General features: G+C 39.0%; 1 protein-coding gene and 1 pseudogene across 2 annotated transcripts; both read left to right on the top strand.

Moving 5' to 3' along the window:
* Window positions 1-33,665: 33,665 nt before the first annotated feature.
* On the top strand, window positions 33,666-33,951 carry LOC143381063 (heat shock factor-binding protein 1 pseudogene; annotated as a pseudogene).
* A 9,690-nt stretch (window positions 33,952-43,641) lies between these two features.
* On the top strand, window positions 43,642-122,241 carry Slc16a12 (solute carrier family 16 member 12). 2 transcript variants are annotated; one of them, XM_076834601.1, is made up of 7 exons: window positions 43,642-43,844; window positions 105,380-105,627; window positions 109,950-110,053; window positions 113,199-113,342; window positions 114,934-115,513; window positions 117,514-117,773; window positions 121,564-122,241. In XM_076834601.1, exons 2-7 carry the CDS (start codon window positions 105,518-105,520, stop codon window positions 121,824-121,826), a joined length of 1,461 nt encoding a protein of 486 aa, XP_076690716.1. In that variant the 5' UTR covers window positions 43,642-43,844; window positions 105,380-105,517; the 3' UTR covers window positions 121,827-122,241. The 2 variants fall into 2 exon arrangements, with proteins under 2 accessions (XP_076690716.1, XP_076690717.1); XM_076834602.1 differs by lacking the exon at window positions 43,642-43,844 and adding an exon at window positions 58,359-58,404.
* Window positions 122,242-141,983: the final 19,742 nt, after the last annotated feature.

The raw sequence follows: 141,983 nt of genomic DNA, 5'->3' as shown, positions 1-141,983 counted from the left end.
ACTGGGTGCTGACCCCAGGAACACATTACCACTGAGCTACGTCTCTAGTCCTTCTTATTTTTTTATTTTGAGGCAGGGTCTCACTAAGTTGTTGAGGAGTTTGATAAGATGTGAGGCTGGTGTCCAACTTAGAATCCTCCTGCCTCAGCGGGGAATACAGGCGTGGATCATCATGCCCAACTGACTATATGTACTTTTGATTATTTAAAATCATTTGATCTCTCATTACAAACATTTAAAACATGGTTTATCTGAGGAAATACATTATTTCATTATATAAATATCAGTTGGCTACAAGTAGCCAGCCTATTTCACTTGAATTACAGAAATTTTCTTAGAGTCAGCACCACAGAGAAATTTGGCAAAACTCAGAGTTTTCATCTTGTGCTGTGTGAAATCAGGTGGATTTATTGTGAGACAGCTATCATACAATATTGTTTGGATGTGGCTTGGCCAGTTACTAGCTGTGTAGGCAAGTTGCTAAACCTCCCTAGTTTCCTCACCTGTAAAAATAGGACAAGTAATTGTTTTACAACCACATTGAAGGAGGACAAAGGTTAACACACAATAAATGCTTTTCCATGTTAGCAGTAATAAAAATATGTAGATGTTTTACATTAATGCATTAAATCAGTGATTTCTCACCTTCTGGGATGAGGAAGTTGATGCTAATTTGAGCGTGGAGCTATTTTACAGATCTCCACATACCAGTACATATCCTCAATGCTCATTCACAATTCCAAAATCCCAAACTTAAAGAAATTTACCTTGATAGCTAACTTGGTAGCAAAAACTGATTTGAGCATTATTTATCCCAAATAATGGGACTTTTCACATGTTTTGTTGCTGAGCATTAATGTATTTGATTATAGGGTACTTACCCTACATTTTTGGGGTATTAAGTAATAAATGATTCTGACTTTTTAAAAAACTTCTTTTAGTTGTAGATGGACATAATACCTTTATTTAATTTTTTTATGTGGTGCTGGGGATCCGACCCAGTGCCTCACACATGCTAGGCAAGCGCTCTACCACTGAGCCACAACTCCAGCCCCCGATTCTGACTTTTGAAAACATATCTGAACCTAAGAATTTCAGATAAAGAGATGTAGCTTCTGCAGTACACATAGATTCAGAGTTCCCTGGTCGGGAATTATTCTTTTATTATTATTATTAATATACAAGGAGTATAGAAGTTACTCTGTACCAGGAAGGAGCTGAAGACCAAGAGCATTAGAGATTACATACAGAGATTATAACATCTGCTGTCCAGGAGAGAAGGACAGCAGTCTTAAGCCAAAGCATATAATAATGAGCCACAAGTGGCATTCATTTATTCATTCATTCACAAATATTTATGGCAGTAAACAAAATGAAGACCCACAATCACAGAACTTATATTACTCAATATATAATATAATGTTAGGTCAGTACTATAAAAAAAAAAGAGGGTAAACTAGGATACAGAGATAGGGAGGGGATAACTACTGAGGAAAATGAGAAAGGGAGAAATTCCTTTGGTTCATGTGGTTAAACATAACCTCTCAGAGGAGGTGACCTTTGATCAGAGTTGAATCAAGTTGGGAACACACTGTAAATACCTGGGAAATGTTTTGTTTTGTTTTGTTTTTCACTCACAGAAAATGGGAATGGGAGTTTGGAGAATCTGCAAGGAGGCAAGTGTGTAGGGTAAAAAATGGGGGGAGTGGTGGGAAATGGAGTTTTAGGAGTAGCCATGGGCCAAGTCCTATAGGAAGTCTGTGAGGTAGAGAGTGGCACTGGAAGGAGGGCATGGTCCAAGGATTTCTCCTTGTGAAGGGTGCTAGAAAAGACTTCATAGTCTTATCCAATGAATAGGGGCTATCAGGTGGGACAGGAGGGAAGGGCTTCCCAAGCAGAGGATGCCGGGTAAGCAAAGCTCTGAAGGAAGAAACAGCCTGGCTTCTTCAAGAAACTGGGACTGGTACGTTTTGGCTGGAGCCTTGTTCATGAGGGAGAAAGCACATTATGGGAGAGAGGAAACCAGACCAACTGCTGAAGGACTCGTATTCCATGCTAAAGATATTAAACTTTTCTGTGGTCAGTTTGGAACCATCAAAGGGTTTCAAGTAAAGTGAAAATGGAAATACTCTGACTTCAAAATGATAGAACAAATTATCCTCTTGAGGCAACTGAGTAAACTAAGCATTGTGATTTTGAACTCAACGCTATTTGGTTATCAGGTTTATTTCCCCTATTGAGCTGTACCTCATGCAGTAGCTGCACTGGACCATGTTTTCTTTGTAACTGAGGTTATGTGAGAATTTCCCAGAGGATGAAGACTGCTCATAGCTACAACTTCAGCATGAGCATAGTCAGTGAACAGGAAAGTTTCAACACCAGGGACAACCATAAATTCTTATCATTTGCAAGAATTGTTGAAGTGAAGATAATTATCCTCTCAGTGATCAGAAGATGACTCCAAATTTGTGAAGAATATTTAATTATGGCACATTGTTTAATGGTTCTATTAAGTGCTCATTCATTTTCTTTTTTTTTCGATATTTACTGAATGTCTATGACATGGAAGCATTGAGTAGCATTCAGGCAGCATTTGGTTGTAAAGAAGACAACTTACTAGGTTCCTATTTTCATTGGGCTTATGTTCTGGTGACAGAGAGAGACTTTAAACATATAAACAACAACAACAAAAAAGAAAAAAACAAACAAAAATACACCAGGAAGCCATTAGTGCTACAAAGAAAAGAAACAGGTTGTATTAGTCAGGTTTTCCATCATTGTGACCAAAATGCTTGATAAGAACAATTTAGAGGAAGAAAAGTTTATTTTGGCTCACATTTCCAGAGGTTCAGTTTGTGGTTAGTTAGCTGACTCTATTGCTCTGGGCCCAAGGTGAGGCAGAACACCCTCGGGGAAAACCTGGTGGAGAAAATTTGCTTAGTTCATGACAGCAGGATACAGAAAGAGAGAAAATGAGAGAGAGGAAAGGGCCACAGGAAAGATGAACCCTTCCATGGCATGTTCCCAGGGACCCACTTCCTCCAGTCATGCCCACTTGCCTATAGTAACCACTTGGTTAGTCCATTCAAAGTAGGATGGACTGGTTAGGTGTAACCTAATCAGCTCACCTCAGGATATTCCTGCATTAACACAGGAGCTCTTGGAGAACACCTCATATCAAAATCATAACACAGGTGAAATGATAGAAGAGGAGGGACTTCCCTGGGCAGACAGTTGCTGGATGCAGATATGATTAAGTCATGGTCTCAGTTTTTGAGGAATGACAGGTTCACCTTGCTTTCATTCTTGCCACCTCCCCAGTGAAAAGGAAAGGTGTTTTTAGGAAGCAGTTTGATAGATAATTCATTTTCTTTTTATTTTAGTTAGAATATTTGTTCACATACACACTTATAATCAAGTAGGATATAAATTTCATAATACATCTATTTTTGGTACTCATTTCATGAAATAATTATTTTAATTGTTTACTTAAATCTTCATTGTTGGATGCCAGAGTCACTCAAGAGCACAATTTAAGCACTTTTTTGAATCTATGCATGTCAGTCTTTCCCCCCACCCCCAGCAAAGCCACAGCATTTCTTCTCATAATGAGCTCACTTATTCCATTTTCAAAAAGGTGTCTACTGGTGATACAGTATAACATTTATGTAGAGCCCTTTAAAATCAACTTTAAAATGCTAGTTTACAAGCATTCATCACTTGCAATACAAAAATAAAAATAATTTGCATTAAATATTTGTTTCTTTTTTATTCACTCTTAACAGTTACCCACATATTCTAAACTAGAATCAATTAAGAAGACTTAGTTAATCTTTTAAACAAGTAGCTCTCAACCAATCCACAAAGAAAGGTCATTTTCTTTTTAGATTTAAAATTTTTAAGCTTTTTTTTTTAAAAATTATGTTTATATTGTGATCAGATTCAATCCAGGGCCTCCTACATACTAGGCAAGCACTCTACCACTAAGCTATATCCCCACCCCCAAATTTTCATTATCATAGCATGAGACTATGAACAATAGGAGTAGCCAAGTTTTCTTTTTTCTTGTTCCATTTCATTTTGAGCATAATGTCTTCCCAGAAAAAGGGTAAAATGATGGAGGAAAAATGTGTTGAAGACCTGCATGCCAAAAATGTCTAAAAACATTTTTGTTATACCTTCATACCCAATGGACAGTTTGGCAGGTATAGAATTTACAATATTTATTTTGCCTTGTGATTCTGAAAACATGAACTTATTATTACCAAGCTTCCAGTATTGTTGTAAGAAAGTCCAATGTCATTCTGGTTCCTAATCTTTTTATGTAACTATTTTTCTTCTTTCCTTTGGAAGTTTTTAGAAACTTTTCAACTTCCCATTTCGGTTTCAACAGGTAAAAATGTTGAAATTCATCAATGCATCACTCCCATTTTTACAATAAGAAAGAAGCTGGCCAAACTGAAAATCAATGACTTTTCTTGAACTCTTCAGAGAACTGAGGTGGCATGGAAATCTACCACCCAGAAATTTGAAGAGATAAAGCAATACCAAAAAAAAAGTAAAAAAAATCACAGCTGAGACCAGTTTACCTACCAAAACTGATAGGACATTTATTTTATTTTTTGGTGTTTTACATACTGATTTTTTTAATATTTATTTTTAGTTGTAGTTGAACACAGTATCTTTATTCTACTTATTTATTTATATGTGGTGCTGAGGATGGAACCCAGGCTCTTGCATGTACTAGGAAAGTGCTCTACCGCTGAGCCACAACCCCAGCCCCCATACTGATTTATTTTTTAAAGCATAATATATGATCACAAAGTATTTGGTTAAAAAGTTTGAAATACAATTTTTAAGCTCTAAAAAAGTCTCTAGTTAGAATAAATATATGCATTATTAGACATACAAGTACAGTTTTTAAATTTTTTTTTAGTTGTGGATGGACCTTTATTTTATTCATTTATTTATATGTGATGCTGAGACTACAACCCAGTGCCTCACCCATATGAGGCAAGTGCTCTACCACTGAGCCACAACCCCAGCCCAAAAGTATAGTTTTAAAGGCAGTTTTCTCTCTCTTTTTTTCTTTTTTCTTTTTTAGCTATAAGTAGACACAATGTCTTTATTTTACATGGTGCTGAGGATCGAACCCAGTGCCTCACGCATGCTAGGTGAGTGCTCCACCTCTGAGCAACATCTTCAACCCAAAGGCAGGTTTTTTAAGCTACACGGTGGCTAATACTTAAGGACTTCAAACTACAAATTAGGTAACTCAATATTCTAATTTAAGGAAATTCATTAAAATATTTGGTAAATATAAACATCTTGGGTAGAGCATTTACACCCTACTTGTGATGAATTGGTAGAGACTAAGTGAGAAACTCATGAAGGCTGTTGTCTTAGGAGACGGTCTCCCAAACTTTCGTGGGATATGCTTCCAGGAACCCCATAGGTTCTTATGGTAAAGAGTCAAGAAAAAGTCCTTCAAGTCCCTAGAAGGAAGGAAAAAAAAAAAAAAAAAAGTTTCCTTTTGAAATGTGTCTGAGTGTTGTCCTAGAAAAAGGTTTCTTCTGGGGGTGGGGGTGGGGGAAGACTTATCAGAAACATCTCCCCTTGTGGGAGGGGCAATTACCCAACTTGAGTGCTCTTTATCCTCTCTGACTCATCTAAGGGGGTAGAAGAAATTCTAAGAATCATTGTGAAGATTGCCTCCCAGGCATTTGCTGGTAAATGCAGGGAACTGGAGTACTCTTGCTAAGTAAAACAAGCCAGGTTCAGAAAGTCAAAGGTCAAATGTTCTCATGTGTGGGAAAAGAAAAGGAGAGAATCTCATGAAATTAGAAATCAGTAGAGGAAGGGATTGAGGGGGAAGGAAGAGGAATGGGAAAAGTGGAATGAATCTAACCAAACTTTCCTATGTACATGTACGAAATTCACCACATTGAATTTCACTTTTATGTATATCCAGAATGTACTAGTTAAGAAGAAAAAAAACTATAAGTAAATAGAAGAACGATCTGTAAAGAAAAGGGAACAGAGAGGGAGGGAGAGAGAAAGGGAAAGAGCCAATACTGTGGACTGAGTCGGAGTAAATTATGTTCCATTCTAGTATAATTATGTCAAAATGAACCCCAATATTATATATAATGAACTAATTTTTTTAAAAAAGATTGCAACCCGGGGACACAGGCCCACAATAAGACTGAGATTTAATCATAACAGTATTGAATTTTTCCCTCTCTGCATATTACCACCGTATCAACAAGGCTACAGTAAAATAAAAGTGGAATGCAACTGAAGGAACTGCAAGGTGAAGACTATTTAAAAGAAGTTATTTGGGTTCTCCAAGGGAATAGAGTGAAAAACACTTGAAGAATTTGTCACCTCTGGCATTTACAGCTATAGCAACATTAAACACAGCCCAACTCCTAGCCGCCAGGTTACCTTAACTCACACTGAAGTCTTTTTACTTCTGTTCTTATTAGTACATCACATCTAAGTTTTTTCTTTTTCTTTTTCTTTATATGGGGATTGAATTTAGGAGCACTTAACTACTGAGCCACATCCCCAGCTCTTTTTATGTTTTATTTTGAGACAGGGTCTTGCTAAATTGCTTAGGGCCTCACTAAATTGCTGAAACTAGCTTTGAACTCAGGGCCTCCTGCCTCAGCCTCCTGCGCCACTGGGATTACAGGCATGCACCATAGTGCCTGGCAGGTCTAGTTTTTAACAAAAGATTACAAGACTTGCTAAAAGACAAGAAAAAAAAATAGCTTAAAGAGATAATGTAATCACCAGAACCAGATTGAATAACACAGATTTTAAAATTACCAACTGCTGAATTTAAAATAAGTATGATCACCTGGGTGCAGTGGCACACATCTGTAATCTCAATTATTTAGAAGCCTGAGGCAGGAGGATCACAAGTTTCAGTTCAGCTTGGTCAGCTTAGTGAGACCCTGCTTCAAATAAAAATAAATAGGGTTGGGGATATAATTCAGTGGTAGAGTGACCCTGGGTTCAATCCCCAGCACCATAAAATAAATAAGAAAGAAAAAAAATAAAGTGATTATGATTTACATATTAAGAGTGTTGATGGGAAAAGTAGACAACATGTAGAAAAACAGCTGGATAAAGTAAGTAGAGAGATGGAAACTCTAATAAGGAATCAAAGGGAAATGTTAAATATAAAACGACTGCAACAATATGAAGAGTGCTTTTGATGGGCCCACTGGTTTGTGGATGTTGGATTTCCCATATTGCTCCTCTGGTTTTTGTATCCTTTTTCTTCTCTTTTTGCACCCTCAGTCTTTTTTGCTTCATTCAACCAGTTTAGCATCATATCAATAAAGACAAAAGCCACATGACCCTATCAAAAGATGCAGAAAAGGCATTTGCAAAGATTCACCAAACTTTCATGGTTTAAAGAAACAACCACACTCATCAAACTGAGAATAGAAGGAAACATCTCCACCTGATAAAAGGCATGTATGAAAAAAATTCACATCTTCTTCAGTGATGAAAGACTGAATGCTCTCCTGCAAAGATCAGGACTAGGACAAACATATCCATTCTTGTCCCTCTAGTCAGTGTTATGCTGGAGGTTCTAGCTGGGATATTAGGCAAGAAAGTGAAATAAATTCATCCAGATTGAAAAGGAAGTAAGGCTATTTCTCTTTTCAAATGGCATGATCTTGCATATAGAAAATTCTAGGGAGTCCACTAAAAAAGAAAAGAAAAACCGACTAGAATTTTAAAAAACAAAGTTGCAGTTTTACAAGAATAAACTGTATTTCCATAAACTAGCAAATATAAACTATTTGAAAAAATTATAATTGCATTTATAATAGCAACAAAAAGAATAAACTACTTAGGAATTAAAGAAATGCAAACTATTTATTTATTTATTTATTTATTTATTTATTTATTTATTTATACTGAAGATTGAACCCAGAGGTGGTATTTTACCACTAAACTACATCCCCAGCCCTTTTTATTTTTTTGAGACAGGATCTCACCAAGTTGCTGAGGTTGGTCTCAAACTTGAGATCCTCCTGCCTCAGTTTCCCCAGTCATTGGGATTACAGGAGTACACCAACCACACCTGGTCAAAGTTATATTCTTAAAAACTACAAAGCATGATTGTTCAAAGAAATTCAAGACTTAAATAAATGGAAAGATACCCCATGATCAGAGATCGAAAGACTTAATAGAATATAAAAATAGCAGTACTTCTCCCAAATGATCTACAGATTCATTGCAAGTCTCATCAAAATTCCAGATGCTTTTTTGTTGTTGTTGTTATTTTTATTGCAGAAATTAAGAAGAGGATTCTTATAGAAACTCAAGAGACCAGAATAACAAAACAAACAACATAAACGAAAAAAAAAACACTCTTGAAAAAGTACAAAGTTGGAGGACTCATACATCCTTCCTGATTTAAAAATATATTACAAAGCTACACTCATCAAGACAGTGGAACGCTGACAAGGATAGACACATGAAGTCCAATGGAATAGAATCAAGAGCCCTAAAATAAATGTTTATTCTTATAGCAATTGATTTTTCCCACAAGCCAACCAAGACAGTTTGATAGAGAGAACACAGTTTGGGGAACAAATGAGGTTGGCACAACTGTAAAAGAATAAAGTTGGACTCCTTGCTTACACCTAACGCACGCAAATGTTAAACATGTATCATAGATATAAGTGTAAGAATAAAAACTGTAAAACTGTTAGAAGAAGACAGGTAAATCTTCATGACTAGGGTGCAGGCAGTCTTCTTAGTTGTGACACCAAGAATAAAAATGACAAAAGAAGGAAAAAGATCAAATGGGCTTCATCAAAATTAAAAACTCATGCTTCTGGCCAGCACGGTGGCGCACACCTATAATCCCAGCAATTTGGGAGGCTGAGACAGAAAGACTGTGAGTTCAAAACTAGCCTCAGCAACAGTAAGACACTAAGCAACTCAGTGAGACCCTGTCTCCAAATAAAATACAAAATAGGGCTGGGGATGTGGCTCAGTGGTTGAGTGCTTCTGAGTTTAATCCCCAGTACCCGCCACATGCCCTCCCCGACACACCCCGCCCCGTACACCCCCCCTACACACACACACACACACACACACACACACACACACACACACCGCCACATACCCACACACACACACACCCACCCCGCTCCGCCCCGCCAAATCCCTCATTCTTCTAAGCAAACCATTGAGAAAACGAAAAGACTAACTTCAGAAGGGGAGAAAATATTTGCACATCATGTGTTTGATCTGTATCTGGAATCTACAAACAACTCAATAATAAAAAGACAAATATGATTTTAAAATGGGCAAAGGGCCAGGCACGTGGCACATGCCTGTAACCCCAGCTACTCTGGAGACTGACAAAGGAGAATTGAAAATTTGAGGCCAATCTTGGCAACTTAGTGAGATTCTATCTCAAAATAAAAAAATAAAAATAAAAAATGCTGGGAATGTAGTTCAGTGGTAAAGTGAACAGACATTTCTCCAAAGAAAGTTTACAAAGGAGAACTATATGAAAAGATACCTAAGGAGTTGGTGAATGAAATATGGAGGATGTATTTTTCAAAGGATACAAGGTTTTGGTTATGCAGGATGAATAAATTCTGGAGATCTGATGACCACTCTGGTCTACAGTTAATGATACTGCATTGTATACTTGGAATTTGCTACAAGAGATCTTACATGTTGTCATCACACACACACACACACACACACACACACACACGCACACACACACACAACTAGGAAGTGACAGGTTAATTAGCTTTATTGTAATAATCATTCATAATGTATACATATAACAAGCATTCCATAGTACATTGTGAATTTACACTTTTGTCAATTATACCTTAGTAACACTGGGGTTAGGGGTTGGAAAAAACGCTTGACATCTTGGTTATTAGGGAAATGCAAGTCAAAAATCACAATGACATATCACTTTGTACCCATTAACATGGGTATGATAAAAAATAGATAATAAGTATTAACAAAGGAGGGGAGAAATTGGAGCCTTCGTGTCTTGCTGATGGGATTTTAAAAGGGTATAATTGCTTTGGAAAACACTTTGGCACTTCTTCAAAAGGTTTACTATAGAGTTACCACATGATCCAGCAATTCCTCTCAGGTATCCATTTAAGGCAAATGGAAACACATCCACACACAACTTATTTGTAAATATTTTTGAAAAAAATGATTCATGATAACTAGAAAACAAATTAATGTCCATTAACTGATGAATATACAAATGAAATGTGCATTCTCATACAATGTAAAATTTTATTGCCATAAAAAGGAATAAAGTATAAGACACATGAAACTTTTTTGAAAATTTTTAATTTTTTCCCACATTTTAGTGGTGCATTACAGTTGTTCATAATAGTGTGATTTGTTGCAACATATAAGACACACGAAACTTGAAAGCACGTGCTAAGGGAAAAGCTAGTCGCAAAGACCACATGCTGCATGATCCCATTTATATGTCCTATGCAGAACAGGCAAGCCTGTAGGGACAGAAAGATTAGTGGTTTCCTAGGGATAGGAGTTTCCTAGAAAGGAAGAGTAGCTGCTAATGGGGATAAGGTTTCTTTTTGTGGTGATGAAAATGTTCTAAAATTGATTGTGGTGATGTTTATATATCTCAATTTAAAGCCATCAAGTTGTACACTTGAAATGGATTAATTGAATATCAGGCAATTACATTTCAATAAAGTTTTTAAAAGGCAACCTAAATTAAAAGACTGTAAAAGTCTTTTGAATATAGCACAAAAGTGAAATTACATATGTTAATTTTGTTTTTCAATCTTACTGGTATCATTTTCAATTTGTAAAATATTCTACTTGTTGCTTTTGCTCTTCCACCTGTTTCCCCCTGACGTTCCTTGAATTATCACAACATGTTCAGTCACTAAGTGCATTTTATTAAACTTGTGTGGCCAAAATTTGGTGAGGTTGACAGGACAATGTGATATAAATTCAAATAACCTCAGCCCTAGTTGTATAGTTTCTTTCTCTCTCTGTCTCTCTCTCTCTCTCTCTCTCTCTCTCTCTCTCTCTCTCTCTCTCTTTACTGGGGATTGATACCAGGGGTACTTTATCACTGAGCTACATCCTCAGCCCTTTTTCTTTTTCATTTTGAGACAGGGTCTTACTAAGTTTCTTAGTAATTTCTTAGCAATTTTTAAATTGTCCAGGTTGGCCTCAGAACTTGCCATCCTCCTGTCTCATCCTTCAAAGTCACTGGGATTACAGGCAGGCACCTTTGAGCCTGGCAAGGTTCTTTGTGTTTTTTTGTTTTTATTTATTTATTTTTGTTGTTGTTGTTGTTGTTTGTTTGCTTTTTTGCTTTAAATATTTATTTTTTAGTTGTAGTTGGACACAATACCTCTATTTCACTTACTTATTTTTTATGTGGTGCTGAGGATCGAACCAGGGCCTCACACATGGTAGGTGAGCACTCTACCATTGAGTCACAAACCCAGCCCTCTTTGTGTGTATGTGTATGTGTGTGTGTGTGTGTTTAAACAAAAGGATTTCCTTTTTTAATTTTTGCAGTCATAGCTTAAGAAGAGTTTTAAATTTTCTCTTAGGTTGTAAAGTAACTAAAATAATTGTTTTGTTTTGTTTTTTATTAACTTTTCTCTCTTCTCCCACTCACTTGGTTACAAGACGTTTTGTTGCTACATTAACCAAGTTTGGCTGCTAGAGAATTTATGCAATCTGACTGCCATGATATGCCTATGAATTATGTGAGGCAGATCATCTATGTATTCTCGTGTTTTAAAGAGAATTTAAGTTTGACAATAATTATTTCGAACTACTCAAGTTTGTTTACCCTGATATATTTCTAGCATTTATGATGTGTGTGTTTTTGGGTACATGTGTTTGTGGTATATCCCCTATAGACCCCAAATTAATCCTACAAGTAAGGGATATAGAGTTTATATTAAACTAATTCAGGCAGATCATATTTTTAAATTTAATATTTGAATAGTTTGTCAAATGTCACATTATTTTAAATGTATTCCAAGAGTATTTTTATATTAAATTCCTTAAGTGTGTGGGTTAAAATTAGGTAAGTTAAATGCTACTGTGAATTTTAAATAGGAACATTTTTAGGCCTTCTCCTTTGGGGTTTGATTACTATTTATGTTGGATTTATAAATTTTAAAATAAGCAGTCACTTTTTTGACTGGCAGTTCATGTGCCAACATCAATATTGAATTTATCTAGTAGCTATTTATGCAATGTTTAGACAGGCAAAATGAAATAGAAAAGTGAGGTAATTATCTGTAGATCCTACCCACACAACTTCCAGCAACTGCAGAGAAAATGATTTGGTTGTCCAGAACAATTCAGTTGTGTTGACTGTGCCCTGAACATTGAGTTAATTGCACAATTCTTGATGTCCTTTAGCCTGTGTTTCTGCAGTTCACCTCTAACCTCAGCTGTTCACGGCAGTCTCCCGTGGTTGTTAATTAAACATGAGGATTGTTTCCGTGAAATCAAACTGGGGATCTTTGTCCATTGTAAAGCTTGTTCTCAGACAATTTTAAGGATGATTTCATCAGTGGCATAATCTCTTTTAATGGTCATAGGGAGAGAGATTACCAAGATATAGCCTCACTTGGATATAAGAAATTCACCCTTTAAAAAAGGTAGATGGCATTAAGATTTGAATTTTCTCTATTTTTTTTAAACCCATATGGTGCATAGTTTTTGGATACCAAATTCTAAACACACACCTATGCAAACTTGAAGACAAAGAGATTTAGTAATTCATGGGTAGGGTTAATTATTGAGTAATTGCTATTCAAATTAATTAGTTTTTACTCATTGATTCAATCCTGCAAAAGAGACTTTGGAAGCAATGACTGAGTCTTACGTTTCAACTCAGGAGAAGTTAATTTTGATCACTGAGGCGTAAATTGCAAAACTCTGCTAAAGGTCTCTCCCAAAGCTACTAAGTATGAGAAAGGGAAACGCTGTGTTTGGCTATTGTCCTGACTTTTACATTCCCTAAATAAATGCCATTTAGAGGGTGTCAGTAAAGAAGGTGCCTGTGTTGAATTCTCACAGGTTCTGACCTGCCACTGGATGGAGAGGGAGGGCATGGACTAGAGATGACCTTTAATGTCCTTCCCAACCTTGAGCTTCTGTGCCTCCAAGAAGTGGGCATTGGGCTGGGGATGTGGCTCAAGCAGTAGTGCGCTCGCCTGGCATGCGTGCAGCCCGGGTTCAATCCTCAGCACCACATACAAAGATGTTGTGTCCGCCGAAAACTAAAAAATAAATATTAAAAAAAGAATGCTTTTTTTAAAAAAAAAAAAAAAGAAGAAGAAGTGGGCATTGAGCCTATCCTTTACAAAGTTTCCATATGGAAATAAAAGATGTTCACTCCAAAAAGAGTTCACATTAATGACAGCTTTGATGGGTTAAGCCTTTTCTACGCTTGGATCCATGTATATAACCTCCTTTAATTCACCCAGATAATGAATGAAGTAGAAATTCTTATGCCAATGCCCTGCCTCTCTCCCACGCTGGAGATCAAACCCAGTGCCTCAGGCAAGCTAAGCAGGTGCTCTACCTTGAGTTACACCCCAACCCCTCATCTTCATTTTACAAGAGAAAAGATCAAAAGTTAGAGAGGTAAAAGGACATGTCATGATCAGAAGCCAATAAGCAGGAATCCCAAAATAGCTTTCTGGGAAAAGTTAGAGCTTCTATCATCACTGCAGAAGGATCCAAGGAAATCCCTTCCAAGAGAATAGGATCGAAACAAGGCCTAGGTGTGTTCTTGACTTTCACCACTGAGAAGAATTCCAGGATATTGCCAAAGAAAGGCACAAACCCAGATTTACTTAAGGATCCCAAAGATGTACGCACTCAAAGGCAGGATGCAGGTGCCCCTCACCCCTCAGAGAAGAGAAGACAAGTGATATACTCAGGGATGACCCTCTGACTATGATATTCGTGGGAAGAAAAGTGCAGGTCCTCAGACAAACTTTTTTGAAAATCAAGTCCCATGACAATCATTCTATACTGGGGTTCTGAATGTTTCTTTTTGGTTAAGCAATCTCATGCTAAGTCTTTGTGGGCACATTGTGTAAATCTTTAAACCTGATGGTGTTTAAGTTAATTATGTTTTTTGTTCTAGTTGATCTGTTGCAAGCGTACGGTGGAGGTTTTGGTTGTCTAACTAAAGTAATAGACATGACAGGTTGTGCTTGTAAATCCAGGTCTCTGCCTAACTCACCTTTTTTTTTTTTTTTTCCTTTTCATTAAACTTTGTTTTAATGGGTCTCAAAATTCTTCAACAGATTTTTTTGGTCAAGTTCTTTTCCATTAAAAAGTATGGATTTTAGGGGCCAGAGTTGTAGTTCAGTGGTAGAGCATTTAGCCTGGTATAAAAGGCCTTGGATTCAATCCTTAACATTGCAAAAAATAAAACTACTGTTTTTTAAAACTAATCACTTAAAAATGCCCCCCACCCTGATGATCCACAAAACATTCACCTTTCCTTCTGAAGGTTTTGTGATATGTTGTTATCATTAACTAGTCTTTTACTATGGAACTTAAATGGCCAATTGAGGCAAGCAGTCCTGAGGCAATTCTTCCACCACTGAGTAAGACTTGGGTGGCAGATGTTAGGACTGATATTCACATAGCCTTCTGAGCTGTCTTGGCAGACTTGGTGGCCTTACCAGCTTCAGCAGTCTTTTTGTCCACTGTTTTGATGACATCCATAGGAACTGTGTGTCTCATATCACAAACAGCAAGACAACCTAGAGAAGAATAGTGAGGGACGCTCTCCCCACAAGTGGGCTTGTCTGAAGCCATATCAATGATGGCAGCATCACCAGATTTCAAGAATTTAGGGCCATCTTCCAGTTTCTTATCAGAATGGCAATGAATCTTTTCTTTCAACTCAATTAACTTGCAACCAATGTATATTGTGTAACAATCTAGTAGGGGGCATAGCCAGCATGAATTTATTTAGCTTGGATGGTTCAGGATAATCACCTGAGCACTGAAGCCAGCTGTTCCATTGGTGGGTTATTTTTTCGGTCACCCTTCCAACCAGAAATCAGCACAAATGCTACTGTGTCAGGGTTGTGGCCAATTTGGTTAATGTGGGTTCTGGTTTCCTTAATGACTTCTTTGTTTCTCTTTTGGCTGTTGGGTGGCTCAGTGGAATACATTTTCTTAATGCCAATGATTAATTGGTTGTCAGTGTGTAAGCCAGGGCATGCTCCTGGGTCTGCCCATTCTTGAAGGTGGCAACTTCAAATTCTCCAATACAAAGAGCAATAATTAGGAGAGCCCAGTCAGCCTGAGAGTTGTCTCTCCTCATGTTTTTGATAGCCTCCTAGTCCTAGGGCATCAATGATAGTCACATAGTACTTCATGGTCTCAGATATGACAGGGAGATCTCAATAGTGATGCTAAGTTCAAGCTCAGTTTTCAGTTTATAAGATCCAGGCAAAATGACTTCATGACTTGTGCCAACAAATGGATGGATCTGGAGACCATCATCCTAAGTGAAATAAGCCAATCCCCCCAAATCAAAGCCTGAATGTTCTCTCTGATATGGGGATACCAGCACAAAACAAGGGGTGGGGGAGAATAGAAGTTCTTAGACAAAGGGGAATGAAGGGAAGGTGGGGGGATGGGTATAGGATAGACTGTAGAATGGATCTGACCTAGCTTTCCTGTGTTCATATATGAATACATGACCAGTGAAACTCCACATCGTGTACAACCACAAGAATGGGACCGGAACTAGACTAAGTTATATTCCGTGTATGTCTATCAAAATACACTATACTGTCATGTATATCTAAAAAAGATCCAGGCACACTTGAAGGAGTGCCTTCCCATCTTAGCAGCCTTTTCACAATTTTCAGTTATTTTGTCCTCCCCCCACATTTGTAGATGAGATGGCAGTGGTAGACTTTTCCAAATCTATGTGTCCAAAGATGATGATGTGAATATGAGCCTTTTCCTTTCCCATTTTAGCTTTGATTTAGTGGTGATTTTCATGATACTTTTGTTCTAAAGACAAAACTATTATGGAAAAATCAGCATATTAAGATATTAAGGCTTCTTTGTAACCAAATGATCCAGAGATTTGTCTCCATTCTCCCATAGGGATTACATATAGAACCATTAATGTGAATCTATAACAATCACTTCTAGCATTCTTTGAAATTTATGCATGCCCACGCTCAAAATGTCATATTGGCTGGTCTGAGGTCTTAGCTCAAGTGCCTTCCTCTATTGTTATTCAGTTAATGTTAATATTTCTCCACTTGGCTATCTTTCTTTTTCTCCCTTGTCATATTCCCACCACAGTCTACATAAACATTAATGATAGGCTTGTGCACACCAGAGTATTTATAAAATAAACAAAAGATCAATTTACTGACTAAACTTCTGTATGGCTAAAATTATATACATTCTGTTTCATCCCACAAGAAATACTTGCATCGATTATGAAAACCCATGCCGAAATTATTTTGAAAAATAGAATAATTGTTGATTGCAAAATCAATTTTCTCAATTATTATTTGAAATATGTATTTCCCATTTCATTCAGTAACTTGTCCTGCTTATAATTTGTATTATGACACGCTTGTCTAAATCAATCCTTCCAGATGGTTTAAAAAAGAGTTATTTTTATTCCTGTTAATTTTTTTTTTGTACCTAGAGATAATGTAGGTCAAAGATAGTTTTCATTTTTAAATAGAGTTTTCTCATTGCTTAAGTAAACTCAACATCTCCAATGTCAATGGCTTTTTATCTCAGGAGATATTGGTATTACTGAGTATCTTAAAGTGTGTTTCAGGCTAACATTCCTTTGAATAATCTGGAGAATTTGTATAAAATGCCTGTTTGGGAGCCTTTTTCCAGACCTATTGAATCTGAATCTCAGGAGTGGGGCCCCAGAAAGCTTTCTGTAAAACTCCCCAGACAATACTTAAATATTCAAAATATGACAATCACTGTCTTAAAAGGTCATGTTACTATCAGTATTTAAAAGTGTATCCAGGGACTGTGGGTGTAATTCGGTGGTAGAGTCTAGCATGCAAAAGTCTCTGGGTTCCATCCAGCACCAAAAATAAATAAATAAATAAATAAAATAAATGCATATCCACACTTAAAACTTCCTGGGTCTCTGGCAGGTCATACCCAGTTGTAGGAAAATAGGTCTATGTGATACTCCACTAATGAATAACCCAACCCAATTGCTAACTCTGTGTTCAAAATGATTGCACCACATATGTGTCAATCAACCATATCTGCGGCAGGCATGATGACTATTCCCCCTTAAAACAATAGAGACAAATGTGTCCCCTACTTTGTGTTGAAACTGATTTGGCAAACACAGTTTTGTAATCCAATTTTAGTTTCCAATTCTCCTCCTACATTTTCTAATATCTCCTTTGGCATGAGGAGGCAATTCTGAATTTAGTTTGCAGGGCAGAAGGAATGTCTTGGTGGGACAGTTACTCTGCTTGACATGCTGACACTCAGGTGATTCATTTTCCTCCCTTCAAACATGAAGTAACAAAGACAGATTTGCCAGGTCAACCTGACCTTACTGTTGCTGTCAACTCTGATTGATCAAAAACCAAACAAACAAACAAAAAACACACAAACAAAAAACAAACACTGCATTTTTTTAAGTGCCCTATAACCAATCTAGACACTTTAAGTACAATTGGAAAAGAAATATAAACATTCTCTTTCTTCCAACATATCATTATACTGAATGGCAACTATACAATTATTCGGAGGTATAGGAAAATAGTAACTGTCTTGCTATCATGCAGTTCTTCTTTATCTAGGGAACTCGAAATTTTCCTAACAACAAGAGAAACAAAATTCTGTGATAAAAAATCTCAGCTATCTAAGTCATGTTTATAAAGGTCTTTACGACCAAAGTGTAGCTGCACCCCATTGTTTGCTAATATCCATCATGAAAAGCCTACTAAATTCAACCAGTATTCATAATTAATAACCTCTTATGATCCAACCTCTGTTTTTAGTCCTAAATTTTGCCAACCTAGAATCCAGGGCCCATTGATTATCTTAAGAAAGATTTTTACATTTTCCCCAAATTGTAACATAAAGGTAATACCAAAGCATTGCTTTTTTTTTTTTTTTTTTTTTTTTTAAGTTGTGCTCTCCATGAGCTGTGTAGAGAGAGCATGCTTTAAGTTCTTCAGGGTCTGGAATGTCAAAATTCCCAGATGACTGAAAATCACTTACTCATCTAGATATTTAGGCAATCTTTACAAAGTTTATTAGCATATAATACCTATATCTTGAGACCATATTACTTCGAAAGACCTGTACATATTGAATATTAGAAAATGAGCATATTGCTCTCAACTTTTACTATGTAACTGTTGGTTTTCCTCCCTTTGGTGATTTTATTTATCCAGAACTACAGACACATTTTCCCCCACTTAATGAGATGAAACTGAAGTTATAAAATGTCAGAGCACTGTATTTGGTTTTGGTCTGTATAGATTATATTATTCTGAAAGTATAATAAATTTGAAGGCTTAAACTATGTGAAGTGTTTCATTATAAAGCTATATATATATAACTTTTTGTATATAGTTGTTTCATGGACTTAGTTGCAACATGTGTTCATAAATTGCTATTTAAATCTTATCTTTAATAACCATAAACATTTTATTTAAAATAAGATTTTATTAATTGTAATATTTCATGCAATTTTTTATGACTCTTATTGCTTCTTTGTTGCACTTAAACAAAGACTCCACAGGAGGTATACAAAATCCCCCAAGGATTTTGTCATTTGAATTAATTACATCACTTGGATCAAGACTCCTTATTATTGAAAGTCACAGCTGGCTGTTCTAAGGGCTGGCCACCCACAAGACTCACTGAGCAGAGGTGTTAAGAAATTTGGGGGTATATTTTCTGCTTTCAGAGAATCAATATCATATGGTGATTATAATTATTTTGGGGTTCTTTTTTCCCCTCATTATTATTTTCAACAAGTGTCGCTTTCCTGAGGGTTCTGATGGAAGTCAGAGACCATTCTTTCAAAAGTTAAAGTTGTAATGGCACACGCTTGTAATCCTAGCAACTTAGGAGGCTGAGGCAGGAAGATTGCAAGTTCAAGGCCAGCCTCAGCAACTTAGCAAGGCTCTAACCAACTTAGAGACAGGGTCTCAAACTAAAAAATAAAAAAGGAATAGCATCCCTGGGTTCAATTCCTGGTACCCCTCCTCCCCGAAAAAAGTTAAAGTTGGTATTTTAATCAACACAAGGCTGAGGCTGCAAAGAACATTCTGATCATATGACCACACCACATGTTTGATTTTTAAATCAAGTCAGGGTTGTGGAGGTGATTAATAACACACATCGACTTGAAAGTCAATTGGCATAATTATAAAGGGAAAACTTTTCTGGCTTTGGTGAGGAAACATAATTGATCTTTACATTCCGTTCTACTTTAAAAAAGGCTTTCTAGCCTTTTAAAAAATCTTCACACTTGGGTTACATATTAAGCTTGGAATTATATGTTTTACATATAATTAACACACTTTCATCTTGGCATAAATATTCTCCAAATATTTATTTTAAAACATGCAACAGTTATGGCAGTCATAATTTAACACAGATGGTAGGACTACACCAACACCATGTATTAATAGCAGAAGTAGTCTATTTGAATTTTCCTAAAATTTTGCTGCTGGGAAATTTGAAGGGACCTAAATCTAATTTATTTCGACTCTGTGCTTTGTGGAATACACAGAAGGTTTGGAATGCTTCCTCAGAAGTAAGGACTCCAGAGACGTGCACAGCTGTCTAGGACAGTGGGAGTGAACTGCCAAATGTCCACGAGGGCTGGAGGGCAGATTCGAGAATTCACGCCTCCATCCTCTTCTGGCTCACTGATCTGTCCTCTCATTCGGATGCTTACTTCATTTTCTGGCTCTTTGGAGACTTAGCATTGGCACATATTCCCACACCAAGACTATTCATTTTCCTCATTAGGAAAGATTAGGGGAAAAAAGAGAAAAAGGCAGGAGGGCAAAATGCATGTTGCCCATACACCCCTCCCCCACCTTCAGCTGTGAAAGACCAAAGAGTCTATTTCTATTTATTTATTTTAATTAGGTATATATGACAGCAGAATACATTTGATTTATTGTACACAATTGCAGCCCAATTTTTCATTTCTCTGTTTGTACATGATGTAGCATCACACCATATGTGCAGTTATACATGTACCTAGGGTAACGATGTCCATCTCATTCCACCATCTTTCCTGCTCCAATGTCCCCTTCCCTCCCCTTCTTCCCCTTTGCCCAAAGTTCCTCCATTTTTCCCATGCTTCTCCCTCCCCCGCCCCATTATGGATCAGCATCCACTTCTCAGAGAGAACACTTGGCCTTTGGGTTTTGGGGATTGGCTTACTTCGCTTAGCATGGTATTCTCCAACTCCATCCATTTACCTGCAAATGCCATAATTTCTCTATTTCTTACTGGAAAATTAGTGACTCTAGGATGTAGCTCAGGGCCTGGTGCACAGTAGGTACTCAGTCTTGAACAAAAGCATGTTTCCTCTAGTCATACTTTGCTTACTTTGTAGGGACTCACTAATGATGTTTTTATTTGTTCTTTTACTTATTGACCCATCCACACAATACATACCAATTAAGGACCCACTGAGGACCCACTACAATACCAAGGACCCAACAAATATTTCACCTAGACACTTCATTGTATTGTAAAAATAGACATCATTTAATTTTTCAAGCACTGTGTTTCTATTTGGCATTCAGTAGTTTCCCCACTGCACAGGAAACTTATGTCATCCATGTCTTGTCCACCTGATGTCTTCCATCAAGTGACAATCGAGTCTGCCTAAACTTTTGGCCCAGGAGGTGAGCATAGGAAACAGGTGCAGGGCCTGTAAGATGCAGATTTCTTGTTCCTGTCTGCAAGAGATGCCAATTAATTTGCAGGGTGAGAGGCCAGGTTTTCAATATTTTAAAAAATCTCCCCAAGCGATTATAATGTGTGGTCAATGATAAGATCCACCAGATTAATGGGCAGGGTTGCTTTACCATTGAGCTGCATTCCCAGCTTTTCTTTAATTTTCTAAATTTTGAGACAGGGCTTCACTAATATGCACTGGCTGGCTTCAAATTTGTGATTCTCCTGCTTTAGCCTCCGGAGTTGGTGGATTTATAGGCTTGCGCCACTGTACCTGTAATACATTTTACACTGTACCTTGTAATACATTTTAAAATATGTTCTTATAGAACAGTTTTAAATTCAGAGAAAAATGTGAACAGACTAGAGTTCCTATCTATATACTGTGCTAGTGTTCCCTATCATTAACATCATTAGCACGGTACATTTGCTACAATCAATGGACCAGCATTAGTACATTACAATTAATTGAAGTCCATATTTTATTTAGATTTCCATAATTTTTACCTAGTAACCTTTTTCTGCTCCAGGATTCCACCTAGGATATCATATTGTTTAGTCATTGTGTCTCCTTAGATGACTTTTGGTTGTGACAGCTTCACACACTCTCCTTGTTTTTTGATGACCTTGGCAGTTTTGAGAAGTACTGGACAAGCAGTTTGTACAATGTCTCTCAACTGGGATTTGTCTGATGTTTTCTCATGATTAAATTGAGGTTATGGATTTGGGGAGAAAGGTCACAGAGGGAAAGTGCCATTCTTTTTTTGTTTCCTCACTTTGATATTGGAGATTGAGCCCAGGGGGCAATTAACCACTGGGGCCACATACCTAGCCTTTAAAAAATTTTTTTTATTTTGATACAGGGTTTCACCAAGTTTCTTGACACCTTGCTAAGTTGCTGAAGATGTCCTCAAACTTGTGATCCTCCTGTCTCAAGTCTCCCAAGCAGCAGGGATCACAGGCATTCAACACTACGCCAATCTGAAGTGCCATTTTAATCATATTATGTCAAGGGCACAGACTATCACAACTGGGAAGATGTTAATCTTGATCACTTGGCTTAAGTAGTGTTGTCAGGTTTCTCCTCTGTAGATTTTCCCTTTTTAATGCCTTTTTGATACTATACTCTTTGGAAACCTCTATGTGTGGTCCACACTAAAGGAGTGAAGAGTTATGCTCTACCTTACATGATTTATTTTGAATTCTTGTGTATGGGGAAGGACTCCACAGATGGCCCCTAGATCTCAGTCAAAGCAGCATGATGGGAATTCACTTCTAGATGTTTGCCAGGAGCCCCTAGGGCTCTTGAATATTGATGCCCAGATTTCCCTGCTGACGCAAGCAACAAATTGCATACCATTGTGCTGGAGGGGCTTTTAAATTTAGGCCAAGGTTCTGTACCCAATGTGTTGGTTCTCATCAAGTTCCAGATCAGAAACCACATTATTTACACTCTTCCTGCAAGATCACCCTGGCTGGGCCCCTACTGAGAAGTTTCGTATCCCTGGTCTCCTGTGTGCCTTTAGCACGTTCTAACTTCTAGTATTTTTATTTAATGTATGAAGCTTCATTATTAAACTCTAAATTCTAAGGAAACTGGCTTTCACATCTTCATCTTTTTGTAGCACCTAGGGCATTCCCTCAGTGGACAAATGATAGGACAAATATTTTCTATTGTATGTTTTGTGTAAATGTAGATATTACCAATTAATATGCTCTACACATTTACTGCATTTAAAACTAACACTTTAGTAGTAGCATTTAGTATATTTACAACTTTCACAGTATCTAGAACATTTGGAACATCTAATTCCAAAACATTTTTATTACTCAGAGGAAACCTTGCACCCAATAGCATCAACTCCCCCAGGCCTGGGCAAGCATCAATGTGTTGTCTCTATGGATTTACCTATTCTGAATATTTCATGTAAATGGAATCATACAATATGTAAATTTTTGCATCTTTCTTCTTTCACTTAAACCACAATGCTTTCAAGGTTCACCTGTATTTGTAGCATATGTCAGTAATTCATTTATTTTCATGGTTGAATAATGAAGCATTTTGCCTTCTACTGAAGATACATAGCCTCTGCCCTGATCTTACCACTAGATGGCATCACTTTCCTGGAAATTTCCTGGTTGTTGCCTATGCTGCTTAGTGAAACTAACCAAACTAAAGTGAAATTTTATCAATTCAAGGACCGCTTTCATTGCAAAGCCGACTCATACCTAAAAAACTAGCCACTGTGGCTTCTTTCATGCTCCATCATACACTATGCCATGGTTCTAGTTATTATATGTGAGTTTTAGGCAACTGTGGTCTCTAGAAAGTAATGTTTTTCAGATGTGTTTAAAAATATTTATTTAATATTGAAAGAATTATTATACCATAAATCTTTTATTAAGCCATCAGAGAATAGTACTCCTGTCAAGGTTTGAATAAAAGAATATTATAAGGGATTTTGTTTTGTCCTTGTGAAATCTATATGACTTGATTTAGAAAACCTGGGTCTATTCATTAACTAAAGGATCCTAGGCAACTTACTCAACCTTCTTGGGTTTACTTAATCCTCTACAAAGGGATAAAAATAAGTAACATCTTTCTTTCTGAGTCTGATGGGTTTCAAATGAAATAATGTCTATGGAAATGCCCTATAATCTGAGAAACATTATGTTAACTTTGAGTATTTAAAAATTCACACTCATATTGGTATTTATGTATTAAACTATTAAGGTAGTCAAAACAATCAAGCCCAGGGCTTATCAAGGATTTGAACAATCTAAAAGGCAATTCCATTTTGAGGATCTCTCTGGGACTACTATCATAGAGGGTGCTTTGAAAAGATTCTGTGCAGAAATTCTAGCAATATTACTTGACTTAGCCAAAATACATTTTGGTATGAGGAACATTTATCCTGCCTGGTGATAATAGTTCACAGCCTCTTTGTACCTTTAGTGCCCAATATGGATTTTGACATGTTATAAGCCTTAAAGAAGTATATGATGTTCTGGGTGTGGTGGTACACATCTGTAATCCCAGTGGCTTGGGAGGCTGAGGCAGGAGAATTGCAAATTCAATGCTGGCCTCAGCAATTTAGCAAGGCTCTAAGCAACTCAGTGAGATCCTGTCTCTCATTAAAATATTAATAAGGACTGGGGATGTAGCTCAGTGGTTGAGTATTCCTGGGTTCAATCCATGGTTCCAAAAAAAATTATATAATGTGAAACAATAAGCAAATTTCATTTCCTGTATTTCTCCCTCGGTTGACCAGGTTTTGCTTTAGGGTAACAACAGTTTCCTTGTTTATTAAATTCTTCTTACCAGGCCCTCAAAAAAAATACAGCAAGTGAATTCTTAAATCCACCAAATTCTTAAACAGACAAAAATATTACTACTAAAATGAGTTTAAGATAGTTTAAGTTTTGATATTTTACCAGCCTGTTACAAAGTTATACATTCTCTGTTAGTTGACACAGCTGCTTAATTAAAGTTGCCCAAGAGGTAATCATTTTTTAAAAAATATTTTTTAGTTGTTGATGGACCTTTATTTTATTTATTTGTATATGGTGCTGAGAATTGAACCCAGAGCCTCACAATGCTAGGCAAGCGCGTTACCATTGAACCACAGCCCCAGTCCAGAGGTAATCATCTTTTGACAGGTGTTGTTCATAGCTACGTTTACAAATAATTCAAGTAACCTGAATTTTCCAAAATATAAGCAATACAGAGCTCTTTGCATGTGTAGGAAGTAGCGGGATCTTGAAAACAGGATAGGCAAAATTACATGAGATGATCCACACAAAGACTTCAGCTGGCAACTTTGGGATAACAAGGTAAAGACCTCTGGGCAGATGAGGCCCTGCTACATTGCACATGTGCATAATTTGCTGAGTCTTATTCCTCAGTGCCTTTCCTTTCTCTCTTTCTCCCTCCCCCATCCTCTTGCTCAACTCTACTGATCTCCCATCAATAATTATATATATATATATAAAAAACTGGGGTTCGTTGTGGTATAATCCTACATGGACATAGGGTATTTATTAATTCATGGTGCTGGGGATTGACCACAGGCTTTCAGGCAGGCTAGGTCAATGCTTTACTTCTGAGCTACAGCCCCAGTCCCTGATTCCTAGTCTTTTGGGGGAATCTCATACTGCTTTTCAAAGTGGTTGTACCAATTTGCAGTCCCACTAACAATGCATAAGTGTACCTTGTCCCCACCTCCTCACCAGCAATTATTATTTGTATCCTTGATGCCTGCCATTCTAACTGGGGTGAGATGAAATCTTGGTATAGTTTTGATTTGCATTTCCCTGATTGCTAAGGATATTGACACTTTATTATATATTCGTTGTTTATTTGTATTTTTTCTTTTGAGAAATAGCTGTTTAGTTCATTTCTCCACTTTTGATGGGGTTGTTTGTTCTTTTGGTGTTAAGTTTTTTGAGTTCTTTATATATTCTGGATATTAATCTGTTGGATGAGGAGCTGGCAAAGATTTTCTCCCATTTTGTAGACTCTTTTTCATGTTCTTATTTCCTTTTCTGTGTGAGTCTTTTACTTTTATGCTATCCCATCTACTGATTTCCAGTTTTCTTGAGCTTGAGGTGTCTTATTAAGGCAATCAGTGACTGTGCCGGTATGGAGTGTTGGCTCTGTTTTATTCTAGCAGTTGCAGTGTTTCTGATTTAACTCCTAGGTCTTTGATCTACTTTGAATTGATTTTTGTTCAGGGCGAGAGACAGGGATCTAACTTCATTCTTCTATTTATGGATATCCTGTTTTCCTAGCACTATTTATTTAAAAGACTATTTTTCTCCAATGTGTTTTTGACATCTTTGTCAAGGATCAAGATGACTGTATCTGTGAATTTGAAGAAGATAATAATATTCACCTTATTAGGTGAATATTAAGCAGACCAAATGAGTGGGTACTAGCAAAATGCAGAAAGGTGTTTTGCAAATGTATATATTCCAGAAAATGCAAACTATTATTATCAATATTTTCCAGATAGACTAGTTCTAAAATGATAGACAAGGCAAAATTGCATACACCAATCCTTTGACGGTCTTGTGGAATGGGATTCAGGGTATTGAGGGTTTTTTAAATTAATTAATTAATTTTAATTAGGTATATATGACAGCAGAATGCATTTTGATTCATTGTATACAATTGCAGCACAACTTTTCATTTCTCTGATTGTACATGATGTAGTGTCTCACCATATGTGCAGTCATACATGTACCTAGGGTAATAATGTCCATCTCAATCCACCATCTTTCCTGCCCCCATACCCCTTCTCCTCCTCTTTGCCTAATCAAAGGTCCTCCATTTTTCCCTAGCTCCCACACCTCCATTATGGATCAACAACCACCTATCAGACAGACCATTCGGCCTTTGTTTTTTTTTTTTTTGGATTGGCTTACTTTGCTTAGCATGATATTCTCCTACCACATCCATTTACCTGCAAGTAAATTATGCAAGTGCCATAATTTTATCCTCTTTTAATGCTGAGTAATATTCCATTATGTATATATACCACAGTTTTTTTAATCCATTCATCTATTGAAGGGCATTTAGGTTGCTTTCACAGTTTATTTCTTGTGAATTGGGTTGCTATAAACATTGATGTGGCTGCATTAATATAGTATGCTGATTTTAAGTTCTTTAGGTATAGGGTGAGGAGTGGGATACCTGGGTCAAATGGTGGTTCCAATCCAAGTTTTCTAAGGAATCTCTACACTGCTTTCCAGATTGTTTGCACCAATTTTCAGTGCCACCAACAACGTATGAGTGTGCCTTTTCCCCCACATCCTCTTCAACACTTATTGTTGTCTGTATTCTTGATAACTGCCATTCTTACCGGCGTGAGATGAAATCTTAGAGTAGTTTTGATTTTTATTTCTCTAATTACTAGAGATGTTGAACATTTTTTCATATATTTGTTCATTGATTATATATCTTTGTCTGAGAAGTGTCTGCTTAGCTCCATAGTCCATTTATTGATTGGGTTGTTTTTTTTCTGGTGTTAAGTTTTTTGATTAGTGCTTTATCTGATGTGTGTGTGACAAAAATTTGCTCCCAAAATGTTGGCTCTCTCTTCACCCCATTGATTGTTTCTTTTGCTGAGAAGAAGCTTTTAAGTTTGAATTCATACCATTTATTAATTCTTGATTTTATTTCTTGTGCTTTAGGAGTCTTGTTAAGGAAGTTGGGGCCTAAGGGTGTTGAGGTTTTGAAAAAAAGATTGTTCTCTGCGCAGAGCTCTGATAAGAACACCATGGCCACACGATCTTGCAGAGAATTATAAGTACTTAAACCCTATTGGAAACATCCAAAGTAAGAGGAGCATGAAATTCTTCCTTATAACTCCATAATATTATTTACTACTTCAGTTCCAGTGCCTTTCATCTGGGTGTTCAGCAAATATCTGTTTGGTGGGCTTATGCAACCATGGGAAATTTCTACTGTTCATCCAGACAGCTTATTTGTTAGGATTGCTAGTTTGTTCTGAAGTCTGAAGTCAGATGAGACAGTTTTCTCAATCTCTTCTCCAGAAATAATTACTTATTGATACCTTTTCAAATAGGACAGCCTCCTAAAGCATGCTTTTCTTTATCACTTGGATTTTCTGTCACCTGCCTTTTATTATTACAAATATTCCTGTTCCTGGGATGACAAGGAATATGAACAAGCACAAGAAGATTGCATTCTGCTGGAATTTGAATACCAGACTTTCTCGACAGACTTCATTTTTAAGGATATTTTAGGTTCACAGCAAAATTAACTAGGAAGTACAGACAGTCCCATATGCTCTCCCCTCCAACATCCTCTCCCACAATCAACATCCTGCACTAGAGAGGCACATTTGTTACAGTTAAACCAAAATCAGCATGTCCTTATCACCCAAAGTCTGAAGTTGGTATTAGGGTTCATGCTCTGTGGTGTACATTCTGTGGGTTGAAATAAATAAAAAATATCATGTGTCCACCATTACAGTATCATACATAACAGTTTTTTTTTTTTCCTAAAATTGCCCTATGTTGCACCTATTCATCTCTCCCCACTGCCCACACCTGCCTGAAGCCCTGGTAATCACTGATCTGATAATTTACAATCTCCACAGCTTTGCTGTTTCCAGAACACCAACACAGTTGGATTTAAACAGTAGGTGGCCCTTTATCATTGACTAGTTTTGCTTAGTAAAGTGCATATAAGGCTGCTCACCCTAGCACCCTGTTTTTTATAAAAAGTAAGTGACGATATAGTGGTGTACACCTGTAATCTCAGTGGCTAGGGAAGGTTGAGGCAGGAGATCGCAAGTTCAAAGCCAGCCTCAGCAACTTAGCAAGGCTGCAAGCAACTTAGTGAGATGGTGTCTCTAAATAAAATATTAAAAAAGGGCTGGGGATGTGCGTCAGTGGTTAAGTGCCCCCTGGATTCAATGCCAGTACTGCTAGAGAAAAGAAAAAAAGCATTTAAGTTTCTTGGGTGTCCTTTCATGGCTTGATAGCTAATTTTATTGTATTTTATTTTTCATGTTTTGACAGTACTGGGGTTTGAACCTAGGGCCTTGCATATGCTAAGTAAATGCTCTACCACTGAGTCACATGCCCAGCCCTTTTATTATTATTATTATTATTGGTTCTTTTTAGTTATACATGACAATAGAATTCATTTTGATATCATTATAAAAGCATAGAATATAATTTGTTCTAATTCAGTCCCCAGTACTTTTCCCCCTTCCCTTCCTCCCACCCCATTTCCTTCCCTCTACTCTACTGATCTTTCTGCTATTTATTTATAATTTTGTTTAAATTATTGTCTTGTGACTGCACATGATGGTGAGATTCACTGTGGTATATTTATATATATATATACACATAGGAACCTTGGGTCAGATTTATTTCACAGTTTCTCTATGGACATGACAGGACCCCTGTGCGTTCTGCTGTGTTGCATCAAACCTAGTGCCCCAAGCAGTTAGTTAGTTATTGACTGGTCACAGGCCATCAGCAGATAAAGGTGTCGGAAGTTCCAGTGGTGAACACAAGAGGATGCTGTTGTCTCATCTTTCCGACCCTGGCTCCCTTTAAAATCTTGGATATCCGTTAAATGCGTTTTAAAACCTAGCGTTAAAGAAGCAAGTTCTTTATTCTATTGGGTTCGGTCAAAATATTTAAGACAAAACAATTTAAACTGACTCTCCCTCTCTATTGGGTAACATAAAGCATAACGATATTATAATTAAGGGAAAGGTCTGTGCCCTCTTAAATACTAATTTGCTTTATTAATCACTGTGGACCCCTTTCAGAGATAATTGCTAGCCCCGAACATTTCATTCCACATTTACTGACTGCCTTATAGGTGCTGGGAAATTTTCTGGGATCTAAGTGGGGATCCGGGTATTTAGCCTGGTGGATCTTCCACCAGGAGAAGGTTGGGGGCAGAATATACTGCTGACATAGGTTTGACAGTCTTGAAACTTGATCTTGGGAATTATCTTGGAAATAGATTTACGAAGGTGAAAGGGGATTTGGAAATACCTAGTGGAAACTCAGATGCCTAGAGGGGCCAGATGAGGACTGCCATTAGGTGAAGAACAGGTGTTCTCTCAGTCAGCTTAGTCTACAATAGACTACAATTTTCTTTCTTTCTTTCTTTCTTTCTTTCTTTCTTTCTTTCTTTCTTTCTCTCTCTCTCTCTCTCTCCCCCTTCCCTCTCTCTCTTTCTTTCTTTCTTTAACAACTAAAAGCAACTCCTCCTTTCACTACAACACACACACACACACACACACACACACACACACACACACCCCTTATCCTGGAGTCACCAAAGAAGAAGTATCGCTCTGGAAATGTAAATTTAAAAAAAAAAAAAAACAAGAGGAATGAGATGACCAGGCAAACCACTTTGTTGTCTTCCCACCCCCCCAACCAACTATTTCTAAAAAACAAATCTCAATGAATAGTCACCTTAAACTCTAATATTGAACAATGGAAGACCACAGCATGAGTGGTAAGCAAAGGTAGGGTACAAGTGGGGTCTCTTGTTTTCCTGTTTCCTTACAGCGTTTTCTAGACTAATAAAAGGGCTTCCCTTCCTGGACCTGGTTCTATGTCTCCTGCAGAACTTTGCCACGACAGAGCATGGGGTATGACCATCCTCAGGTACTATCAGAAGTGAGGTGGGTAAGTTGTGCCTTCCTCCCTTGACATTTGTGAATAAAAGAATGGTCAACGAGACAGGGAGTCCCTGAGACTAGATTTTTCCAGGGAACTCCGATTTTGATTTTTCAAAAGAAGCCAGGAATCCAGACTTTCATAGAAACTCTCCCAATTTAAAAAGTTTATCAGTGAATTAGAATTTTTTAAATGCTTTGAAGGTCAATCCAAGCTCATTGGAGACTTAACCTTGTATCATTGTCTAGGAGTTTAACTGATAATCTAATTCAATCCCTTAATTTTACAGATGAGTTGATAGACTCAGAGAAGTTAAGGAATTGCTCAATGATATCACAAAATCTATATTTCTTTCATTTAGTCATAAAATAGCTACAAAAAGTGGAGAATATGTCTGATAGCTATTGACACAACTGTTGAAGTAATTTAGGATTGAGATGAGCCATGCTCCTTGGCAATATTCATGCTAAGATGATTTGAAAGTGTGTGATTTATACAAACAATGACTGTATTGTGGACCTAATGTGGAAAATAAGGATTATTGCAGAAAGGCTAATGAGAAGACCAAAGCTCTGCTACCCTGGCTGTCCTGTGTTAAAAGCAGGCACCAGGATGGTGTTGTCAAATATGAATGGTTACCAACACAACAGTGTGTTGGAAAACAGATACAGGATAATGTCACAAGAAATCCTGGGCAAGTCAGAAATAATTATTTTATGAATCTAATAAAAGAAGTACATACAGATTTTACTATTAAATTAAAAAGAATGGTCCAATATCATGTAGGAAACACAATAAATATGTGGATTTGAATGAGTAGATGAAAAAACATTCAAGTGAATTCAGTAGGAACTGCAAATTTGGGGTCCATTTCAAGTGCATTCAGTGTTCATTTCATGGAACCAGGGAATATATTTTTTTTTCCAAAGAAAGTGCTACTTCTTTGAATGTTTATCACACCTGGCTAATTTTTGTGTCAAACTGAAATTCAAAGAGGAAAGCCAATGGCAGATGTCACTATCTGGTCTTGCTAAGTTTTTAACTTGTTTATCTTAGGGACTTCCACACCTTGAAAACTTTGAATCCTTTCATTCATTCATCCAATAATTGAATCCTAAATATACATCAGGCACCATGCTAGGTGCTGGGAACACAATGGCAAATGTAATGGGCACCATTTTGGTTCTCATTGAGCCAGATAGTTTAGAACCAAACGTGATAAATGCAAACAACAACTAAAAAACTCACATTGAGCCGGGCGTGGTGGTGCACACCTGTAATCCCAGCAGCTCAGGAGGCTGAGGCAGGAGGACTGCAAATTCAAAGCTGTCCTCAGCAATTTAGCGAGGCCTTAAGCAATTTAGCAATAACCTGTCTCAAAATTAGAATTTTTTTTTTAAAGGGGGCTGGGGATTTGTCTCAGTGGTAAAGCACTCCTGGGTTCAATTCCCAGTCCTAAAATAATAGTAATAATAAATAAATAAATAAATAAAACTTCAAATTGGATGGAAAACACCCTAAAACCACTGGGATTCAGTTTTCTGTTTATAAACTTTGCAGAAACAAAAACAAGCTAGCATTTTTTCACGTTATGCTTCTCCACACTTCACATTCTATTAGAATAAAATATAACTAATAGTTATTATTTATATTGCTAGAAGCTCTTGGTTCTTCAAGATGCTTGAATGAATTGTGATTTATTAACTTAGTGATGTTACATAGTCTTATCTAGAACCATGAGGACTAATTAAGATGAGCATGTAAACTTGTGTCTCAGTGGAAGGAAGCAGACACAATGGTATCTTGTATGTGTAATTTGGATAACACAAGAAGTACTTAGAGTATAGACAGTAATGGGGTTTTGGCCAGTGTTATTTACCTGGATGTCTTATTCATTTGCTTTGGCTTTATCCTGATCAAATACTTTGTTCAATTTGCATTTTCTGAATGAATAAAGGTGAAGTAGAAACTTGCTAATTAATTCATTGAGGAGATCAACAGAGAGAGTCAGAAAGGGTAAATCAACCCCAACCAAAGCTGGCCGTGTCCCTTTTTCAAACAAGTTTAATTGGTCTTCACTTGTGTTTCTGCTGTGAACAGATGAATGGTTCAGAGGGCACCATCCCTCCCTTCAAATGACTTACAAAGATGGTCTGATCTTTCCAAGCACAGTCGTCCTCCCCTATAATTCAGCTCAGGAGGCTGAGCAACAGGATAGCAAGTTCAAAGCCAGCTTCAGCAACACAGTAAGGTCTTAAGCAACTTAAGGAGTTGTCTCAAAAAAAAAAAAAAAAAAAAGGCCGTGGATGTGGCTCAGTTGTTAAGCACCCCTGGGTTCAAAAAGATCAGATTTAAGAGGTAGGAACATGAGTTGAAGGGAATAATTCTATATAATGAGCCCACAGTGCTGACCCCCACATGCTTTCTTTTCCAAGAAGCAATTTACCTGCAGCCCTACCTGGCTTAAGAGGACAAGATAATGCCACATTTCTCTGCAAACTACCTGTTACCTGCAGAAGAAATGGAGGCCCCAAATAATGTTGATAAGAGGAACCCAAGTTAGCTTGAAGGAGGAAACTTTTGTGGCCTTTTTAACAGACCAGATCCCAGAACTCAGGGAGACAAGGATAATTCCTCCTAACCATAAAATTTGTAAGAATTTATGTTTAAGAATCCAATTAGAACAAGTTAGCATGGGCCAAAGTGATCTAAAATTGTCTTAGCAGTGGGGACTTGAAAGTCTGATGTTATCCTGCTGTCAGTCAAGTCAAGGGGATCCCAAATAAAACTGAGGTATAGGAGAGTGCCACAGTCTGGCTGGGCACAAAATAACCGAGCCGTCACAAAGCCTCGTAGGTTCAAACAGCAACTCTTTATTCCCAAACTCTCACCGGCACTCTACACACACTTCCAGGGAACACACTCCCTCCACCGGGCTCTGTGCTCCAATTCTCCCGGAACCCTGCAAGAACTCAAGGGGAACTCCAAAGTAGCAGGCGCCTGAGGCAGCAGGATCCACCCTAATCCCAGAGCCACCCTATTCCCAGCAGGATCCGCCCTAATCCTGGAGCCGCCCTATTCCCGGAGCAAGGTCACCTTTCAACCATTCCCTCTAGCAAAATGCCAGGCTTCATTCCGACTCAACTGTGGCTCTCAACAGGAGAGGCACATTGTCTCTCTCCTCTTCGAGTGTACCCACTCTCTCCTTTGACAGTGTTCCCTTTACCCCTTTCCCATACCTTCTAATAAACTGTTAATCTGAGCGACCTGTCTGAAATCTTTCTGATTGACCAAAAGAATTGGGGCTTAAAGGGGGAGGTCTTCATATTGCTTCAGTTTCCTGGAAGGCCCAGCCCTGTAACACTTATCACTCATTCTTTCTTGAAAAAGCCTTTGTTGGTGGACAAATGGAAGTGTGGGTGATGGCCTGAGACATTGCAGCCAAACTGGGAACTGAGGACATGGCCGAGACTGATCTCAAGATGGTGCATGACTTCACCATGGTGGTGCAGACACTCCTGCAGCAGATGCAAGATAAATTTCAGGCCAGGTACAAGCACATATTTGGAAGAATTGAAGGTATGAGTAGTCAACTTGATGATCTGTGGAAAAATATCACAGACCTCCTGACACTGGGCTGGGGTAGAAGAACTGGAAGGTGAAAACATGATACCTGCTACACAAAAGAGTTGTAGGTTGCTAATTACACTGGAACGCCTTTTTCAAAGCCAAGAGAAGACAGAATGACATTTTTGCAACTAATCACTATGTGTAAACAAGTTTTTATGTTATAGTGCATTCTTACCACATACTATGCAATTAGTTTTTAGAGTGATCTCTCTCTCCTGACCTCCATGTTGGGAACTTGGTCAGTTGTGCTCTTTGTTATTAAACACAAAAATTTTGGTGGTTCCTGTGAAGGAAAAAAAAATGAAGAAGAAGAAAGAAAAAGACTGTGTGCTCTTTTGCTGGTGCACGGCCTGCCCTTCCCTCTGAGATTATCATACTTACAGAAGACATGCGGCATTTGTTTCATCCTGTATCTTCCTTATCTCCCTCACTAGACCTTGCAGGTATTCCCCAAGGGCCAGTCCTTGCTCAGCTGCTCTAGCTTCATCTCACCTCTGAGGCACTAATTTTTTTCTGGCCCAGAGTTTCCCCCTATGGCCCCTGATCTGAATTTCCAATACTCGCTGGGTATTTCATTGCCACCCCAAGTTCCATGTGTCCAATATTGAATAGTTCACAAGCTGTTAATGATCCACTTCCTCCTGGCTATGAGTCACAGGGGCTTCTCCCAGTCTCTTCCACTCCATATCTTATCAGTCTCTTTGTCCTATTGATTTTCCCAGTTCTCATTGAAATGGCTTATTTACTCACTTCCAAATACACCTTGCACTTTTCCACTGCAAATATTATTGTATGCAGTTTGCTCTACCAAGACTACTTTCCTACTTGCTTATTCAAATGCTCCAAGAAGGGGCACGAGCCCCACCTATGGCTTGCCCAACTTCTCTCCCAAGCAATCTACTTTTCTTCATTGTCCCAGCAAAAGCAGATGTCCTTTATCGAAATGATCAAATACTCTTTCTTATGGTAAGAAATCCTTTGTTGTTCTTGAAACCCTTTATTGTTATTCAATCACTCTCATTTACATGGCTATTTATATTTCCAGTTAGCTTATAGATTCCTTGAAGACAGAAGTCATGTCTTAAAATGCCATTGTACTACTGTGCACAGAGCCTCTACAGACCAGATGGTTCAGCACACTGATTGGTTGTTAGCTTTGCACTGCATCTAACTAGTGATAAAAATGGAGTGATCCCATTTACAGGGTGTGGAAATGGGCCCCACTTCCTGTTAGGAGGAGCTACAGAGTCACATTGCAAAGAAAATGGAAACAGGGATGGTGGAGAATCCCAGCTATTTTCGCACTCAATCTTCCCCCAGAGGGGCTGGGGATGTGGCTCAAGTGGTAGCGCGCTCGCCTGGCATGCATGCGGCCCGGGTTCAATTCTCAGCACCATGTACAAACAAAGATGTTGTGTCTGCCGAGAACTAAAAATAATAAATATTAAAATTCTCTCTCTCTCTCTCTCTCTCTCTCTCTCTCTCTCTCTCTCTCTCTCTCTCTCTCTCCCCTCTCTCACTCGCTCTTAAAAAAAAAAAAAATATGCCCCAGAATTAGACAATCCTGGTTTTATACACCAGCCCCATTTACTAATTGCATTTGGACAGTTGAAACTGGACAAATTCTTTAACCATTCTGAGCCACTTTTTCCTCAGTTGGAAAAGAGATATTGTGCGAGTTGAATAAAATAACACATAAGGCCTGGGACATGATAGGTACTCAAAAAATATCCTCATAACTCTCCCTCCAAGTAATTGCTCTTAACATTAAATAAATTAATTAATTTTATTTAAATAAAATTTGGGGAAACAAAATGCTAAAACCAAGTACATATTTCCAGAAAAAAAATGTCAGAAAAGATGAGTCTGAATACATTAACTAGAAAGTAGCCTGATGTTAGTGAATGAAGAAGAGGAAGAGGAAGAGGAAGAAGAGGAGGAGGAGGGAGGAGGGAGAGGGGGAGGGGGGAGGAGAAGAAAAAGCCCATGTGCTGATCCAATGAGATCAAGAAAAGGTAGGACAGAAAATTTGTGGGTCAGACCATGGGGAGTTTATCACTTTCCTTTTTTCATATTCCAAAGCTGGTTGGAGCGAGAGAGAATTTGGGAGATATAGAAAAAGAGACTGAGTCTCAAAAGAGAAGTGCCCATGAGCAGCTGGAATTCAGGAAACACTAAGGAACTTATAAAATGCGAAATAAACATTTCTGAGCAACCCAGAACTTATCCTCAGCCTGTGCCCTTGGCTGGCACCCTTGACCCATGCCTCTGCCTGCAAAAAGTAACCAGAGGGCAAGTAATACAAGCACAGGGAAAACTGGCACAAAATTAAGTAACTACCCTCTGACTCCACCTCTGGTCCAGCCCCTTGCTCCTGTCTCTATATAAATATCAACACCCCAAACCAATGGCTTGCGGTCTTTCTCTCTGAAGATGGTCCATTCTCCCTTGAATGTGTGTGTTGCTTGCTTTACCTTCAAAATGTCTCTCCCTTGTGACAACCTGCAATCTCTCTTGAATGTACATCTGCTTTCTTTGATAACTTTGTCTTTATCTCTGACTGGCACACGCTGAAATTCTTTTCTGTCACGTATGATAAGGACCTCACTTGTCTCGAATCAAGGTCCCCTTCTACTAGAACTGCTCTGGTGACAGGAGTACTAGATGAGTCAATTTTCTTCATCTCTCCTTCTCCACACATTTATTCCTATTCTATACATATCCTCAGAAGGGTTTTAGATGGTCCAGAGAGCACTTTAAACTGCACAGCAGCACCCAGCTAGGACACCATTGATGTCAGGGATGAAGTATTGGGTTACATGTGGGTTCTGCCAGTGGTTGCTGGCTTTGTTCATGATAAATGCTTCATAAGCAGTAAGTGAATGGATCTATCAGAGAAGAACAACAGTGGTGATCAATAAAGGTGACACGTAACTGGCATTCACTCATTCTGCAAAGATTTATTACATTTCTATTCTGTGGGCCTTCGGGGAGTGGTAAATGGGACAGAAGATTCCTGTCATCAAATAGTTTATTCTCTATGTGTTCAAGGGAGGGATTTTGTATTTTCAAGTAACATTTATTAAATGCTATGCTTCAATTACTGTGCTAAGCACTTTTCAAGTTTAAATCCTATTGAACCTTCACCAAGGTCTTAATGAAGAAGGGAAATGAATTTGGTAACTCAAGTTCTGAGTTGTTGTGTAACTTACTCAAGGGCACCCAGCTAGCAAGAGATAGAGCTGAGCCTTAAACTCAGATCCGATGCCAAAACTTGGGTTCTTGATGACTATGGCTAGATTTATGGCGGGTGGAGCTTTGTGGGAAAATTGGGATACTTATTTTTCATTTTCTTATTTTTTTTTAGTTTTAGTATTTTTTATTATTATTAATTGTTCAAAACATTACAAAGCTCTTGACATATCATATTTCTTACTATTTCTTTTGATTTTCTTATGACAGCTTGAAACAGAAACAAATTGGAAGAATTACACCATGAATACCTCTATGTTTTTACCTAGATTCTAGGTCAATATTTTAGTAAATTTGATTTATTACGCAGCTATCCATCTCTCTCTAACCATTAATCATCTTATACTTTTGATGTCTTTCAAAACAAGTTACAGACACCAATAGAAGTTGAGATTGGAATTTGACCTTGAAGGATGTTGTCAGATCTCTACAGGCAGAAGAGAGGGAAAGGAGAGGCCATGCAGACATGGGAAAAAATGTGGGTAAAACCTAGGCACTGTGATTTCATGAAATAAGAAGGCTATGAACAAAGGGTGATGGTTAGTGTCCAGGAGCATGGTAATAAAGAAGGCTGGATATGAAATAGGCCAACCAGAAAATTATTTCCATTTCAGTGAAGTAAATATGGGAAATTGGAAACACCAGAGTTTCTGGTAGAAAGAATGCTGGGCACAAATAGTGTCAGGAAGGTTAGTTGTGGAGATGGGCAGGGAGAGACTAAAGTAATGGAACCGTGACTGTTCTGGTGCACCATGTATGAAGGAATCTGCGACTGCAGAGCCACGTCAATAGACGGGGAGATAAAACTGTTAAGAAAATGTAATATAAGAAGTGTAGTGATGTTTAAATTAAAGAATAATATTTTCTAACAAATAGTAATTCAAAATAAGACAATCTAAATTTCATTTTCCAAAAAAAATGATTTCACCTGTGATTTTTCAGAGAATACCTCACCTTGATAGAGCTTTATGAACCAGTAGTGACCTCTGTTATGGTTTAGATGTGATGTTCCCCCCAAAAGCTCTTGTCTGAGACAATGCAAGAAGGTTTAGAGGAGAAATGATTGGGCTATGAGACCCGTAACCCAATCAGTGAATTAATCCCTGATGGGATTAACTGAGTGGTGACTGGCCTTAGGTAGGGTCTGGCTGGAGGAGGTGGGGTCACTGGGGGTGTGGCTTCGGGGGGTGTTTGTTTGTACCTGGTGAGTGGAGTCTCTGCTTTCTGATCATTATGTGAGCTGATTCCTTCTTCTACGCTCTTCTGCCATGATGTTCAGCCTCACCTTGAACCAGAGGAAATGGAGCCAGCTGTCTATAGCCTGAGACCTCAAATAAATATTTCCTCCTCTAAAGTTGTTCTTATCAGCACAAAAGCTGACTAAAACAACATCCATGTCCTTCCAGTGGTGGTCCAGGTCAAGCGTCAGCCACTTTCCCTTTGTCATCTCTGGGTTCATCCCTGAAGCACTCAAGAGAAGACGGCACTATGTCCTCCTCCAGTTTTGCGCTCACCCCATAGGGACATTTAGCAGTGTCAGAGGACAATTTTGATTGTCTTGACGATGGGGTTACTATTGGAATCTAATAGGTAGAGAGAGACCGGGGATGCTGTGGAATGTTCTACAATGTATAGGGCAGCCTCACAGTAAAGGAATCACCAAGTCCAAAGTATCAGTAGTTCAGAGATTGACAGTAACCTAATTAGTACAGAGGTTGGGAGAAGTTGCTGCTCAATCAATGTTTTTGGAATGATAATAATGGCCTCATTTTGTAGATGAGAAATCTGAGGGTCAGACGGATTAAGAAATTTCCCAGGCTGATACTGCTAAAAAGTGGTAGACAAGATTTTTATTTTGGTCCTCTGATTGTAAAGTCAACACCTTTCAGTTATACCATGATTCTAGGAAGAAGAAAAATGGATTGAAATGATTCCATGACTTCAAGTCATCGCAGATGAGAGAATTTTAGCATCAGAGATCCAGACGGTGAGGTTGGAAAGGAGAAACTTGAGTTACTGAGGAGCTAAGAGAAGAATGCTGTGATAACTTCAGTTCCTGACATTTTAAAATTTGAAGTGATGTTGTGGGGGTGGGGTGAGAATGCAAGTGGAAACATCCACTGGGTGTCTGGTGACAAGAACTGGAGTTCAGAGGGAGGTCAGAACTGGAAGTGCATGCTGCTGACAGCAGTCATGAGAAGGGGACTTGAGATATGTATCCAGAAAGGAGAGCAGGGGCTGGGGATGTGGCTCAGTGGTAGAGCGTAGAGCACTTGCCTGACATGTATGAGGCTCTGGGTTTGATCCCAGCACCACCAAAAATAAATCAACAAATAATAATAGAGTCAAGAAATAGGCTCTGACTTCTAAGAAAATGCTGATAAGTAAAGTAATAAAAAAGGAAGTCAAAGAAAACAGTCAAGAGAGTGGATTTGAAAGGTGTCCAGAGGCCAAAATGTAAAGAAGTCAGATGAAAAGTAGTCCAAGAGGACAGTTATTCAGAAATCTATGTTTCTTGACATCCAGATAAGAGTTTCACTACGTCTACGTATTGCCCTAGTTTGTGTAGCTGCCAGAATAAAATACTTACGCCTTACTTAGGCTGTTTGTAGTTATTCTTAAAATCCTTATTAGTCTTAAAAATTAAATTTCTAATTCCATTTAGGCAAAAGCCTTAAGCTTCCATCCCAACCTCCAACCTTTTGGTAGCTTTCATTCTGATGTAAACACTCCAAATTCTCCATATCTAGAGCCAATGTTCTTTTTATTTATTTTCTCTCTCTCTCTCTTTCTCTGTTGACCAAATAACAAGAGCAAACAATTTCTTCCATAATGGATGTACCCTAAGGTGCATGCTTCTCAGAACCTCATCTGAAAATTAATTGCACCGGTGGTACAATAGGATTTTAGTTAAGATACTTGTTATTTATTGCCTGCAAATGGTAGGGATTTGACCAAATATGCTATGCCTCCAGGCTAGAATAATACAGTTAGCACTCAATTCTAGGGAGAAAAGGGAAGGGAGGGATATGGAGCACAGCTATTAATGGTAGCTGAGGTGCCAGATCAGCTGATCACGTCAGCAAAAGATTATTTAATTAATAATGATGTGGGGCTGGGGTTGTGGCTCACTGGGTTCGAATCTCAGCACCACATTAAAAACAAACAAACAAACAAACAAAAAACCCAAAACAACAACAACAAACGAATTGTGTCCACCTAAAACACCAAAAAATAAATATTAAAAAATACTGATATGACTATAGTACCATGTCCCCTGCTAAAGAAAAAAATTATTCAGTGACACTTATTAGACCATGATAAGGAAGACAATTCAGGACCATTGACAAGCAGAGGGATCTGCAGTAAAAGAGAATGGGTTCTACTCCAAATACAGCATGGAAATTGACAGCTAAGGGAAAGGGGGAGGGTCAGAGGATGGAGACGGGCTGGAGGAAATATCAGGCATAAAGGAGATTGTGTCGCATTACAATTCTTGTAACACAAAAATAAATAAATAAATAAAGTAAAGGAGATTGTAGTAAAAGTGACCTGACAGGATTCTTGCTGAAGGTAGGTCAGAGTAATCAGAAATCACATGGGGGATGATTGAGGATAAGGAACCTGGTCAGATCTCCAGGGTCATCAAATATGGCGCAAGGGGGTCTTGCTAACCTGACTTACCAATACATTTTGATAACACTAGATTTTTGTAGGGAAGTACACAGAAGACCTAGAGAGGTTAAGAACTAAAGCTGGACCAAGAAAATAATCTTTATCACCCTCAACTTTTTTTTTTTTTTTTAAATTTAGAAAGACCATTAAGTAATAGAATGGTTTAATAACTATAATATATTTACTATGTTCAGGGCATTGCATTAAGTACATTCTATGGATTATCTCATGTGAACTCTCACAAGGGCTCAGTGGTTCAGATTTAATTATTATTCCACTGTTGGCCTTTGAACAGGTCTTGACTAGGTCTTGGAAAATCTCCTTATCTGTACTCACCTCCTTACCAAAATCCTGGCCTGGAAGCATCATTGGCCAGAAATGGTTTATGGGCTGCCCAGTACAGTAGATGCCAGCCACACATTGGTATGAAGCACTTTGAAATGTGGCTAGTGCAGCCAAATAGCATTAAAAACAAGCAAATAAAATATATATATACACATACACACACAAACACACACACACACACACACACACACACACACACACACAAACTGAATTTAAAGCTTGGTGCAGTGGCACCTGCTTATAATCCTAACTGTTGGGAGGTTGCGGCAGGAGGTTCACAAGTTCAAAGCCAGCCTCAGCAACTTAGGGAGGCCCTGAGCAACTTAGGGAGGCCCTGAGCTACTTAGTGAGAACCTGTCCCAAAATTAAAAAATTAAAAAGGGCTGAGGATGTGGCTTAGTGATGAAGCCCTTGGGTTCAAGCCCCAGTACCAACCAACCAACCAATAAACAAATAAAAACAAAACAAAACAAAAAAATCCCACCCAATTACAATTTAATTATTTAATTAAAATGTAAAAGTAGAGAGCCACATTTCAGAGCTCTGTTGGACCATGCAAATGTTTCCATCACTGCAGAAAGCGCTATTGCTGTTTAGAAGAGATGTTGCATCTCTCTTCCTGCCTGGTTCTACCTTTGCTTTTCTCCCAGAGTGTGAGCTTAAGGGCTTTCTTCTCTCCTTCCCAGTTCCTCCAGATCTCCAACCTAAGAGAAAGGCCATTCCTTTTCTCTGCCCATATCCACAGCAGCAGCTATTTTGACAGCTGTTATGTGGGGGACCCCACAGGAAGTGAACTTTCTATATCAGGCTCTGCTTATCTCCTTTTCACTATTCTGTTCTTCTTCTCTATCTTCCTCCTCCTCCTTCTCCTCCTCCTCCTCCCCATCATCATCATCACCGCCCCCACACACAACTATCAAACTCTTAAAGGATGAGACTCTGTCAGAGACAGAGTTAGGCAAAACAAATCTGAACACTCTCAGAATAAAATAACAACCACACAGCACTTAATGGAAGAAGCAAAATATTTGCTTTGGGTTTTGTTTGAGGCCCTGCAAATGGTGACTGAGAAGGAAACCAGTGAGTTTTCCTTCTATCCTTAAAATAAAACAAAACCCGTGTCTTACATTATTTAACTGAGAGAAGTATTTTATGAAATGCAAAGGTATTCGAGGCTTTAACCTAAAGACCTTGACAACTGAGAGTTCAGGGCTCAAGTCTGCCCTGCTTTAGAGTTTCATTTTCAATGCTAATGAATTCTTTCACTAGCTGTATTCCTTTCTTCTTATTTGTATTTTAAGCATATGTTTACTAAGTCCTCGCTTAGATTTAGCTTAGAGGTTTTTGCAAATGAGAAATAGGACTTAAATTCAGATTTATAATTAAAGGGCAAGGAAGAGAGGGGAGGGGAAAAGGTAAAATGACCAGAAGGAAAAATGAGAAAGAACTTCATTAGTCTGAAAACACACCAAGTGGGGCTGGCGATGTGGCTCAGGGGCAGAGTGCTTGCCTAGCATGAACCAAGCCCTGAGCTCAATCTCCAGTGCAGCAACAACAAACAAAAAACCCTAAGTGGCGAACAGTGCTATCAGCGACTTCCTATTTCCCTTCTTCCAGAAAAGTCAAATTTATTTAGAAACTTTGATGTACATCTGAGCCTCTAGGGAATCTTGTTAAAAATGCAGAATCTGATTTAGAAGATTTGTGGTGGGGCCAGATAGCCTGCATTTTTAACAAGCTCTCAGGTGTTGTTGGTCAGTGGATCACTATGAGTAGCGGGAATGCTGACCCCAATAAGTTGGAATCAGAATTTATCAGTTCAGAGGCTTTGCTTCTGATAAGAAGAGCGTTTTACGGAAAGGTTCCTAAAACCTGCCTATGTGGAGTACCTCCTAGAACGACTACTTTAGGTTTTAAGTCAACATTTACTGGGGGCATGTTATGTACTGGGCCCCAGCATCTCGCTCTCAGCAACCAAGTGAAGTTGGAGCTATTATTTTTCTTTATTGTGTAGATGAATGTACAGATGAACAAACTGAGGCTCAGATAAATGGACCGCCCGAAGTTATGGGCTTGTTAGCAGAATTGAATGTAGGTGCGTTGGACGCTGTTAACTAAAGCTCTGGCGCATTAGTTTTCTGTGCTGTGAAATGGTTAGCACGAGCCAGGTCACCACCAGATACACCTAAGAGTACTTGTGCCTTTTTCCTGATCTTGTTCTTTGACCCCTCGGGGAAAAGTTCATTTTGAAAATACTGAGCCCCCTTGGCTGGTTTAGGTCAGGGGCTCTCACGGTTGTTCCAGGGAGAGTCGGGTAGTCCTGGAGCGAGCTGGCTCGGGACCCAGCTCGAGCTGATGCATTACATAACCACGAGGCGTCCCTCCTCCCCCGCGCCCCTCACCCCTGGCGGAGCTCCAGAACCGAGAGCGGATCCCAGTGATAAATCCCTATTGCCCGCCCGGCACAGTTCCCGGCGGAGCTGGCGGGTGTGAACCAGGCAGTGCGTTCTGGGCGCTGAGCAGTGGGATTTTCCCCGCGCCTCACTCCTCCCCCGGTGCTGCCCTCAGGGCCCGGGGCCTCAGTCCCGCCGCTGCCTCCGCCCTGTCGGCTCCCCGCCCCTCGGAAGCGCGGACCGCGGTGCCTGAGGCCAGGGAAGAGGCCACCACTCAGGGACGCGCGGGTGCGCCCTAGGGGCATGTCGGCGCTCCACTGCCAAGGCTGCAGCGGTCCCCGCGAGGTGAGGCCGCAGCGGGACCGGGCTGCGGGCGGCGCGGCAGGAGATCGGGTAGGGAGTGGGGCCATCTGCATGGTTTGAGGGACTCTGCGATCTGGCCCCACCAGGATGTCCCAGACTGGGTCTTAAGAGCGACTTGGTGCCCGGATCCCTAGAACCGGGCCGGGAAGCTCCCTGCTGCGCTCACCCTCTTCGCTCTTCCGACAGAGTGGGCTGTGCCAAGGGCGAGGTGGCTCAGGTGACACGGGCATCCTTCGAGACAGGGTTCCTGGGTGGCGGGACAGTGGGGCGATTGGGCTGGGTTTGGAGCTGGCGGAGGACCGGGACGCTCCATTCTTTCTATGCTGTCCCCGTACCCAGCGCGCGCCGTGAGTCTCCGACCCTAACTTGAGTCGCTCCGTACGCCTGTTGGGTTAGGACCGAGACACGTGCCCATTCTTTCCGTCTGTGCCCCGCCGCGCTTTGGCGTAATTTCTGGACAGGTGACTGGAGACGGAGAGCCTTTGGTCTCCATATCCCGCGGTTTCCAAATGCAGACTTCCCGATACAAAAGAGAATGGCTTTCTCCTGCATTCAGTGTTCTCTGCAATTTCTAACCATCAAGCCCTGAAATAATGTTTATTTACTTTTTGTGGTGTCTGAAATATACACTGGCTTTTAAATTTTTCAAAGGAATAAACGTAGTTTCTCCAGTTGCTTCCTATCTGGGGAGGAAAGAAAAAAATCGGTGATACTTTGCAATGAGAACTCACAGCTCAGCATTCTATAACAAACCCTTCCATTTTGAAGGGTCTGTCTTAAGTTTCTTTCCCCTACTTGATTCTTTGCTGAGGTCTGGGCGCTCCAGCCTCTCAGCCACGGAGATCTTCAGGCCTGCCAAATGAAGAAACATTTGTTTCCAAGGTGTCTGAGCTCCCTCGCTTTTAAAATCCGACAGCCCGCTCCCTACCCCTGGCACAATTTGTCTCCCTGCCAAAATCATGGCAGGTTACAGCTAATGGTGTCTAACTCTCCTAAGGTGTCCAATCTGTGTCTTTTGAAGGAATGAAGGATGGAAAAAGAGTTACTGAGTGATCTGGCTTGGTCACTTGTAATCACAGGATCTTAGAAACCAAGGATTTCATAGATCATCATCTACTAGAATCAAACCTTCATCTTTCACAGCCCAGGAAACTCAGATCCAGATCTCCAGGACAGGCTAAAGTCATGTTAAGCTAGAGGGAAAACCAGCACTTGAACTGGGCCTCCTTGTTTCCTCCTAGTTCTGTTTTCCAGGCATATTGCCTGCACGTGTTTGAACAAAAATGATATGACTAGAATCACCTCATATCATTTCCTCTCCTTGCTTTTTATTTATCTTTTAAAAAAATCTGGTAGAATTCTGAAATAGATGAGAGAGGTTGATTTAGTCAAACTGCCTTTGTAGCATAATTGAAAGAAAAATAGGCATCCTTAATTTTAAGTAATATTTTCAATTCTTCTTATATGAAGATGAATATGCAAATATATCTTAGGTGAATCCCACAGGAAGAAAAGCAATCAAAATAGTTGAAAGGCTACACCAATCTGTCCTTGGAGTTTCTTCTGATTCAGTACTCTGGATGGTGATGTTTGTTTAGAGATAAAGACATGATTTATGGTGTTAGAGCTGACTTGAGAAAAGTGGCTTATAGGAGAACCATTTATTTGTTATGATTAATACCATGACCTATAACAGAAGTTGTGGTTTAAAATTTCAAGGAATTGGTGCTGGAGCTGTAACTCAGTGGTAGAGCGCTTGGCCTCACACATGTGAGGCACTGGGTTCAATCCTCAGCACCACATAAAAATATTTAAAAAATAAAATAAAGATATTGAGTCCATCTACATTTTAAAAATCAATTAAAAAATAAAACTGACTTTTCTAGTATTTTAGAATTGTATTACACTGCATATTTTTCGCATTTTAAAATTTAATTCAAATTAAGTAACATATTTATTGAGTGCCTACTATGTGCACAATACTCTTCTGGACATTTGGGATGTGTCAGTGAACAAAACAAAGAACTTTGATCCTGTGGAGCTCATGTTATAAATCATTCATTAGAATTTTTCCAGAATTTTGTTAGGCAGATAAAAGAGAATTGCAGTTTCGCCTAAAGCAGGGAAATGAACACAAATGTTCCAATTTGCCTTCCTCCCAATCCCATGATTCTGTTGATTAAACATGGGAAGTAAAAACAAAAACAAAACAAACAACTCAGCTGAAGTTGCTTTGACTTTGACAAACTGACTTGCTACTATATATGAATAGCAGTGCTCACCTTCGGCTGTTTAAAATATGTTCCTTTGGAGTCTTTTTTCTTTATTGTAGGGACATCATTTTGGTGACTTTAATGAAGTGGGCTGGTGATGTGGCTCAAGCGGTAGCGCGCTTGCCTGGCATGCGTGCGGCCCGGGTTCGATCCTCAGCACCACATACAGACAAAGATGTTGTGTCCGCCAAATACTAAAAAATAAGTAAAAAAAAGACACTTAAAAAAAAAAGACTAATGAAGCATAGGAGGATTAGTTTTCTCAAAAGTGTGAGTGCTACCATGTTTCTGTTGGAGACAGTAATTGCATTAGCTTGCAGAATGTAGCTGGCTTTTTATTTATTTATGAAGGTGGCATTTCATTTTTATTTTGTCTCACTTTACATTTTGTCCCCCTCTCGTCTCTGAATTCTTAGGCAGCACTGTGTTGACTTATTGGTAAATCTGTTACTGTGATTGTTTCATTAGACATTCCAGTTTTCAATGTTCTCTAATTCTCTCATTTGCATTTTCTTCAAAATGGCATGGTTTGCAAGCTCAGGCATGTTTGTTGTTTTTAACAAATGCTTATCAAAATGAACTTGGCAATCTTTTCATCGTATACAGCCAAAAAAAAAAAAAAAAAAAGAAGAAGAAGCAGCAACTACAGCATTCAGTGATTCAGTGCAGCATTTGGGTTTGTTTTTTGCATTCCTCACCTAACCAATTGCTTTGCTTTTAGAAATTATTGAATCAGAAGTTATTGAGTTTATGAGTTCCCTGTAAATATATATAAAAATTCACCCATTAAAGTAATGTAATTTAACTGAGAAAAACCAAATCCACAGTTGAAGGCATTGAGAGATTTTGAACACAAAGATTCTCTCTGTGTCTGTTTTACATTTGCTCTACATCAAAGGATGCTACAAGTCTTATTAACTAACAGTGTCCTATTTAAAGGTGGTCTCTGTTAAACACATTAAGTCATAATTTCTGATGGCTGCTGGGTACTCATGGAAATTGATTTTTATCTTCATTCACCCACCACTTTGTCCCATCAAATTCTCATCCTGCTGCCTTTTTCTGTATTGATAAGGGGGATGAGTTGCTGTAGCCTAGTACAAAGTTGCATGTCATTAATTAGTTATTTAATAAGCTTATTAGTTTATTATACTTTTTTAAAATATTTATTTCTTAGTTATTGGTGGACACAACATCTTTTGTTTGTATGTGGTGCTGAGGATCGAACCCTGGCCGCACGCGTGCCAGGCGAGTGTGCAACCGCTTGAGCCACATCCCCAGCCCGTAGTTTATTATACTTCTACCATATTTCGAGCACCTCTTTTTCTGTGCTGGTGGCAGTAAGGGGTTTACGGACACAGAACCTGCCTCTGAAGAAGCTTTCAGCCTGATATGGAAAAAAGAACATTCTATGACTGACTAGCAGTTATAACTAGCATAAGTAGGTAAATACTTTGCATATTAAAAGGCAGGGGAAAGCATGCAGTCAGTGTGGGGAGTTGAGGGTTGGGAAGACTTTATAGAGAACATGTCTGAGCTGCTTCTTGAAAGACAGTAGCATGGTAAAGCTTTCATAGAGGGGAAAGAATAAACTCTCTTTATGGGAGCACATTCTTACCTCTTCTGTTTCTTTTTTGTGGTGCTGGGGAAGAACCCAGGGGCTTGTACGTGTTAGGCAAGTGCAATACCACTGAGCTACAGCCCCAACCCCCCTTGCTTCTTTTTGAAGATAGATAGAAGACTTCTTATTAGGGACCAGTTGAGGTTGTGTTGGGTTGTCTAGTAGATACTTATCGCTCTGCACCCTTCTGCACACCTCCTCCTCTGTCCTGGGTAATGGACAACTGATTAATACCCAAACAACTCATTGTCTGACCAGTGTTTCCCTTCCCCTCTGAAATATACTGATTGTTGCTCAGAGTACAGAGATCTTTGTAGCAATAGCAATCACAATAAATTTGCATAGTTTTCTCTTTACAGCTCAGGAATGCACTTAGGGTGCTGTTTGGTCACAGTCTTGTTTATGCCAGTTGTAATTTTTCAGTGTAATTAAATATTGCACAAATTAATTTAACGTGAATGCCAACAACGAGTTTATTTCTATGAAAACTGAGTCAATTTGCCATATGGGCTCTTGTGTTTGTTAGTCAGCTTCTGGTTGCTATAATGAAATACTTGAGAAAATTAGCTTTTCTAGAGAAAAGGTTTATTTTGGCTCATGGTTTTGGAGGTTCCAGTCCAATATTGGGCAAACCTGCTGCTTTGCCCTTCTGGTGGGAGAGCTGCATAGCAATGGTGGGTTGTTCATGGTGGAGAAAACTTCCAACTTATGGCCAGAAAGCAAAAAGAAAAAGAAAGGATGGGTGGGATCTGACAATCTCCTTCAAAGACATACCCCTCATTACCTAAGGACATCCCATAAGGCCCCACCCATTTCTCAAAGGTTTTACTGCCTTCCAATAGCACTACTGTGAGGACCAAATCACATGGAAATTTGTGAGACATTCAACATCCAAACTGTAGCAGCCCATGAATGTAAGCCACATTTAAAAAAAAAAAAAAACAATACATGCTGTGCCACGGATGAACCTTGAAAACATTAAATGAAAGAAGCCAGATACAAAAGACCACATATGGTATGATTCCATTTATATGAAATGTCCAGAAGAGGCAAATCCAAAGAGATAAAATATGAATTAGTGTTTTCCAGGAGATGGAGGGAGATAGGGGGAAGTGGGAATGACAGATAATGGCAAAACGTTCTTTTTTTTGTGCATGTGATGATGGCTGTTTTCTGGAACCAGATAGTGGTGATGGTTGCAGAACATTGTGAGTATACAAAATCACTGAATTGTACACTTTAAAATGATTGAATTGTCAAAGTTTATGTTAGGTGAATTTTATCTCAACTGAAAAACACTATAAGGCTTTTTAAAAAGCCACATGAACAAACTACTACTCTTAGGTATAGAATACACAGCTATAAAGGGTTGGGAAAGGACAGTAAAAATCTAGAAAGATTTTGCACTCAAGCATTTTATATCTATCTTTACAGTCCTGTTTTAAGAAATGGGAGTAAGAAATCATGGGTGTGGTTTAACCAATCAAGGCAACTCAGAACTCCAACTGTGACTCAATATCCAAAGATTTGTGGATGCATTTACGTTCATTTATCTGACTAAAGTTGAAATAAAATGTTTGAAATATATTGATCAACTTTCAATTCTGTTTCAGTGACTTCGATTGCTTCAGTTTCCAGTATATCTTGAAAATGGCTCATCTCTCTGCATCTGGCTAGAAATTCTTGTTTATGAGCCTCTTGGGAAATATAGAATTAGTCACTTAAGCTTATGGAGGAGACTTGAACTTAGTTTTCAGGTTTCCAAATCCCTATAAAAATCAGCAACACTCTACCCTCCAAACTCTTGTTACAACTGCCTGGTTTGTATATGTCAACAGAGTAGTGACATAAGATGTTAACTCCACCAATACTTCAAATTTATCACCCCAATAATTTGTAGAATATAATTTTTCAAAATAGTCCTGAGCACGATTCACTATCTTGTGGTTTATTTGACATATTACAAACGATGAGTGTAATTCCTTATTTTGGGGACAAACTGGTATTGTTTTTGTAACTCTGCTTTGCTTGATGAAATACTTTCCATAGAAATGAGCTCATATTTATCTATTGAAACCAGCTGTATTTCTTGAAATAGCAATTTCAGTTCTCTGAAATCTGTAACTTCAAAACAGCCACATTATGTCCCATGGAGGAACCACCAAAAAAACCCCCAAAACCCTCCCTCACAATCAAGTTAAGTCTGCTTTAATAAAGAATAGTGTTGCTTCTTCACTCAGATATGGGTCAGTCAGAAAGGTATCCTGAACCAAGCTTAACTCTCATTATTAAATAGCTATGAATAGGAGTAGTTCAAACTCAAAAGGAATAACTGGTATCAAAAAGATGTGGTTTGTTCACATGGATACCTGGTAACTTAGTAGCCAGAAATCAGCTGACTCAATGGTTCTCAATGCTGGATACTCCTTAGAATCACCTGGGAAAGAAAAATATACTAGTGCCAAGATTCACTCCCCAAAATTCTGGTTCTGTAGGTTTGAGATAAGATCAGGGCATCTGTATTTTTTAAAGCTCCCTAGTGAAGCTCATGTATGTTCAGGGTTGAGAGCTACTTAATAATTTTATGCTTCTTCAGAAAAAAATTTTTATTGAAAAACAATAGTTACATAATATTTTAACATCTGATGAAAAAAACATGATACTTTTTCTTATTTTCACTGTTTGTTTGTATTTTCTCTATACGGTGTCCATTCAGTATAGGGTAAGTTTTTCCCAATGGTTAAATTAATTTTTACTGATTTTTTTACACCCTGTGGAATTTACTAAGTATACTGTATCAAAACAATCAAATAAACCTTATTGGTCTGTTTCCTATTGTTGTAACAAAATTCCTGAAGGTGAGAACTTTTTAAGGAAAAGAGGTTCATTTAGTTCATAGTTTTGGAGATCAAAAGTCCAAGATTGGGTAGCATCCTCTCTCTGGCTTCTAGTGAGGGCCCCCTTGGCTGTGTCTCATCGTGGTGGATGATATCATGGTGGGAATGTGTACTAGAGGGAAAGATCACATGGAGAGACAAAACCAGAGAAAGATTCAGTCTTGTCCTTTTTTACCAATCTACTCTTTCAGAAATTAACTCACTCTGGGAGACCAGTCTTAATCACTTCCAAGGGTGATGCTCCCAATGACAACCACATGCGTTAGGCCAACTTTTAACATTACCACATGGAGGATGGAGCTTCTAAAGGTGAACCTCTGGGGGACAAACCACATTCAGACCATAGGGCATCACCAAATTGGAATAATTAGAGTCAATCAAATTAATTGACCAACTTTTTTTGTGTGTGTGTTCTTGGTGCTATCATACAGGTATATTTTTGAGGACAATAATTTGACCTTTCGCTCTATAACAACAATCTGTTTCCTTTAAAATAACACAGATATGTTTCCCTAAATTGAATTGTCAACCTTAATGATCAGACTGCTTTCGTTTTATTTAATTGTATCAAAATGGATTTTCAGAGTATAAAGGTTTTTACGTAGAAAGATATTAAAGAGGGCTATTATGTAAGAAAGAAGCTTTAACCTTGTCTTGTGTGACTTTAACAAAGTCTGATTGATTTTAGGTTGTTCTCTGTCATTAGTATTTATCGTCTGTGAGAAAATGTGGTAAGGTGATTGACGTGGAAACAGGAAAAACCTATCAAGAAGCCTCTCACTTTTATCAGTTGGCTTTCTCAAATCGTGCTTTGACTGTTAATTTTTTTTTTTTTTTTTTTTTGGTTAAAAGGTGGTGCCTTCTAATTAAAAAAAACAACTATAAGTAAATAGCAGAAAAATCTGTAGAGCAGAGTGAAGGGAACAGGGGGAGGGAGAAAGGGAGGGGGAGGGAAAGATCTGGGGACAAATTAGGACAAATTATATTCCATGCTTTTATAATTATATCAAAATGAATCCTATTGTCATGTATGACTAAACAAGTAGCAATTGTTTTTTTTTTTAAGACAGTGGTGTCTTCATGGATCTTGACTCATAGACTTCTAGGAGTTTTCAAGGAGCTTTTCAGGGGCTGTTACAGGGCACAGGGACAATGGGTAGGTGAGGGGAGAGCTTCAGCTTCCAGCTTAGGGCTTCTCTCTGGTGGGCCCACTCTGCAATGTGAGCAGGTGCTCTGGATTTTACATCATGGGTTTCCAAGTAAGATTTTGGATTTCTTGGCTGAGACAAATTTGTTACAACTGGGCTCTGTGTTTCTAAATCTCTGATTCCCTCGACCCTGATGAATTTGGTGTATGTCCTGGCAGCCACTAATTATCTGTAGCCACTGTTGTGCCTTTGTATTGAAAAAGCACAGTGAGACTTTGGTCTTATTTACTTTATAGATTTTGGTGCTTGTGGTGGGAGAGAGCCAAGTGAGAAGTTAGATATTCAGAGAAAGAAATGTAGATTGGAAATTATTTGTATAGAGACTCGGCTCAAGTCATATGTCTTCCTTCCTGAAGGGTGTTAATAGAGAAAGGTGAAAAGACAAAATCTGGCCTGTTGGACCAGACACCCTTTCTCTATACTCACATGAACCCAACACACATTTGGTCAATGAAGCTCTGTTTTCATGTTTTAATTTTATATTTTTTTTACCACATGCGTCTGCCTAACTGTCAAAAGAGTGTTTATGTGTGTGATCAGGGTGGAGGGTAGCCAGATGGAGTCAGAGCAGAGGGCTAGGACATTGCTTCTTTCTTTGAAAACCCTCTATCCTGCACACATTTGTAGGGCCCCTTAAGTATGCATATTGAAATGTAGAACAAGAGGATTAACTTGAACGGTTACTTTATGGATCTGCCATTCAGTCACTGTGATATCCTTTAACACAAAAATGTTTTAATAAATATTATGACTGATCTCAGTGGTGCATGCCGAAATCCCAGCCATTCAGGAGGCTGAAGCAGGAGGATCACAAGTTTGAGGCCAGCCTGGGCAATTTAGTGAGACCCTATCTCTAAATAAAAACATAACAAGGACTGAAGGTGTAACTTGGTGGTAGAGCACTTCTGGGTTCCATCCCCAGCGTATAGTTTCTTAACTTTCAAAATAAAGAGCTCACCCCCAAGTTTCAGTTCTCCCTGGTGGAACTAAAATGTTGTCTGCTGGTTTCTGGTTGTGACCCCACAAGGTCCCAGGGCTAAGTCTCGGTTCCACATGAATCTGTGCTTCATTGACCCATAACCTACCCTCAATGCTGGCCAGCTGTCTGGCAAATTTAGTGACAAGGATCACTAGGCAACAGTATATTAACTAAATTTAAGAACTCATAAACACTCTTAGAAAAAGCTAAAGTACTCAGGTAAAGAATAAATAAATGCTCATAAATATGATACTTGTTAAAAGAATTTTACTTATTAGAGTGTTCCAATGATAAAGGGATCCATCATTGTGTCAAAGATAAAGACCTACACATTTCTTACTTTCTTTTTACTTTTTATCTTTATCTTCAAAATTAAAAAATATATATACATATTTGTATATTATATATATTATATAATATATAATTCAGTAAACTCTAAATTCTAATTTTATTAGATATGAAGGTGTCACTAAAGTTTCAGATGAGGCTGAGACAGGAGAATTTCAAGTTCAAGGCCAGCATGGGCAATACAGACCCTGTCTCCAAAAAAAAAAAAAGGGTAGTGGTGGTGGTGGCCTGGGATCTAGTTCGCTGGCAAAAAAATGCTTGCCTAGCATATGCAAGGGTTTGATTCCCAGTGCTGTAAACAAAATTCAAACAATGCTAAGGAGCTAATGCGATCAAATTTGCTTTTCAGAATCTTCCTGGTATAGTCTGCTTTCTTTATAAATTCTTTCATGCTACAAATTCTTTCATGCTAGTTGACTATAAATGCAGGCTATGTTATGGTGAAGTTTCAATTTATTTTTTAGTAGTTTTAAGCAGAAACTGCAGAAGAGACATTTGAATTCGATGAAATAAAATTATTTACCTTTAAAGTCTCTAGTAAAAATGCTGTGATTAAACAATGTTAGAATAACTCAGTGAGTTTACCTCTTCACCAGGCAGGTGTTTACTGTGTGTCACCACATGCTAGGTGCTGTGCCGGGTGCTGACGGCCTGCAGATAATAGATGGCCGCCCTTTACTCAGAGGTTTTCCACCTCCCGGAGAGGGCAGGTGCCTGTCCAGAGAATCACAGCACTATGAGGAGTCCTGTGACCACCTGCTCTGGAGGTCAGAGCCGAGGCAATTCAGTCTGCCTAGGTTGGTTAGGTTGTTAGAGAAGTAGAGAGATTCCTGCGGTGAACATTCTGGCAATAAGAGCGACATGTACAGGTACTCTGAGGTGGAGAAGTGCACTGGGGTTGAAAGCACATCAGGTTCTTCACTGCGCTGCTGGGGTTGACATGCAGGGAATATAGCTCCAGTGATAGATGACACCAGAGGACAGGCAGGAGCTGGAGCTTTTAGGATCTTGTGTGTTACACTGAGGACTTTCAATATTGCTTTGGCAGCTTCTACACAGCAAGAGTTGGGAGGCAGTGGGGGGGCTCATGATTAAATCAGCTGTGTTTCAGATAACTCCTAAAGGAAGTTTGAAGAAAGGCCCCAGAAAGGGATGACCTAAGGGTCTGTTGACAGAATGCAGGTGGGAAATAATGTTAGTGCCTCCAGGTAAGACTTTTATTTATAGTTATATTCTTGATGCCTGATATTCTGTAGGGGATATCTGATAGGCAGTTTGATATTCTGGGCAAAAAAAATCAACCCAAATTTGAACATCATCTGCTAATAGAATCAGTTGAAATCACATGTCTGAGTATAATTACCTGGGGAAAAGTGAAAGAAAGGTATAAAGCAAGTTAAAGAATGAAGGAGAGGGGCTGGGGTTGTGGCTCAGCGGTAGGGCGCTCGCCTCGCATGGGCGGGACCTGGGTTCGGTCCTCAGCACCACATAAAAATAAAGGCATTGTGTTGTGTCCATCTACACCTAAAAGATAAATCTTTTTTAAAAAAAGAATTAAGGAGAATAACCAGGCTGTGCTCATGCTGTACCCAAGGTATGTCTTGGTGCTATGGTTTGGATATGAGGTGTTTCCCCAAAGCTCGTGTGTTAGAAAATGCAGGAATGTTCAGAGGTGAAGCGATTAGATTAGGAAAGCTGTAACCAAATCAGTAGATTAATCCATTTTATGGATTAATAATTTGAATAGGTGATGAGTGGTAACTGTAGACAGGTGGGGAGTGGCTGGAAGAAGTAGGTCACTGAGGGTGTGTCCTTGGGGTTATATTTTGTCCCTGGCTCCTCTTGCTGCCGTGAACTGAGCAGCTTTCCTCCATATACCCTTTCACCATGATGCTCTGCCTACCCTTGGGTCCAGAGAAATGGAGTTGGCCATCCGTGGACTGAGTCCTCCTTAAAGTTGTTCTTGTCAGGTATTTTGGTCACAGCAATGGAGATTGACACACTTGCACCTTTCTTTTTATACTCTAATTGTCTACCCAGGTGATGGTCTTTTTCGCTGCACCAATTGTAAGGGCAGAGTCTGTGTCTTATTCACAGTGTTATTGCCACTGTGCACCTTCTGAGAGTGCCATTTATAGGTCTGTGTGTTTCTGCCCTGTGAACAGTATCCTCTTGAGTGGCACTTCAGCTGTTCCTGCTTAACTGATCCTAGCAGCCATCATAGTACCTGCTATGGTTTGGAGAAGGTTTGTCTACTCTGAGACTCATGTGGAAACTAAATCCTTACTATGAGATATAAAAGAGGTTGGACCTTTAAAAAAGGTGATTAGGGTTTTGCCCTCAGGAACAGAATAATCCATTCATGCTATTAATGGATTAATGGATGAATGAGTTATCTCAAGAGTGGGTCTGCTCTAAAAAAGCCAGTTTAGCTAGATCTCTTGCATATTTTCTGTCTCTCCCACAAGATGCCCTGTGTGGCCCCAGGACTCTGACAGCAAGATGGCTATCACCAGATACAGCCCCTTGACTTTGGTCCAGAATTGTGAGCCAAAATAAATCTTTTCTTTATAACTTGCCCATAGTCTATAGTATTGTGTTTTCAGTAAGAGAAAACAGACTAAGACAGTGCCTGTCATGGTAAGTGTTTAACATGTTTATTGAATAAATGATACATCATATAGTCAGAGGGAAAGAATCTAGCACAAGGAAGTAAGAACAAGAGGTCCGCAGCACTCCCCTCATGGAGATTCAGGGAAGAACAGTTCTGATAATGAGAGCAAGGTGAACTTGCCAAGTGCTACAGAAGGGTCAGTTAATGAAGGGTGACAGAGTAACCACAGGAAGTGAGGAGTCATTGGTGATAATGTCAAAAACATCTTGAGTGGTGCCTGAGGGAGGCAGGAGGCAAATTCCATTCCACTGAGGTGGAAGGGAGGACTAGGGGTGAGGAAATGGTGTAGACAGGTCCTGAAGAGGCTGGGTTTGTGAAGAGAAGAAAGAAATTGGTGACAGCCGCCGGAAAAGGTGGTGAGGCTGTGGCAGTGGGGGGTGGGGGGGTGGGGGGGTTCTTCTCTGCTCTTTTCTGTCTTCTCTCCTTCACATTCTTCCTCCTGCTTTTAAGAAGAAAGACACTTGGGTAAATTCATAGGCTAAGGAGGACCCAGGGAAAGTCTAGATTCAAGATGTAGCAAAGAGAAGAGGGAATACTCTTGGAGAAACTAAATACAAAAGGGCATGTCGTTTTTTGAGGCTGGAAGAAAAGAAATAAGAATGTAGGTGGATATGAATAAACTAGAGGGATAAACTGAAGGAAAAGAAATGGAGAAGAATCCCAAAGGCTTCAGGTTCTGTCTGTAAAACAGTAACTAGTGTGTTTTGAACACTTTCGAAGTCCTGACCAATCCTGTAAAGATGGAATTATTATCTAAAATACAGAGAGATTAAGCAACTTGCCTGAGGTTATACAGCTACTGAGTGTCAGAACCAGGTCATGGAGCCACAGACCATCTTGCTATGCTGCTGAAATCGACCAGTACACAGGGTGCTTAGGACGTGCAAGCAGCAGGTACAACATATTGCTGCCCAGTCACACCCAGAACTTATTTTTGTTGGAATTCATAATCTGCAAGGTCGGGAGGTTTCCTCTAGCCAAACTTGCCTTACCAGTTACAGGAGTGGAAATTTTTGGATGTTTGGATTGATGTGGAATTAGGGATTGGTAGTGTGGGGTAGAGATGCCAGCGAGGGAGCAGTTGAAGTGATGACTGATGAGCTCTCACCTCCAAGGAGAAAGACAAGAGAGCCGGGTGATAGGATTAGAGAAGATGGAGCAGCAAGGGCGCATCTCAAGGAGGTGCTCAAGGAGGTTGAAAGCCAGGTGCAATAGGAATTAAAGAATTGGAGACTTGTGGAGGAGAGAAAGTCAGGCTTCGAGAGGGGTACTTTACTTTCACAACAACCCTAGGTTTCAGAAGTGAGGATTGGCATGTGTCGTGATAGGTTGATGGTGTGGTTTGGGGATGGCATGGCTGACAGGTTGCAGGTGACCTGATGGGCCATGAGATAATCTCCACTGTGCTCTGCCTGCTATTGGAAGATAGTGCCTGGTGACCCTAAGGGCTGGTTTAAACTTTAGAAAATTCTAACTCAAGTGTGTATGGGTCTGGGGAAATTTAGATTAGCTGATTTACTGGCAGTCAGTAAAAAGTGCTTGATGGACTCAATAACACATTGTCAAAGAGCAGCTGATGAGCTTTGCCCTGTGATTTTTGAAAAAGAACTTGAAGTTTGAATCAGCAAAACAAACAGATTTCACAGGTAACTGAGTGGAGAACCCAGGGAAAAGTCTAGATTCAAGTTGTAGAAAAGAGAAGAGGGAATACTCCTGGAGAAACACTCCTGAGATCTATCTCATGGCCCATCATTGTTATTTAGGAAGGAAAAGACGACCGACGTGATCAAATGAAATCTCCTCCCCTTCCTTCCTCCCCGCTTCCTTTTCTCCTGATTCTGTGCAACATAACACTCTTCAGGCAGAGAGAGAGGCAGCTGAAGACCATCAGGCCTCCAGATGTGGGGCTTTGTTATGACTTGAGGGGGTCGGGGTCATGCAGGATGAGCCGGAAGCTTGGGTGGAATTCAGTGTGGTGTCCCCTGCTTCTATAGTTAGCCAGGCGATGGGAAACCGGCAAGTGTGCTGACCCTACAGCTGCACAAGCCATCAGATCCTCTGCTCTGCCCATGTAGAATTCCAGGAAATCAGAATGAGACCAGACATGAGCTTAGAAAGCCCAGTGTGGGAAGATACAGAGCTACCAAGGAAGGGGAGCGTATGTGTACCAGGTCTGATACATAAGTGGCATGAGTGGAAAATGCATCAGTGAGGATATTTGGGGATATCCTAACTGCCCCTGACCTTGGACTGGCTTCCATAGTAAGGAAAGTATTTCTCTATGTAATAGAAAGTCCAGAAGCGGAATGACTGGGCTTTAGCTTTGCCTCTCTGTGATCTCTTGCCCTGGTCCTGCCATTTGTTGATTGGTTTCTCAACCTGATCCCCCTCATAGTTGCAAGATGGCTCCCACAGTGTGAAGGGTCACACTGAGCTAGGAAATGTAGAGTGGATAGGGAGAGGACGCTGTGTCATGTCTCTTTGGCAGTGAGGAAGCCTTTCCTGGAAGCTCAATGGAAGACAACTGTTCCTCAAATCATTGGTAAGAATTGGGCAATTGCTTTTTCCTTAAATCAGCTCATCCACCTACAAGGTGACCAGGATTACCATAATTCTTTTTTTGTTTTTAATTTTATATTTTTATTTTTAGGGGTACTGAGAATTGAACTTAGGGGCACTCAATCACTGGGCCACATCCCCAGCCCTATTTTGTATTTTATTTACAGACAGAGTCTTGCTGAAGTTGTTTAGCACCCTGTTTTTCCTGAGGTTGGCTTTGAACTCATGATCCTCCTGCCTCAGGCTCTCGAGCTGCTGAGACTGCAGACGTGCACCACAGCACCCATCTCCATAATTCTTGATAATCCATTTTGAGTGGATGGGATGTTGAGAATCAATTACAAAGTCTAAGATAGAGGGGGCAAGAGGACATTATTATGTCATTCAGGCAGCCTTGCAGAGGGGAATGAGCCTCGGATGGCAGTCAATTCCCAGCTTCAGCATTTGTGAACAGCGTGAACTTGGACAAATTCCCAGCTTCTGTGACCCTCAGTTTTCTGGAATTGTTGCAGAAATTGAAAGTGTTTTATATAAACTCTAAGAATACAAATGTGAATTATTCATTTAACGACAACAATAATAGTAATAATAGCAACACCACTTCCACTTCCTCTTCCTGAGCACTTAGTTGTTGTAGGCACTTGTCTACAGGCTTACCTGCATGCTCTTCATTACTCATTCAGCATGTGGAGAGCCATAACTATACTTAAGATTCTTTGCTAAATGCTTTATTTTCTATATTCTAAATACCAGTTAAGCTGAGAACATGAATCATTAGGGTAGGGTAGGGGCAGAGAACAGGTCTGAGCTTAGTTTCATCCAGGGGTCCTGTTTCCTTGCCTTATGTGACAGCATAGTGGCATCTGGGCATGGGACTTCAGTTAATTGCTCTTTTTTTTTTTTTTTTTTCTGCTTCTGATTGTCTTGTTCACCAGTTTGCTGCACAGGGGATTTACAAAATCTAAGTGTGTATTTGCTTTTAAATCACTCAATGCTCTTCTTGCCATAGTTTCTTTGTTCCCAAATATGAGATTTTTGCATTTTTCTGCTTTTGAAATAGAAGAGGGATTTTTCAAATGCTTATTAATTTCCTGTCTTATTTTTGAACCTCATGAAGAAGTCAAACCTGAATTTTTATTGTATTGAGGCATTGTGACCATGGGACCCATCAGTGAGGTATGAAGTTTGGAATTAGGCGACATTATTTTTTTGATGTTGCAAATTGCCTTGTTTCGAACATCCTTGTGACAGGAGCTTCTTCCATATTTTGGTTCATATTTTTATGACAGCTTCCCTGAAGGAGAACTCCTGGGTACAAGGTTTTGAACTTTGAAAAAATACAGATTGCCTGATTAATCCATGGAAGCTCTTTGAATGGTAAAAAGAACACACTTATAGGTTAGCTTGGGATTATGAATTTTGTCTTTCCATAATGTTTTAGGTGACTGGGATCATAAAGTATTCCTAGAAAATTTGAATTGTTTTCATATTATATAACCTATTTCCCCCCAGAGCTCCATTATAACTATAATAAAAATAGTTTTTATATGATTTAGTCTGTCCTAGATTTTGAAGGGACCCAGCCCATATCAACTCCTCCCCCTTAATCCATCAAGTCTTGAGAAGAAACTAAACTTGTACATCTTAATCCTTCCTCCCTTTGTGTGAGTTACTTCTCATGAGATTTCTGATCCTGTGGTCACATAGACTCCCTGTAGGCCTATCTCGGGACACATCTGCTTTCCATTCACAGTTCTGGTCCTCACAGCAGGACCCCTGCTACACTCTTAAATATTTTGGAATAAATTGATAGGAAACATGACGTGGGAGATACTAGGGTTTTGCTGATGCAGTATGAATATAGGATATTTGTTTTAGAGTTGTACTGGAGATGAAAAGATTTTCATTCATATGACTTGATGCCCCAGGGAATTCTTTGGACAATTCCTAAAATACCAATGCTTTCTATACTTGCCCCCAACAAGATATATTGAAGTTGAAGCTATTGGCAATAGAAAATCAGAGGAATGGACTGCCATTATTCTTAAATAGATTTTTAAAAATTACAGTTGTGACCATAATGTGTACAAAGTAACACCTATTAATATTTTAGTCACCTTATATGTTAGATATGACAATAGGAAAAAGGAAAGGCCCACCTGCCCAGGATGCGCCCAGCCACAGGGGCCACAAAGCAAGGCCAGTAGTCCTGGGGAAGGTGGAGAGAGTGCTGTGGCAACTGTATCATTTGAGAGAGGGCCCCAGAACAGCCCTGTGATGTGTAAGCCCAAATTGGAGACCCAGGAGGTCCTTATGCTGGGTCACACAGCAAATCAATGGGAAAGCCTGGATTTCAATCTTGCTAGGCATAAGTTGCATATTCTTAATTTGCTTTGCTTGGGTTCTTTTTTCCAGATTTGAAATTTTAAAATTATCAATAAGAAAATAAAAGAGTATTCTGCTTCCCCTACTTTAACTGAGAACAGTTAGGTGGGTGTGCCTCCAGGAAATTGTCTCTGCCTGTTCAAATCACCTAAGGAAGCTAGCTGTGCCAGTGTCCAGCCAGGCAGAACAGCTGCTGGGGGGGCAGGAGTGCCTTGTCCTCTGTGGCACCTACCTGGGTGAGACTTGTGGCATGCCAGTTCTGGGGACCAGGGATCTCCCAAGTTTAGCAGCGAGGAACCAGCATGGCCTCACAGCCCACCCTTTTGTCATAGGAGAGCTATTTGTACCCTCTGGTTTTCTGCCTGCACTGCTCTGACTTCCCAAGCAGAGAACAGGGTTCCTCAGCAGTGGAGAGGTCATGGGGAGGCCCATCATCTTTTCTTTAATGCCTGGTCTTGTTGGTGCCCAGCTACTTTGCACGAAAGGAATGAAGATACCCTAATTCTGCAGGTAACTTTTTTGAGTGGCTTTGGGCAGGTTGTTTCAAGGTTAGATGTCTAGTCTCAGTTTTTTGCCTAAGGTGCCCCCTGCCTTTTTCCTTTCTCATTTTAATGTTTCTGAAATAAAATGTGATTGGCATTAGGTATGTATCAATAAAGTAGTGTTTCTTAATTTTCCTTTTTTATCAAAAAGTTGTTAGGTCAATGGAGTAACTTACAATTTAGGTTATTTTAGGATTGTGGGAATATGACAATTGGTCCATTAAGGAGTCATTTGAACAATGACCACAGCCTGATAAACTGCTCTGTGAACTGTGAAGCACTGTATAAATACAAAGGATCAGAAAGTTGCCAGCCAGGGAGTCACTTCTCAGAGGTGCCCAGTCAGGAACTTCTTGGCTTCAAAGCTAAATGACAGTCTTCTATTCAGTGAAGCTGATATTCTAGATTGTAAGACTGTACATTTCTATTTTGTCCTCCACCCTTTACAACTCAGCCATTTTCCTTTTGAATTAAATAAACAAACATGGTTCCTAAGCATCTGGATTTTTCTTGGACACCTCCTTACTATGGATTTACTGGATTCCTGGCCTTTGCTGGAAGTATCAGGATGGCCACAAAACTCTTGTTAACTTAACCAGAATATTAATCCAAAAGGAGGTGTTGTAATTCAAATTGAAAACTAGAATGTCATTGAGCACCTAAAATAGGCCAGGCATATTAAAAAACAATTACTCAGACACTGCACTCTGTTCTGGTCCAGATGGAGTTCAGTGTAGACAGAGCAAAGAAAGAAACACAGGTACACAGCTAAAATTTCACTTTTCAGCTAATTCTACCAATTTGCCCTAATAACAGGGGACTCAATCAGATCCAAATAGTGTGCCCTTTACCTGGTAGGAAACTAGGTAAAAATAGGGCGTGAATCAAATAACCCATGGAAGCAAGATCACAGAGCGAATATTTACATTTTGTAAAAAAATCTGTTATGTGAGCAAACAAGTGCAAGTTAATGGTCTGTTACAGCACTGAAAGCAGGAGATGCAATCAAACACCCTGGGGGGCTCAACTATGAAGTAGCTGAGCTATTGCATGATGGTGGGGGGACGCGTTGGACTGTAGCCACATGGGAAGGATTGACCCATTCTCTCACCTTTCAGCAGATACATTTTTAAAGAAGTTATTCAGGTCTTATTTCATTTCTTCCAGTTTTGGTAAATTGCATATTTCAAGAATTGTCTAAGTTGTCCCATTTATTGGCATAAAGTTTGTAAACTGTTCCTTTTTTTAAAAAAAAAAATTGTCCTAATTTGTTAAACATGACAGCAGAATTTTGACACATTATAATGTGTCAAATGGAGTAAACCTAAATGGAGTATAACCTCTCATTCTTCTGGTTGTACATGATGTAGAATCACACCAGTCTGTAGTTATATGTGCTCATAGGATAATAATGACTGATTCATTCTACTGTCTTTCCTATACCCATTCCCCTCCCTCCTTTCACTCCCCTCTGCCTAATCCAAAGTACCTCTATTTTTTCCTAGCCCCCTCCCTTATTGTGAATTGGCATCCACATATCAGAGAAAACATTCAGCCTTTGTTTTTTTGGGATTGGCTTATTTCACTTAGCAGGATATTCTCCAGCTCCAACAGACACTTCACAGCAGAAACTTTTGTTCTTTCTTGGTGCTAGGAATTCATCAGTGATCAAAATCGACTAAAATCCCTGTCCTGGAGTTCATGATCTAATCTGCTGCTGCCTTAGAAAACAAGTAAACTAGAATTATCTCTATTATATTAGAATAATTATATTAAATGTATCTCCAGGGGGCTGGAGTTGTGGTTCAGTGGTAGAGTGCTCGCCTAGCACATGCAAGGTCCTGGGTTTAATCTTCAGCACCACATAAAAATAAAATTAAGATATTGTGTTCAACTACAACCAAAAAGCAAAATATTTTAAAAAAATGTATCTCCAGGTAAAAGTAAATTAATCAGACACATTGGTGTGCTTCTGATCTCTGAATAAATTGCACAGATTTTAGTTTTGTTGGTGTTGAGACCTTTTCCACATAGAGAATATTTCTGGATAAGTGATCTCTGGATAAACAAGATTACTATAATTATAAGAAGAGGTAGCTTATTTTTGAAAATCTACTTGGTCTGTTGCCCTGATTTGACAAATAACCATAATTATGAAGTATTATTGGCGCTTCACAGCAGCACCTGGTTTATTCTAGTTTTGCTGTTCAATTGAAAATAAAACTTTGTCGTGAAAAAAAATCCCGTTTTCTCCATCGTGTTACTACTGTGGTGACTTAGTGTGGTCAGCTCAGGATGGCCTAGTGTGGTTGAGAGAGTTGCAGGCAGTGGATTCCCTGCGGGGGTGGGGTGGGGGGGTGGGGTCTGGAGGGGGGCTGGTGAGCATGAGCCAGCCCCCAGGTCCCCAGGAGGCTTCACTCAGCAAGTGCTTTTCAGGCCTGGTTTTCCAGTGTCCTGCTCCAGCAGGGCTTTGTGCAGTGTGACTCTGATGAGATCACTACAATAACAAGCCTGAGAGCCTGGACCTTGGAAACCATATGCCTTTTCTTTGAGCTTCTTGTGGGAAAACAGGGATAAGGATCATTGGTGGCTGCACTTATCTTCCATTTCAACAAATGGAACTTCTGCTATGTCTGAAAAGGAGGCAAAATTAATCAGTGGTGTGAGAGAAAAAGCAGGTGGCCGGCAGGGACTGGAGCTTTCTGGCACTTCCCCCCAAGCAAATTAGAGGATATTAAGGAGATGAATGCTTGTGGCATGGGTTTTTGTTTCAGGACCTTCTTCAAATGTGTACCTGGAGCTCATTAATTTTGGCAAATCAACATCCCTGATTTGGGGGACTTTCCACTGGAGAGACTTGGGAGTTCTAACAGTCCTAAGTGGTCTTAGGGAAATCTCTCCCCACTAACCAAGTGCACCCATGGAGGAAGGGTGCGTGAGCACCCACTGGGACGGGAACCACCCATCAGCCAGGAGGAAGGCACTCACCAGAACCTCCCCTTTCTAGTACTGGATCTCAGATGTCCATTCTTCAGAACTGTCACAGGGTAAATGTCTGTTTTATAAGCCACCAGCCTATGGTATTTTGGTGTAGCAGCGTGAGCTGATTATGAGAGGCATAGCTCTGCTCTTCTTAAGGTACTACCTGGTTGATGGTGTTGTTTCTCTAACTTTTAGGACACCATGCTCTCCTGGATCTCTTTTTACTTTTCTGACCATGCTTTCTAAATTTCTTTGAAATCTCCTGTTTTCCTAAAAGAGAAGTCTCCCTTCTTTTACACCAACCCTCAGAGCAATGTGTTATTCAAATAGTGGTCCCGAGACCAGCATCGGCTTCACTTCTGAGTCTGTCAGAAGTATGAATTTCCAGCTCCTGCTGAATCTGAATCTGTTCATAGAAGTCTGAGATGGCCTACTCTTCTAGGATTTCGGTGGTCAACTGTTTGTCCCAGCATTCAAGTATTCATTGGATGTCTTCTTTTATGTTGCTATAACAAAATAACTGAGATTGGATGATTATAAAGGAAAATGTTTATTTGACTCATGATTCTGAGACTGGAAAGGCCAAACAGCACTGCACTGGGGTCTGATATGCACACCTCTGGCTATGTTACAACATCACAGAGAAGTGGAAGGGGAAGCAAGCAAAAGAAGCCAAGTACAAGGGGTGGCCTTGACTTATAACAACCTGCCCTCTTGGTAACTGATACAGTCCCATAAGACTAACTCATGACATAAGCACTAATCCCTTCCAAGGGGGTGCGCCTATCTTCCACTAGGCACCGCCTCTTAAAGCATCATCTTCTAGCACCATCACATTGAAGACCCAGCTCCAGCACATGAACCGTTTAGAGGACAAACCACCTTAAAACCATAGCATCTGGATACCAGATCTCTCTCCTGGGCTCTAGTCCAATCTATCCAATAGAGCTGCTGGACTCTCTACTTAGAGGTTTTTCATGGGGATATCACACTTAACCAGTCTGTCTTTGTCTGTTTCCGGTTACTAATAACACAACACTACACACTGGGTAAGTTATAAGGAGAGGAGGGAAATTTTGGCTCATGGTTCTGGTTCATGGTCAAAGAGATGCATCTAGTGATGTGTCTGCTGGCGCAATCCTGAGGCAGTAAAGGGCATCATATGGCAAGAGACAGGGATTGAACATGCGTGTTCTGTGCCCCCTCCCCTCTCTCATAAAGCCACCATTCAATCATGGGGGATGCACTCTGATGACTACCTAATCCTAAGTGTCCCCCAAGGCCCCACCTCTGAATACCATAGTCGGATTAAGTTCCCACCCCCTTAATACCTCACAATGGCCATTACATTTAACATGAGTTTCAGAGGAGACAAATCATATTCCAACACAGCCAGTTTGACTCTGCATTTCCCAAATATGCCTTTCCTCTGTTGGTTAACCAACAAAAGACAAGGCATCTTTGGAAACTTCCTTTAGAATTCCCAACTGACCAAGTACTCTTGCACTGAACAGTTTCTGTGGTGCCCCTCAGAGCTAATGTCCACTGGTCCTGCCAGCCTGTTGTGCAGCAGGCCTGGCCCCAAGTGCTCAGTGCCTCTGTGAACTTCTTGTTAATTACTTTGAATATTACCCATTGAGTCACATTAGATTAGGAACACATCTAACTTTTCCTCCTTGACAGTAAGTTTCAAAGTGCACCAGCATCTTATAAATATTTAATATTCAGTATTAATCATTATGTGTGTTGTTAATTATTAATACATTCCAAATACTAGTGGTTAATAAATATTTTTAGTGGTAAGGAAATATGACATTCTCTGATTTCAGTGTCAGATTTTCAGAACATTTGTGAATGACCATAGTAAATCCAAAGGAAGGACTATCAAGAATGTAGTGTGTGGGGCTGGGATTGTAGCTCAGTGGTAGAGCGCTCTCCTAGCCAGGTGGGACCCCGGTTCAATTCTCATCACCACCTTTTAAGAATAAAGGCATTGTGTTGTGTCCATCTACAAAAAAGATTTCTCTCTCTCTCTCTCTCTCTCTCTCTCTCTCTCGGAAAAAAAAATAATGTAGTGTGACCTGATATATCATGTGATTAAATTTTAGGGAGAGAGGAGTTAGAGGAAACCTAATTGTCCAACAATAGAGGGGGTGGTGAAATCAATTAGAGCATTCTCATACAATCAAATGCTATGCAACTATTATAATGATCAGACAGAGTAAAAAAAAACCATTAGTGAAAATAATCTAGGGTATCATATTAAGTGAGAAGAGCAAATTATGGATAGTATGATAAGCTTTTTTTTTAATTGTAATAAAATGTAGATTTCAAAATTCCCATTTTAACCTTTTTTTTTTTTTGGTACTGGGGATTGAATCCAGGGACACGTTTAACTACTGAGCCACATCCTCTTGCTTCAGCCTCCTAAGTAGCTGGGACCACAGGCATGCACTACCATGCCTGGCCCATTTCAACCATTTTTATGTGTACAATTCTGAGTCATTAAGTACTAAAAAGGAAAAACAAAGTGTATACCTCTATAGTCTACTCCTAATATTTCACTTACAATGCTAGATGTGTGGAGTTCTCTTTCCAAACTAAGCCATTCTCCAATTCTCTGTGTCCGGTGACTGGGTGTCCTACAATTTAACTCAGTTCTGACACTATGTACCCGGAGATATCCACAGGCTAAGGGTCCAGTCCAGAGACTCACTTCAGGGGCTCATGGAAAGTCTATGTTGTCACTTATACTTTGACCTGATTGGTTATAGATCAGAGGTTCCCCACCCCCACCTCTGAGTTCAGTCCTATGCTAGAAGAGCCCACAGAAGTCAGGAAAAGTTTCCTTATTATATTACCAATTTACTGCAAAGGATATATTAAAGATTACATAGAGTGAGGTTGAAGGAACCCCAAGTGCAGAAGCTTTCCTCCCATGCAGTTTTGGGGTTGTACCACTTCCTAGCCTATGGTTGTATTCTTACACCACCAACTTGGAAGCTCTCTGAACCCTGTGCTTTTAAGTTTTTTATGAAGACATAATTACTTAGGCGTGATTGATTAAATCACTTGTCCTTGGTGATTAAGTCAGTCAGCCTCTCCCTTCTCAGGAAGTTGGGGGTGGGATAGTACCTCAAGTTCCAACCCTCCTGGCAAACAACCCCCATTCTAAGGGTCTCCAGGAGCCCCGGCCATCAGTCATCTCATTAGCATGCAAAAAAGATACCCATGGCTTTCAAGATCTTAGGTTTTCTTAAAATTCCAAGGATTTTAGGAGCAGTGTGGACCAGAAAACCAGGGCAGAGATGATGTATATTTTTCTTAATATGTCACTAGTACATCCACATCGTTGTGCATCAGCAGCCATCTCTAGGTCCCTGTCATCTTCCCAGACTGAAACTCTGTTCCCACCAAACTCTTAACTCCAACCACCATTTCACTTTCTGCCTTTATGGATTTGGCTTTTCTAGATACTTCATATAACTGGATCCACGCAACGGTTGTCTTTTTATGGCTAGCTTTCTCTCACTTAGCATAATGTTGTCAGGTTTCACTTATTTGTAGGATGTGTTGGATTTTCCTTCCTTTCTAAGGCTGCATAAGATTCCATTTTGTGTGTGTGACACATTTTGTTCCTCCGTCAATGCATGTTTGTATTCTTCGACCTTTTGGCTGCTGTGAACTTAGATGTATAGATAACTGTTTGAGTTCCAACTTCTGATTATTTTGGATGTATATTTGACAGTGGAATTGCTTGATCATATGGCAATTCTATTCTTTAATATTCTGAGTAACCTCCATACTGTTTTCCACAGAGGCTGCACCATTTGACAATCTCACCAGCAATGAACAAAGTTTCCGATTTCTCCACATCCTTGCCAACACCTATTTAATTTTTATAGTGGCCATTGTAATGCATATGAAGTCACATTTTTATTTCCAAAAGTTGTAATTTAATGCTTCAGGCCCTGGGTTCATTTCCCAGGGCTGCAAATATATATCTTCAAAGTATTTCTTCCAAATAAAAACAGTGCTTGTTCGGGTCACAGGATACAGATGATTTTAATTGTCCTCTTGCTCTATTTTCTCCTTTTTCTGCAGTTAGTTAGAATATATCACATGCGTAATGGAAAGTGTTTGAGACTCAGAATCAAGCTGCATCACCTCTGAGGGTGGTAGCAACTCCCATGGCTCTGGCAGCACAGCCTCATATTTCTTGATTTGGGACTTCATACCTTTCTGTGTCACCTTCTGCATGTTGAGGCCATCCATGGATGCACCAGCCCTTGAGGCCAGGTGCCACCTTTTCCTGTGCCAGGTGAGGCAGAAAGAGTTCCTTGGAAGTAGATAAGACTATGGAAACATGATAGTCAGGCCTCAGCATGTGTCTTTCTTGCTCATCTTTTTCTCCACATCTATTTTTAGTGCAAATAAATCTCCTTTGAGTTTGTTCATTCACTAAAGTTCTGGCTGGTCCCCTCAATTAATTTCAACTGCAAAGGGTACGGTAGTTCTGTGAAACTGTGTATTTTGCAATATCCCAAAGAGTTTTAGGCTCCTAACAAGTGTTTATCTCAGCTTACAAAGCAGTCAAGATTTCCCATGTACCATTTTGAAAAAAAAAGGTGGGAGAAATCTTTTCATGGAGCTCATTACTACTTTTGTGAAAATAAGAGGTATCTGGGCTGGGGATGTGGCTCAAGCGGTAGCGCGCTCGCCTGGCATGCGTGCGGCCCGGGTTCGATCCTCAGCACCACATACAAAGATGTTGTGTCCGCCGAAAAACTAAAAAAACCAAATAAATATTAAAATTAAAAAAAAATAAGAGGTATCTAGTTTATAATATCATTAGTTATTCTTTTCTTTCTTGAATTACTATGTTTGATTATGTGCAGGCTCAGAGTGGGGGTTACAAAGTGTTTTTATTTTTTAGTGTTAGAGAGCTTGATGAACCAGGGAACAGGTGAAAAGGAAAGGCACATTTGTTAAGGGCTTTTTTCTTTCTTTCTTTTTTTTTTTTCTTTTTCATTTTCTTAGCAACGAATTGCACAAGATTGACTGCTCCAGTCAATTATCAGTGACTCCTTGTGGGGACATATTTTTTGTTCTTTGTTTGGTTTTGACATGATGATTCTGGCTGCCTAGTTTGAAGGCCAAAGATTTGAAGCAGAAGAAAAGAAACTGTTAGAGCTGCCTGCACTTGAGCTGTTAGGACCATGCTTGGTTTGTGCACATACAGGACAGAGAGGGGAGGTGAGATGACTAAATGGGGGATACTTAGTGCCAGAAGGAGTTGAAGCTGAGAATGAATCGTGCATGGGGAAGTACAAGAGTAACTCCATTTCCTCATCACTCTACATCTGAATAAGGTCACAGTTTCTTTCCCTCAACTTTTCTTCCTTGTGCTCAGATTTCTCACAGACTTCTCAAAGGAGAAATAAAATGGAGCCCTTTGGTTTTGGCTTTCTGTCACCTTCATCTCTAGCTTCCAGGCTTCTGGTACGGAAGCTCATCTTCCTCCATATCCTCTTCTCAAACTCCTGGTTCCTTCCCCTCACAGTTGCCCCAGCCCTAGTGGGGACAACAAATTTGAATGGGGACAATTGTAGACTCCACCTACAGCATCTTTCTTCCCAGTCTCTTCTCAATTTTATTGTGAACTTGTCCTCCCCAATTACAGCAGATCCCCAATTTGTGACCATGATCAACTTAAAGATTTTCAGCTTTAAGGTGATGCGGCAGCCATATGCATTCAGAAGAAATTATAGTTTGAATTTCAAATTTTGGTCTTTTTCTGAGCTAGCAATGTCGGTTAGATACTCTTGTGATGCTGGGCAGTGGCGGAAAGCCATAGCTCTGAGTTGGTTATGTGATCACCGGAGGGGACAACTCATGCTCCCCAATGTATTATGTTGTCTGTGTTTTGGGCTATTGTGTTTTATGGGTTTGCATCCCATTGTGTTTGCAAAAAGCCCGTATCTGTGTATACACACACACTTCATTATTTTGAGCACTTTGTTATAAAATAGGCTTTGCCTAGCTGTAGGCTAATGTATGTATTCTGAGCACATTCAAGGTAGGCTAGGCTAAGCAGCTATGATGTTTGGTAGGTTAGGTGTATTATGAGTGCATTTTTATGTTGTGTGTTTGTGTTTGTGGTACTCTTCAGTGTGGTACTCCCCACTGAATCCAGGGGTGCTTTACCACTGAAGTACATCCCAGCTCTTCTGATTTTTTTTTCAGGGGGTGGGAGGGAAGAATCTTGCTAAGTTGCTGAGGCTACTCTGGAACTTATTATCCTCCTGCCTCAATCTCCTGAGTTGCTGGGTTTACAGGTATGTGCCACTATGCCTGGATAAATGCATTTTTGATTTATGGTCTTTCTTTCTTTCTCTCTTTCTTTCTCTTCCTTCCTTCCTTCCTTCCTTCCTTCCTTCCTTCCTTCCTTCCTTCCTCCCTCCCTCCCTCCCTCCCTCCCTCCCTCCCTCCCTCCCTTCCTCGCTTCCTCCTCCCCCTTCTCCTCCTCCTCCTCCTCCTCCTCTTCCTTCTTCTTCTTTGTTGTTCTGAGGATAGAACCTGGGGTCCTGTGCATGCTAGGCAGATGCTCTACCCCAACCCTACAATTCACACTTTCAACTTTCTGTTGAGCTTATCTGGATATATGTTGACTCCTGGTAAGTACAGAAGCATCTATATTGTGAACACGCACACCTGTCTTTACCCTCCTGGCCCAGGGTCTTTTTCAGGTCATTGCCTATTAAGAGAGAGGACTTTGGCAAATGGAATGGGATTTTGTAGGGACCTTTTATAATTCTGAGCGGGATTGGAATAGCAACTATGGATTAAATGGCATTACACTAATTTGTGAGTTTTCTTTTCTTTCCTAAGTGAGTTGCCTCCTAATTTTCCCCCCCAATAAAACATGGCTACATTTAAATAGTGATGTTAATCAAGGACCTCCCCCTTTAGTACAGTATATTCAATGTAAAAGGAAAATAAAGTAAAAGAGATGTGGTCGAATTTCTTATTACATGAGAAATCCATCTTCCTGATGTAATTTAATAAGATTTGTTATATGCAAAGAGAACGTCACTTTATTTTCTTTAATGTCCATTCGTTTTCATGATGTGGGGCTGCTTTTGAAAGTATTTACCAGAGAGAGATGAACTAAGTGCCTGTTCTGTTTTGACAAGGTGAACTTATCACCAAACAAGAACCATCTGATCCTGATGTCAGACTGTAGTTTTGATAGTGAATAAATCACATGTTTCCTGCCAGCTTTGATGATCCTTGTTGATCATCTTTTCAATTTTTGGTGAAGAGAGAAGAGAAAACAGACTGCTAACTTCTTTGGACAGATGGAGGTCTAGTTGATATAAAGTCAGGAAATTCCTGATCCTCTGCCAAGTTAATATTTATAAGAATCCTGTGGCCTCAGTCTGTGGCAATCAATATGATTTGGCAGCTGGAAACTTACATGCACACTCCTTATGGAAGGGCACTGACATTAGCGACGCCTGGCACGCATGCAGGCAAGACGACTGTGTATTTGCTTCTCTAATCCTAAGGGATCAAGGCACTTGACACATTTTTGATAACTCTCCAGTGAGTTGCTCTGAAATGCTGCAAACTTCTAGGCAAGTTACTGAATTCTGCTCAGGAATATTACCCATTAGCTGGCGAGTGCAGGCAGAACTTTATTCTCAGTTTACCAATATTTCTCCAAGCCTCACCTTTTTCCAGCATCAAATGGTCACCGTAGCATATATCACCCTACCCTCCCCTTAATGAGACAAGGGACTTAGGCTGTTGTAAAACTAGGATCTATGAGTAGCCAACCTGTAGATAAATTAAAAGCAACACAGTAGCATGGTACAGTGGCACAGGCCTGTAATGTCAGCTACTCTAGAGGCTGAGGCAGGAGGATCACAAATTCGAGGCCAAGGGATACATATTGAGATCTTGTCTCAAAAAAAAAAAAAAAAAAAATCAGAAGGGCTGGGAAAGTTGGTCAGTGGTAGAGCACTTGCTTAGCATGCATGAGGCCCCAAGTTATGCCCCTACCACTATAAAAGAAACGAACAAACAAACAACACAGTAAAGATCACATTGTCTTCAATTCACTTTCAGTTTTAATAAACATTTATTGGGGCATGTTTGTATATTATGCATGTTCTAGGTTCTGGGAATCCCACAACAAATAAGATTGGCAGAAGTTTCTCAACTCATGGAGTTTACACGTTCATAGTGAAGACAAACAATGAATAAATTAATGAAACAACTTAAATAGAGACAAATGTACTATGAAGTAAATAAAAAAAGACTAATTTAATAAAGCATTATTAAGGAATGGGGGTGAGAGAGTCATTATAAAATTATTATGGTGGGGAAAGTATATCTTAGAAGAGATATGTGAGGTGAGACCTAAATGACTTGAAGGAGCAAGCTCGGTGAAGACAGGTTAAAGTATTCCAGGCATGTAAGAGCAAGTGCAAAGCCCCTGAGATAGAAACAAGGTTAGTATTCTGGGAAGTTTGTCCATTATGAGCAAGGGTAACTGTGGTAGCAGATGAAACTTGAAGATGTGAAGTGGGTTAGATTCTTTATGGCATTACAGGCCATACTGACGCCAGGTGTTCTCAGGCAATGTGGAAACAATTAGAGGGTTTTAAGCAGTGGAGTGATGTCTGATGAATAGCGCTGCCTTCTACCAACTTCACATTTATAGTGCAATCTAAAAAGCCCTCCAAAACATGTCAATGTATCTATTGTAAGAACATTATGGAAGGTGTTATTCTGCCTCACGTAGGTCTTCGATGAGGAGTTAAGGAGGTAATGCAGTGATTAAGAATTACTCTGTCTGAATTCCAGCCTTCAGAGGAATTCGTAGGGAACCTGACTGCTGCAGCCCTGCAGGCAGGGTTAAACATCTGTGTGACCTTGAATAAGGCAGTGACTTATGGCTTCTGTTTCCCTAATAAAAAAAAAAAATAATGTGTGTTTGAATTACTAATGTCAGGCCCCTTTGGGCTTTTCGAGTTTGGGTTTTTCCAAGGGATGCCTGAACAAACATTCTCATACATGAGCTCGGGTGCACTGGTATGTGCATTTCTGTTGCCACAGGCTTAGGAGAGGACACACAGAATGCTGCCTTTAACTATTTTACATGCTAAGAGTTTTCCAAGATAATCACATCAAGTTTCACTTCTGCTAATAGCTTAGGAGAGTTCATTTGCCCACATTCTTGCCAACACTTCAAATTCCAATCCTTAATTTTTAAAAAAAAAATCAATCTGATGTGTATATAGTGATATATCATTGTGAGTGTATATAATTAATAGACTGTTTCTTAGAACCGTTTTAAGTTTACAGAAAAATCAAACAGAGGGCTGGGGCTGTAGCTCAGTGGCAGAGTGCTTGCCTAGCTCGTGTGAGGCACTGGGTTCAATCCTTTGCACCACAGAAAAATAAAAAATAAAGGCATTCTGTCCATCTACAACTACAAAAACAAACAAACAAACAAAATCAAACAGAAAATGCAGAGTTTCCACCTACTCTTTCTCTCTGGCCCCTCACAGTTTCCCCTAATGTCTTACATTGGTGTGATACATTAGTTACAATTGATGAACCAAAAATGATACGTGATTATTAACTAAAGCCCATAGTTTAGGTTGGGATATATACTTCTGATGCTTTTTGTTCTAATTTTTTGATTACAAATAAAATTGAGCAGGTTTTCATATATTCATTGACCACTGGATTTTCCTTTGTGTGGACTGACTGTTCAAATCCTTTTTCTAATGGTTAAAAATTGTTAAGGACATTTCACCATTTGCTCTGATAAGCCACCTATTTGGGCATGGTGCTTCACCTTCTCCTATCGGCACCAACTGTGTCTCCAAACACACTATGTAGCATTTCCACAGAGTAAATACAGCATTAGCTTTCTTTCCAAAGGGAAGCCTGATTGTCTGAGGGGACAGAAGCTTTTAAATACTTACCATCAACTTTATTTTTAACCTTTTTTTAACTTTATTTTATTTTATTTTCATATTGATTATTCTTGATAGGAACCCTTTGTTGGTAATGTATGTTGCAAGTATATTCTTCCTTTCTTGGTCTTATCTTTTTATTATTTTCCTACTATCTTTTGATGGACAAGTTACCAATTTTAATGTGGTCAAATGTAACAATGTGTCCTTTTTGAGCCACACTTTTGAATTCTTTCCCTACCTCGAAATCGTGAAGACACGGTAGTCCCCTTATCTGCAGGAGAGACTTTCAAGACCCTAATGGATGCCTGAAACTTAGATACACTGTGTTTTTTCCTATATATACATACTCAGGATGAATTTTAATTTTTCAGTTAGGCACAGCAAGAGATTAACAATAATAACTAATAACAAAATAGAATGATTATAACATTATTCTGCAATAAAAGTTACGGGAATGTGGTCTTTCTTTGTCTCAGTTGTCATAGGCCAGGTGGCACAGATAGGCTGGATAGAGGGCTGACTCATGTCCTGCAGGGGGACAGAGAAAGACAGCATGAGGTTTTATCATGCTCCTCAAAATGGAGATTTTAAACTTGGGAATTGCTTATTTGGGAGATTTTCCATTAACATTTTTGAGCCATGGTTGATGTGGGTAACCCAAATGGGCAAAACCAAAACAAGAATGTGGGTAAGGGGAGTCTACTGAATGATCTTTTTAAAAAAAAAGAAAAAAAAAACTTTTCTTTTTTTAATATTTATTTTTTAGGTGTAGATGGACACAACACAATGCCTTTATTTTTATGTGGTGCTGAGGATTGAACCCGGGTCCCACCTGTGCTAGGCGAGCGCTCTACTGCTGAGCCACAATCCCAGCCCCCTGAATTATCATTTTAAAGTTTAATTATTTTGCCTTACATCTTTGGTTGTATAATAAACCTGAAATTGACTTTTGTGTGAATGGTGTGAGATTGGGGGCTGTGGGTTTTTACATTAATTTTATTGATCACTCAGATGTGGGATATATTTTTATAGCATTTTCCCACCTATTTCCCCTGGTTATTCTTGGGTATGGGACTCTATTAATAGAGAGTTGGATCTCCCAGACTAATATATAAACTTTCTTATTCTTCTTAATAGTCTATATCTTCATGTTCTTACTTATTTTATGGGATATTTCTTTGACCTTATCTTCTAATCCTTCAATTATTATTATATTCTTAATTCCAAGGGTTTGTTTTTGGTTCTCAAAATATTTCTTTGTTTATTGCATTCTATTCTTGTTTCACTTATGCATTATCTTTTCCTTTTCTCTTTGAAGATATTAACTATAGATTTTCTTGAACTTTTTTCTTTTAGAGCCTTATCTGTCCTCTTTTGCCTGGATTGTCATTGTTTTCTCTGATTCATTTTTTTCCTTCCCGAATCGACTATCCCATTTTATCATAATAATTAATAATTACATGGCAACATTTGGTTGTTTATTAGTCTCAGAATGAGACACTAAAGAGCCACTTGGGAGGAAGGGCTTGAGTAACTTAAGTTGGCAAGTTACATTGCAGAGTGGGCGGCCCTCCAGACAGCTATTGGGTGTGGTTCCTGAGTAACACTTCCAAGCCATAGTACTTTTTCTCTTAGCCTCATCAGTTTCTCCAAAGGATCCCCCCCCCTCCCAGAAACCAGTAAACTGGTTGCTAGTGTATTTGAAGTCAAATGGGGCTGGGGAGATTGGATGGGGCATTTCATCATTTGCTCTGATAAGGGCATGGTGCTCATCTTTCCCCACCAGCACCACCTGTGTCTCCAAACGCAGTATGTAGCATTTCCACAGATTAAATACAGCATTAGCTTTCTTTCCAAAGGGAGGCCTGATTGTCTGAGGGGACAGGAGCTTTTGAATACTTACCATCAACTTTATTTTTTAACTTTATCCCATTTTTACTGTCTTTAGAAATTCTTTATTCCTTCATTTCTGGGTCTTTTGGGGGCTCTGCAAGTTGACTTACTTCTTACTTTCCCACTGGATTAGGTTTCAGTGATCTGTGTTTTGCTAAGTCAGATACCATCTGTTCATTCACTTCCCAGCTTCCAAAATTTGTTTGACATCTTTTGTCTACTGTGGACTTCTCTCCTGTTCTCTTTAACCTTGTGGCTTATTTCCCTTTTATTCCATTACTATTGTGGCATTTTAGGAGAGAGCAGAGATAAACACATGTGTTCAATCTGCTACATTAAATGGAAGCTGCATGTATCACAAGGTATCTAACTAATTCCCTGCTAATAGAGAATTATGCCAATGTTTTGCAGTTACAAATGATGCCTATGCACTCTTATACAAATGTATCTAAACGTTTGGGGGAATGTTACTGTTAAATTCCTAAATATAGGAGCATTGGGTCAGAAGTTAAGTACATTTAAAAGTTTTGATGGATAGTACCAAATGTCACTCAAAAAAGTTGAATGAATTAATGTTCTTATCAACAGTGTGTATGAGTAGAACACAAGTTTTTATTAATGAATTAGCTACATGTCCTCATGGGTCAGTAGATTTCTTTGCTTGATTTAAAACACTTCCTGTATTTTGTAATCTTTGTCGGATTTTTTATTAGATAACTGAAAAACTTGATATTAAACATTATTGTATTACAGTTCTTCCAGAAAAAAAAGATGTTGTGTGCAAGTGATTAAATTAATTTGTCAATAAAATAGAGCTAATATAATTATTTGGATTTTCTGTATTTTTGCTGTGTTCTTCTGACTCACAGTCCTCCAATTTCATAGGTTGCTTTCAATTTCAAGTTTTACAAAAACTTTTAACATTAGAGGAGCTGATGATTTTGTTATGGTCTGCTTTGACAAGATTATCTTGGGGGAACCCTCTGTCTGCTTGATGGTGCAAACTCCTATCGCCAGGCTTCTGACATGAATACTGGCCCATCTGATTAGTTGAGTGTTTGTGCAAAAAGAGATAAAAGTGTTTAGACCTGTGAAACATTGGTAGTGTAACTATGTGGAACGGAGAAGCAGCTGAGAAATGGGCAGAGCCAGGGACTGGGAGTTGGTAGCTCAGAGTCTGCATTCTGGCTCTGCCACGTATTTTTGCTGAGCTTGGACAATCACAGAAGCTCTGAGCCATATTTATAAGACAAAAATAATAATCTCAGGACTTAAAGGTGAAAGTGATAGACATCAAACTCAGGGTGACAAAAACCACAAAGCTAATTCATTTATTCACTTACAGAGAACCTCAAGGACAATATTCAGATAGAACAAAGTTCAGATGCTTAAACAATTTCAGAATATGTATTTCTCTACTTCTCACTCCTGTTCTTTCCTGGGTTGGCTTAACGAAGACAAAAATGGCCACCAGCAGTTCTGGGCTTGCATTCTATGACCTGGGAACCCCATGCGAAGGAGGTACTCCTTCCCAGTTGTTCTAGTAAATGTCTCAGGACTGATTGGTCCAGCTTAGTTCCTAATTATCTGAATGAGTCCTTGTGTCTCTAATTGGCCAGGCCTCCTTAGGAGCATGTAGATTCAAGGCACATAAAAAAGAATGGGTAAATTCCCAAAGAAAAACTGAGATGCTGTTGCTTAAAGGCAACAGGATGATGGTGGTCAGACAAAGGCAAGAAATGACCATTAACCTTCTCTGCTTTGCTAACTTGATTGTCCTGAGGCTTAAATAAAGTCATATTTGTGAATATAAACTTTTATGGATATTCACTTATAACTTAGTAATACAAACTTAACCAAGTAAATTTTTTTACATTTAATTTTTGCAAATCCTTTTGATCTTGAACAGGTCATCTACATTCTTTTTCTTAAAATTGCTCTGTGTCAACCCATGAAAAATAGGATAATTTCAAAGATTGAGCAATGATAACTTTTAGTGGATAATTTATATACATTTATCATCACATTTATAGAGTCTTGTTTAAAATGCCTTGGCCAATGAAATAACCATGGGAGATTATTAATTATATCTTGGTATGCATTGTGATGGTCAGGTAAGATAAATATAGCTTTAAAACTTTGAAATTGGTCTTTTGTTTGTAAGTATGACAACACAAACAAAAGAAAACAAAAGGAGGACTCAGATATATGTCACCCTCAAGGTGTGACATCTTTCAAATATTCCTTCTCTTGGTAACCTATTTTGATATTATCCATGAATTGATCTAAACTTTTCTTGAGAATATTTAAGCTTAAATTGATATTGCTTCTTGGGGGCTGGGACTAGGACTCAGTGGTGGAGCGCTTGCCTAGCATGTGTGAGGCACTGGATTCGATTCTCAGCACCACATAGAAATAAAATAAGGGTCCTTTGACAACTAAACAATATTTAAAAATTTTGATATTGCTTCTTCCCTCAGAAAGGCTCGTACCTGAGACTGCAAAGTAGCTAATGCCGTTACTCCACCCCCAGTCACTTTCCATATACATCAGATCTCCTCTTGTCCCTTGGCACATCAGACTTCAACTCACCATGATAATTGTGCAAAATAACGTCAACCAGATTTCAATATTTCTGTGTGAAGCTTATATCTCACTTCACCTTGAGGTCTCTGCCTCCTAGGCCATATTCTTCTCCCAACTTCTTTTACAATAGGAATGTGTTGTTCTCTGGGAGTCCCCCAAACTGCCCAAAGAGGAGCATCCATAGGTTTCTAAGGCATCCATGTTGGTTTGTTGCTGATGGTACTGTTAACCCAGACCTGGGCATCGGCAGGCCCCATCATATTAAAGCTGACTTATTTAAAATCTCACGAGCCTCTCACACAGCCCATCAATTTGAAGGTGAGGGGCTATGATTCCCAAATCTTCATTAGCACTCCTATAGGTGCAGAATTAATTCAGAAAGGAAAGGGACATTCTGGGAAGTTGGGGTTCCCGACTGCCAAGCTGCTGAAAAGCTGACCCTCTGGTTCTCTTCTCACTATAGCGTGTCCGACTCTGAACACTGGCCACAAATAGGTGTCAAAAAGTCATAGTTGCTCTTATGATAATGTTGACCTACAGAATTAAAACACTGGGTTATATTTTTTGCCACATCATTCTAGATATTTCCTTTAAATTTCCTTTAAATTCTCACTTATGCAGTTAGATGTTATTTTGCCTTAGAGGTCTGGTTACTTTGTCCCAGAATGATCTTGCTCATCCAGAGGAATCTGACCCTTTGTACAGACTCTACAGAGCCCCAGTGGGTTGTGAAAAGGATTCCTGGTGGCTGGCCCCCAACCTTTTGAAGCACTGCCCCTTGGCAGTGAGGGGTCTCTGTTCCATCCTGTAGTTTTAGATATCATCCTTGAGTGTCTTTTAATCTGCAAGACTCAATTCAGTACCAGTAAACCACACATCTCTCTTCTGGAACATACTTATTTACTGTGTCCTTATCTTTGAAGTGCTAACTAAAAATATATTTTTTTTCCTTCAAAGAGTTAATGTTATCTTAGGAAACCAAGGAGAAAAGAAAAGAGAGAAATAAGGCATCCAAGAGGCCCCTGTTTCCATACTCTTCATTTTGGGTCTCTCTTTGTTTTTAGATTTGTTCTATCACATGCCCCAGTCACATATTTACTTATGCATTCAATTTGCTAATTTGTTTCCATTTTATTTTGTATTACATAATATGCATGCTACATAATACATTGCTTAACCTTCTCACAGGGGTAGATGACCATAAATGAGTTAGTGTTTCGTCAATCATGAAAATGCTTTTTAAACCAGTGTTCTCCAAACTCTTAGACAAATAGTAATAATTACTCCAAAGATGCACTTTCCATAAAACTCTACCAATATAGATAATGGGAAGCCCTCTTTCCCCTGCTCTGGGAACCTGTGCATGTATGCAGTACTACTCTGGGGTGAGGAAGCAGATTGATGATTCCAGAGAGAATCTGGAGTGATATCTTGGCAAGGATTGTGTAGGCCAAAACCTACCTCTAGGTATCTTATAGGTGATGGGCTTCATCTTGACTCTAAATTTAATGATGTTTTTATGAATCCCAAATCCCCTTCCCTGACTGAGGTAAGGGAGGAGGACTCATTTCTCAGTCTGTATGGGTCCTTCTTCTACCCTCCCTCATCTTTCCTCATTTCCTAACTCCTGTCTTCCTCCCTTCCATCCTATCTTCTCTTCTTTTAAATAAGATAATAAGTAACCCATTAGTCCTAAAGTTCCTCAGGGAACCTGGGGCAGGAAGAGCCAGTAGACTTCATGTAGGATAGTTAGCAGCATCCCTGGCCTCTGCCTTCTGGATGCCAACAACATACCTCAATTATGACAGCCAAAAACGCCTGTAGACTTTGCCAAATGTTCCCCGTGGAGCCAAATTGTCCCTGGTAGAGAACCACTGGTGCATATGAAATTGTTTTCTTGTTCTGTTCTCGGTTCTTCTGCATATACAGCGGAAACTGGCTCCCCAGAACCTCCCAGCACCAGCCCTACTCTGTTGCTCCATTTCCCAATTCCTAGCTCCAAAGATATAGAATCAGGATTTGTTTCAGGCTTTGGATTCGTTCTTTGAAATGAGGTGTGGACTCCTGGTCCAATTAGCAGAACTGGGGAGGTGTGTATCATACAGTACAAACATGGTAACGGGTCCTCCAAGACAAGAATCATCCTGTGGATCTGAATTTCCCTTGTAGCTGTTTGTTCTCCATTCATCGATTAATAGTTCCAATTTAGATGGGAAAAAATTCTAAAAATATTTTTTAAAATTATCAGATTTTTAAACATCATATTGTACATAAATGGAACATGTATAATTGTGGAGATGGTATAAAGCAGTGGGTTGAGAACACAGGCTTTGGAGACAGACTATCTGGGTTTCCTTTCACTGTACCATGTGCCAACTGTGACATGGACAGGTATTTGATCTCTTTGTCTGGGTTTCCTCATCTACAAAATGGCAGTAATGATACATCACTTAACAGATGTACCAGGCATTGTTTTAAGCAGGTTAATTAAACTGTGTAATCCTCACAACTGTGAGTTTAAAGTTTTTCCAGAAATCCTTAGGATCAGATTTTTGAAATGGTAAATAGAGCAGGATTTGTACTCCTCCAGCGGGGTCTTAGGGAATGAATGTCCTGTAAACAAACACCAATGACTGTACCCTAAGACATAAGGATATTCCATGAAGAGAGATGCTTGGAAACTCTAAATAGTAAAAAAATCTTGCCACCAAATAAGTGCACTGCTAATATTTGAAAAATTTTTGTTTGCAGAACTTTTTAAATTGTACACTTGCATATTTATTTTCATCTTATAGTTTAGGAAAATGGGTTCAGAGAGACTGAGTCAATTGACTAAGATTATATAAGGGCAGAAGCTGAGAATTGAATGCAGTCATTTTGATGTCACAGAGGACTGCTCTTGGCCACGGAGTTACAATTCTTCATTCTTCAGAGGGTCCTTTTGAGGACTGAATGGTATAAAAAGCTTGCAGAGCAGGGCGGGCACATTTGTGAGTGCTATTTAGTGATTGTGATTTTCTATATTCTAAGAGGTCATTGTGATTTATTATCATAGCAGTTGACAGTGCAGTGATGTATTTGGTTCTTTAAGGCAGGGATTCCCAATCTCTCTCAGGGAGGCCCCCTCAAAAATCTTCTAAGCTACACTAGAGTTGATCTTGTGGCTGTGGCTGGCCCTGGCAACTGGGCTATGGCCACCAGGGATTCTGCCCAACTGCCCTGTAAGCTGAGGGGGTCTGTCATAAACTGAATATCTGTGTCCTCCCAAATTCAAAGGGGAGGGGGGAAGTCCTAACTTCCAATGGGACTGTACTTGGAGATAGGGCCTCCAAGGAAAAAAAAATAAGGTTAAACATTAAACCCAATAAATTAAGGGTCATAAGGGTGGTCCCTGATTGGATTTGTGTCCTTATGTCTTTGTTTTCTGTTGTTAATAATAATAACACAATGTCACAGACTGGATATATTATAAAGAAAAAAGGTTCATTTTGGCTTATGGTTCTGGCCCAATGTGGAGGAGCCACATCTGATGATGGCCTTGAAGGCAGAGTCCTCAGGTGGAGACAAGGAGTTTGAGAGTGATCTAGTCAAACTGGTATTTTTTATAGCAAACACACTTTAGAGATTAAACTCATTAATCCACTAATTCTATGAATGGATTAATCCATTCCTGAAGGCAGAGCCCTAATCTCCCCTTAAGGGTCCCAACTGGTCCCACCTCTTAATACCTTATGATGGGGATTAAATTTCAACATGAGTTTCAAAGAGGAGAAACCATATTAAAACCATAGCACCTTATAAAAAGAGATGCCAAAGAACTCCAGCTTTATCTCTCCCATGCATACGCACTAAGGAATGCCATGTGAACATCTAGCAAGCAGGTGGCCATCCCCAAGCCAGGAAGAGAGCTCTCACCAGAAGCTGAATAGACATCTCGCCTTCAGAACCGTGAGAACATGCGTTTGTGTTTAGGCCAGCCAGTGTGTGGTATTTTGTTACAGCAGCCTGTGTGGACTAATGCAGCTTCACATCACCCCTATAGCCCAGCTCAGCAGTCAGGAGACTGTAAGAAAGCAGATAGATGTGTCTCTCTGCAAAAAATGATTTCAAGTTGATGAATTTTCTAGATTTTTTCTTTTCCCTCCTTCCCTTTCATCTTTCCTTTCTCTACTGTACTGCTGCGAGATTCTCACCTGTGACTTGTCATACTTGGTTACAGATTTGACAATGATACTCTTTCCTCCCACACTGGGATAAATAACTTTTGATCGTCATTGGTGGGTCCAAAACCTGTAAAATCAAACTTAGTGTAGAATGCCCAGTAGAAATACATCAACAGCACTGACATTTGGAATGCTCTTAATAGAAGAGAAACTTTTTAGCAGATACCATCACCATTCATCAACCTGTGTGTGTGTGTGTTGTATATGTGTGTGTGTGTTGTGTATGTGTGTGTATGTTGTATATGTGTGTGTGTGTTGTATATGTGTGTGTGTGTGTGTTCTTGAGAAATGAGACACCAAATGAAACTGAATGTGACACTCTTTTCTAATTGAGGAGCGTGCATTTAAAATGTGAACGATTAAGTACAGATTAAACTATAATTTTCAATCTTATAGATGATTGATTATTTGGCAGAAATCAAAATGTTTATTTTCTCTGTTCAGACCACTTCATTTAAAGATTCCAAAAGAATTCAGTATAATTGAAGTTTTAACTTTTATCTTGAAAGCAATGATTCATTCTTCTCCTAAGCCCCTGTGAGGACATTTTGTCATTGTCAGTATTTTCGAAAGGAGTTTATCAAAGGAAAGAAAATGATCTCCTTGTGTGCACCTAAAAAGCACGAGGAACACTACATTCTGCTTCTGTGCAGCACAGTTGTTCTAGAATGGACTTTTCCACTCTGTGCTATTTACTCATCAAATATTGCTCACTTCATTTTGTAAGAGGAAAACAATTTTGAAAATTTTAGCGAAAGTTCAGGCTGGAATAAGTTTTTATTTTACACGTATACACTCACATGTATGAAAAACTCTGTCAATTAAATTATAGCCAACCTTAAAATATGATAAAAAAGTTTAGTCCACAAATAGATCCTTTTTCTTTATTTCACTTATTTCAAGTAGTTGGGCAGACAAGAATTAAAGAGAAAATTTCCACATATGAAAGAATATCTCAAACCAAAACCCTCTCAAGTACTAGTGGGAGGGTACAGTCTTGATTAGTTTTAAAAAAAGAGGGCAAACATAAAATGATAAATATATAAAGTAGCACTGTCAGTTGCCAAAGAGTTAGAAAAACACATGTGAATTGATGTTATATGGGAAAAAAAGTGAAACAGTTTGCACACACTTAGTCACAACCATTTAAAAGTAGTTTTTATGATTTTTTATAAAAAGACAGTCTAACAAATTCAGAAAAGGCAGGAACAGGACATTCATAAGTTTACTTTTCTCAAACAACTGTTTTCCACTTTTGTGTGTTCACTTCTCTTCTCCTTGTGTGTGTGTTTCTACAGTTGTGTCCATATCACATATATTGGTGTTCTGATTTTGAGTTAGGAGCTCAACATAGGCATTTCTGTGTGCTGTGTCAGTCCTTGTGACTGTCATTTGTAAGGATTTATTATAGTCCATGGATTGGACACATCTGTGTGCAACTTAGGACAAACATTTAAAAAGGGAAGAGAGTATAGGATCATGCATTTGGTGTCCAATTTGACTGTAAGATTTCAGCACGCTGTTCTAAAGAGAGAATTAACTACAAGCTACAGTGAAGAAAAAAAATAGTTTAAATGTTCAAGGGACATGATATTTTTTGGATTTATAGTTTTCTCTCATTTTCCCTGTGCTAGTCTCCCCCATTCAATATTTAACTTTTTTTTGTTGTCTCCATATCATAGTGTAAAATTGACATGGAAATATGGAGACAGGGGTCTTTGTTGATAGTTTTTCCTGTTGGACTACAAGAAATACATATGTGTTTTTGGCTATTTTTATTTCCTAGTAATTATGATTAGTAAATAGTACCAAAGATATTTATGTACTAATAATTTTCTAACTATGTCTCTGATTTAGTAACGGAATGAGTTTAACTTAGTTAAATATTTTTAACTTAGTTAACATTTTTTTTTGTTTGTTTGTTTTGTTTTTGGTGTTGCTGGGAATCAAACTCAGGTCCTTGCACATGCGAGGCAGGGACTCTACCACTGAGCTACATCCCCAGTCCCTAGTTGAGGGACTATGTTACCATGTAGCTATCAGGATAGAATATAAAATCTATTACTTTTTAATTTGGAAAATTATTGAAAGGAGAAAATTAAGATGAAAAGTGTATCTGTTGGTATTATAGGGAATGAAATTGACATTTGTTAATATGTGACTATTTTAATATGTGTCAGATGCTTTTCCTTGTATTTTGACATTTAATTGTAACTTAAGCCCATTAAAGAACTGTTTATCCCAAAATACACAACAGGAGAGATTCAGAAAACCAAGTTGCAAGTCAAGATATATACTAGTTATTGAGTTGGACAGTGCCTCCCAGGGCTCCTAAGGCCCTGTTCCAATGGGCTTAAAAATGTAACATAAGTATTCATATTGGTAGCAAAGTTTTAAAGGCCTCAGTGAGCGGTGAGGGGAAGAAAGTTCTTAGAATTATTTAGAGAGGAGTGTCCTGTGAGAGGAATGTGGGTTTCTTTTTCTTTTAAAAAATTTTTCCATATTTTTATTGGTGCATTATATAGTTGCACATAATGGTGGATTCATTCTTATATATTCACATATGCACACAATATAACAATATAATTTGGCCAATATCACTCCCCAGTGTTTCCTTTTCCCCTTGTTCCCTTTCCTCTACTATACTGATCTCCCTTTGATTTTCATGAGATCTTCCACTCTTTTTTTTTTCCTCCCTTTTTTCCTCTTTAGCTTCCACATGTAAGAGAAAACATGACTCTTTACTGTCTGCATTTGGCTTATTTCACTTAACATAATGTACTCAAGTTCCACCCATTTTCCTGAAAATGAATAATTTTATTCTTCACTATGACTGAATAAAACTCCATTGCGTCTATATTTACTTCTCTCTTCTCTCTCTCTCTCTCTCTCTCTCTCTCTCTCTCTCTCTCTCTCTCTCTCTTTCTTTTTTGGTACTGGAATTGAACCCAAAGGTGCTTAACCACTGAACCACATCCCCAGCCCTTTTTATATTTTATTTAGAGACAGGTTCTCACTAAGTTGCTGAGGCTGGCTTGGAACTTGTGATCCTCCCACCTTACCCTTTAGAGCCACTGGGATTACAGGCAGGTGCCACTGTGCCCCTCCATTTACTATATTTTCTTTATCCATTCATTCATTGATAGATACCCAGGCTGGTTCCATAGTTTGGCTGATGTGAATTGTGCTGCTATAATCATGGGCATATACATATTACTATAGTATGCTGATTTTAATTCTTTAGGATAAATACCAAAGAGTGGTATAGCTGGGTCATATGGAGTTTCCATGCCTAGACTTTTGAGGAGCCCTCATACTGATTTACATTGTGGTTGCACTAATTTACAATCCCAGAAACAGTGTAAAAGTGTTGCTTTTTCTCCATATCCTCTCCAGCATTTGTCATTGTTTGTATCCTTGATGGCTGTCATTCTAACTGGAGTAAGATGATATCTCAGTGTAGTTTTAATCTGCATTCCCTACTTGCTAACAATGTTGAACACTTTTCCCCCACATATTTGTTGGCCATTTGTCTTTCTTTCTTTCTTTCTTTTTAGGAAGTATCTGTTTATTTCATTTGCTCACTTATTAGTTTGTGGGGGTTTTGATGTAATTTTTTTAGTTATTTGTATATTCCGAATATTATCTTCTGTCAGAAGAGTAGCTAGCAAAGATTTTCTCCCAGTCTGTAGATTCTTTCTTCATGTTCTTAATTATTTCTTTTGTTGTGCAGAAATTTTTAGAATTTGATACTTTATTAACTGGGCATTATTTTCTGAGCTTTTGGGGTTTGATTGAGAAAGTGACTGCCTGCCCCTATATGTTGGAGTGTTGACTCTACATTTTCTTTTAGGGGTTACACAATTTCTGATCTAATTCCTATGTTTTTGATCCATCTTAAGTTGACTTTTGTGTAGGGTGAGAGCTAGGAATCTAATTTCATTCTTCTACATATAAATAACCAATTTTTCCAGCACCTTTTCTTAAAAAGGCTTTTCTTCGGTGTATGTTTTTGACTTATTTGTCACAGGTCAGATGACTGAATTTCTGTATTTGTCTCTGATTCTTTTAGTCTGTTCTATTGGTCTGTGTGTCTGTTATAATGCCAGTATCATGCAGTTTTTGTTACTATAGCTCTGTAGTATAATTTGAAGTCAGGTATTGTGATTCTTTCAGCATTGCTTTTTTTGGCTTAGAATTGCTTTGGCTATTCTACAGCTTTTATTCTTTAAACTAAATTTTAAGACTTTTAATCTAGTTCTGTGAAGAATGTCATTGGTCTTTTGATGAGATTTGCACTAAATCTGCATATTGCTTTCAGTAGTATGGCCATTTTAACAATATTAATTCTGCCTATCTGTGAACATAAGAGATCTTTCCATCTTTTGAGATCTTAAATTTCTTTCTTCAATGTTCTGTAGTTTCCTTTTTGAAGGTCTTTCACCACTCTGGTTATATTCAGTCCTAGGTATTTTATTTTTAGGCTATTGTGAACAGGACTGTTTTCTTCATTTGTTTCTCAGCAGATTCATTATTGGTACGTTAAGAAAGCTATAGATTTTTATATGCTGATTTTATAACCTGCTACTTTGCTGAATTTGTTTATTAGCTCTAGCAGTATAGTGGTGGAGCTTTTTGGATCTTCTAAGTACAGAATCATTGCATCTGCAGTGATAATTTGACTTCTTTCGTTCCTACTTTTATCCCTTTTATTTCCTTCTCTTGCTTAATTGCTCTGGCTAGAATTTCTAATACTATATTGAATAGAAGTGGTAAGAGTGGACATCTTTGTCTGGTTCTAGATTTTAAAGGAAATGCTTTCAGTTTTTTCTTCATTTATTATGATGTTGACTTTAGATTTTTTTTTTATGATGTTGAGGTAGTTTTCTTCTATCACTACTAATTTCTTCAGTGTTTTTATCATGAATGGGTGCTGAATTTTGTTGAAGGCTTCTCTGCATCTATTGAGATGTGGATTTCCTTTTATTTTAAAAAATCATTCTGAGCCAAGATCTATTACTATTTGCAATTGTACCACAGCCTAAGGGCCTCTTATAAGCCCTTGTCAAAGAAATACTTATTCAGAATATTTTTCACACCCAACTTCAGGACACATGTAAATGTCTTTACATGAAGTCTGTGCATAGGGAATGGTGACTGATTTTCTTTTGCAGTTTATGAAGTTCTAATCAATATAATTATTATTCTCCAATGCTCTCCTGATTTAAAAATACAATAATCATAGGATATGGAAAATTTAAGTTTCTTATCTCTTCCATCAGACTTCTGGCGGCAATAAATAACAACAGCATTAGTATTATAGCTAAAATGTATTTGAACATTTATTACATGCATGTCCTATGCTTCATGATATGGTGTGGGTCATCTCATTTCATTTCCACAAATCTATGAGGTGTAGGAATTGGGATTAAGAAGGATCAATAAAAAGCATTCACCTTTCCCCCAAGTTCCAAACTAATTTAGAGGTAGAACCAGGTGTCAAACAGATTAAGATCAAAATATCACTATTAATTGCTAATATTACCAATGATTGGGGAGTGAGGCTTAAAACTACCAGCCAAATAATGTTGCAAGTACTTTGACCATGAAAAAAACTTACTCAAGTCTCAATCACTGGCAGCTCCTAAACAACCACAGACCTCCTTGACTCTCTTTCATTTATAATATGGAACTGCTGAGAAGCATAAATGTTCTCTACTTACAGGAAGATCCTACATGGAAGAAAAAAGATAAGGGCTGAAGGGAGCATGCGCAATTATTTCTCCCAACGAATCACTGAATTAACTCCTCTATGGAGAAAAGGGAGAAAGTCCAGGAGTATTAACTCTACTGTGGTTCTGCCACATGGAATCATGGGAAAGAAGGTCTGTCCCCAGTTGTAGGTATGCTACATGGCCTTATCCTACAGATAAGGAAACGGAGGTACCAAGACCCTGAATAGGAGCTCACTTGGTAAGTAGCAGAGAAGTCTAAATAAGGTCACTGAATACATAAAACATGGAGTCAGGATTTAATAAGGCAGCCCGGGACAGCCTTAGACTTGGCTCAAGTACAAGGCACTGGGAAATTTAGAAAGGGAGGGAAGATGCAAGAGAAGTTAAAAAAAAAAAAAAAAGAGTGAGAGAGAGTGATAATGGTTGGACTTGTTGTGAGAGTTGGGAAGGGATCAAAATCACCTATATTTTTCTAGCATACCTAGTTTAGAAACAATGAAAGCATTAAAAAAAAAAGTGACTCCAGAAATGAATAGCCAGTGCTTTCTTGGACATTTGTTTTTGAGGTACCTTATAGTTGACTAAAAATTTGAGTCTGCAACTTGGAAGAAAGATTGGAAGCAGAGATTTTTAGATTTTAGTTGTCCATTTCAAGGAGATAGCTGGCTGACTCTAAGGGAGTACTCAAGTCTAGAAAGCTTTATAAATGAGTTTTATATTTGAAATACCAAAATATTTGAGTTGGTAACCTTCAGAGATTTGATGTAGTTTAAAGGCAAGGCCTGCATCTCCCAGGACTTGACCATGACCCTAACACACTGCAGAGCAAGCTTATAGGTGACACCAACCTACCGCAGTTTCCATTTGTCTCTCTAGGTTCTGTCATCCCATTTCTGCCCTGTTCTCTACCCTAGGAAGCTGACCTCGATGCATATCATCAACTGGACTTCCAATGGGTCCAAGAGTGCCTCCTCTGCCCATGCTGCTTAGAGGTAGAAGGAGCATGAGGTTGGTGTTTGCATTTCCTTGCCTCCTTTACTATCAGATCCTATGCTGGAACGTTTCCATTCACCGAAAACCTTCTGCAGCAACTTTCCAAGGTTCTAGTAACTGCTTTCTCTCCCTTTGCCCCTTCGGTCCTACAAGTGGTAATGGCTTCCAATTGCTACTATCCTGGGGGACTTCACTTCTTGTGTTGGATTTTATTAACATGGCTATTTCCTTCAGAAATAATGTCTTTGTTGAAGTCTCTTCCATTTCCAAGTTACTCCTGGGCCTTGAATAATACACCCTGAAAACCAGAAGAGAATCATGTTTTCTAAGGCACTAGTCTTACCTGTAGTAAACAGAGGGGCTTCTATTCTGTAGGACTTAGACCTGGGAGGAGATGACAGAATTAGTACATGTGCAAATTCACATGTACAGGCAGTATTCTCAGTGGCTTGAAGAATATCCTACACAATTGCCATGATTTTTAAAAATGCACATAAGTGTCTTAGTGAGTCACAAAATAAAATAAAAATTATTTGAAAATATTGTGAAGTTCATTTTATCTCTTCCTATGTTTTTTTAAACAACAGATAACTTATATTAACAATACAACTTATTACCAGGCTTAGCTAAAGGTATATTTTTAAGCTTATAGATTGTACACACATGCAAAGATATGGAGAACTAGTTTCAGGGCCCTTGTTGTTCAAAGTTTGCCCAACTTGTTTGGGTCCCTAACTAGAAAGAGGTGGAATGAACTGGTTCAGTCATAACTATTTCTATCAGGATAAGAACAAGGACAACCAACCACATCTAGGGGAATTTTTGTATTTCTAACTTTCATTTCAAGGAAGAAATTCAGGCCCTCCATCTCTTACAGAAAAAGAGCACACCACATTCCCGGCCTTGGCAACACCTTGTCCTTTGTGTGACCTGCTGTGGCTCAAGCAGTGAGCAGAGTCTACAGAACACAAAAATAAACATCTCTGAGGGCCTGTGGAATTTGATGGCCTGTGTAATGTGGGGCAGACAGTGGGCCGCAGGCCAGGCTCTGTAGGTAAGCCCTCCGGCGGCCCACACTCCTTCTTAGCCACTCTGCAAAAGCAAGAAGAGCGAACCTGGCAGTAAAGCTCTGTTTCCAGGTTTGGACTGGTCTGGGGTCAGGCCTGGACATGCCCCCGTGTACCCAGGGATCTCTGCTCACCTAGGGCTTTATGAGCCAAATGCTGGTGAGGCTGGTTATAGCGGATAAAAGAACAAAGAAAACACTGGTGATTTATTGCCCCCATTCCTAAAGCTCCTTGTACCAACTCCCATGTGATTTGAGAAAAATCTTTGGAACTAGAGAGTTGAGGAAGTTCATTCACGAAATACTTTTTGAGCATCTATTCTCTTCCAGGTGCTATCCTGGAGGTAGACTGAGCAAATGGGAAGCATAGTGTCCCCTGCTGTTAGGGAGCTCACACTGTCACATAGATGTGTGTTCTTCTGTCTGCATTCTCTTTCAAACACCAGTTTTCCATGATGCTCCATGATAAAAAGGGTTAACTTCTAACCAACTAAAAATATTTGACTCCTTACCTCTCCTGTTTCAACAACATGGCGGAGGGCAGTGATTACAGAGTGCGGCAAATGTTGTGGTATAGACCGGCTGTACCGTTCTTCAATAATAGGTTCTCTGTTGACTAACAAAAAGACTCTTTCAAATGTGCCTCAAATTCCCAGGTTCTCCTCTGCAGCCAAGAAGCTTCGAACATAACATAATCTGACTTAATAATTCCACATTCTGTAAGAGTGCAAAAAAAAGAAAGAATTCCACAAAGGGCACCCACCGAGTTAGACAGAAAAATTTATTCATTACACCACCTAAATATTGAGAATGAACTCTGTACCAGATAATTTGCTAGGTGTTCGGTTACTTGATTGTATGATATATCTATATATGTCATAAGATACACATATACATGTATATTTTTTATTTCATATGTATATTTTTAAATCAATCAGGGCTACAGCTCAGGCCTATCACTTATTTTACTTTCAAATAAGAGAAAAGAACTCATGACTACAGAAAATGGAAATCGGAGGCAAGTTCCTGGTTATAAACTACACTGTCAACAATTTAGAAATAAGCATTTTTTCTGCTGTTGCCTAGAATCAGTGGCTCTGTGTATCAGGAACTGAAAGGGTAGAAGAGAATTTTGCTTTCTACATTCTGCCTTTAATGTGAATCACGAGTTGTATCTTTTCCTTTCTTTCTGTAGACCAAATACCATATAAATCACTTTGCTGTTTATTCTGGGTCTTATGTAAAGTATTCTTATCCTCAAAATATCACACACAGTGTAGAAACTTTGGTAGCTTCCTTAGCAAAGGTCAGTGTTTCAGTTTAGCGCCCAAAGGTCCCTGACAGGCATCCAAAAATTTATGGTTGAAGTCAGTAATTATTTACTCCCCTGTTACCAGGATTTGTTGGAGGACAAAGCAAAGAGAAGCAGAAAAGAAAAAAATAAAAGTGAATCATTAGTCTTTCTTCATCTAAGAACCTATGGGCAGTGTTTTTGAGCAACAAAAGTAAATCCATATGCAGTTAAAGACATCCTAAGACCCAGACCTTGATCCCTGGATCAGAGTGTACAAACTTGAGCAGAGCAGGGCTTCCCTAACTTCCTCTCACGTTAGACCCTCCTGGAAACTGAGTTTGCCCCCAGGATAGGAGTCTATAAAGCTGGAATTCTTTGCTATTCTGGCATAAGGGCTTTGAAGGTAGTTGCTGAAATTCCCTCACAGCATACTTGGAAAACTGTCCTTCCACGTCCTTTACACACATGGTCCCTCTGTGTTTCCTAGTCATAGATCGGGATGTTAGATGGGGCCTTGCGTCCTGGGTTGGGGAAGAATCATATATTTAATTCTTGGTAAGAGGGGATAATACAGTGTCAGGAGACTGGGAAGCAAGTTATCCTCCATGAATATCCACAGGGGTTTATAATCAACAACATTTAGCAAATATATATGCCAGGCACTGCTCTATACGATGGAGACACAATGTGGAAAACATAACAGGTATGGCCTCCACCGTGATGGAGCACAGAGGCCAGTGGAGAAACAGCAGTGTGCCTTGATGAAGAATGCAAGTCTGAAGTCAGACCTGAGGTGGGATCTTGGTAGGACATTGCTTGCTTTTATTTGTGAAGTGAAGATTATAATACCTGCTTCATGGGGTTGGGGTGAATGTAAACTGGAATAACCTTTATAGCTGTGAATTCAGAGCCTGGTGGCTTAAGTGCCCTAAATAGTAACTGTTGTTATCATTATTATTTTGTGACTTTTTCCCTGGCCTAGGAGTCAGAGATGAGCTCGAAGAGCTGGCGATGTCTCTCTGACTGAGAACACTATGCTTCAGTGTGCTCCACTTAGAGACAAGCTGGTTGTGTTAAGTACTCTTCATCTTCTAGTTATAATGGATGTTTTTCTTGCTTTATGTCTGGAGATTAGTTTATTTTTTATGACTTGAGTGTGTGTGTGTGGGGGGTTCCCAGTGAAGGCAGAACTCTTTTTATTCATTTATTAGGCATTAATTAAGCTCTTACTGTGTACCAGGCTCTGTGTGAGTGTGTATAAGAGTGGTGTATGTGAGTGTGTGTGTGTGTGTGTGTGTTTGAGAGAGAGAGAGAGAGAGAGAGAGAGAGAGAGAGAGAGAGAGAGAGATGCAGTTTGGGGGTGGTGAGGAGAATTGAGGGGGAAATATATCTGAAGATAGTTTCTGTTCAGTGGAGTTAAAGAGTCTAGCGATAGAGATAGATCGAGGTAAGTAGATAACAATGATGTCCTTGGTAGTGCAAGAAGCAGGCATGAGAAAGGTCTCTAAGAGCCTGGATACGGAAGATACCTGCTTTGAGGTGTGGATGCAGTTGAAACAGGAGTGATAGAAAAGTCAGATGGGGAAGTGGAGAAGGAAGGAATTTGAAGGTAAAAAGAACAGCTTGTAAAAGATATAAAGCCTGATATTTTTAGTGAGTTGCAAAAAAAATTATAATATCATGAATAGGTGAGGGCAGACGTGGTGGGCTGGAAATGAGGTTGATATTTGGTAAAGGAGCTTGTTGTGAATATGGTTGAATATAGTTTCTACTGTGGACTTTGAGGACCAGGCAATGCTCAGTAGATGCTGTCTGAGGACATTGAGTTTCCATGATCACAAATAGTGTTTCTGTTTCCTTCTTGCTACTACAGAGACAAGAGTGTCTACATAGATAAGTTTCAAATGAGATTCCCTAAGGGCTACAAATAATGTATCCTGAAAGAATACTGCCCCACTGCAGAGGGTCCTTCCAGCAGGGAAGGGTCCATTTGGAAATCTCACAATTCTTGGTTGCTATAATAAATCCAAACTTTTTCATAAGCCTTCATTTTAAATGAAGGCAAAACTGGGGTGTTTGATTTGCAGTTTGTGTCCTAGGGAAACTGTCTATCCACAGATTATGAAGATCTATCTCCTTTGTTTTCTTCTAGTAGTTTTATAGTTTTTGCTTTTATGTTTATATCTATGACCCACTTTAAGTTATGTGTATGATGTGATATAAGACTCAAAATTCATTTTTTCCCATACGAACAAATGCACAGGTCTATATCTGGGCTCTGTTCTGTGCCACTGATCTAATGTGCCAATATATTACTATCTTGATTACTTTGGTTTTAGAGTAAGTATAGAAATCAATTGATATAAGTTTTTATCCTTTATTCTTGCTCTTAAAAATGACTTTTTTTCTAGGTCTTTTGCATTTTCATATAAACTTTAGAATCATCTTGTAATTTTCTATTAAAAAGAGAATGTAGGTTGAGATTTCATCAAAACTATCAGTCAACTTGGATAGATATGATATTTTCCAAGTTTTCTAATCCATGAACTTGGTCTCTGTCTCTTAGTCTCTCTCTCTCTCGCTCCCCCTTTCTCTTTCCTTCATAAATTTATCTCATTGCTGTTTTGTAGTTTTTAGTCTACAAGTAATGTACATATTATGTTAAATTTATTCCCAGGCATTTCACATTTTTCATGCTACTACAAAGTGATATTTTAAATTCTAATTTTATAATTGTTTACCACTAATACAGAGAAATGCAACTGACTATAAGAGGAAAAAAATCACAAATTTCATTTAACCACAATTAATAGCTATGCGTTTCAAAATATATCACTAAGTAATGAACAGACAATCACATAATGGCAAAAAATACCTGCAGTACATACACCTACAAAGGGTTTGTATGTAGAATATAATAAATTCTTTAATCTCAACAATAAAAAGATAATCCAATAAAATATGGGCATAATATATGAATAGACATTCATAAAAGAAGATTTATGGATAATTAATGATTATGTGAAAAATGGTTGACACCATTAGTCATCAGGCAAGTACAAATTAAAAGTGTAATGAGATACCATTATCTACTAAGTATTGTTCAGGTTTTAGGGCAACTGGAACTCTAGTAAGTTACTAGTAATATCATATAACCACCTTAAAAACAATTTGGCATGTTCTTCTAAAGTTAAATATACACTTACCATATGACTCAGCACTTTCATTCCTTGATGTTTACTCAAGAGAATAAACATATGTTCACAAAAAGGCTTGTGTATAGATGATCACAGAAGCTTTTCATAATGGTTTAAAACTGGAAGCAACGCTAATGTTCGTCAACAGATGAATGAATAAACAAATTGTAGTACATCCATAACACAGACTACTATATTCAGTATTAAAAAAGGAACTAACTAGATACAACAAACTGGATGAATCTCAGAATATCATCAGGAGGGAAAAGGGTGATAACTCTGTGGTAGAGCCTGTGTTCAGCACATGCTAGGCTGTGGGTAGCCAATCCCTAGCATGTGTGTGCACACACACACACACACACACACACACATACACACACACACAATCAGCAAAAGAAGTCAGAAACAAAATAGCCCACATCATATGATTCCATTTTTATAAAATTCTTGGCAGACAAGACTAATCCATATTAACAGAAAGCAAACAGTGGTAGCCTGGCCCTGGGATTGGTAAGGACCGACGGCAAGGAAGCCTGATGGAGCATTTGTGGGTAATGAAAATGTTCTATCTTGATTGTGGTGTTTGTGGTTACAAGAGTGTATACATTTGTCAAATGTACTGAAATGTAATTTTAAAATAGTGTGTTTTGTTGTATATCAACTGTGCCTCGATTTTAAAAGTTTTTAGCCGTCTTTACAAATTTAATCTTTTCCAGCTAAGCGCAGTCTTTTCTGCAGATTACTTAGTCAAATCCAAGGTTAATCTCCTTATGAGCATTGTTTCTCCCCTCTCGGGCTTCCCCCTTTAGAAGTGTCTGGTCTGGGGACAGCACCCCCGTGGCAATGGCAGAGACGGTGGTTGTCATACAGGTTGCTGGTTATTCACTAAGATCTCATGAGCCTGTGCAGAATTCCCCCTCGTATTGGTCAGTGGGACCCCTGCTGATCTCCTGGACCTCCTAATACAGCGAAACTCATCTTGCTGGTGTCCAGGTGTTGACTTCCATCTTCATGGTGTGTTGTGCTGAATTGTCTGCTGTTGGCGAAACCTGTGATTTGTACTTTCTGTATGAAAGTACTTTCCTCAGGGCCTGGAGAAACCCCCCATCTTTCTTGTTAAGTTCTTCTTAAGGACCAGCTGTCATTCCCACTGGGCCTACTTTACTTGCCGGAAAGTCACTTTCCCTTTTGCCACAGCCCTCTCAGCTCTTAGTCATCTTCTGTGTCTCTACTGAGAATACGGGAGAATGTCTTCATCAGTGGCTCGGTGAAGCTGCATCTTCACATGTGACCTCCTTGTGACAGCTTCTCCATCAACAGGCGAGTTTGGGAGCACTCTCTTCACTGTACCACATACCTGTACCACATACCAGACTCAGGGAGTGAAAGGTGTGTCCCTGGGAAACTTGGGCAGGTCATCACTCTTTCTTTAAAACAAAAGCAAAGACAAAAACAAAAACACAACATTAAAAAACAAAACAAAACAAAAACCCTTTCCCTTTCTTCCCAGAATGGGCTTCTACTTCCCCCAACACAATCTATGGTTCCTTTTGCAGAACTAACCTCATTCCCTATGGCTTCAAGTTCCTTGTTGTAGCCTTAATGACTGAAGAGGCAAGAGGCGGTACAGGATTTTGTTTTGTTTTGTTTTATTAGTACAGGAATTTTTAGAAATGCCATAAAAAAGGAACAGACTGGTAAACTTCACTGCTCTTCAGTGACAACAGGGAGCAAAGCCAATTTGATTGACTGGGAGTGCTTATTCTACCAGATGACCTCAATGACAGGGAAGGTACACTGGGTTATCAGCCACCTAGGTTGGGGTGGTGGGTGACACCAGCAATTCAGCAGCCTGATGAATCAGGAAAGAGCGGCAGAGAGGAAGTGACTCACACAGCATCATACCAAGGAGTAGGGTCACTTGGACCCAGTCATCTTGATTTCTACTCTGGGTGTTTTCCTGTCACACCCCTTTACCTCTTTTGTGGCTGCAAACTGATTCATAAAGGAAAAGTACAGTGAAAGGTTAAGAGGCTGGAAATAGAAGGGATTGGGGAAGGAAACCCCTTGTTGGAAGCCTTCCAAAAACAAGTGGATCCAGGTCCACTCTTTCCTTTTACCTAACTGCTTACTGAATGATGTAAGAAGTTTGTAGGTTTTCTACTGAGAAAGGGGATTGCTTTGGAAAAATTCAGTGAGGGCAACATGAAAGAGTTTCCCCACAAATGGAGTGTTATTTGAGTGTTAGCAAGAATTCTTTAGGAATGACTAGATCTTTTTTAAAATAAGAAGGAAAAAGTAAAATGAGACTATATCCCAGTTTGTACTATAAGGAATAACCTTAGTAGAGCAACACAGTATACAGTATTTTGTTGTTGTTGCTTCAGAAAAATTTTCTGAAGCCAAAATAAGAATCAGAATGCAATTACTTTTTAGTGATTGGTGTCAAAATACAATAAATTGGATGCTCATTAGTAAAATGAAGAACTGTTTGATGGTAAATGCTCCCATAATTTGCAATTTTAAGCACACTGCTAACTCAGAGTAGCCTTTCCTAATGTATTTGTTTAATATCAGGTGGGTTAATTATTTACAAAGATGCCCAGGTCAACGTTGCAGGGAGACTGTCAGGCTGCTTCCAAGTCTCTAGGAACTGAGATTCACCTTGTCTAACCTGCATATTTATTCTGAATACATACAAATCTGCTAGACATTTTTTTAAATATTTATTTTTTAGGTGTAGATGGACACAACACAATACTTTTATTTTTATGTGGTACTGAGGATTGAACCCGGGCTCTGCCTGTGCTAGGCAAACGCTCTACAGGTGAGCCACAATCTCAGCCCCATCTGCTGGACTTTTTTGAGAGAAACTCACATGGGCTGTTTTGTGAGCAGCAGTCTACCCTTGTGCCAACCCTGCAGGCTGCCCCTTCTTCCTTTTGTCGTGGTTGCCCATATGAATAGGCACTGAAGCTTTAGCATCGCTTGGACATCTTGTTGACAGAAATTCCAGTAGCAATTTTTGAAATCTTAAGTGCAGATGGACCCATGCACCCCTCAAAGCCAGCCAGAGCTACTTGTCGGCCTCTGTGCTCAGATGCAGTGTTGTCAGGAGAGGCCCTTCCCTTCCCTGAGCTTTGGTTTCACCATTATGAAAATAGCGTCACCTGTGAGGGTTGTGAGGCTCAAGGGTGAGTATTCACAGGCAACTGTGAGTTGCAGTTCAGCACACACATGTGTTCAGGGAGGACGTCGCCTGCTCTGTGGCTTCACCTAGGTCGACGCTGCCTTATAACAGTCCTTTGTTCATCATGCTGTTGCTATAGCAACACTGGAATTGTTACTTAAAAATTTGTTTGCATTTGTACAATTGTAATTTTTGAGATTTTCTCATAAATCAGTTCTTATGATTGTGAGGATGCCAAAGAGGGAGTATTCCATCAAAACAAATGAAAAGAGACACATTTGGGGTTAGCAGAGGCAGAATATAATGCTTAATATTCTTGTAAAGAAAGGAAACATTCTATTTCATCAGGAGCTTGGTGTTCACTGTGTGTCATTTATTGAGTAATAACTTGTTTTCAATGTGAAGTATCAACAAATGGTATGGTTATTTTTAGTCTTTGAAAAGCCATATAAAAGAGGTTTTTGTACTCACATTTTATACTATAGTGGACCTGAAATAATTATTCAAGAAAATTGGGGGTTATTATACAATTGTATATACACATTATGCGCACACACACGCACACACACACACACACACACATGCATGCACGCATGCACGCATGCACACACACATACTTAATACAGTTTTGAAGATTAATAATAACTTAATCATGCCAGTCCAACTATATTCAAACTATATTCATATTTGCATATTCTTGTTTTGTTTTTTTTTGTACCAGGGATTGAACCCAGGGGTACTTTGCCACTTAGCTACATCCCCAGCCCTGTTTAATTTTTGAGACAGGATCTCACTAAATTGCTTAGGGCCTTGCTAAGTTACTGATGCTCACCTTGAACTGGTGATCCTCCTGCCTCAGCCTCTGGAGTCTCTGGGATTACAGGCGTGTGCCACCACGCAGGGCTCCTCTTTGCATAATCTTGCATACAATTTCTACATAAATTTCACCTCGCTTCCCCCAGAAGGTATATACACTTTCAGAATATTCTTCTTGCTTTCATGTTGCATCATAAATGCTTCCCATATTGGAATATTATCTTCTTGTTTGTAAGTTTAAAGGATTACATAGTATTCCATTTATTTACTGGATCGTAATTCTCTAAACACTTTCCATTTGTTGAGCATTTAAATTGTTTTTGTGTTATGTATTATTCATAAAGCAATTCTAATGTTTTTGCTCTTAGTGTTTGCTTCCCTAAAATTGTTTTCTCAGAATCATTTTGCAGAAATAGAATTACAGTTCAATGAATGTGAATCATTTTCTGATTCTTGATCCACAACACTATACTGCTCTCTGGGACTGTTGCATGACACTGTTTCAGTGTTTAATAACAATCGGCAGTGCCACCGAAGGTGGTTCTCATACAGTACATTTATGGGTAGGTAGATTTACCCTTCCACTGGAAAACAGCTTAGTGTAGGAGGTTATTTAAATGGAAAACCTGAGACTAGGACCAAACCAAGGCAGAGGTTTCTTTCTTTTTAAAATATTTTTTAGTTGTCAATGACCTTAATTTTATTTATATGTAGTGCTGAGAATCAAACCCAGTGCCTCACACATGCTAGGCAAGCACTCTACCCCTGAGCCACAACTCCAGTCCTTAATGCAGTGGTTTCTAAGCTTTGACTTTTTGACTGTAAAATTAATTCTATAATTCTATCATTTCATGACACACTGAAGCTAACTGCATTGGCTTAACTGATTATTTATTCCATTATTTGCATTTGTACGCAGGTGTAAGCCAAATCTTGAATGCTGACCCTATTGGAACTGAAAGAGAGAGAGAGCATGCTAGACATAAAGCGTAATATAAATGTGATTCACATATGATTGTTTAAAAAGCTTTGATTTATGCCAACATGATACAGGCAGAAGTTGAAAATTGTATTGCCTTCGGGGTCCTGAGGAGTTGTCCATGAGTGAAATAGCATGGGGTTGGACAGTCTGGGCCATCAGGGACAGGTGAAGTGGGAGTACAGATCTTATCTAAATTTGGACACTACCACTTGGTCCCAGCTGATGAATTTTATAAAAAGTGTTTAATTAGTGCATTATAGTTATACATGAAAGCGGGGTGGGGTTCGTTTGGGCATGTCCACAAATGCATGCAATAGAGTTTGCTCCATTTCGGTCCTCAGGGCTTCCCCTTTCCCTTCACTCCTTGCAACGTAGAAACTTCAGTGCTTCTAGTTTTTTTAGGAGTATTTGGATGTTTGGATCTTTAGGTTTTAGATAAATCTTCTGATATATACATGTAGTAGTTAATATAGTCATTGACATTTTTACTAATTAGTAAATGTCATTCCGGATGCAACAAAAATGCCCTAACGTTCAGTTTGGTCACTGCTGCCAGTTTGAGATTGCTTTCATTTGACTCTAACTACAATCCAGTGAAGCAGGCAGAAGAGGGTATTTTTTTTTGTTACAAACAAGGAAGCTGAGGCCCAGAACTGATTGTCCCACCGTTTGTGCACTGCCTGTCCCCTGGTGACGTAAGCTTCATGAAGCCATTTCCTTCACTGCTCACAACCCAGCTCCTGGAATCGTTTCTGGAGCATGTGGACACTTGGAGAAATATTGATTGAATGAATGAATGATGAACCAATGAAATTAAGTCACACGTCAAACAATGTCTTCATTTCTGTGCCAGATATTCAACATTCTTTATCTCATTTTAATTTGACAACATTTTGTGAGAGTTAATGATATTATTTTGTAATAAACTGTGGCTCAGTAAGTTGCCCTGAGTTCATGCATTTTAGAAGTAGAGACTTCAGGCCAGAACCCAGATCCTCCTTGGATTGCTGATTCCTTTCACTATCCTACTCCACTACTCTGCCACATATTTGTAATATTGATATTGTCCACCATATTCTCCCAAACCCAGACATTTTATCTTGCATCGCCTCTTCCTATGCTGCATGTGGGGGAAATACGGAGGTGATCAAAGTATTATTCTATGAATTACCTGGTTTATTGCCATACTAAGAAAATTTTTGCTTAGGTTCATAATGCTTAAGGAGGAGGGGAATAATGGGAACAGTCTCACGGGGAGTAAACTTAGATGTACATTAAGCACATAGCGAGTGGGTTCCAAATTTACTGAAGTCCAGTTACTCAGGAGCAGACCCCTGTAGAAAGAAAAATATAAGTAAAGTTTGAGGTGTATCTTTATACAAGCAGTTCTTTGGAGGAACTGGCTCTACCATTGCAGCAGAGATCTGCAATGTTACATGAGGTGCCCTGGTGCTTGAGGGTGGTGCCAGTATTGGTGGGCAAGTGAGTGTTCAAGGCTTGGAAGCCAACATGTGTCTCCCTGTTACAGCCTGAGTTCTCAAGTCTTTGGAGAAGTAGCCAGCAGAGTGTAGTTCTCCCGTGGCCTAAGTTCTTAAAGTGTCAGTCAAACCCTTGAGATTATATATATCTTGAAGTCCTGTAGTTGCTATGGTTTGGGTCTTGAGTGTTGTGCAAAGGCCCACATGTTAAAGGCTTGGTTCCCAGCTTGTGGTGTTACTGGGAGAGTCCTTTAAGAAGTAGGTACTAGTGGAAAGTCTTCAGATTATTGGGAACATACACTGAAAGGGGATCGGGGGACTCTGGTCTCTTTGTCTGTTTTGCTTCATGGCCATGAAGCAAGGGGTTTTGCTCTGCTATACACTCCTGCCATGATGTGCTACATTGTTTTAGCCACCCCCCCCAGGCAGAATATAATGTATTTGCCCAATCATGAATTGGAAACTCCAAAACTGTGAGCCAAAATAAACCTTTTCTCATTATAAATTGATTATGTCAGGAATTTGTTATAGTGATGGAAAGCTGACATAGTAATTGAGGTTAATAACTCACACATGGGGGTCTGATGAGGTTTAATGTAACATTCCTGAAGGAAGAGGGAGTTTGCTCCCACATATGAGGGTCTGATAAGATGTTGTATTCTTAAACAAAACATCAAAACAAAAAAATGCAAACTCCAAAAGAAAAACTTTATATAATAAACTATGTATTTGGAATCATTTCAAAGCAACATAACACCCTAGAACAACGGCCTACACACTTTCTCTGTGAAAGGCCAGATATTAAATGTTTTAGATTTTGTGAGTCACACATTCTCCATTGCAAGTATTTAAGCTACCCAAGACAAATGTACATAAATGTGTATGGCTGGGTTCCAGGAGCCACGTTTTTCTTGAGGGCTATAGTTTTTCAGTTTCTGCCCTAGAAGACAGGGAAATTACCCACTCAACTGGGTAAGTTCCTAGATCATAGTAGGTGTTTAAATTCTGTCTTAGTTATTTATTTTTACTTAATGATTCTTAGAAATGTTTACTGCTGTTGCACCTTATGTTACTCTGGGGTTGCAGTGGTGTGCTGGTAAATGCGTAACAACTAGTTCTCTGATAGGATATAAATTCTTTGATGAGTAGTTTGCCAATTTATGATTTCCATGGTATAAATATTATTCTTATGGCCACTTTCAACTCATCAAGATGACTGAACACAGCATGGAGAGGACATGCAGTTGGGGCTGGCTCTAGAACCTTAGTGTCTGAGGGTCTAGACCAGTTTGGATTCTTCTGGAAGAAGTAACAAAAATTCCAACTAGTTATAACAATAAGTAAAATGTACTGTTATTTAATAAGCTAGAGAGAGTGGCTCCAGAAGCAGTTAACTCAGTAGCTCAGTGACATCACGGAGGTCCCAGTTCTTTTCATTGTTCTGCCCTGCTGCCTTGGCTTATTGACTCTGTCCTGGGGCTAGCATCCTTCATGGTTAAGGGGTGGCTGTTGTAGTTCCAGGTATCAGGTCCAGATTCAGAATGCTTACAGGATGAAGAAGGGCTTGTTTCTTTCCTGTGTCTTAAGAACAAGGAAACATTTCCTGGAGTATTTCCCCTCAAAGCCCATTGGCTAGAATTGCTGTACATTTCATCCCTTGTTACTCACTGACAGAGGGAGGGAGATCAGCCACAACCCATTCCCAGAAACAGTGAATTGAATCAGCATTCCCTGAAGCATGTGGCCACTGGAAACAGCTAGTAAATACCTACCTGAGCAAAACCAGGGATAGGATAGAATGGAGAATGGGTAAACTATGGATTTTGAGTGGGCAGCCAACTGCCTGCTATAGTAGTCTGTGTTTGTGAAAAACTATGAATATTGTAGCTCTTTTAAGTTAGTCTTTCTCTGAGTATTTAATTTGAGGAATAAAAATAATAGACTATTAAAGCTACTTATCTACAGCACAGATTTATATTTTGGAGGGATGGATCCTGAAGCTCCAGAGTGTTAGAAATTCCTTTAGAGGACTGGTTTTGCTTTGAATTTGGAGATAATTCCATGGCTGATGAAGCCAGGGATCTAGAGACACCTTTTAGGGAAATAGCAATGGTACCATTTTTAAAAAATGCATTTATAGCTGCATCAGCCTGCATTTTACATCATCCTTTGAGTGTGTCATCAGCAAGAGTTGTATGTGTAAGATTAGGCAAAAATGTTTATGAATTTCTACCACAGAATAAGGACATGTGATGGAAACCATGCTGGGCATAGGTTAGGAATAGTGGCCTTATAATCAGACTAGTTCATGTCCCACTTCTGCTGCTTAATAGTGATAATAGTAATTGGGAAAATTAAGCTCTCTAGCCTAGTTTCTTACCTACTTTCTTTGGGTTGTAATAAGTGTTAACTTTTGGTTATTCTGTCTCTGAGGCTGTGGAATAGCATTTTGGCCTATGGAAAGTATTCTATAAATGGTAGCTCTATATCATTGTTTTCATAAGCCCTGGCACTGGTATTTTGACTATTAATCCCTAGGCCAGTTATTAATATTATTATTTCCAATAATGATTTTTAGTTTCTTTAATCAGTAGGTTTAGTATCAATATTGGTCTTCCAATATTTTTGATGAATCTCTAATACTTTTCAGCTGTCTACTTGCTCTCCTTTGTCAGCCTCCCCACATTCACAGGATGGCTAATAAGATAAAGAGGAGGCACCTGGCTTCAGAGTGAGCCATCTTGAGTGGTGTATGTGGAATCACCGTTGCTGCCTCTGCTTCACTACCTGTGCTCTGTATTTGCTCACAGAATTCACCGGCAAACAGTTTCTTCCAGTGGGCTTCAAAGATGTACTCATGCAAAATTCTGTTGTGAGCCATTTTCTTATATTAACACATAGCTTATTATGCAGTTTGGTTTGCCTATAATTTACCAGGTGGTACATAGTCTATGTTCACCTGATAATGCACGCTTTGTCATGCTTGAAACAATCTTTCGTTTAATTAATGTTAATACTTCTACTTGCAATCATAATGAAATTGTATCAACAACTGAGTTATTTGCTTCATCCACTAAAAAATGTACCTGTCAAAACTCTTATTTTGCCTCTTAAAAAAATTTGTCCTTAACTATAGTTAAGGAGGCTGAAGAGTACCTTAAGGAACTTTTTTCCTTGCATTTTCTGTGGGGCCAGAATCCAGGCACAGCTTAGTGGGTTCTTTCCCCAAGGGCCTCACAAAGCTTCAGCCAAGGTGTCAGCTAGACTATGTTCTTAACTAGGGAAAAATCAGCTTCCAAGTTCACTTGGGATGTTAGCAAAAATAAAAACAACAATAACAGCAAAAAAAAAAAAAAAAAAAAAAAAAACAACCTCTAAGATCTGTCAGGTTTTTTTTTTTTCTTCCCCCTTCTGTTAGATGACAGTTCCTGCCAAGTGGCTGTCCATGGGCAGTAGGCAACATGGTAACAGGTTTCTACCAGGCCAGTGCGAAGGCCAGGGTACAAACAGGAAAGAAACAATCACTTCTTAACAAATGAAAAAAACCACCTTTGGACAGGGCAATCAAATACAAATATGTCCCCATTTTTGTTTGTAGATGGCCAGTAACCCATGTGCCAGGTAGCATTCTATGCCGACCTTGAATAACAACAGGAAGCTGCTGAGCAGCAAACTCTTCGGAGATCATAACTTGCTGTTGGAATAACTTAGAAAAGAAGAAAAAGGAATTGGAACCATGGCAAAAGTAAATAGACCTGGGTCTACCTCCCCTCCAGACGGAGGATGGGGCTGGATGATCGTGGCTGGCTGTTTCCTTGTTACCATCTGCACCCGGGCGGTCACCAGGTAAGTGGAGATTTTCTTCTTTTCTTTCATTTCCTTCCTTCCTCCCTCCCTTTCCCTTCCTCCCTCCCTTCCTTCCTTTCCCTCCCTCCCTCCCTCCCTTCCTTCCCCTCTCTCCCTCCCTTCCTTCCTTTCTCTCCCTCCCTCCCTTCCTTCCCCTCTCTCCCTCCCTCCCTCCCTTCCTTTTCCTCCCTCCCTCCCTCCCTTCCTTCCCCTCTCTCCCTCCCTCCCTTCCTTCCTTTCCCTCCCTCCCTCCCTCCCTTCCTTCCTTCCTTCCTTCCTTCCTTCCTTCCTTCCTTCCTTCCTTCCTTCCTTCCTTCCTTCCTTCCTTCCCTGCCCAGGCTGATCTTGAACTCCTGGACTCAAGGGATTCTCCTACCTTATCCTCTCAAATACTGGGACAACAGCTATCATCTCTGCCTGGGATTTTATTCTTAGTTTGTTAAGAAGACCTGGTTTGTCTTTTCTTCTAAATATGCTTCATTCTATTTCTGAAACTATCATTGTAAAAGTGTGTGTGTGTGTGTGTGTGTGTGTGTGTGTGTGTGTGTGTGTATTTCCTTTGCATGGATTTTTTTTTCTTTGCAAGTTCTGATATTCAAGAGTTTGGGAGAGTGGTCTCTTCTATAATATCTGATATGTGTTAGAATATTTAGGAGTGTTACGATATTTTTAGACCAAAAGTAATGGCACACCATCATTCATTTTCATCAGCAGCTCTAGATGATGTGAAAGTATATGACATATTTCTTTTTGCCCTCTATCTTCCTTTATCATTAATATGAAATATTTAAACATGAGATAACATGGCACATGTCTAGATTTGCACATTAGAGGAGGAATTTGTTCCATAGTATTTTCAAAATGAAATTACTGTTCTAGAGATTTTAAAGAGTTGATAAATTCACACCCAAGAAGCTAAGTTAATATCTGATATGTGTTAGAATATATAAGCTGACATGGTTTCAGAAATGTGCAAGATGTTTTCTGCAAGTTCATTTTTCCAGAATTTTCTTATCTGTCATATTCATGATAAATGTTAATTAAGATAAATCTTAATCATTAAGATTTAATAGTGGAAGTGGAAAGCTAATTGGGTGTGTGGTTCCTAATTCATAAATCAACAAAGCACTATGACAAGAGATCATAATGGTATAGCATGTGTCTTTGAATCTTGGGATGAGGAAAAAGAATGCCAAGTGACAAAAAGTGTGATTATAATGCTTACAGTAAATTTGTGAGCATATTATATGGAGTTACTCTTATGCAGGGTTAGAAACTATATTCACCCCTGAAAGAAAAAGCATGTAACTTGGGAACCCTTTGGTTCAACAGGTACTGAGCCCTTTGAATCTCACAACCTGGAATTAAGATTTTTTAAATTTCATTTTACATTTTGGCTACGGTGATGGAGGCTGAGTTTGAGGTTGAAGAAGGGGAACAACATAAATACAGGAATTCTCTCATTCTCGTTTGCTCATTTCTTTCTCTCTCTCTAAAAGTATGGTGTTTGCTTTGCTTAAGTTAGATGGGTATACATTGCAACTCATTTCATTTCATTTTTGTTTGGAATAAATACTTGAGATCTGCATATGTTAACTCTTTCCTATCAGGTGCTTTTTACTCCCCAATAGTACTTTGCTTCTTCTCTGGCAACACATTTTTGACAGTAGAAGAAAGTCATTTGCACTTATAACTTTATTTGAAGGCATCATCAATAAAGGCATTAAACCCCCCCCCCCCCAAAAGTGTCCTGTCATAGTGCCAAGGGGACAGTTTTTTCCAAATTCCTCTTACAGAGACCTTCTTCCCTGAGTCCTATTGGTAATTGGCCATAGGTAATATTATCCCCAATCCATGTAGAAACAACTACACATTAAGAGATTTTTAGATTATAATTTTGTTTCAACTTCAGTTGGTACCAATCCCACCAATATGCACCATGCATTCACTGAGGATGAGGCTCTGTGCTAGGTGTTTCCAAAATCCCAGAGATGTTGGACACCATACTGTAAACTCAGACATAAATAAAATTAAAATAAAAATGTGCTTAAGTAAAAATGAAATGTAAAATAATACTGAAAGATAAGTTCTGAGCTGTAAGTTCAGAGCAGGCTTTCTATAGAAGTTGGCCTTGGAGTTTGGTCTGAAAGAATGAGAAGTATTTGGCCCAGCAGAAATGGCAGACAAAGATGTTTCAAGCCACATCAGTGCCATGCACTTCACCTGTCACTCATTTGGTGGCCATGACGAACAGATTCCCTTCCTGAACTATGAAAGACTGAGCCAGAAATCAGAAAAGAAATTTGTATTTGGTAAAAAAGAGAGATTATCAGGATATATAGAGAGGAGGATGCCTGAGCTGAATGAGGATAAATGACAAAAGTGTGACAGTGTGGCCAGCATTGGACTCTAAATGTCCTGAACCAGGAAGCAGCCATGAGAACTGGCAAGGGAAACAAGTAGGTAATCCAAGTGTGATTCATTCAGTCAGAGAAGTGCCTATTGGGAAAACAACTTTTTAAAAAAATTTTTTAAATTTATTTAAAGTTTTTTTTTTTTAAGTGAGAGAGGAGACAGAGAGAGAGAGAGAGAGAGAGAGAGAGAGAGAGAGAGAGAGAGAATTTTTTTTTGATATTTATTTTTTAGTTATCGGCGGACACAACATCTTTGTTTGTACGTGGTGCTGAGAATCGAACCCGGGCTGCACGCATGCCAGGCAAGCGCGCTACCACTTGAGCCACATCCCCAGCCCATTTTAAATTTATTTAAAACCTAAATATCATGCAATCCAAATTTTAAAAATTTGGAAATATATAAAATAAAATATCTTTTTCTCCTCACTTTCCAAATCCCAGTTTCATTGCCTAAAGCTAACCTCATCAATAGTTTCTTAAGGTTGGCCCAAAAATAAGACAAAACAAACAAAATCTCCCAACCTTATATGAACATGGAATGCATGTCCTTTTCATTTATATCAAATGGGATCATATTATATACACTGTTTTGTGCTTTTTCTCCCTCACTTAGTAATATCTCTTAGAAATCTTTTTTGTATTAGCACACATGGCTGTACCTCACTGAAAAATAGCTGCTTACAATTCCACCATATGAATGTATCCATAATTATTTAACACATTTTTATTGATTGAGCATTTATATTGTTTTCTGGTTTTACTATTACAAAAAGTGTTGTAATATATGACCTAAGCCAAACTGAACAGACACTTAACAGAAGAAACACAAATGATCAACAAATATAGGAAAAAATGTCCAACCTCTCTGGCAATTAGAGAAATGCAAATCAAAACTACACTGAGATTCCATCTCACTCCAGTTAGAATGGCAATAAGTACATACAGATCAGAACCATCATTTTAATACTTAATAATATAGTATTTAATTTATATGCCATAATTTGTTTAACCAGTCCTTCATTGATGAACAGTTAGTTTGGTTACAATATTTGGCTACAATAAATAGTTCTCCAAAATATATCCTTTTAGGTATATCTATTATTATTATCATCATGATCTGATTATTACCTTTGTATGCATCCTAGAAGTGAAACTTCTGTTTTTTTTTGTTTTGTTTTGTTTTTCAATATCTTTATTTAATTTACTTATTTATATATGTGGTGCTGAGGATCGAACTCAGGGCCTCGCACGTGCTAGGCAAGTGCTCTACCGCTGAGCCACAACCCAGCCCCCTGGGTTTTGTTTTTATAAATTGCTTTTTATTTTTAAAATTTTAAGTTGTATAACCACGTTTTAGAGTTATGGATAGTTGGGCCTGCTGGCACACACCTGTAATTCTGGATACTCCAGAGGCTGGGGCAAGAGCATCACAAGTTTGAGGCCAGCCTGGGCAACTTAGTGAGACCCTATCTCAAAATTTTAAAAAGGGGTAGGGCTGGGGATATAGCTCAGTAATTAAACACTCTTGGGTCTGGTCTCCTGTACCAAAACAGGAAACAAACAAACAAATAGAGAAGCAGCAGCAGCAGCAGCAGCAGTAGATGTTAACACAGTATTAAGATGAATAATGAGGGTTATTCTTGACCTGCTGTCTTTTCTATAAATCCTTCTCTACAGCAAGGATCTTCACATCTACTTGTCTTCAGGAGTCCCTCTGTGGGTTGAATGCTTGTTGTTCTAGTTCTCCAGAATGACCCAAATGGTTCACGTCTGAATTCCTACTTGCTATGCCTCAGTCATTAAAACTCTTGGAAATTGAAAAAACTGATTGAATCAAAATTTTAAAGTTCTGGGTCAATTCCATGTTTATTTGCTTTTTGTATAAAATGCCTGCCTTGTATTTTTCAGATGTATCTCAATTTTTTTTGTGGAGTTCCAGACATATTTTGCTCAGGATTATGCACAAACAGCATGGATCCATTCCATTGTAGACTGTGTGACTATGCTTTGTGGTGAGTATCACATATTGGGATAGACAATTCCCAGATACCCTTGAACTGTCATGCCCATGACCTCTGACCAGATTAGAGAAAATGACTTTGATTACCAGTTTTTTTTAAGTGTAGGATTATGTTTAAAAATTGTATCTTGAGATAGAGTCTCATTAAAGTTTCCCAGGTTGGCCTTGAACTTGTGATGCTCTTGCCCCAGCCTCTGGAGTATCTGGAATTGCAGGTGTGTGCCAGCAGCTCCCCACCGCCCCCACAAAAAAAAGAAAAAAAAAGTTGGCTAAGACTATATTAAAAGAAAAGGTCAATCCTACCTGTAGCCAACCTAACCAGACTTGCTTTTGGAATTAATGGTTTTGGCTGATGCTGGATGGGAGAAATCATTAATACACAGAAAAGGGCACATATCACCTGGTTCTTCCATATAAAGAGGTAGGATGCTGATCATCATAGAACTTGTCCTGATTTGGGGAGCAATTTACCACATTGTACATGCTTGACTTTTGTTTTGCAAATACCATAGTATCCTTTTTCTCCAGTCCAGTAAACAGTCACTGAATAGCTCCACGAGTCATTTCTATATGCTCTCCTAAGTGAGAGGCAAGAGTGTTGCATTACATCTCAAGTCTTGGTTTGCATCCCATTCCCTTCCAGAGGGTTCAGAATTTGTCTCTCAGATTTTATTTTTTCAAGCATAAATCTTCATGCTTAGTAAAGTGTTGGGGAAGGATAGGATTGTATAATTAGGAGCTAAAAATATTCATTCACTGTGGCTATAATTTCATTCAAGAAACCTCAGAGGTTCTTTTTAAAGGATGTAGAGTGTTCTAAAAATTCATGGAAACCAACATTGCATTGGTATAGAAGGAGAAAACAAACTTTGATGTTTTTCTTTTTATAAATTTCAATCACAGTTAGCAATTGTTAAAGTTTCTAAGATCGGATTAAATTGGAACAATCTGTGTATGGCCTAGACTCACTTAATCCTTTCACTTTGAAGAGTTTCTAGTACTCTAGAAAACTTATTTCTTCAAGCCATGTCTCAGTGGCAAAAGAGAAATATTGTAATATTCAAAAACTCATATCTTCATCTGATTCCATTCTAGTTTCTGACTCATACTTATTTTTAGGAAAAAATGTACATTCTCAGGAGTCAGTTGAATTGTGCTGAAATGTATTTCTTGTTAAGAAGTTGAGAGCAATTGTAGAACTAAAAACAGATTTCATGAGAAGACCAAGTTGACTTTTTCAACTAATAAAAGGTCTTAGGAGACCAAAAAATAATATATTTTGGCTTTGGAGCCTGACATTTTTTTTTTTCCCTCTTCAGCTATCACTTGATTTGAGGGTCATGTTGTTAGTCACAGCATTTGTATCAGCTCGCCAAGAGGCTGTCTGTCTTTCTCAGAGGATATGGATGACTCATTTCCCTCACTGTTATCTTTTGGAGGATATTTGTAATCCCCCAAAGAGGGATAAATGACTTTAAGTGACCGATGACTGTATGAGACTTGGAGGGTCATGTCAGAAGCAGTGTATTTAAGCTCTGTGCAGGAATGTGAGAGCCCATATATGAATACAAGCTAAGTAACTCCACATCATGTATGACTACAAAAGTGGGAAGTTATACTCCATGTATATATGATATGTCCAAATACATTCTACTGACACATATAACTAAAAAGTACAAAGAAAAATTTCTAAAAAAACACAATGTCAGAGCTGTTGCTATACCCAATTATATATTCTTACCTGCTCGCCAGGTCAGATAATACTAGAACATCAGAGTTTATGGACACGAGACTGCTGAATCACATCTGGGACACCCGCTGGGCAAAATTTGCCATATGATGAACAGAGACGTGAACCTTATTTATTGAGGGTGTGTGTGTGTGTGTGTGTGTGTGTGTGTGTAAATTTTGGTATAAATTTTGTCACTTTCCAACAAACATAGTAGGGCAACCTTGAGAATTCTGTATGTTCTTCAGTGATTCACTCATTCCTCTTCTCCAAGGGTTATATATATAGCTGATGTCTGAGTCTACATGGACATTGCAGTCCACCTCCATTTTAAACCTGCTCGATACAGAAATGATCATATTATACGGCTGCCCAAAGCATCAGCTTTTCTGATTTTATTCTTAGAGTACTGGTGTCTGCATGAGTTTTTCTTCAGGAAACAAACCACCCAGCTTTCCTACCCATCAATCTTGCCATTGTCTGGAAGACCAAGGAGTTATAAGATGAAATAACCCCATACTTAGCGTCAGTTGCCCTAAGCTGTACTTCTTGGTGACCACAGGCAGCTATATACCTCTCTTCTGGCCACATGCAGCTTTAACTAATATTCTATAAACCTTGAGGCCAACACAATTCAGATACACTGGCAAATGGCAGATGGAGTGAAGCCAACCAGAATGTCACCATGCATATAAAACAATTTCCTTAGAATTTTCTAGGCTTTGATCTCTCATCCACATGATGGCAAGCCTGCATGCAGTGCCCGATGGTGGGATTTATCTTGCATTTTCACCCTGGTCTTCTGCTGCATGACATTGCTGGTGGCACAGGGCTGCCCACTTTCTTTCTCCACCAATTAACTGTCATCATCATTGCTGATGGTGTATGCTAAGAGTACATCAAAGATCCTTGTTCAAGTGACATGTAATTTAAGTAAAGATCCACTGTTAATCCACTGTTTAAAATCCCTATGGTCCTGGGATTGTGGCTGTAATGGAATGAAGATAAGGAAGAGGTACTGAAATGCAAGGTGGGCCACTTGAGTTTTATACTGGCTCTGCTGCTTATTCTCTGTCTGGTCATGGACAGGTCACTTCTCTCTGGGCCTCAGTTTCCAAAGCTGTAAAATCAGTGAGGTGGGCTTGGTGCTTTAATGGTTGATTGTTGGGGTTGTGGTTGTAGCCCAGTGGTAGAGTTCCTGTCTAGAATGTGTGAGGTACTGGGTTCAATCCTCAGTACCACATAAAAGTATATAAAATAAGGCATAAAAATGTTGTATCTGCTTAAAAATAAGTAAACAAACAAAGGTTAATTGTTCTCTGCCCTGCCAATACAATACCACAGCCTTATCACAGGGTCCACAAGACCTTTCTGTTGAACCTCTCTTTTTTTTTAATTATTTTTGAAGCTCCACTTGGGAGTGCTGTCAGTAACCACTTATCCTGTCAAGTGGGAATCATGCTGGGTGGCTTGCTTGCATCTACTGGTTTCATCCTGGGCTCATTTGCCACCAGCCTGAAGCATCTCTACCTCACTCTAGGAGTTCTTACAGGTAAGGGTGTTTGTGCCACTCCTCTCACCCTCTCCCACTCAGGTGTTGCCAAGCATACAATAGAGCAGTGATTTTTAATATATTCATTGTGTTAGATGTACAGTTTAGCTGACCTGGTTATGTCTGCCTACCTAGCAGTTAAACAGAGTTGCAAATGCTATTGCACTACCCTAATGAAAATGTATCACCACCTTAATTCATCCATAGGATAAAAGTAACTATCACTTTTCTCTTCAGCATTAATATATGGCTGAGGTTCTGTATACATAAGAAACGAGATTTCACTCAGCACGATATAAGTTTTCAGCAATGGTCATTCTCTTAATTTCTTTGCCAAGACATTAAAATACTATCTGTGTTTAATCTGAGTTTCCCTTGTTTTATGATGAATATCATTATCCAGTAAGTAGGAATTACCAATTTAAAAAGGATAGCCCCTTGTGAACATTCCTATATTACACAAATTTACATTACAGATAATTTATGGCACCATTTCAATGTTATACAAGCGTTGCTTCAGAGAATCATAATGAATTCCATGCAAAGAGAAGCATCATATGTACATTCCATAAATCACACTTAAGGGACTGTATCAGATCACAGTTGGTTGGTGGAATTGGAATAGCAGTTTGCTCATCATTCAGAGGAGTGTGGAGAGTAGCATCTACTCTTATCTGGGTATTGTGCATGGATCAGGCCAATAAAGGATGTAACCTTCACAGGAGGCTGTAAATCAAGCTAAAGAAGATATATCCACCCCTAGTAACCTGAAGGGCCTGACGGCTAAGTGATCAGAAATCTTTTACCAGGGAATGTCCTGGTTTTAGCTCTGAAAGTCCCATATCCAGAAACCCCTAAGTCCAGGCAACTCTAGATTGCTGACCACCCTGCACTGTAGATGGAAATAGATCTGAGGGGGTTTCTTCTTTCCCTTCTCTGACATTCTAGATGCTATGAAATCCAGGCTTAAAGCACTACTCATTCTCAGGGGCTTTGTTTTGAAACTCGGTTTGTGATGCCTTGATGTGGCCAATTACTCTTAATGAGGACCAATCAAGTCCGGATCTTAAATTAAAAAGTAACAGAAGCTGAAAACCATTAGAAATCTCTGGACTGTCAACATTTTTCTGCTGACCTTAAGGGATATTTGCAGATTGCTATGTTCATAAATAAAGTTGGCATGTTGTTTCCTGACTATATGATGGAGTCATATATGTTATTTCAATCCAAACTCCAGAGTGGTCCATATCATCAGTGTTGAATCTTCATAGGCAGTGAAGATTACAGATAATTTATGGCACCATCCAGATTTTCTAATAAATTCCAGTTTAGTATGTATGATGATTTTTAACTTCTTCATTTAAAGTTGCTTAAGAAGTTATATTTTTCTAAGAAGAAAGTCACACATATTCTGTATTTTGAAAATTATGGGTGACTGGTGAGTGGAGACTCATTTTCAGCTTGGTTTACAAAACAGCCTTTAAAGGATTTTGCAGAAGGTGCGGCTCTCTATAATCCAGATCTTCTGAGGTGGCTTCTTCCACTGGCTGCTCATGATGTTCCAGCACTCACAGAGTTCTCTTTTTCCCAGGTCTTGGATTTGCACTTTGTTACTCTCCTGCGATTGCCATGGTTGGCAAGTATTTCAGCAGACGGAAAGCCCTTGCTTATGGGATCGCCATGTCAGGGAGTGGCATTGGCACCTTTGTCCTGGCTCCTGTGGTTCAGCTCCTTATTGAACAGTTTTCCTGGAGGGGAGCACTACTCATTCTCGGGGGCTTCGTTTTGAATCTCTGTGTTTGTGGTGCCTTGATGCGGCCAATTACTCTTAAAGAGGACCGTTCAAGTTCAGAGCAGAAACGTGACTGTCGAACTCAGAAAGAAGACTGTAAGCAGGCATCTCCCTATTCACCTTTGACCAAAGAATGGGCGCAGACCTGCCTGTGTTGCTCTTTGCAGCAGGAATACAATTTTTTGCTGATGCCAGACTTTGTTGTGTTAGCCGTCTCTGTTCTGTTTATGGCTTACGGCTGCAGCCCTCTCTTTGTGTACTTGGTGCCTTATGCTTTGAGTGTCGGAGTGAGTCACCAGCAAGCTGCTTTTCTTATGTCCATACTTGGGGTGATTGACATTATTGGCAATATCACATTTGGATGGCTAACCGACAGAAGGTAAAATCCATGAAAACAAATCAATCAGTTCCCCACTAGGGGACCTTGAGTCTTGAACTTCCTCTCACCCCCTGACCCTACAGAATACCTACATCTGAAGAAGTTTAGCAGGTCCTTGGTCTCTGAGGGCCACTCCCTAGATCATGGGTTAGCAAGGTTTTTATGTAAAGCAACAGATAGTAAACATCTTTTAGGTTTGTGGGCCACGTGGTCTTTAGCACAGCTACCTCGTATGGTGTTGTAGCAGCCACAGACAACACGTTAACAAATAAGAGTAGCTGTGTTCTGTTGAGACTTTATTTATGTACACTGAATTTAGAATTCTCATGATTTTTACATGTCACCAAATATCATTCTTTTGATTTTTTCCAATTATTTTTAAATGGAAAAAAGTCATTCTTGGTTCACAGGTAGTCCAAAAACAGGTGGCAGGCTGAATCTAGCCAAAATTTGCCTACCCTTGTTCTAGATGGTTTACAATGTTGAGCCTAAGTTGCAGAAGCCAAGGGTAAACACAAGTTCTTACAACATATTTAATTCCATCCCAAGTAAACGCTTTCCTCAAGCAAGACAACTTCTGGCTGGTGTTATTGGTGTAATTTTTTTTAAGTACCCCAGAGATTGACTTGCAATGGGAAGAAGAGCAAAATCCAGGCAGGAGGGCCAGATACCATAATAATCCATTATCTGTAGCCACATATTTATGTTTGACAGAGAAAATAGTAAGTAGTTCTAAGTAGACTTAGAAACCAAAATGACAAGAAATCTACCAAGTAGTGTCTTCAGCATATGCTCATCTGTTTGAATTGAAGTGTGTAGATTACTCATGTCTCCTAAATGAAGGACTCTTTATACTTAAATTACGACTTGGGAGAGCTACGTCATGAAGCTTCTCACAAGTTATGTCTTTGGTAATTAATCAGGTTCCAACTGCCATTCTCCAGTGTTATGAATACAATATTTAGGAGTAATTCCAGTTTTTTTTTTTTTTTTTTTTTTGTGGTGCTGGAAATCGAACCAAGACTTTGTACATGCTAAGCAAGTGCTCTATCACTGAGCTGTACCTCCAGCCTCTCCACATTTTTAACTAAGGAGGAAAGGGCGGAGGAAGGGAAATCTATAATCAGCAATTCAGTGAGAAGCAGCTTGTTGTAGGATCTAGAGGATCTCTAGTCTGAGACACGTAAGACATAAGTTCTTGTGCCTGCTCTGCCCTTGATTAGTCCTGTGACCCAGGGAAAATCACCTAACCCTCAGATGCTCAAGGGTCTTCACATGTCAAATAGATCAGTGCAGTGTTTACTGGTCAACCTGATACCATTTTGTGAGGCTCAAATAAGGCTGTGAAGAGAAAAGTGTTTATAAAACAAGCTGCTAGAGTTGTCATTGTAAGAGTTTCTGAAATAATTGGTGTTGTGGATGGGTTTGGAGTTACAGAGGGAAGGTAAAATGGAAGTTCCACTCACTGGGAAACTTTTAAAATAAGACTTAGTTGTAGTACAAGGCCATCGTCATCTCTGGCAATTCATTTTAATGTCTTCATATTTCAGTTTCCCCTTTGTATAGCCACTTGAGTTATATGCAGATACCAATGGGTAACATATCTAAAGGATTTAATATGGTAGATGGCTAAAAAATATTAATCTCCTGACACTCTTCATATTTCACAGCTACCTTTAAGTAACTATGAAATTGGTAGTCTTCTCATTTTAGAGTGAAAGAATTTGAAGTTCAAGGTAGGCAGGTAATAGGTGATAGAACTGGTTTCCATCTTACACCTTTCTTATTTTATAGCACATATTCTTTCTACCATACTGTGCTTCCTTTGAAGATAGAGTACTGTATTTGCATATGCCAAAAAAAAAAAAAAGACAGGAATGTGTAATGGGGGAGCCATCCCTATAAATAATTGCAATGCTTACTGCTGCATGGCCGTGGTTTTAAAGCTTCTTTATAGCAACTGTGCATCCTGCACTCATTCTTGTTTTTCAAATCCACAGGTGTCTGAAGAATTACCGGTATGTTTGCTACCTCTTTGCTGTGGGCCTAGATGGGCTCTGCTATCTCTGCCTTCCAATGCTTCGAAGTCTCCCCCTCCTGGTGCCTTTCTCTTGTACCTTTGGCTATTTTGATGGAGCCTACGTGACCTTGATCCCAGTAGTGACTGCTGAAATAGTAGGGACCACCTCTTTGTCATCAGCACTGGGTGTGGTGTACTTCCTTCATGCAGTGCCATACTTGGTGAGCCCACCCATTGCAGGTAAGTGTTCAGAGATTCCCCAACCACTTTTGTCCTATTGATTGCAAAGAGTGAATCCCTCTTCACAGACATACACGATGAGGATTTTAAGAGAGTTGAGGAAGAGTGAAAGAGAACAGGATGCAAGAGCCACCCCAGAACATCATGATCTTACCCACATTCTTGTTTTATATTTTTATCTTTTTTTTTTCCAACCATATGGGAACTTTAGCCTTCCTGGAAAGAAAAAAGTCCCAAATTAGCATCTCCATTCCATTCCACACTAATCATGGGAGCAATGGAATGGAGCAGCTGTTCAGATTTCTAAGTGAGTAGGGCACATTCAGAAGGAAACCTGGTGGGAGGATAGGATTCCAACAGGGGGCAGTGAGGATGAAATGAGAAAGTGCTGGTGGCATAGTGGGGTGTTTTGAGTGACAGGCAAAGAAGCTGGGCTCTATGTCCTTCAGAGACTGTGGACAGTATTAACTTTTTTGTGCACAGGGGTAATGGTAAAAAGGATATGACATTAGGTTCCAAAGAATTACTATGACAAAGAAAATGAACATGAAATATCTTACTAACAATTATTTTCTTTGCAAATTATATTGGTAATCCACTGGGTTAAATGAAAATATATTAAAATTAATTTCTCTATTTGTTTCAAAGAGAGAAAGAAGTAAAGGAGTACTAAGGTAACATTTCTGTATCTTCACAGTAGTACTATATATCCATATATATGTTGTCATTTTTTATATTTATGGTATCAAAATTCATATTACTTTAAACTAAATAGGGCAAATTGTACCCTATATAAATTATATCTCAACAAACATGACTTTAAAAAAGAAATCTAGTTCATGAAGTATTTTAACAGTATTGGGCACATTCTAAGTTTTTATAAATACTTATGTACTAAGTATTTATAACCTGATAAATAATGGCTATTATTATGATTCATTAAAACAACCAGCATCAAGCTGTTTCATAGTGGGATAGGAAGGAGGAGCATGAGAGGAATAGAGGAATTCCAGATAGGGCAAAGGGGTGGGAGGGGAAGAGAGGAGGCATGGGGTTAGAATTGATGGTGGAATGTGATGGACATCATTATCCAGAGTTCATGTATGAAGACACGAATGGTGTGAATATACTTTGTATACAACCAGAGGTATGAAAAATTGTGCTCTATATATGTAATATGAATTGTAATGCATTCTATTGTCATATATAACAAATCAGAATAAAGAAATAAAATTTTAAAAGGATATTTTAGAAAGATGTGATCTAGCAATTAATCCAGTGATTTAGGACAGAGGCAGTTCAGATTCCATTTCAATAGTTCAGGAATCAATTGATAAAGGCTTAAACTAGGGTTGCTGCAGGAGAAGTGGAAATTAACTCTGGGGACAAGGAGGAGATTTGAAAAAATATGAACTGAATTCAGCATAGGGCGGGTGAAGGAGAGAAGGAAGTGAAAGATGATTTAGAAAATAATGTCATGATTGAAAGTCATAGGGAAATTGCAGACAGTGGCTTTGTCTGAAAAATAACAAATTTAAAGTTGAGATGTATTGAGATATCTGAAATAAACAGGTGAAAATACTCAAAGGAGTTATTCAAATAAAATATGTACTTTAGGGAGTGAAGAGATTTGGATATACATATTTGGGAGTCATCAAGTAAAGGATCTAGCTGTAAAATGCTATCCAGGTATAGTGGCGCATGCCTGTAATCCCAGCGGCTCGGGAGACTGAGGCAGGAAGATAGCAAATTCAAAGCCAGCCTCAGCAACTTAGTGAGACACTAAGCAACTTAGCAAGATCCTGTCTCAAAATAAAAATTTTTTGAAAAGGGCTGGGGATGTGGCTCAGTGGTTAAGCACCTCTGGGTTCAATCCCTGGTACAACAACAATAAAAATCTGTGAAATGCTATAGAAACTGGGAGCATGATCAAACAAATAATTCCACAAACATTTACTGCATGCATTAAACAAGTAATCCAACAAATATTTATTGCTTTTATAACCAGCATGGTGTTTGACACTGGTGATTCAGTAACAAACAGGTCAGAACCTATTTCTTCTTTCTGGAGCACATGGTATAGACCAGTGATTCTGGGAATCCTGCATCCAAATTTCCTAATACCTTTGTCAAAATTTGTTGCATATTAATTTGTTGCAGATTCTTTGAACTTTTCACCTAAGATCTGAATCTTTGGGGGTAAATTCTAAGAATCTGCATTTCCAACCAGCTTTCTTATGATATTCATGCCCATTAAAGATTGAAAGTAAATGGTCCAGATTATTATCTGTCTAAATTAAAACCAAGAGTGAACAAGAAAGGCAAGAGGAAAAGAACCCAAATACTTGCCTAGGAAGAAGGGAGTTTCTTGAGGAAGGCGGGATTTCTGCTATTGGCTGCTATTATGAATGCACAGTTTAAGGTTATTTCCAAACTCCAGCAAGTGCTAATACAGTGAGCTAGGACGAAATGCAGCTGCTTCACTGCCCCAGGTGAAAGTTCCTTATCAGTCTGAACTCCACAATATGGGATTCTGAGTTCAGTCTTCATTTTTGGAAACGGCCCTCCACATATTCCCATGTCCTCTCTCCAAAGCTAATTTTAGGGCTCACCAACTTTTAGGAACAGTATAATTCTGCTACATATCACAAATCCCAAATGAAATTGGGATTCCTGGATCTTTTTTCCCAAATTCTGGCAAATCAGATGTTATGCACATTAATGGGAGTTAAAGGATTAAGATGTGAGTTCCTGTCATAATAATTTTCTTGTTTATTTATCTTTAAATGAGAACTCTCCACTCAGGCTCTATTTGGTGCTACAGAAAGACATGTGTAAATCAGGTGATAACTAAAATGTTTGAGAATAGCTGAATTGTAGAAAACTTTATAGGCCATAAAACAATTTCTACAAAGGCCATTTTTGACTAGTAGATTTAAGATGGGCAAAAGGAGAAACCAAATACTTCTCTGGTAGATTTCTTGGCATGTAAGCCAAATTTGGAGGAATTAAAAAAAACTTTTTGTTGATCACAAAGTAATTATCTACCACAGTTCAATTTTATCACACTTATTCTCTGATCATTTTAGTCCATATTTTGCATATCATACACCTGGTTTTCCTTAAAATTTAAACCATGATAGATGTTGAGATTAATTTGTTGCAACAATAGATAAAGGAAGTAAAAACTGTGCTTACAAGTGTATACCTTCAGAAGTATGCTTTTGCAACATCTATGATGGTCTGAAATTCTGATTTTCAAATTGGATGGAATATAATATGATTTTCAAACTGGATCCAAATTAAAATTTGGACATTGCTCCACAGCCTATTATATTATTTAAGATAGTCGTGGGAGCTGGGAATACCACTAGCACTTAATGTGATAATATTTTCTTAACCCCCTGAATTATCCCAGCTTCAATAATCTGAATGATGTTGAAAGTCACAGGATACACAATAAAAACTTAAGTTTTTATCTTTTCTACCAGATTTCCTGGGTTTACTAATAACTAATTCTTACTGTGTGATCACTAAGTACACAGCACCATTCCAAATATCTCACTTAATAACGACAATCAATTTGTTTTTAGAAGTTGCCCTAAAAAATAGAATGCATTTCTCAGTCGCTGCACAATATTTTAGGTGGTCTGCTTTTTGTCTCAAAATTGTCATGTTAGCACTAGCGATCTATTGTTATTATCCTTACAGATTATTCGATTTGCGAGTGGGTAAGAGCAGTGATTGAATTTTCAACTTAAGGATGTAATTTTGCTGCTGTCTGTTGCAGGATGGCTGGTGGATACGACTGGCAGCTACACTGCAGCGTTCCTTCTCTGTGGATTTTCAATGATCTTTAGTTCTGTGTTGCTTGGCTTTGCTAGACTTGTAAAGAGGATGAAAAGAACCCAGCTGCCATTCCTTGCCAAAGAATCTGATCCCAAGCTGCAGCTTTGGACCAATGGATCAGTGGCTTATTCTGTAGCAAGAGAATTAGATCAGAAAGATGGGGCTTCTGTGGCTACAGCAGCTCCTGGTTACAACCTCACATGACCAATGGCCTTCAGCCTGGGAATCTTTGGGGCTGATGGAAGAAAGGCCACCAGATTGGGCATATTTCTGAAGCATTTTATTTTGGCAGAAGTATTGTCTTCTAGGGAAATCATTATTATTGTTTTGTTAACATATTTATAAGGGAAAATAGAAAAAAAATAAAGAAAGCTGGACTAGCCTAGAGTTTCTTCATTTGTAATTTGGACTCGTAATATTGCTCTATGGGGAATGGAAGGAGTTGATAGTGTTGGCTAAGTGATTAAGGGTAGTTCCAAGGCATAGCCAAAGCAAGTGACCTGGCAGCAGCACTGTAATCCCCAACACTCTGCTCCCATCTCCACCCCCTTCTACCCCCTCAGAAGGCAAACAGAAACACTGACACGTGGGATTTCTTACCCTATGCAGTTTGCAGAAGTCGGGGGTGGGGTGGGGGGGGCCGTCATCTTGGGTGTGCTGGCAGAGTGTGAAAATGCCTATCCTTTTCCAAGGTGGAGTTCCTCATTAGGGTTTTAAATAGGGTGGTTAAAGCATACTTGAGATTCTTGCAAAGGTAATGATTTAACATAAAAATAGACCCCCCCCCATGCCCCTTTCTTAGTCTTCCAGCTAGCCCTTGCTTCTGCCAATGGGTAGATATCACTTTGAGAATCCATGAAATGCCATGGTTGGAATGGCATCTTAAAGGGTAGCTGGTAAGATCTGTTTGAAATTGCTTGAAATGGAAAGCTCCTTTCCTAAGACTGTCCCAGGCACACACCTCTGGTACTATCACATACTAACTGTAAATTCAGGAGGACCTGTCAAGTCACAAGGGCAGCCTTTTTATCTTTTCTAAAATATTAATGATGCCAAAACTTCCCACTTTTTTTCTTCAGAGTGAGGGGAAAAAAAAAAAACCGCTCATTTAAACTACAGACACATTTCTGCTAGGAACAGAAAAATGTTGGCAGTATTCCAACTGAGCAGGAATTGAATTCTTGAATCAGCAGGTCTCTGGTGTGCATTTTCTTTGCAGATCAGACACATCATTACCCAGAAGAGGACTTGGGGGATTTGAACTGAAAAATATTACCCTAGAGATATTCTGAAGGTGAGATCCTGTGTTTGTTCTTGGTGCAACGCCTAGTGCCTTTCATCTCTTTATGGATAATAACCAGAAACCTAACACACTGGATTATACTAGTTTATTCATCCCCCAGATACCCCACTTTTCTGTGTTTTGGGATCATTTCTGAGTTTTCAGATCAAAGAGGAAGTTTTTGGAGAGAGAAGAGAAAGGGCAGGTCCCCCAGTTTATCTCTAGCTGTTTGAAATTCACAGAGTTGTAATCTCAAGTCCCAAGTCATGTAAGATCTATAAACACTGATGAGTTGCATAATTACAACTGGGGGTGGAGGTGGGGGTTGAGGTTAATTATTAAAGAATTTAAAATCCAAACTTCAAAAAAATATTTTGAACCCAAAGACCATTTAGCCCACTATCCCTCAAGAGGCCTCTCCAATGACCTGCCAGGGTTACAGGAATTAAAACAAAGAAAGGGGGAAGATTTGAAGTTGGCTGAAGAGTCCTTGCTTGGAACTGGATTATTTCACAAAATTAATTGTTAGTTTATTGCTTGCAGAATGAGATACTGGCTTGATTGTTTTCCAAAAAGAAATATGAATGTTGTCTGTTATTTCTTTCCACAGTTTGAGAATTGAGTTTTTGAATCCATGGAATTTTTCATTTGAAATTTTAAAAAATATTTTTGAAAAAAATCTGTAAAAAAAAATCAAAGTTAAAATGAAGTTATATATGTTTAGAATAGCACTTTACCTTAAATATCATTTTTGAATCTTCAAGTCAAATATTTTTAAAAATTTAAGTAGCTATAAATACTCATACACATTTTTTCATAGTGATCACAGTAAAGTTTTTGTTTATGTGCTTCTGTAATATAATTTCTCTAAAGTATTTATGAAAAATGAGCATAATGAGAGGTTTTAAAGATTTGTGTAAAATGATTTGGGATATTGTGACTTTGTACATGCATAAAAATTGCATTTTACTTTCTCTCCTGGAGCAGAATTTTCAGAAAGCCAGTCAGAAAAATGTAGATCCACAATATTGCCATCTGCTCAGAATTTTACTGTTAACGTTCCATATATTTATATGGTTTATTTCAAAACTGAAGAATTCATGGGAATGATGTATTTTATGGGATCAAGAACAAAACTGTAGTAGAATGATTCTAAATCTTGAATATTTCTTTATATCATTGTAAATTTTACTTTGGAATTGACTGAGTAGAAAAGCAGAAAAATTATCTACTTTTATAGTTGTGCTCTACCTTTGGGCCCTTTGTTCAGATTATAATTTCACTAATAAATTATATGTATGATAATATTTTCCTATTTCAAATAAAATGAGTTTATAGTCATATGCTTGGAACAATTTTTTCCTTGGACAAAGGGTTTGGACAGGATGGTAAATGAGTCTCTCTGGTAATGCTAAGATGTAGCTAGGTGATCTACCAAATTCAAACCCTTTATTGAGTACTTCTGCTGTGCTAGCTACTCTACTAGGTGCTTCCTATGCATTGTCTCATTTAACCCCTACTAACCCATATCATCACAGTTTTGTAGATATGGTAACTGAAGCACCAGATCCCACAGGTTAGCTGCCATTGTGCTCCAGTGCCGTGACCAAGATCCTGTAACACTGGAGTACTGTTCAATGCTGGAGCCTTTGGTGCCTACTCGGATCATCTTTTGTGAGTTCAAGAAGCCATTATGAAGTAGGCTCTCCCTTGGGCAGATAAAAACCCTTTGCATTATGCTTCAACTTTCCAACCAGCACAGAAGGGAAGATTTTAGATTGGAAATTTCAAAGACTTTTCCCAAGAGGTCTCATCAAAAACACTACTTCCAGCTAATTTGCTGGTGACTGACCCAGGTTTTTCTTTGGGATTTGGGGGATGGAGATATTGGGGAGCATACTTTTTCCCCAAAGTGAGTTCCACCTTCTGAGTGACCTAAGGCATGCCTTCCCAGTCAGCATGAGTTCTTTCAGAAGTGGCTGCGCCATTGCCAGTGTCTATTTGGCACTCACCTTCCTGGTCCTGATAGATCTAATTCTGAAAGTATTTATTGAAATGAAATAGTATGAATTCAGGGTAAATATCAGAGTTTCTCTTTTCATGCTTCACAGTTTGAGTCTTTTTAATTTTTTTAACTCCACCAGAATATATATTTTTATACCTGTTACCAGAGCGCTAAAAGTCCATCAGTGACAGTAATTGTGATTCTGTCTCATAGTACACAGAAGTATTTGGTGGCAGGATTGGGTATTAAATAATGACAGAAAGAATAACATTTAAAATAGAATACTTCACTAACGAACATTCCAGACATGTACAAAAGTTAAAAAAAAATTAAATGAATTCCATGTGCCCATCCCACAGAAGCTACAATTCATACAATTCCTCCCCTTCAAAGAAATAAGTTGGAATATATTAATATGTTGGTAGAATATGCCTTCCAGAATAACTGAATTTGCTGCCAGAATAATGGAACTTGGCAAGAGCAACTTTTCATACCAGCAGAGGGCATGGGTGGTTGGTATACTGTCACCTATTAATGGGCTCCATTGCTCACAAAGCAGACTGGGAACCCTTTTTTGCTATGGACTTGGAATCTGAATTGAGGGTTAAAACTTCCTCCACTACTCTATATCCCTCTTGCAGACTTATATACCTGAGGCCTAGGATGACAATAAGGAGAAAGTGCACTCGAGGTCATTATTTCTCATTATTGATATTAATTGCTTAAGAGTCTAGCATCTCTTTGAGGGGTCTGGGACCTAAGATTGGTCTAAAAATCAAAGAAAATTACTCTATTTTCAAGGTTTTGACACTAAAAGGAATTAATGTGAACATTATAAATGCAGTCCTTTTAAAGCTTTCCCCCAAAAGTGTTATTTTTGTGATGGCAAGTAATGTCTTCTCCCACCAAAGGATCTAATGATGGAAGAGGTAGAGCTCACGATCCTAGGAAGAAGACTTATTCTCATTCCTGGAGAGTTTGTTTTTGCAACTGGGTCAGAACAGGGTCTAAGTGTGTGTCTTGGGAAGAATCTGGAAATGAGGGGATGGGATATGGGGAAGCCTCTTTGTTCCAGCAGACAGCAGAGATCTCTGTGTCTCTAAAAGTGTCAATTCCTGCTCACACAGAGATGGGAAAAAATTCAGATACCTAACTTTAGTATCTAAAGTTCAAATAGGGACCAGGTGAGGTGATGCATGCCTGTAGTCCCAGCAGCTTGGGAGACAGAGGCAGGAGGATCGAAAGTTCAAGGCCAGACTCAGAAAATTAGCAAGCCCCTAAGCAACTTTGTGAGACCCTGTCTCAAAATAAAAACTAAAAAAGGCCAGGGATGTGGCTCTGGGTTCAATCCTGGTACCTAAATAAACAAAATTGCAAAAATAAAGTTCAAACAAGAGAGGGAAAAGCCTTTTTCAAAATCACAGTATTTGTAGGTTTGGCATGACCATTCAATACCCACACTGGAATATGACTGTGTTAGCTTTTTGACACTGTGACAAAAATACCTAGAAGAACAACTTAGAGAAGGAAAAGCTGATTTTGGGCTCACAGTTTCAGAGGTGCAGTTCATAGTCAGCTGACTCTGTGACCTGAGGTGAGGCAGAACATCATGAAGGGAAGCTGCTCAGCTCATGGCAGCTGGGGAAAAGAGAGCGACAGTGAGGAGCCAAGGACAAGATATAAATCCCAAGGGCACACCTCCAGTGACCTGCTTACTCCAGCCCTGCCCCACCTGCCTACAATTACCGCCCTTTAATCTATGTGTTATGGTTTAGATATAAGATTTCTCCCCAAAATGTGAGACAATGCAGGATCTTCAAAGGGGAAATAAGGGGAAGTGATTCGATTATGAGAGTGTCATCTAAGCCGTGGATCAATCCATTTATGGATTAACTGGGCTATAACTGTCAGCAGGTAGGATGTGACTGAAGGAAGTAGGTCATTGAGGGTGTGACTTTGGGGTTTATATTTTGTCCATGGTGAGTAGAGCCCTCTCTCTGCTTCCTGGCTGCCATGTCCTGAACTGCTTTCCCCTGCCATACCCTTTTGCCTTGATGCTCTGCCTCATATCGGGCCCAGAGCTATGGAGTTGGCCAACCATGGTCTGAATCTCTGAAACAATGAGCCCAAACCATGTTTCCTCTTCTACATTGTTCTTGTCAGGTCTTGTTCATAGTGCTGCAAAGTTGATTAAAACACCATTCAAATTATTAATCCACCAAATGGATTAACATGCCAGTTACCTTACAGCTCTCATAATCTAATCATTTCATCTCTGAATATTCCTGCATAACCTAACACATGAGATTTTAGGGGAGACCTTATATCCAAACCATAGCAATTATTTACAAGGTAGCATGGGGTGTGCATCCCCTGTTGGGCTACATCCCCGACCTCTCCGCACACTTCAGCACTCAGTTTACCAGTTCCTCTAATTACCAAGCTCTGACTGGGGGCATTTTGTATGTTGATCCCTATGTACACTCACTACTTATTTTTTTTTTTCTTGCAGTACTGGTGGCTGGACCCAGGGGTGCTCCACCACTGAGCTCTGTCTCCAGCCTCTTTTATTTTGAGACAGGATCTCTAAGTTGCTACGGTTGGCCTAGAACTTCCAATCCTCGTTGTCTCAGCCTCCCAAGTCACTGGAATTATAAGCATGTGCTGCCTGGTCCAGCTCACTTCTTATCTTTTGAGCCAGAGCTTCAATGCCACTTCTTTAAAGAATCTTTAATCACTGCTCGTATCTGTCACATATCCTCCACCTGCATTATTTTTTCTCATAGCCCACTGTTATTTTTCTTCAAAGAACATGTTAGGAATAATAATATATTTGTGTTTTTATTTTAATATTCCATCCTCCACTCTTTCCAGAAAAACCCCACAAGCTGAGAATGGAAAGCATATTGACTTATTCACCATTAAGTCCTGTGCCTGACACATAGTAGGCACTCAATAAATGCTTAGTGAATGAATAAATAAATGAAAAGAATATGTGAACAAATGAAAGGAAGAATGAAAGAAAAACATGCTGTAGAAAATGTGACACAAACAAGGGTAGGGCTGAGCAAAAGTCTGGGGTGTTGTTTGAAGTTGCTCTTTTTTTAAAATATTTTTTCTTAGTTGTAGTTGGACACAATACCTTTTTATTTTATTTATTTATTTTTATGTGATACTGAGGATCGAACCCAGCACCTCACACATGCTAGGTGAGAGCTCTAGTGCTGAGCCACAACCCCAGCCCTGAAGTTGCTCTTGAACCTGGAACAGAAACAATATAGTAGATGTTCCTAATTCAATGGTAAAGAGAACACCTTGTGAGAGGCGTCACATAAACAGCAGGAGGTCCAGAGCATTGAGTATTGTAGTTCAGGTTTGGGAAAGGGAATAAAGTGGCAAAAAGAAGAGTTGGTAGAAAGATACTAAATAACTAAAACTTTTGAGGCCTGAATGTAAAAATGATACTATAATGTTCAGATTTATTTAAACAGCTCTGTTATTCACAAATGAGTAGAACCCCTGGGAAGAGACACTGCTCACAGAGAGTTCTGGAACACTGGGAAAAGTATCTTCACACATGCCACAAGCATGAAAGGATAGGATTTTGCTTATAGGCATTGCACAGCTATTTTTATGTTTATGTTCTACATGAAATCTCTATTCCATAGTTTGGGCCTGTACAGAAGTAGTCCCTGACTGGAGTCTTTTCCCCAGACCTGTAGCTAGCTGTCCCCTAATTTAATAGGACATTACTGAAAATTAGCATGCTGGCAGGCATTTTTAAGAATTGTTGAGCAAAGTTAAATAAACCAACGACTACTTATTAAACACTTCTTTGCAGGCTGGTACAATGTTATACACAGTGGGGAATTAAAAATACACAACACCCCCTCCATGAGTCCAAGTTTACTATCTAATTGGTAACGTGAAATAAACTCAGTTTCTTAGCTTCTTCTTGGTCTTGGTTATTAATCGTTGAGGGTGTAACACACTCTAGAGATTAGGAGAGGAAGGATTCATTATGGGCTAGAGAAATTTTAAAAAGGTCCTAGGGAATTCTAAAATGCAGGTGTTAGAATCAGCCCCAACTCTTTTCAGGAAGAGACTGGGAGTGGGGAAATGATGGTGGGCAGTCACTTTGTGTGACAAGCTGAGAAGTTCCAGTAGACATCTGAGGCCAGGGCAGAACCAAGAACAAGCTGACTTAAAGGTGTTGCTGGGATTGGGGCATTGCATTTGGCTTCTCTAGGTTAAAAGGAGAAATTTTCAAAGCATTGGGTCATACTTCAATATTCATCTCTCTACTCTAAAAAGGAATCATTTGTAAGCCCTCTCTCACAGGGTTCAGAGCTGCAGAAAGATAGAAAAGCTTTTGAAAACAGATGTTATGCAGCACTGCCATCTGCTGGATTTAGTGAGAATGCTTTCTAGAAGTTGCAGGTGTGTCCAATTGTTCACCTCAGCAAGGCTGGCCTTAGCACAAACATTTTTATTTTTTCCTCTTCCAGCCCCATCCCCTGCTCGCTGTCCACTCCACACAAAGCCTTTTCCTCCTGCGAAGGTTCATGATTATAATCCCAGGTTATCTGGGAGGCTGAGGCAGCAGGAACATGTGTTCAAGACCAGCTTAGTTGTAGAACACTTGCCTAGCATGCACGAGACCCTGGGTTCAATAACCAGTACCACAAAAAAAATATTGTGGTGAATTTTTCAGTATTTTGATTGCCTATGTGAAGCCACAAAGTTAATATGAATGACGAGTCATGACTAGGGGTGGCCACTAAATTCTTTCATGTAAATAAACTTTTGGAACCCCTCTTCCCTTCTTGAGAACCCAGATTTCAATCCTGGGTACCCCTTTTTGTTCCCTATGATGAGCCCTACAAAATGTTGATGGATTTGATGTGCATTGGTAAAAGATTAAGTTAAAGTGTGAAATGCAGAATCTCAAATATATATCAGAGGTCAAATTTCATAAAATGTTGAAATTGAGTGATAGGAGAGTGGGTTCTGGGTCTATTTTGAAATATAAACATCAGGCTTATTATACCATACACAGATTATGACAATTTTAGTGATTAAATTTACTTTAAAATGTGTATTTCTACCAAATGGCGGGGAGGGTTCTACTGTTTATTTATAATTACAATTCCATTTAAAGGAAAGTGGATCATGTAAAGTCAAATATCTTTCTGTTGAATGAAACAACTTGCTGAACTTGGCTATGCATGGGTGGGTCTGTGGCTGAGTATAAGGATAAGAGAAAAAATGAAATTATTCTGTTTAATAAAAATAGAGAGATGTTTCTTGTTTCTGAGGGAGAAGAATAGGCATAGGGAATCAGGCTAGGCCCAGAGTCATGGAAAGAAGCAGGAATATCAATAAATGGTCAAAAATCTTTAATTCTTCTCCCTCCTCTCTCCATCCTTTTTTTTCCTTCGTTTCCTTCTTTCTTTCTTTCCCTTTTCCTCAATTCCCTGTCATTCTACCTCTTTTTCTCCTGTAAAAAAACAGAGATTAGGGGCTGGTGTTGTGGCTCAGTGATAGAGTGCTCACCTAGCATGTGCGGGACACTGAGTTCGATCCTCAGCATCACATAAAAATAAAATCAAAGTATTGTGTCCAACTACAACTAAAACAAAATATTTTTTAAAAGCCAGAGATTATCTAATATTAAGTTTTAAGTTGTAGGTTTCCTGCCTACTGAAACCTTCGAAGTAAAGTGTTTTTATACACAATGGTCTGCAAACAGTTTTTAGTTTTGGTGTTTGATTTAGTTTTTATATTGTTCATTCGTTTGATGAAACTGTTAGAGTTAATGTACTATGCAAAAAGGAAAGCTTGGAGAGAGAGCAAGCCCCTCTCAAGTCAAATTAATATTTAGTGGTAGACCCTAGGGTCTCAGAGCCACTTTCCAGAGTTGAGTCCTAGAGGCTCAAGGCAGGCCCAAGGATATTAAGGGGCAAATTCTGGTTGTTGCATATATTACAGCACTCTGCCTCCTTCCTTCCTTCTTCCTTTTCCCTCTTCCTTTCTCTCTCCCTTTCTTCCTTCTTTTTAAGGGAAAAATATGAATCTTCATTTATCATGTGTAACATGTTTTGAAGTATGTTGTTTTGTGCAATGGCTACACCCAGGCATCTCCCTGGTGTCTTATACTGCTCTCTACCCTGGGAGAGGTCTGATAGGGTGGGTGTGTGCACAGGGATGCATCCTTCCTCCCAAGGGCAAAGGACTAGGTGTCCTGGCTTCTGAGAGTTTAATGATTCTTTAGCCTTCCACAGTAGATTGTTTTTTTTTTTTTTGAAGAATTTATTACAAATCTCTGAATTTCAACATCCAGTTCTTGAGACCGTTCCTCACTAGATCTAGTCCCTTGATTTTTTAGGCCATTCTCTCAGGGGCTTCAGAGCAGATTTGAATCCCAGCATCACAAATGACTAATTCCATCTCACAATTCCTTCCAGGAAGTTTTTGGGGCCTTGGATAAAAAAGTGTCTGGTGACCTATGATTGTGGAATGTCAGAGCTCCGAATCGTCCTCTAGAATCACCTGTCTCTGAAAATATATGATTCTGTCTGCCCTTGTGCTCCACCTCAAAGTTTAAGACTATTTAGCAAGTACTATAGAGTTGTTAAGTACTGGATCCTAGAGTCAGACATCCAGGGTTTAAATCCTTTCCTACTTATTAAGTATGGGACTTTTGGCTTATTTAATGTCTCTAAATTTCAAAGTACTGATTTGCAAAAGGAAATAATAAATATGCCTGTTTTGGTGATTTCATATGTCTTTTATTAGCATGATACACCTACTGCCCTTTGGCAGCACCTACAGAGTTAGCTGTGATTTTTCCATGTGTCTCTAGAGTCTAGATCATGTACACTGTCCTCAGAGTCCAATCCCCTGTGTCAATCCATGCTTGCCTGTGAGGTCTCTGAGTTCTCCCAGGGTATGGCTTTCCCAAAGCTTACCCTTCCCACCTTTCTTATTTCTTTGGTTACCCTGCTTAGGTGTCATCATAAGAAAAAGGATATTGAGAATTCTAGTTCATCACTTTGTAGAGGAGCCTCTCAGTTCAGAGAAAATGGGAACATATACATGGCATTTCTATGCACGTGTCTTGCAATTAGATGCTGTTTTGTCTTTGCTTAAAGTGAAATAAATAATATGTCTAATGAACAAATTTGTCTTAGTAAATAGGAAGCTGCCAGAAAAGGAGGTGGTTGTAGTTGGGATAGGATTGGGTGTGTGTAGTTTGATCCCAGGAAAAGAAAAAGTTAAGGATAGGAAATCACATCTCACTGATCCAGAAAATTCTAGAACTAATAAATAAATTCAGCAAAGTAGCAAGATATCAAATCAATACTCATAAATCAAATGCATTTCTATATATAAGTGATAAATCCACTGAAAAAGAAATTAGAAAAATTACTCCACTCAAAATAGTCTCAAAAAATATAAAATACTTAGGAATCAACCTAACTAAAGTGGTGAAAGACCTCTAAAATGAAAACTATGGAACACTAAAGAAGGAAATTGAAGAGGCCCTTAGAAGATGGAAAGATCTCCTATGTCCTTGGGTTTGCAGTTACTATTGTCAAAATGGCCATACTACCAAAATTTATACAGATTTAATGTAATTCCTATTAAAATCCCAATGTCATTCTTCATAGAACTCAAAAAAGCAATCCTGAAATTCATATGGAAAAATAAGAGACCCAGAATAGCCAAAGCAATCCTTAGCAAGAAAAGTGAAGCAGGAGGCATCACAATACCAGACCTTAATCTATACGAAAACAGCATGGTATTGGCACTAAAATAGACATGTAGACTAATGGTACAGAATAGAAGACACAGAGATCAACCCATATAAATACAGTTATGTCATACTAGACAAAGGTGCTAAAAACATACATTGGAGAAGGAATAGCCTCTTCAACAAATGGTGCTGGAAAACTGGAACTCCATATGTAGCAAAATGAAATTAAACTTCTATCTCTCACCACGTACAAAACTCAACTCAAAGTGGATCAAGGACCTAGGAATTAGACTAGAGACCCTGCACCTAATAGAAGAAAAAATAGGTCAAAATCTTCATCATGTCAGATTAGGCCCCAGCTTCCTTAACCAGACTCCTAAAGTGCAAGAAATAAAATCAAGAATTAATAAATGGGATGGATTCAAACTAAAAAGCTTCTTCTCAGCAAGGGAAACAATAACGTGAAGAGAGAGCCTACAAAGTGGGAGAACCTCCTTACTACATGCATATCAGATAGAGCACTGATCTCCAGGATATATAAAGAACTCAAAAAATCTAAATACCAAAAAGCACAGCAAACCAATCAATAAACGGGCTAAGGAACTGAACAGACACTTCACAGAAGAAGATATACAAGTGATCAACAAATATATGAAAATGTGTTCAATGTCTTTAGTAATTAGAGAAATGCAAATCAAAACTAAGATTTCATCTCACCCCAGTCAGAATGGCAGTTATCAAGAATACAAGCAATAATAAGTACTGGAGAGAACGTGGGGGAAAAAGTACACTCATATATTGCTGGTGGGACTGCAAATGGTGCAACCACTTTGGAAAGCAGTGTGGAGATTCCTCAGAAAACTTGGAATAGAACCACCATCTGACTCAGTTATCCCACTCCTTCGTCTATTTTAAGTCCCAAAGGATTTAAAAATCAGCATAACTACAGTGACATAGCCACACCAATGGTATAGCAGCACAATTCACAATAACTAAACTGTGGAACCAACTTAGATGACCATCAATAGATGAATGAAAAAAAAACTGTGAGAAAATATATGTGTGCATGTGTGTGTGTGTGTGTGTGTGTGTGTGTAATGAAATATTACTCAACATTAAAAGAGAATAAAATTATGGCATTTGCAGGTAAGTGGATGGACCTGGAGAATATTATGCTAAGCAACGTAAGCCAATCCCCAAAACTAAAGGCCCAATGTATGTTGATTTTAAGTCCTTTGGGACTTAAAATAGACCAAGGAGTGGGATAGCTGGGTCAAACGGTGGTTCCATTCCAAGTTTTCTGAGGAATCTCTATGCTTTCCAAAGTGTTTGCACTGATTTGCAGCCCTACCAGCAATGTATGAGTGTACCTTTTTCCCTGCATCCTCTCTAACACTTATTTTTTTATACTTTATTTTAGTTATAGTTGGACACAATACCTTTATTTTTTATTTTTATGTGGTGCTGAGGATTGAACCCAGCGCCCACGTGTGCCAGGCAAGTGCACTACCACTGAGCCACAACCCTAGCCCTCTCCAACACTTACTATTGCTTGTATTCTTGATGAGGGGGCATGGGTAGAATAGAGGAACTTTGGATTGGGCAAAGGGGAGGGAGAGGATGGGTTATGAGGATAGGAAAGATGGTGGAATGAATGGACATTAATACCCTATGTACATGTATGATTGCACGAATGGTACATCTCTACACTGTGTACAACCGGAGAACTGAATGTTGAACTCCATTTGTGGGTGACGAATTGAAATGCATTCTGCTGTCATACACAACTAAGTAGAACAAAAAAAGGGGGGAGGGGCTCATAACCGTGGGTTCTTTCTCTCTTCTGCTCTCTTGTCATGTGAGGAACAGAGAGCCTCTCCTCTGGAGGAGAAGCAGAGACCAGTGTCATTAAGTCTTCCTTGCCTTGATCTTGGACTTCCCAGCCGTCAGAACTGTGAGAAATAAATTTCTGTTCTTTAGAAATCCATCTCAGGTATTCTATTTTGCAGCACAAAATGGACTCAGACATATATTGGGAGAATAATGGCCAGTATCTCATTAAGGGGTCCTTCTTCCTGCCCAGGATTATCCAAGCCACCCTAAGACTTACAATTTCGAATAATTAGTAAATAACAAAGCCCAAATACTCAGAAATATTTACAGAAAATCAAGCCCCTGATAGATCTAGTCCACATAGGTTCTGGAACTAGATGAAAAACAAAATGGCTCCTGTGGTTTATTTAAGGGGCTACACCAAAGGCAGGGATAAAGTATCAAGGACAGAGTCTTGCTTCCTGATGGTCAGCAGGATGATTGACATCTTGGCAGGTCACACCCTTCTCAGGTGCTGTGTGTGATCTTTGGCACAGCTTGAGGGGAAAGTTCACGTGCATGCCATTCCCCCATGAATCCCTGAGTGGGGTGCCATGGGAGGTTCCCCTCAGGAGGCTACTATGCACAACAACAGTCCACACACACCCCAGGGACCCCTAGAGACAGACATATTCCCTTACTTCTTTTCCCTCTTTTGTTTTCCAATTCAAATATAATCAAGGTCGGAGAAATTTATGCTTTTTTTTTTTAATCAAAATCACTAACCTCCAAAGTTGAAAAACAGTAAATGGTGTTTTGACTCTGTAAACATGATTTACCCTACAGCCAGAGCCCTGATTGCATTTCTTTCACTAAGGGTGTCAGTTTAAGCTAAGATCGGATAGAACATGCGAGAAATTTATTAGGAGAAACACCTATAAGTTAAAATGGGCACGAGCAGAGTGAGACTGGGAAAGCGGCTTAGCCATGATGCTGGCCTGTCCTCAAAGTAGGAGACAGAGAAGGAAAAGAAGTTGGAAGTATCTAAGATAACGGTATAGTTTTAAGGAAAATATGACAAGGCTGAGGGAATCCTGGAGCCCCAGCTGCTTGTCAGAGGAGTCCTGCCTCCCCAACAAAGGGCCTTAGCATCTGTACCACACTGGGAAGCATTGTCAGAATGTAAATGTAATGACTGATTCAGTGTGTTGCAAAGGAGACTCTCAGTAAATTATAATTCCTCTATTTGAAGAGCAGGAGAGGTATTTCTCATGACCACTGCATTAGGGTAAAAACATTATTACCTCTGAACTCTTCAAAGGAGACTGCTCTAATCATCAAGGCCAAATGGGTTCCAATTTCTTATAATTCACCAAATATAAAAAAGCATGCTACATGTTAATTCATCTTGTATGTGTTATGTTCTTTATCCTCCATAGTAAACATTCCACAAAAGAACTATTCTCGCAGAATAGTTCTGTGCTGTAGTTGATGTCATGTAGGCATGGTCACTTCATGGCCAGATCAACTGTCAACTAAGGTTTAACCTGGTATAATAAATATTACTGATTACAGGTACAAACACTTGTCCATCAGGGAAGAGTGCTACTGACCCAGGAACCAAGAGCAGAAACTACAGCCTATAAATTAGTTGTGAAGTCTTAATAAGTCACATCACCAGTCCAAATCTCAATTTTCATATCCGTAAAACTGGTTGGAGAAGGCATTTCCTTAGGGTGCTCTTGGTTCTAATGTTCCATAGATCTATAATGTTGTTTTTGAGTGGTGATAATTTTCATCTAACATCAATCTAGAAACAGTAATTGTGTGGACTGTCTTTTTAAAAAGAATATTTTTTAGTTGTTGATAGACCTTTATTTTATTTATTTGTATGTGGTGCTGAGAATCAAACCTAGTGCCTCACACATGCTAGGCAAGCACACTACCACTGAGCCACAACCCCAGCCCCTCTTTTTTTCTAAAGTGTTTTTTTTAAGTATTTTTTTTTAGTTGTAGATGAACACACAGTATATTTATTTTTATGTAGTGCTGAGAATAGAACTCAGTGCCTTACACATGTGAGGCAAGCACTTTGCCACTGAGCTACAGCCCCAGCCCCTATATTGTCTTTGAAACTGATTCACATGATCAACTGCTAACACTGGCTCTGCACAGAGGACAGCAAATAACTTCAAGAGCTCCATTAGTTCCATTACTCCTTACTCTGAAGCCATTTTCTGCCAGCTGATTTATCATTTGTTGAAAGGACTTCTCAGTTTTAGTGCTCAAAGAAATATCTTCCAAGAGCACTTTCACAATTTGGACAAATTCTTTCCTGAAGGGCAACTGCAGCTACTTCCCTGGGCAGGCTGGTCTAATAGGCAAGGAAAAGAACTTGGGCCCACATCATGGGACTTTATGAGGCTTGACAGGATGAATTTACCTTACTGGGATTTGGACTCAGGGGCTTTGAGTCAATTGGTAAGAGCAGATTTCAGAGGTAGGGCAGTATAGTGTGCAATGCAACTCAGAAAACTTTAAGTAGACCTATTGCATACCCAGTGCCATGAAGGATTGAATTACCATACAAATACTCAAGAGATCAAGGAGTATCTGTTTAAGCCTGTTGGCTCAGTGACTTTTATTTTGTTTGCTTCTCCCATTGTAGATCCTAGTATCTCAAACTTTGCTGCACAAGAGTGTCACCTCAGAAAGTTAAAAATCATGATGTTTGGATCACACCCTATGCCTATTAAGTCATTCCTGGGGGTAGGGAACCCAGACATGAATGTTTCATTTTTTGTTTTTTAGCTTCTCAAGTGATTCCAGTGTGCAGTTTGAGGAGCAATGTTGTACACTCTTCACTATTCAAAATGTAGTCAAAAGAATATCATCATCATTATCATCATCATCATCAGCTTGTTTAAAGTACAGAACCTCAGGCTTCTGTGATACCTACTGACTCAGAATCTGTCTTTTAACAAGACTGTCAGATGATTTGCAAGAACACTAAAGTTTGAGAATTGCTACAGACCATGTTTCCCAAAGATTTGTTCTGTCTATGAGCATAGCTCATCTGCAGATTTCTAAAAACTAGGTAATTGATGAAGCATATCACCTTCTGATTCACTGTCTGAATCTGGCCTGATCAGAGTCTTCTGAATTATGTGGAATGCATTGGAATTACTATGTACTTTAAGGTAAAGTAAAAAAGCAGCTGTGTAGTCATAAGGCCACAGAAAAAGGTGTTGTGGGAGAAAGGGAGAGTTGACTCTGAAAAATGCAATTTTGTAATGTAAAAGGCTACGGTGCTTAGTGTGGGTGCACACGTTATGAGGGAGTTACTGATCTTTCAGTGGGAAACTGGTAATTTTTTTTTTTTTTTTTTTTTTTTAGTTGTCAGTGGACCTTTATATGCGGTGCTGAGAATCGAATCCAGTGCCTCACACATGCTAGGCAAGTGCACTACCACTGAGCTACAACTCCAGTCCCTGGTAATTTTTTTTTTTTAAATAAACGCTTTTTTTTTTTTTTTTTGTACTGGGGATCAAACCCAGGGGCACTTTAACACTGAGCTACATCCCCAGCCCTTTTTACTTTTTGAGACAGGGTCTCACTAAATTGCTTAGGGCCTCACTAAATTCCTGAGGCTGGTTTCAAACTTGTCACCCTCCTGCCTCAGCCTCCCAAGCTGCTGGGATTATGGATATGTACCACTGCCCCTGGAAACTCTGATAAATTAAAAAAAAATAAAAAGAAGATTTCTCAAAGAATTGATGAAGTAGAATTTTGGGAAGGTAATCCTGGGTTAGCTCATTCTATTTCAGTTATGTGGCTCTAGAGCTGTAAATCAGGCCTTACTCTGAGGTAAGATCTTCAAGCCTCTGATTCTTCATTGCTGTTTTATCTTATTTGGTTCTCTTTCCCTTTTTAATTTTAATTTGTTTTAATTAGTTATACATGACAGCAGAATGTATTTCAACTCATTGTACACAAATGGAGCACAACTTCTTATTTCTCTGGCTACACACATGCAGAGTCACATTGTTCATGCAATCATACATGTACAGAGGGTAGTAATGTCTCTCATTCCACCATCCTTCCCATCCCCACACCCCTAGGACCTACCCTGAGGTTCTGATTTAGGTCTGTGGTGGTAGGACCTGGAAATTTTATTTTGGATGCTGGTACTGGGGATAGAACCAAGGGCCTAGTAATGCTAAATATATGCCCTACTGTAAGGGTCCGGCGAAGCGTCGGAGGGAGAGACCACAAGAGACCGGCTCCATGCAATTGGCAGAAGGGGTTTTATTGATTCAGCATGCTGAGGTTCCAGGCTCACTCAGGAAGATACAGCAGCCCAGAGCCCCGAGCAGAGGTCAGGCAGAGCTTAAGTACACTTTTTGGAGAGGGGGGGGGGAGGGGGCTTTGCATACATCAGAACAAATCAACAGGAGACGCTGGAAAATTGAACAACAACTCTGAGTCATGATTAGCACATTTACTGGCGGGAACAGATTGGACGGGGTGATTGGTTACTTTTAAGTGGGGGGGAATATTTAAACTGATTGGTTCTGGGCCCGTGGTGCCTAGTGCCAGGCGACTCAAAGTCCCAAGTTATCAGACCACCAGAGGAGTCAGTGAGAATGTTTACTGGGGCAGTTCCGGTATTGTCCTAACAGCTACAGAGATCAAAGGCTCCGGGGTAGCCGAGGAATTTAGCAATAATAAACATATCAATGGTCTCTTACTTTACAACCCAAGCCTTGCAGTTTAGAAACTTCACAATGTCTGATCTTTTACACTTTTACTTAGGCTCTGGGCTTAGAATCAGCTTAAAAATTTCACCTTTACACTACAACAGCTACCCCTCAGCCCTGGGAAAATCTGATTTTTAAAAAGACTCCAAACAGTGATTCCAATTTAGAGTTAGATTTAGGAACCACTGATACAATGAAAAGTAGACTGAAAATTAGGTCAAATCTGATTTTAAATCCTAGGCCCACCACTCAGTGGCTATGTGATTTTGAGAATGTTACTTAACCTCTCTCAGCTTTGCTCTATTCATTTGCAGTGTTGAGACATTTACATAAGATTAACATTTAAAAGTGCCTAACATAGTAAATGAAAAATGCAAAACATTACCCTATGATGGTATCAGAGTGGGCCTTTTAAATTATAGTACGTGTTTCTGTGTGTGTTGAGAGAGAATCATGCACATAAGCTCAACACATGGGTAACTAGGTTTAGTCCCTTCCTTGATGTCCAAGTCTTCCCATGCCCACTTTTATCAACCATTTTTTGTCACCTTGAATTTGGACTCATTTTGTTCAAGGACTGTGGACTTAAAAAAGCTGGTAGATAAGTTGGTGATGGCGTCCCAATTTTATTGCATATATATCATAACTTCAGGCATACAGCCATCTTTAGTACTTCAGACTCACATTCACATGCTAAATGCTTCTGGTTGTTTCACCCATTTTTTTTTTTTTTTTTAAGTTGTCTGAATCATAGTTGGCAGCCGTTGCTACACTGTAAATATAACTGCTTTTCTTGCCCAGTTGCTACACTGTAAATATAACTGCTTTTCTTGCCCCGTCCTTCCAGGAACCAATCAGGAACCAATCTTGATGCACTCTCTATCATGCTTAAGTGGACAGAAATAGGACCTGACGGAGAATACCTGAAATTCCAGCAGAAAGTTTACTGGGGGCTTCAATTTTAAGGACTTGAGCTTTTTTTGTTTTCCCTGTGTCAGGGATTGAACCCAGGGCCTTGTGTATGCTAGGCAAGCTCTCTACCACTGAGCTACAATTCTGGCTCCCCTATATAAGATACTTGTGGGAGAGAGAAGTGTGGAAGAAAGGAAAAGTCTTTTTTTATTTCAATCTACTTGTCGTTGGTATTTTTGGCAGCCAATATCAAACACTAATATCTTGGTGAATTCACTTCTGTACCTTGTAGTATGTTTCTAGAGACGTCAACTTTCCATTCTTGGCTTTCAGAGTCAGCTGTGTGACTTAGACCTAACTGATGATACTTTCCTTGTCCTACAGGACATGATGGCTGATTTAAGAAGGGGAATATTATCTAAGATTATTCTGTCACACCTGTACTTCTTACATGGTTATGAGAGGAGATATGCTCTTTTCCAATGGAAAGGAACATGAAAGCATATGATAAGTCATCTTAGGATCACCAATTCAGAATGAAGTCAAGTTAGATAAATAAGGACTTTGAAAGTGGAGAGCAATTATATCTTGGTCACACTTGGATCAAGTCTTGACTGAAAACAAAATTCACTTTTGTTACTGTTTTAAAGCTGTTTAAGTTTGGTTTTCTGGTTTTAGCAATGAACAGTATTTTGTAAACAAGCTTTTTCTGAACAACTTTTTAGAGCTATGGAGTCATCTGAATTGAAGCTCTGAATGCAACCAAAAGACAAAACATTTTCAAAAACCCAACTCAGATACAGCTCAGGTACAGGATGTGAAAGAGGTACCTTAAAATGGCATGTGTGGGTCAGGCATGGCTACACACCTATAACCCCATCTACTCAGTAGGCAAAGGTAGGATGATCACAAGTATGAGTACAGCATGAGTAATATTGAAAAAAGTAGTGGAGGGCTTGCCTAGCATGTGTAAAAATCCCTCTTCATAAAATGGGCTGACTTCTCTAGTTTAAGTTCTTTTGATGGAATGAATTAATTAATGTGTCAGGTGGCTTATTTGTGGATGCCATGATTGATAATGTTCATTTTAAGCTTTTACCTATAGTACAAGTACATGATGCTATTGAATATTTTTCCACTTGGAAACTGTGAGCTGGTTGTTGCATTCAAACATAAACAAAATCAGAAACACTGAGGACTTCCACTCAAGCTGGTCTTTCTTTCCCAGTGTGAGGCAATCCTGCCTATTAATAAAAATAAAAAAAATTTAAAAAATCACTCCATCTGTGAAGCTGATTCAGTCAAAGGGGGACAGGCAGGGCATTTGTGCCAACTAAGAGAATCACCAGATACTTATCATAAGTATCTATCACAGTTCTGAAGTCGTTTCTCTCCCAACTCCCACCCCCCAACTCCTGAAGGTTGCTGCCTACATATATACTCTTCATTAGTGCTATTTTCCTGTATATCATTGTGAGAAAGCTGTGATTAATAAAGAACTGGAGTTATGTGAACTAAAAAAATAAAAAATAAAGTAAAACAAACACATAAGAATTTTAAGAATTACACTGGAAAATGGAGAATTAAGCATACGGCATACTTTCCCAGTTATGCAGTGGTAGTTATACAACTGGTCTATCACCAAAGGTATACCATTAGAGAAGCCACACTGTAATATCACAACTTAAGATGTTTTTAATCCCTCTTGGATAAAAGTCTTTAGGAAATGACCCCTTAAGGTGAATATTAAAACTGAAAACAAAGCTTAACTATTCCTAAGGATCTACAGGAAAATCCTGAGATACGCTGACAATATGAAAATTTTGGACAA

This window comes from Callospermophilus lateralis, chromosome 15 (assembly GCF_048772815.1).
Source record: "Callospermophilus lateralis isolate mCalLat2 chromosome 15, mCalLat2.hap1, whole genome shotgun sequence".
NCBI classification, from domain to species: domain Eukaryota; kingdom Metazoa; phylum Chordata; class Mammalia; order Rodentia; family Sciuridae; genus Callospermophilus; species Callospermophilus lateralis.
The sequence above is the reverse complement of the archived record's forward strand: the minus strand, read 5'-3'. Positions and strand labels throughout refer to the sequence as shown.

Bases quoted from the DNA above. Each gene is read 5' to 3' on its own strand.
- Slc16a12 (XM_076834601.1), top strand. From the start codon at position 105,518: ATGGCAAAAGTAAATAGACCTGGGTCTACCTCCCCTCCAGACGGAGGA. The intron at 115,514-117,513 runs GTAAAATCCATG...TCAAATCCACAG, and splicing joins GGATGGCTAACCGACAGAAG to GTGTCTGAAGAATTACCGGT. The intron at 117,774-121,563 runs GTAAGTGTTCAG...TGTCTGTTGCAG, and splicing joins GGTGAGCCCACCCATTGCAG to GATGGCTGGTGGATACGACT.